Genomic DNA, 144,179 nt, shown 5'->3' on the forward strand with positions numbered 1-144,179 from the left:
AATGATGGGAGAGAGTCTGTCCGGCTCAGGATTGTAATGATAGCAAACAGCATACACAGTTTAATCATCAGTGCAGAAGAACAACACTTATAACACAATTCCAAAAGTAATTAACTTCTGGCTATTTCAACCCCATCACACATACTTAAGGGCCCTGCCTAGGCAGTCAATAACATGAATATACTGTAATGCAATGCAACATTATAGGCATAAAAGTTAAGCATGCAGGAAAATCTCCGGTTACACGGGATATATGGGTGACCTGGGCTGGCTGATGGCACTCTGGGCAAAATAAGGAGACACTAAGAGTTTATATAGTTATTGAAGTTTGCCATCATCAGGCTTAATTCTGAGATGGAGTTTAATGACAACCTAAACTCCATGGGAATTATCACACAGCGCTGGGAATCAGTTAACAAGTTCATTTTTCTATACTTGGCATAAAATTACACAAGATGAGATTTTCATGGTATAACAACCTACAAAGAAATCATGGTTTCAAGGTACAGAGTTATTAGTGTATCGGTTTGAAGAAAAAAAAACCCCAACCAACCTTAAAAGTACAGTAACAGACTTCAAAATAAAAGTAGTTGGTGGGTGGAGCTTTTCTCCCAATAGTATATAAGCAAATACAAATTGTATGATAAAGTCCACTATATAGGGTGTTTAAAAAAAGAACCATCCAATTCTAACGGCTATATTCTTTAAAGATATACATACAGGAGACAGCAGTAAATTTTAAAATGTATGGCTGAATTTAAAGTTTTACATAGAAAACCTACAATGTTCACAAGTGCTCAACATGTTACCTGTGAACACCTACGGAATTAAAGCACTTTTAAATCAGATGATTCTCTTTGATAGACCCTGTATACTCTGAAGCCAAACGGCCACTGCAACCCTGACCGGTTGATACAACACCTTTCATTTACAATGCATGTCATAGCACCCACACTATTGAGAGAAACAAAATTACAGCCCACTAATCCAGCAACTACCACTACATATACTGGTAGTTTGTGTTAATCAAAATGATTAACACAATCATGATGTTTGATGTATGAACTCATCCAACCATCAGCACCACCACCACCTCCAAAAGAAAGATCTGAACAGCATTAGGGTCATTTGTTATAACAAAACTGTGATTACGGAGTTCAGATTTAATAACTTTAATTTAGAGTAAAGGATGTTGGGACATTATTAAGGAAGACATGCTATAAACATAGACAAGCAGTGCAGGGGACATTCTCTTACACCAATCCATGGTAACAAATGAGATTATGAGAGAAAACCACCTTCAGAAATATACAATTAAAAGAAAAAGAATATATCAAACCAATTAGTGAGAGCTATGGTGATGCAGACTAACAATGTACCCAAAGCATTACTTTTTAAACACAACATTTTAGTGCATGAATCAGGCAGGCTGGTTTTAAACTACCATTAAAATACTCATAGGAGAAATAATCACTTTCATATTAGTTTCAAAAGCAGGGTTAAGTAATATCCAATACAATTTTTTCCCAGCAGTATTAAAGTCACTAAAACCTTTTTAATCTGCAAGTTCAGGTCAGATCCTATTACAATTGATTAAAAATTCTTACCATAACAGATGCGTCTGTGTTGAGACAGATTACATATTTAGGACGATTAGCTACAGTTCAGATAACCAAAATAACCCCATGCTGTCATTTAAATAAAGAATAAAAGGCTAGATTTAAACTCCAGCATTTCAACAGAAAGTATTGTAAGATGCTGGAAACAAATGAGAAGTCGCATCTGAATTGTGAAGAGACCAATACATGATTTTAGCATACTTGATATCTCATTTGAGTTCAACATGTGTTGGGTGAGTCCCTGAGATATTGCTGCCTGTCTGGTGTTGACTTTTTATACAGTGTTTTTCCATTTCACAAGGTTGCCCCTCACACATGCACACAAACACGCACACATATTCAAGTAGGTCACTGAACTGCATCTACACACATATTCAAGAAAAAGAGGTCCTGATGTCAAGCTTTTGTCACTATGAGGTGGTGATTCAACAAACTAGATCTACATTTCAACACTTTGGATGGAAAAATTGAATAAATAAATCTTGCTATGGACAACTTTCCAACAGCTGGAATATACATATTAGAAACAACAATGCCCCCCGGTACCACACACCCTACCCCCTCCTATAGCAGTAGCTTAAAAAAAGAAAAAAAAAAAAAAAGGGGAAAAATGTTTTTGTGGACAAGAACTGAGACTTAACCCCCAGGTCATTTACAAGGATCAAATTAAGTAAATATATGTAAAATATGCTTATTAATCAAGCACAAGCATTGACAGTGCCTAAGCAAACCTTAAAAATTTAAAATAGAGGAGTTTCGTAAAAGTAGCTGAGGTGTAGAAGTAGGCTAGCATTTAGAAAACCTCAGACATCTCCCGACAACTTCCTCAGCGATGTAAAAAAACCTTCCAAAACATCAACAAAAAAAAAAATCAAAGGAAAAAAAAAAGTTGTTTGGTTTTGTGCAAGCTCCAATTCAACAGTTTCTCTTGTTACCCAAATCAATTCAAGCCATTAAAATACTGTTTTCATTTGTACTTTTGTCCCCAACTGACAATAGAGTTGTAAATACCCAGTAGTTTTGTTGCTGTAGATGTGTGTAGGAGACAGTATTCTCTTATCAAATACATCAGTTTTTCCCCTGGACCCACCCCCCAAACTCATCTTTGCTTCAACCTAAAATGTGCCTACTGGTCTCCGGTGCGTTCAATGGTGTCTATTACACGACTCAGCCTGATATTGAGCAGCCTGATCTGAGTGTCCAGGTGGTCGATTTTCTCTTCCAGTGAACCCGCCCCACCGCCACGGCGCCAGTATGCTCCCACAGGGCCTGTCATGAAGTACACAGCCATGATGAAGCACAACGGGAGCACTGCGCGCTCAGGGTCACCCTCAAACTTCTGCAGGATGTAGAGGCAGGATAGGGCGAAGAGAGTGACGCGGGCTAGCCAGAAGAAGCGTCCAAACACAGCGTGCAGCAGGTAAAAGAAACCCCCCAGGAACATAGACAGGAACCAGTAGGCCAAGAGCACAGCGGCAACTAGGAGCAGGGCACGTGCTGGGGAGTTGGTGAGAGATGTGGGGCTGAAGTAATGGCTGAGGTTTGAAGCTACACGTGTACAGGGAGAAAGGGAGAGACACGAGAGAAAGTTAAAATTGTTAACTGTTTCCAGAAGCATGTATAATTTCAGATGCGATCTAGGAAGATGAATTTTAAACATACAGTGCTGTTGAAAAGTATTTATGATCTTTGTCACACTCACATGTTTCATCAGCAACTTTGTTTCTCATCTGTAATTGAGTTTCTTTAGATCATGATGATGTGTTGCTTTTTGAGCTCCTTTAGCAAATTTCACTTAGCCAGACAGTTTCTATTCAAGTGATTTCTTCACTCAACACATCTGGCAATATTTAGGCACAATTACTTTTACACACAGGGCCAGGCGGGTTTGGATAGCTTTTTCCTCTTAATAAATAAAATGAAATAATTTAAAGAACTGCATTTTTTAGTTACTCTGGTTGATATTAATATTGTCTAATATTAAATTTAGTTTGAAACATGCAAGTGTGGCAAGTATGCAATAAACTAAGGGATCTGGAAGGGGACAAATATTTTTTCATGGGACTGTACGTCTTGGCATTTTTAATTTTTTTACCTGCCTTCATCATTCGGACATTCCTAACAGACATGTCCTAAGCAGCAATTTGTAGACTTACAGTCAATGCCCATCACATCCAGCAGATCCGACCAGATCTTCCAGATGGTGTCCAGGAAAGAGTCCACTCCATGGACAAACCTCTCCGTTGCTTTGGAGAAAACCTATGAGAAAATAAACAACCAATAGCAAAAGCAGGGTGAAAAATAACGTCCATGTACTGAGTGCATCATCGTCTCCTATGAATTATGGCAGTCTGTTGGTCAGACTACAATGTGCATTTCCCAACTATTAAATAAAGCAATGCTTTGGTGGCTTTTCAGTCCATAACCTATATTATGAATGATGTTGTGCTCATAGGGACTCTATGCAAAGTATGCAAAGAACTGCATTAAAACCAGGAAGGGCAGTTATGGGTGTGTTACAACTTTTGATCTGGCAGTGACCCAACACCATGGTCTCTGCAGCTATAAATCAAACCCCTGTTTACCAACTCTCCAGGCAACCGACTATTTTTCACTCTCAAATGGACAGGTAGCTAATGTGTTGATATAACAGTGGCCATACAGGATTATCATTACAGCAGCAGGTGCTTTTATTACACCGTGAAAGCAGTGTTTTCATAAGAACCCTTTGGCTGCCCGCTTTAGTAGCTCTTTTTCACAGCACACGTAAACATTGCTGGAAAAGTCACAGATGCAATGAGGCATTTACAGCTGTATTTAAGTAGTCACAAAGGCTGATGTAAGTATCAGAGACAGTGGTTTAACATCCACACATCACTATCTTACGCCATAACTTTAATCAGGCACTCATTATTTGCATGTTCATCAGGTAAGCAGATGCACACTAAGACATGAAGCTCCGTGTTACACTGTTAAGTCTACAGGAAAAACTACTCAACTCAACATATCTGACTTAATTACGCTTTGGCGGCTTAATGCAGGAAATAACATCACATTTCAAAATGCAGGAAATGCCGCAGGGCCAATGAGATCACTTGAGCAGGCCCCACTAGTTCCTTAATAAGAGCAGATTTCTAATACATAAAGAAACATAAAGGCGGTTATGTTGTGAATCAATGAAGCTATACTTATTTTATTTAAATTTAGATTCTCTCATTCGTGGCTTGATTTGGCTTCACACACAAATAAGAATGCAAGAACACGAAGCACGTTTTTGTTTTTACTACGATTTTATACCCAGGCTTTTTCTACCGACTTAAACAGAAAAAGGGGGCGATAAAGGCTTTTTTTTTTTTCCCAAAATGGCATCCGTGGAATTATTAACCAGGCCTTTTCCTGTTCGCCATGCTTGGACCACAAACCGTAATGGCAGCTACGATGAGGCTCATGAACAAAGCCAGCCGCCGACTTAGCATGATATGAGCCTAACTGACCTTGTATAACCCTCTAATGTTGTCCTCTCCGAAGACGCTGCTCAGAGTCTGATAGATGCCGTTAGCTGCCCGTCGGAAGCTGTTCTGGTTGCTGGTCCTGCTCCTGCCCGCTTCGGCTTTGCCCAGCAAAGACGCGGAAAGCACCAAGAAAAACACGAAAAACCTGATTCTTTCCATGGCCCCAAGTGCCGAGAGTGTCAAAAGTAAATGTGTATCAAAAATTTTCACTTAAACGAGGAATAAAACGGGTAATTAGCTGCCGAAAGCGACACCTTGCCGGGCGATGACCGACGCTGGCCGTGACGGTGGAAATAACTTGTGGCGCTTTCACGGACGCTTTAAAAATTCTCGATCTTCGCCTTTACCGACTTGCCATTTGGGAGACTTTAGTAAAAGATTACCTGCAGAGTTGATTAATACATTTAACACCCTTTAACACGGCTTTATTTTCTCAGATAGAGAACAAATATATGAACTACAGTCCACTAAAAGAATAAAGAAATCGTTTTTAGTGGGAATTAGTGCTTTTCTAGATTTATTTGCAAATAATTGCATTAAATCTACAATCTACTTTCTATATATCTAAATATACAAAAAATTCTATATAGAAACACTATAACTATTCAGTGATATACTACTGAATGCATTTTAATCCCTTTTAGTCTCTTACGGCTGGGTATTGTGTTTTCCGTTTTCATGAGAAGCAGCATTGCCTTCACGTGAATTTAAAACAGGTTAGACTCATCTGAGGCAACCTGCTGCCCTCTGGTGGATATATTCCCCATCTCCATCGTACCCCTTATTTCTATCAGCCCTTCCCCAACGTAAATGTACTATAATTTGTATGTGTAACCATTATTAAGCTGAACCCAAACTGTTAAAATGACTGCTAAATAGCAGCCCATCGTTGTTACGTGTTTAGTCAGTTATCTACGATGTACATCTCTGTCGTGATTTGTCCAGTTTCCTTCTCCCATCACAGATACTGCATGCTTTGTATTTTTCAGTTTAAAAAAACGCTCTGCTTTCTGGTGTTTATGAGAAAGGAAATGTTAACAGCTGCTTATTAAACCACAGCCAGAAAACGAAAGCATTTATTACATCAAGTTCTTCTAAGTTACAAAGTGTTATTAGAAGTACTCTCAGAGTTTGGGTAATGGCACAGTTTTCCAGTCAGCAACATGAATAATATAAATGCAAGGAGTCCCAGGTGTGAAACTGTAATATGAGTCTTAAGAAAATATGAATACATGATGGGTTAATAAATAAATACAGTTGCTTTTAGGATATCACTATTGCAATTATGATAATTCAGACTCACCATCTGAGTTGTCAGAGATGGTCTTTGAGAATATATCTTTAAGATATCATATGTGCTGTGTAACGTTAATGAGATTTGTCCAGTCAAAGACACACTCCACTAACTAAGAGACGTGAAGGGAAATTCAAGTATATGCAGTTCAGTGCCCCCCTCAGAGAGCTACTTGTTACTTGCATAGCTTTCCCCTGAGTTCTCATTATCCAAACCTTAACTACATTGTGGGACAGGAAGAAGTGGGTCAAGAATGAACTGAGACTGGTCAAAAATGTAAATCAGTAGTACTACTACTAGTGTAGTGGTGGTGGGTGGGATGGGGTGAGGCTCTGTCACATTCAACCACTAGATGGTAGGATGGGACTATGGCTTCAATATAGAGGCTAATGCTCTAATTAAAAACAAAACAAGAAGCCCCCTCCATGAATAAAAAAATGCCAGAAAAGGCCAATAATGTAACATAAGCAGTACTACAAGAGTTACAAAAAAAATGTACAGGTGATACAGGTAATAAATGCTGATACGTCTCTTCAAAGTCCTTCCAAAAGCAAGTCTCACTCTTATTTCAGTAGTTTTTTTGAAATTTGCTTGAAGTTCAATCCCCTCCCTCCCATAGAGACACCACTGAATCAGGTAAAAGCTAAACGGTTTGTCGACTTGACCCTTACAAGCTTTCAAAGAGTTTTTTTATTCCAGACGTTGTGGGCTAATTATACCAGTCCTTCGAGCAGGAAGTCTCGCCACTCCGCAGCTATTTTGAAATGTCTCTGGGGACTTATTTGGAAGTAATAGTCTACCTAAATTAAATTTAAATTCACTGCTGCCTGGAATCCAAAACTACAAGCATAGAAGCACTAGTCAAATCTGATACATTTGTTCTCCATTACATATATATATATATACTAAGTATTAGGCTACAGGGCAGTGATTTTTAACTAAAAGCAATCACGACTTAGACTTTCCTCAAGTCAAAAGCACGTTTCTTAGTTTACTCTCACAGGTTGTCTTTATGTTCCGAAGATATGCTTCGTCCAGTAGGAGAGCAGAGAGAACAGCTATGTTGCTACACTGGGTCGGTAAACGAGCTAACTACGAGCAGCGGAACGAGCTGGACTTAAATACAACAGGTGAGCGAATAATGGTGCACAGGTGCTGCAGCGGGAGCTTGGAAAAGCCACGCCCACTCCGGGAGGAGGCGAGCAAAATTAATGCTCACTAGCACAACCACGCACGAGGGAGAGAAAGAAAAATAGAACAGCAGGAGGAGAAGAGAAAGTCAGGTGTTCCACTTGGAGAGCAGTTGGTACTATGACAGATATAAATATGTAGGAGCTTGTATTCTTCTTCTGAATTCTCCCATGAACTTCAGTTCTCAGAGTGCCACGTCTCTCACTCGCCTGTCTTGTCTCTGTGGTCCTTCTGCTTACTTCTCCTCCTCCGTGTGTGTTCGGTCTGCAGTTGCCATGTAACAATATGTGGTAACCAAGCAACTATGCAGGCGAAGTAACCAGCGCAGTCCTGACAAAGGGGAGCACAGGGCAGGCATTTTTTAACCTTGGTGCAGCATAATTTAATGAAAGTACAGCTACACCCTATCACAGAATAAAGAAGGAGTATTTATTGTGTAATTACATTTTAGCGAGACTACCACTCTGTGAGTTAAACATGTACGGACGGGCTCCAAGAGTGACTTTCATGACAGCAGGGGGTGCATCGTCTGCTGTTGGTCCCGGATCATACAATGTGAGCCAGTCCAGTTACAAGATATCAGGTACTTACAAGGAAAAATATCTGTCCTCCCAAAATCATTTTTTTTCTTCTTCAGAAAACTGTAAAACTTTAAGTTAACTTAAATTAAATTTAGCTAGCTTGCAAAGAAAGAACGTCGAATATTTAGGCTTACAGATTTGAATCTGCTTATACACTTTCAATTGATAAAAGTTAAATTAATATGTCTTGGAAGTATAACAAAATATGTAAGCAAAAAACCTTCCTGCTGCTTTGTTGTTTCACAGTTACATAAGTGTATTAGAAAATAAAGCGTCCTGCAAGCTTGCAGTCATTTGTATACCTTACCTTGGGAAAATTTTCACTGTTGCAGATGGCTATGCACCATTCCTTTCCTTGAGTGCCAGGCAATCAATATTCTCCAAAGACAGTGAGAGTTTATTAGGACCTGGACACTATGACTGCTCACCTGTCAAGGTGAGTGATCCATTTAATTTACAAAAGCTAAATGACGATGTTGCTTGTCCATGGTTTAAAACAAATATTTTAAGAAATATATTTTTTGATACCAGCCTTATTCTCTCTTTGCTTGGCTTTCTGTTGAACCCTTGTCTCTTCAGTTAAATGTCCATGGTGGCAGCAGTCTTCAGAACCGCTCCAAGCGTTTTGAGGATGTGGTGTCAGAGGTTCCAGGCCCTGGGGCCTACAATGTGTCGCCTGCCTCAAAAAAGGCACACAGGGCTGTGACAGCTAATGTAGGACACCCTGGAAGGCCTGGCAACAAAGTGGTAAGCATATGGGTGAAGATAGGAGGGCATAGTACATGAGTAGTACTGACACTTGCTACTTTTATTGTATTATGTCATACATCTGTTCTTCTGAAATACTCAGTTATCATAGATGGCAATGGCTTTATAATGCTGAATATGCCCACATATCCACTTTAGTGCTGTTATTTCTTGGCCTTTCAAACTTTTTTAACTCTTTGTGTTTGGTGTACATTTTGGGCAAAATCCCATTGGCAGGCGTAATACCCATTTTAATACTGCTATTCTTAGAATAAAGCAAGTAGAAGAGACTTGCACAATCAAAAGCTGGTACAGAAGACTCTTCATCCTGTTTGTGCTGGTTTGAGTGTTGAGTGCACTTGCAAACTCGCATTCTATATCATATATGAACTATGGAATAATGGTAATAAATGACACAGTATCTTGTTTATCCCTTTTGTAATTTTTTCAAGAATATATGCAAAAATCAGCTATAAGTAAGTGCTTTACAAGCTGTTATCTGTGGATATTAGTGGATACCTAACTTGGTGCGTTTGAAACTTGCTCCTCCAGAGCTGAATGCAAGCGTCTTAGTAGGCGTTATTTTTTTATGCTAGTTGTAATTAACCAAGAAGCAAGAATGTACATTTACATTACTCTCAGATCCCAGAAAGTCAGTAGAAAAACTTCCTGGCATTTTTTTCATTCGATTTCTTTTTTTATGTTCCCTCAGTATCTCTGGTTTCTATTGCACTGGTGCAGTTCTACTTTTTACTTCTTTTTCTCTTCATCGTGCCCTCACTATCTTTTGCTGATCTTCTGTCCCTCATTTATGGTTCTCCCTCTCGCTCTGTCCCTCTCTCAGTCTCGTCTTTTATTGGCCCCAGGCACTGCTCAGCTGCTTTGTAAGCCAGGGCATTTTTTTCCAACAGAAACCCTGACTTTTTGCTTTACTCTTTCTGCTTTTCTCCTGCCTTTTTTTTCTCTTTGCATTGGCTGCAGGCTAAAGGTCTCCGGCTAGCTCTTCAGTCAGACATTCCATCCATTCCCTCCCCGAGCCAGGCCTATGGCTATGAAGAGGATGCCCGGGGTGTCCTCCGTAAGCAACAGCCCCCTCCTAAGGACACAACCATGGGGCCAGCCTACTACAGTCCGCTGCTGGTAAGGACAAATACACACAGACAATTTCGAAGTCCTGTTGGAGTTTGAACATTCATCCATCAGAAAAGGTGAAACCCTCATTTGTGAATGCATGCGTGCTTTCATTAATCAGTACGAGTATGTGTCTGAGTGTACTTTCTCTTCCATGAGGCAACATCCATTAGTGTTAGGTAGATCTAATGCACCGCTGAACCCCCACCCCACCTCATTCACTTGGCCCAAAAACCATTTCCATAGCTAATGAATGCAGCTCCACTTTAAAAAAGCCACAGTGCACCAATGCTCATCCATTTTACATGCCAACAAAGAGAGCCATTAGTAATTATTCTTCAAGCTATATTACTGTATTCACTTAAAATAATGCACACGCCTGCTGGTCTGGCTCTCAATTAAGTAATTTTTCATCTGTTAATGACCTGAGGAAGTCAACAGCGTCCTTGAGTGTTGGCCGAGGTTGTGTCAACACACCGGCGCAGGCACAGAGGCGTGCTGTGATTTAGGGCTATCAGCAGTGCATCCATCCATGGCTCTTTTTCTTTTTTTTTTCTCCTTTGACTCAGCTTCTGTTGCTCTCCCTTTGAAGGTTCGACCTCGGTATCTGTCTGTCTCCTTCCCTCTGTTCATCCGTCTGACACACTTATTTCTTTAAACTCAAACACTTCCCCCACCCCGTGCTCTGACTGAGTTCAAAAGTGTGCAGAGGAAGAATTAAGTGGTTGTCTGAGGACATAACTTCAAAGTGCCTGGGACAATCTCTGAATGATAAGACATTAGAAAGACATCAGAAGAACAAAACTTTTTTTTTTTATCTTTGTGTTATTGAGAAGCACAAAAACATGTTTAATCACTTTTATTTACAGATATGATTGGACTCTGTATTTACGAAACAACATCAACTGACTTCTGTGTATTAAATTGGCCAAATCAACATAGTACACAGGATCAGAGTCAGACTGCTAAGCTGTATAATACAGATTCCTCACTGATATATTGGTTAAAGTACATACGATGGTTCATATGTTAAATCCATGAATAATGCAGTAAGAACCACTTAATATTTTGTTAGTTCACAGTATTGTGCAGTATTAAATTTAGCGAATTAACGGCCATCCAGATGGTGATGTGGAATGCAGACTCTGCAGACCCCAAAATCTGTTGTACAATATCTGCTTTGTTTCTTCAGCTTTCAGCTGTGCACAGTATCGTCACCATGTCAAGTTATGCTCTGTGAACACTTATTGATGATAGCCAGGACACGTGATGACAAATTACTGGGCAAAAGTCGTGTTATGAACCAGGGATGTCAGATTTATTTTACTTGACAGCCCAACTGATCTCTAGTGAGACAGATGAGTAAAAGAGGTAAAGCCATTACATAAGAACCTATAAAAATACATTTTATATCTTTTATGTTATTTTCTAAAAACATATGAAAACATTATTTTTCATGGTGTTATATCACCATTATTTCACAAAGCAGAAAAATAAGTGCGCATTCAACATAATGGCTCAGCTTTTCTAGTCAGTCAATCTAAGCAATATATCAGCACGGTTCTCTGATTTAACCAGGAAACATGCTTCAGTGTGCTATGGCAGACCATTGTTAATGTCTTTACCAGTTAGACCCTATAGCTGACAATGACTAAGACTAAGAGTTTTGATCATAACTCTCATGGTGTAAATTATTATTAAGGATTTGCAACGCAATCCTTTGTGGTGCAAAATACACCAAAAAGATTAAAAAAAATCAGACCCTTCTGTTGATTTCACACTTGAAACGTCTTTATTTATGTTGTTCTTTTTAATATGTCAGATATTTGTATCACTTGTCAGACCTCTTATTTTATTTTATACCAGCAGGCTTTTTTAATTTATTATTTTTTAAAAAAAATAAAGCCTTTGAGAATGATAGTTTGTCCATAATACACCATACAATCACGGCCCTAACATAATGCATTAGTCATTTTACACATAATCAGCATTTGGCACATTGTGGATAAGTTTATGTAACACACAATTAGGAGTTTCAATGTATTGAACCTGCCACAAAAACAGCCCTACCAGCCCTTTTTTCTAGTCCACTTTTTCAAATTTTTATATAAATAATACATATGTTGCCTTTCCATTTCATCATATCTGAATGCACATCTTTATGCCCTCTATTTGCAATGTTGTTTTTGCTTTTAAAAGCTTTCCTTGACATAAATAGGCAATTTGTGACTCTGAGTTCAGTGCCGGCTGCAAAATCATCATAGTTTGTGTCTGTAAGCAGTAGAGAAGTGTTGCTTTTTTTGAACATCCTTGTTTCTTATCTCCCTTCCTTGAAACCTGATTGTGGGATCATAGGGAGCCTAACCTTAGATCTTGTCCTCCAGTCACTGTTAAAGTTGAAATAAGGAGACAGGCACCACACAGAGTTTGAAACTTTTTAAGACTGCCTGGCAGTACCTCCATAACCTGCCTCACATAATAAACACAGACAGTTGGGTCAAGGAAGAAGTTAAAAGAGAAATGAAAAAAGGTTTGCAGCTTTGATTTTTTTTTAATCTAGCAAACATTTTTTGTGTGTTTTTTCTGTATTCAGTTTTGAGCTGCAAGCAGCAGACTTATGCCATTGTCAGAAACATGACTTATTTGAATTGAAGACCAAACTGAGAAGAAGGCTACTTATATGAATCACATATTATGAACAGAATGCTGTAAAGCATTTAATCTTTCTTATATTTAGTAGAGCTACAGTCCATCCATTGGGTATTGTGTCAGGAAAGGCACTGGGTAAAAAAATCAGCTTAATCATATTAATCAGCTGCTCTGTTATGGCAACTCCTTGTGAATGAGGCAGCAGCAGATAATTGTTTGAATTTGAGATTGATGATACTGTAACCAATACATTATCACCAATCTAAACAGGAAAATAGATGCATAGTTTTTAGATTAATAATATATATACATGTATTTATTAATATGTAATATAATATCAGGGCAAAGGATAAGCGGAAGCGAATGGATGGATAATATCAGGGCTTATTGGCATGTGTGTGCATATATAGGACACAAAAAAGCATTTGAATATCTTAATATCGGTCATGAACCTTCACCATTTAAATAAATAACATCATTCTTTCCTCCGCCCTACTCCCTTCTCATTCTCAGTTAGAAGACACTCACTGCTGGTACAAGAGTGCCAACAATAATTTAGCTATTAGTTGCATTAATTTTTATTTATTTAGGTTTTTGTTTTATTTTTTTTAGCTCATTTACAGAATGTCATATCAATCAGAGAAAGAATCCAATATCGAGTGGCTGTGTGAGGTGTTAATCGTGTCAGTGTTGGTGTGAAGGGGACTGCTTTCATACTAGTTTCAAATACAGATGTTGTTGTGCAACCATTGTTGTTTTCAAAGTGTAATCTTCCCTCTGTGGCTCTTATGCAAACCTATTTCCACTGCTGAAATTTATTTGGTTTTTGTTGCCATCTGTAAGTTAAAATTGGGTTGCTTTGTCAGCTTTGAGTTATTTATTCTGCATATTGATTAGCAAGTCTCAGACTGGGTAAATGCAGGTAAAAATGCAGGGAGAGAGAGAGGGAAAGGGAAGGCTGTTTTTGAGAAAAATTCACAAATGTTACCTCAAATACTGCAGACTAGTACCCACTAGAGAAGTCTTTCTTAATTTTTAAGCTGTAAAATGGAAGTGCAATCTATAAAATATAGAGGATCTACACCTGGCATAATTATATTTCCTTCAGTCTTCAAGAATATGGGCTGGAAGACAAATATTCTTCTCTTCTCTTCTCTTCTCTTCTCTTCTCTTCTCTTCTCTTCTCTTCTCTTCTCTTCTCTTCTCTTCTCTTCTCTTCTCTTCTCTTCTCTTCTCTTCTCTCATTTCCAGGAGATGAGTTCTACACAGAAATATAAAGGGGTCCACTTTGGCAACATGACAGGGAGGAGATCTGAGGAGAAGGTGGATGTGGGACCAGCTCCAGGACAATATGACCCCGAACTGTGAGTATCACATCATTGCTAGAAACAGTCCCATGGACAGCTAATTAACAATCCAGGCATGTAACTTCACATGCCTGGTTTTCTGTAAGTTTTCTGTAGGAACTCCTTAAGTTTGCAGTACCTATGGAGAGCCTTGCCAAACAACCATGTAGCATCATGTGCAGTTCTGAAATATTGATATTTAAATTGATTTGATGGCTAACCACCGGTGCATGGATTTGGAATTTATTTTCACAAATTCACATCTTGAAGCAAGGAGCTGAGAGGGTGGTTAGATAAGACTCTACCCTGCATGGGATCTCAGATGTTCACTGCTCTTGAACTCTTACCAAGATGTGCGCTGAATAGAGAGGCTGCTCTTCCAAAGTGAAATATTACTTTGATCCTATAGCTGGAGCATTACAGTTGACATTTTTCAAATACCATTTCTATTGATGGCCACAGAGGATGGCGCTTACTAAGCACTTCTACATGGGTGGGCACACACTCAGCTCAGCTATTCATAAAGGAATTGACTTAGAAGAAAAAGAAGAAGCCCTTATTTGTCACGTTTCCTTTGCAGCACAGTGTAATTCTTTTGACTGTGCATCACCGTTGTTAGACAGCTGGTGTCAGCGATGATATGGTACATCTTTATCAGAAAGGGTTAGCAGCCTTGCTAAAGGGTTCAGCAGGTTAATTTTAGTGGTGGCTGGGGCTGAAACTCTGACCTTCTGATCAAACAGAACCCAAACCATTCGAGCATCATTGTCCCTTGGCAGCAGAAGTAATAAAAAGGAAGGTGGTTTACTGGTGCAGGTAGACATTAAAACATCCACACAGCCATGTCTGTGGCACACATGTGACTACTGGAAATGTTTAAAAATAACAGTATATTCAGTCTTTGCTCCTGTTACAGTTATTACAGGCATTTCATCCTTATGAGCTCCTTTACTCTGGATTATAACTTTCCACTCTTCTCCCCTGCTTCCCACTTTCTTTGCTTTGCTGTTCTCTTTCTATTTATTTTTCCACTCCACATTTGTCTTTGCCACTCAGTCAGTATATTTTTTCCCCAATTCTCATTTTTTCTGTTCTATTTTGTATGCTTTTGAACACCTCCCCCTTTGTATATATTATACTTGTTTGCCTATGTTTTCTATTTTGAAAGACATTGTCATTGCCTCTTTTTCCTGTAGAGTCCCAGAAACACAGTACGAGAATGTGAACCTTCAAAAGGATCAAAGAGGTAGAGTTGAGCTTGCCATCCCTCGCTACCATGAACTTGTGTCCATGCAGGCAGAAAAGAAGGTGGGTTGGCATGACTTTGTATCCCTTTGATTCCATATATAAAGGTTTAAATCAATGATAAAAAAAGCTTTAGAGGGCATGAATCAAGGTTAAACTCTGAGCTCACAATCTGTATGGGAACGGCTGATGCAGCCAAGGTGGCATTGATCACTACAGTAAATACAAGCCATATAATTTTTCCAATAAATGCATTAAAATGCTCACAAACACTGCCAACACAGTCAAGAGGTCTAGTTCAATGACTGGAATCAGCTGAGGTGACACCTAGCAAACACACAGCTCCCTCTGGTTGGCACCCATATGTCACATAGAGTGCTGATGCACATGATCTTGATTACTTTTATTTCTTAGTTCAGTTTAAACCTGTTTGTTATTAAAAAAGAAAGTGGGAATAAAGAGAAAAATTAGCCATAGAATCCAAAACAGTTTTTTGCATCAAGCAAGTAAAGTTTTAAACTGAGCATCTGGGGATTGACTTGATTTTGGAGCCAACTTTAAGTGACAGGAGATTCACATTCTAAGTAACCCAAATGATTATCCTAAAGAGTGGCCATTCTGGTCACAAGTGCTAATTAAAATGTCAGCAAAATCCAGCACCTTCCAGTGCTATCACGCTGTTAGCCTAGTGGTGAACGCAGTAGCAGACATCAAGCAGACACAGAACATTTACTGAGTCACGTCTCTATTTACTTGGTTAACGTCAGTGCGATATTCACTCTCCTTTCATCTTTGTTTTTGGTCTTTACAGGTTTTTTGTAAAGACATCAGCTAAACTGACTCTTTAGCTGATGACTACTCCACTATGTTCACGAACTGGTCCCTCAGTCTTTTAGTTTTTGGACATGTATCTGTCAGTTAGTTTATAGGATCATTTTGGCTAAGAGAAGTTTCTTGTTGCTGCCACAAAATGACTGATCAAAGTAAAGCTGAAAAATAAAGCTGTGGCTTGTGAAAACAGTGGGCAAAACACGAACACACAAATGCTCTACAGAGCTGACAGCAACTAACTTATGCAGTATCATGAACAAGTATTTCTCCCCTTCCACATCCAGTTCCACTTACATGTTACCTGGCCCTGTGTGAAAAAGTAATTGCCCCTAAACCTAATAACTGGTTGTGCCACCTTTGCTAGCAAGAACTGCAATCAAGCATTTGCAGCAACTGACAGTGATTTATTTCTCATCACTTTTGGAGGGCATGTTTAAGGTCATGCCAAATCATCTCAAATTTGAATTTAAGCCCAGACTTTTTTTTTTTTTTGGTTTATTGTCCAGCTGCATCTATCTATCTCAAGTGCTCTTGAGCTTCAAGGTAGAAACTGATGACTGGACATTTGATTTCAGGATTTTCTTGTAGAGAGCAGAACAGCTCCATCAACTATGGCAAGTCGTCCTGAAGCAGCAAAGCAGTCCTAGACCATGATGCAACCACCATCATGTTTGTCTGTTGGTACGATGTTCTTTTTGTGAAATGTTGCATTAGTTTTACACCAGATTTAACAGGACTCAGACCTTCCAGAGAGTTTGGCTTTTGTCTCATCAGTCCACAGAATATTTTCTCAATAGTCTCTGCAATCATCAGGATGTTTTTTGGCAAATGTGAGACGAAGCTTTGTGTTGTTTTTGGTCAGCAGTGGTGTTCTCCTTGGTTTAAAGTTTTCTCCATTTGTAGTTAGTTTTTCACATGGGGCGAGGTAGGTTTTTCACAGCACTGTAGTTATTTGAGCTATTGCTGTATGAATTATTAGCCAACATAGTACAATACAGCACAAGAATAATGTTGAATTATGCTTTTGTAAAACAAAGACTTGAATGTGTCCATTCAATTATTAAGTAATCTTGCTCAGTTATGCTCAATAATAGACATTGAAGTCACTGACTTAATTTTATTTGTGTTACTTATATATTTTATGATATTTTCTCATATTTGTTTCAGTAGTCTTACTCTAAAATCAGAAAAAATAACAAGACAGCAGAACCTGCTATTTTTAAGGCACTAACCAACCTTGGAACTAAAAAGACTGAGGAAAAACAAGCTTGAGCACACAAAGTGAGCTGTGCTACAAGCTGAGGCAGGAAACTTACTAACAGCACTGTCACACTGTGTCTTTTTTTCTCCCTGAGAATGCTGCATGCTGACCACAAATAAATCTAATCACACTTAATTATAAAAATGATCTCTGTGTTATGGTCCTTTTGTAAGTACCATTTAATGTAAAGCCATCATAATCACATTATGATTGAAAAATGAGCACTGCCTCTGACCCCGCCTAATGAGTCCTCTAACCTTCTGTTTGAGCATGTCATGTTATTATTTAATTACACTAAAATACAATGTATATGGTAGTACCTTTCAACAACAGGCCTTTGATTAACAGGTAACTAACGTGTGATTTTTACATGGAGAACCGGGTAAATATGTTGGATTCCTAATGGATTTTTCTAAGCTGAAAGACAGTTCACTAGTTCATCTCATAGGGGGCAGTAAAACATAAGCTTTTACTACAGACTAATATATTGGAAGTGGATGAGTAGAGGGTAGTTATTCACCTGCATATGAACTTGACTGTGCTGGCAGAGTAATGCTCTGTGATGCCTTATTTTACCGATCGGTGGGTTAGAGAGGGCGAGGTGAAGGCTGGAGTTCATGAAAAAAGGTAAATGCACCGTTTAGGTTTTTTTTGTTGTCATTTATGCTTTTCCCATTACTTGTTTTCCTTTTGTCTCTCACAGCCTCTTATTGCTGTTTTACTTCTCTTCACTTTTCTTTATCTATATTTAACCGTTAAACAGTTTGTTTAAACACGTACCTTCAATTTACCTGAAATTTCTCACTGACTTTACTGTCTGTGTATTTTTTGTGTGTTCTATATGTTGTATTTGGACCCCCAACCATGTTGGTTGCACCTCCATCCGTCATCATTAGTATCTCACATGTCAACCCATATGTACTCCCACACATACATACACTGACCAGATGGGTCATTTCCCACAGTGGGGACACTCAGGACAAACACCTTTACTTCCTGGAGATCAGCAGACAGTCTGCCTCTAATGGCTCGGGGCTGCTGGTGTCCTATAGACTTTAAGAGTCTGTGTGCAGGATTTACCCATTAAATAGACATTCTGACATAGCTAGGGCAATATCTGAGCAAACCACTTTAAGATACCATTACAGTGTGCATCCCTGCAAACACAAGAAAAACAGATAAAGTTGTACCCGTGCAGTGTCTGATATAACCCTGGATATACAAATTACACTGTCAGTTCACCTTTAAAATGCTGTGAATATCATGTTAATGTTATCACGGGTGGTGATATTATGTTTGCAGCATGTGATATATTTAGAAACAGGGAAGCAGCACAGCTCCCAGGGGGGAAGAAGGAAGAATTCTTGGCAGGAAGTTTAACTTACAGGATTACCTACCTCTAAAACTGTAAATTGAGCCTATTGGGCATGCAATATATTCATTTAAATGCGTTTTAATTATAATATGTGTGTTGGGACAGAAAGGCATTGTTATCTTTGTAAAAAAAATTAAGAATGTCTATATACTGTATGGTTTGATTTAAAACTGTATCAACAAAGACATTATACAAAAGCTTAAAGTTCTGTTTAATTCAATTTTATGTAAATACAGCCAAATCACAACCACGGTCTCCTCAAAGTACTTTATACTGTAAGGCAAAGACCCTAAAATAATAGAGAAGTTGTATAAAGTTGGCGTGGCTGTAGAGCAGGTCATCTACTAATCGGAAGGTTGATGGTTTTATCCCTGGCTACTCCAGACAGCATGGCAGATATCTTTGGGCAACCCTTGAGCTGCTCTCTGATGCATCCATCGGAGTGTGAAAGTTAGACAGAAAGCATTTAAGCTTGGGGGGGGGGGAAGTGCTTGTATGAATGGGAGAATGAGGTCTGTTATATAAAGTGCTTTGAGTGCTCAGGTAGAATACAGTTTTTCTTGAACACTTGGCAATAACTTGCATGCAGAAACCTTTACACAGAGTTCCTTTCTCTCAAGTTACACATGTATTTTATTGGATTTGATTTTAACCAGCCAGCTTTGAAGACTCTTTTTGAGCACATATGCAAATGTATTTGCATATGCAATGATGAAATAAAAGCATTGTAAATCTCTTCAGAAAGTCTTTGCAAACCAAATTCTTATGAATGACAAAACAGGCACATATCTTCTTATCATTATTAAATGTGGAAAAAAATGTTATAGGTATGTGCTGCAAATCAGTAAAACAGGTTTCCTAAGAAAATGGTGGCAGTCTTACTGTACGTGAAGCACACCGTGGCAAATTTGATTAAGAGGAAAGGAAATAAGAGGGCAATATAGTCATTGTTCATTAATAGACTCTGAGCTGTCCTATGGCATGGGGAAGGTCCAGAGGTTCACTGAGCTTCCCCCTCACAGTGCTAACAATGGCCAAAGAATTCTGTGATGTTTTACTGCAGAACTAGTTAAACCACCTGCAGCAGAGAAACCTTGTTGTTTTCCAACCGACAGAAAAATGCCCAGCTCTGTATCAGGCAGCGTCGAAATGTGCGTAGGTGTGATTGTAAGAAAGTGTCCAGGTTTTCTTAGCCTCTCACTGTCAGCCTCTCTGTGAGTGCTGTTTGCTGCTTTGCCAGATGCAATGATTGCTGCCTCAAAATTACGTAGTCTTCTTAAGTTGGCGTATGACATGACTATTACAGCTCGGTCACACAAAAGCACAAACACTGTGCACACTTAATGCTGATTGTTTTTTCTGCTCTGTTTCTTTACATAAATGACTTAATTGGAGAGCAGAGAAAGAAAAGGGCTTTTTCCTGTATGTATTCACAAGTTACTCATCATTAGCTGCATTTTTTTTCTCTGCTCTTTTTCCGTTCGATCTTCTTAATATTTCAGCCTCGTCTCCTTGCCAGTGAGTGCTCATCATTCATAAGAGATACAGGAAAGCGCAATCTCAGAAACTCTGTCCTTGCATCCTATCCTCTGTTTCTTTCACTTCCTCAGCTTTTCTCCTGTTTTTCTTATTGACACAGCTACACGAAAGGTGATATTAGCAAATCATTTAAATGCATCCCGATAAATTTCACCTTTGATGTACTGTAAATTTCACTTTCTGTTTCCCAACAGGGAGTTCCTGGTCCAGGCCAGTATCACATCAGAAGTCAGTTTGAGAAACCTGTTGAGCCTGGCGGCCTGCCGAAATTCTCTTGTACCTTCCTCTCAAAAACTGAGGTACAGTCCAGACAGGTCTGTGGTAACCTATGTTGGTTTCAGGATAATATGGTATATTTCAGTTTTATGTATTGGTTTTCGTGTTGCTGTTGCATTGATTTTATGTCAGTTCATTTATTTGTATCTTACTGGGCAGTATTGCAATAACTTTGTAATCCCTCAGTCTTGTCTTAGTGTTTCTTTAGTGTTCTCCTCCTGTCTTCTTACACTCACCTTTATGTTCTGCCCTTAGGATCTTCCATGTTAGGTCTGCCATGGTTCCATGTCTGTTTGTTTTCATGCTCTGTGTCTCCTGCTCTCTCTCTCTATCTTATCCCAGTTATGTCTTGGGGTTTTGTCTCCCTTACCTGTTCCCATGTTCTTCTTGTGTTTCGTCCTTGTCTTCCTGCCTGTTGTGTTCTCTCGTGTTTGTTTATCCCTGTCCTAGTGTCAAGCATGTGTGTCCTTGTCTGAGTCTTGCTGTGCATGCTACTTCCTGTTTTATTTTGTCAGTCCCTCATCTGATGTGCATGGTTTTTAGTTTTGCTTCCATTGTCTCGTTATGTGCAAATTTCTTCCTGCTGTGTTCCCATGTATTTCCACTTCTCTGATCATCCCACATTGTGTATATTGTGTACTCTGTTTTCCTTGGTCCTTTGTGAGAGCATCTGTTTACCTCTCATGTGTTTCTATGTTCCAAGGCTTCCAGGTTTCTAGTGTTTAATTTCCCAGTTTAGCTTTCTAGTTTAGTAATTTGTTTGGTTTTCTCACGTTTGTATTAGTTTTTGTCTATCAGCCTAAATAAACGGCTTGCCTTCACTTAGCTCCTGTGTCCATGCAACTGCATTTGGGTCCTCTCCTCTGGTCTGCACGATCTGACAGATTTAGATTAAATGCAAGAATGCTTCTATAATTTCTCTACTTTTAATTTTATGTAAAAATAAATCATTATTATTAACATCTATTAATTAAACCTCTGTTTGTATCAGAGTTATAACCCCCATTAGCTACTGTACTACAGTTAGGTATTTATGTAGTAGTTAGCTGTCTCCTAGCAACTGCAGCAAGTGTCTAGTTGACATGATATTGATTGTAAGATAGAATATGAATAAAGGGGTTGGTGACACACCTTTATATTTTATCATTTTCAAAGAGGAACTGTTACGGTCATTTTGCAAATCCATAAATTTATTCTTAGACTCCAAATCTTTATCTATTTTATACTGCGCCATAGTACAACCTCTCAGTTCATCCACTGTCTGAGACAACTCCCTCCTAATCTGAATTCTTTTCATGTAGTCAGTCCCATTATAAGCTATATATAGCACTAGACAGTACTACACCAGGTACAGTCCTAAAGTGTTTCTTCTTTTCTCAAACCAGTGGTCTCATAGCTCTGAGTCTGATGACAGGCTGAAATATATGATGGCTTGGACATAATCTACAGGAATCAAATATATTCAATTTACTGTACAATATCTCAAAGGAGATTGCTTTTTAATATGAAATACTTTCAGATCAGTTACAGATCCACAACACTGAGCCCTTCTTGGCTTGTTTAATTGATGTGCTGGGATGGGAGGGATTCTTCAGATAGGGGTGAAGATGAGTTTATTAAGAGGCTCAGAGGAGCGAAGATGAAGGACGTGAAAATGTGTAGTTTCACGTTTCAAGAATAGCTGTCTTCTCCTCTTCCGTGGCACTGGCCCACAGATCTAGTCCTGTGAAATTCTCAGACTGATTTCATTATCGCTCTGACACACGTGATAGTGCATGTTCTCACACATAATTACGAATTCAGATTGTGTGTATATTAGGTGCAGTCAGATTCAGATTCAAGTTGCTGCTGATATGCAAGCACAGTTGGGATATACACACACATGCATAAACACATTCCAAAAACTACCTTTATTAGATCTAAAACGTAAAAGTTTTACTGGTGAAAACGGCCAATGCTAGATTCTTGGATGTATTTTATGCATGTGTGTGCATGCATGGGTGTGTGTGTGTCACAGTTTGCTATGACCTAATTTCCTCGACCACATGCTGTGTTGGTGCATCGACCCTGTGATGTCGTCACTGACACCCACCAAGAAGCGTGTGTGTGTGTGCGTGCATGTGTCACAAGTCATCTTCAGTGAAGTACTGAGAGCGACAGTTTTCTTAGATCTTCGTCTCACTGTGAGTCCGGTTCCATCTGACACTGTTATCCTGTGGAGGGATGGAAAGGAAACGAGGAAAGGAGGGAGGGGTGAAAGAAGCAAGAGAGGCAAGGATAAAAGAGGAACAGTTGGAATCTTCCAGTTCTCATCTCTCCTCCCTTTGACTTCCCAATTTTCCAATATCAAAGCATCAATCTGACACATTGTGAAAACATGGATTTTATTTGGTCTCACTTTTCCAGTCGTCCAGTCCCTTTATTTATTTACTCGTTGTCTGATCGCTTGTAAGACCTTTCTGTGTGCTATACTTAATGCGTTTCTGTATTTGTCCCCATGTTTTTGTTTGGTTGCTTCTCCCCATACCCTCATTAAAAAAAAATAAAAATACAACCTCATTTTTTGAATTTGATGGTAAATAATCACTAAGATGTGAAAATGAAAAGTTTTGGGACTCTGTACACAACAAACCAAAAGGTAGATGAAGAAAATATGTAAATTAAATTCATCCACCATCCTCTTCAAGGTGGTCTCTGCATACATACCTCTGGACGACTTCCCGTGATCCAACGTTTATGATAAGTATAATCAGTGGTTATGACACAGACAGCAAACAGCAGTCTTCAGCGAAGGAGTTCACAATCTTTAAGCCCTAAAGTGTCTCATGAGATCAGGAATGCAGACAGGAGATTGCCTGTCATTTTTCGACATTTATGAGGCTTTGCTCCATGAATTCATGTGAATTCAGATGTGTGACAACCTTGAAGGGTAGAACAGCTAAATTTAAATCAGGTGCCTTTTATTGGTTGAGCCACAAAACTTTTTGATCGCTCCTCATATAATCCACACATTTTAATAAAAATCACGGTCTGTGGATTGCGTGATTTTATTTATTTTTTATTTATAGATGATAATGCTTGAATAAGCATAGAGCCGTGAAGCTCTCACAAAATCCTAAAAGGAGCTTAGAAATTTTTCTGCAGCTGATGCTGTGCAGAGACAACCTGAGAACATAAAAAATGAATTTCATGTATGCGTCAGTATAGAGTGTTTAAGAAGACATCGCGTTTGTCATCTGATATTTGAATACAAATGGAAAATGGTAGCTAAGCTATGAAGATAACATTATCTAGCAGATGCTATTGTTTGTGATCTAGATGTGATTTAGTACAAACCGTGATGTTCCTTACTCCCTTAGTGTTGATGTGGCCTAGAAACAAAGCCTTGAGTTTAATGTGCAGCACACTGATAGTATTTAAAGTTGTGGTCAGAAATTTACATACACTCATCATGGGCATGTATATCATGGTAATTTCTGCCTTTTAATGATTTCTTTTGAACTGTTGTTTTTCCTGTGTAATTGTACAGTATACATCTTTATTTATCTTACTCTGGCTGGATATTTGACCTCTCTTCTTGGTACAGTATTCTTAGGATTGAAAGACCCCATCAAACATTACTCTTGTCAGTGAGGCCAAATAGCTCAATCTGTCTCGTCTGACGATAAAACCTTCCTCCATTTGGCTCGTCCACGTGTGCAGTTGCAGCTTTCAGCTGAGGTTTTGATTTTCTTTCTTTCTTTGTTGGCACCATCTTGGTCCACGGCAATCAAAAACTCACTTCACTGTGAACAGTGACACTGTTAATGACCAGTTAATGACCAACTTGAGCCTTATTGGTTTCTGAAATCTGCACCAATTTCTTTTTGTCTGTGGGTGACACACCTTGGGTCTTCTTCCAGACCCAAGGTGTGTCACCACTACAAAATGGTGACACATTCGAACAACTTCTACTTACATATAGTTGTTAGGACTAATGATCGTAGTTAAATCTACAGTCTGCTTCTTAGATCTTCACTGATTTCCATTAACTTTTCCATTGCACTGAGTATTGGTCAGTCCAAGAGTGCTGTAGAACAAATCCTTTTTATGCTGTCAAAGACAAACTACCATTTGTAGTCAATCATGCTCACAAAGAGAAGTTAATAAGCCTCGGGCTTGTCAAGGTAAAATACAGCATCACCCAATTCTTGTTCTTTAACCTCCTAAGACCCGAACTTTTCCACGGCATGCATTTTTAATTTCACTTTTTGGGCTGATTGGGACCTGATCAATGTAAAAACAAAGAATTACCAGATTTTTTTTTTTTAACCTAATTTTTGTTTCTAAGAAAAATGAGAGCCACATATAAGGACATTCATTTAAAATTTCGATACAACAGTAGCAGTATAATGTCCTCATAAGTGGATATCAGGCCCTTGTAGATTAAAATTGAGTATTTTGGTCTAAATAACCCAAAATGTGATGTCCACATATGTGGACGCCAGGTCCTAGGGGGTTAAACTCAAGAAAGAATGCTATACAATTATTTCTGTTCAAAGAACTCATTATCTCACTTTATTCATGTAAATTTGACTGTCTCTGCTGAGTGCTGAGTCAAGCTCTAGCCTATTAGCAATTTACACACTGGCAGCATGTGTGCTGAGTCTTTCTATTCTGAATTTGTGAAACAGCTCAGACTCAAAATAATCTCAGAATTTATCAGAAATTTTAGTTGTTCTCCTAGTTTTTGTCCTTTTTCTTCCGACCTACACAAACCCACATACACGTTACGTTCTTCAGACCTGACATTGAATGCTCAGTGGACTAACACACCATGTAAAAAACACTCACGTCACCCACCCTGTGTATGCGTAGACATTTTGGCTAAGGTTATACATCTTGGCCTTTTTGTGCCACCATAGGATTCACTTCTTGTAGTCCACCTTCTTTCTGCTTAGTATAAACTGACATCAACAGTGTAACTTATAGCTGTTTGTTGCCAAATGGCACCAGTGAGAGCTCTTGTACTTGGGCTATAGTCTCACTTCTCTCCGTGTCTTCATTTTTCACTTTAACAGTCATTATAACATTCTGTCACTGAAATACTCAACAGTGCCAATGAACATTTTGGCTTTGAGTTTGAATTTCAAAAGAGTTGCTCTGGCATTTTTCATCATATGTGCTTAAAAATGGAACAACAGGAAGCAGAAAAAAAATCCAGCATCCATGTGAAGTGGTAACAAAGCTCAGCATGTCAGTTAAAGAGGGAAAATGTGCCTGTTAACAGGACTTTACTCAGAGCCAGTAAGCCAGAATCAGATTGACAGATGGTCACAAACCCCCGCTCTATAACTGCGTTTGAAAAAATAGTGTGGTTTGGCCCTGGGACAGCTCTTCTTGTCATTCTTGTTCTTCTCTTTTCAATCTCGAACCCAAAAAACTTCCCCACTGTGTCATTTTCAACTTTCGCTCAGTTTTTTCTTCCATCTAAACATATTTTCTTCCTTTATTTTCCCTTCACGTTTTTTTACCTTAAAAAAAAAGCTCAATAATTCAGCTGTGCATTACTAACACAATTCATTACCCCACAACTAATTTTCCATAGGCTGCATCTTGTTTAAATGCAAACTGTAAATCAATAATTGGCATGCCTCCAAATACATTATATTTAAGACCATTCTGTAGTTGAACATCAGTCATTTGAGGAATTGGCTGTGGTTTGTGTGGGGGTAGGCATTGTTAATATAGCCTCGCTGCCATTTGAAGGTATCAGGTGATTTGTATTCCTCTGCTGAATGGTTCCGTTGTGAGTTAAACTGAAGCATAGTTCACCTTCAGTAATCTTGACTAAAACGGCAACTTATCTGTTTTGGTTCTTTGGTTTCCTGTGTTGTTATAATAGACTATTAGAGAAACACCCTGGAAGTGAGGCTGCCATCAGCAAAATGTTCAAAGAACATTACATACCTGATTGTGTGAATCATTATCTTTGCATTGAAGATGCTGTTTCTCCATCTCATTTTCTATCCTGCCACTTAGTTCTCTCTGTATGCATTCTGCTCTCATTTTTTGTGTCATTGATTTCATTATCACTTTTGCTCTTTCTATTTTGCCTTTAGTGTTTTTTAGTTTTGTCAGAAGAGCTTTTCCACATGTAATTGGGATTTGAGATTTGAGGCAAAAAGGCAGGAAAGAACTATGGCTTTATGGATAGTGATTTGTGTTGTTGTCTGACTTTGTTACTGATTGAAATATCTCAATGAGTATTTGAATGAATTGTCATGAAATTTGTGTCCTTCTCATGATGAAATGCAATAACTTTACTTTCATTTATTACCCTGCTTATGCTATTGATATGTCATCTGCCCCACCTGTGTTTTTTATGTTAACCCTTTAAAGCCTGAACTATTAAATAATTGCCAGAAATTTATTTTTTAAATGAAGTGTTTATTGAATCTTCTGACGAATTAAAATATAATTATTAAATATTAATTTGTATATATGAGTTTTAATTTGTATCTTACAGTATTTGCTACATCTGGAATTTTTAAAAATGTATTGTTCAGTTTATTTAGGTTTTAAGGGGAGAAACTTAATCACGCTGATGACTTAGGTTTATCAAATGTGATACAGTAGTCGTTTAAACCAATCAAACTAGTGCTTGCAGATTAGCATCTCAAAGCCCTGCTGTGCTCCAACAAAATATCTACTGTATGTTAACCCCAGTTCAATCATTACACAATTTCCCCAACTCTCTTGATTTTTTTCAGCTGTGCATGTTTGCTCATACTTCTGCCAAAAAACGTCTTTATTAGGAACAAAGACTGTTGATATAAAAACAAACCCATATCACCATGGGAACTTCCTCCACCACTGCTTTTCATCCCAAATGACCTGGACAGAGATGAGGGCCCAGCTGACTCTGGTAAAGTAAAGCTTTGACTGATTGAAGCGGAGTCTGTGGATATTTGCAGCTGGATTTGTTACCGTGTTCCAGATGGACACCGAGGAGATGAAACTGTGTTGGTCTCTATTTGATCGATAGAAGAGGGCTATTAAACATTCAATTGTGAAATTTCAGTGTGTGCTGGATACTTGACTTAAGACGCCTCACTTTGTGTTTCTTCCTTCACGCGTTCATCTGTGTCATTCTCTTTATTCTCTTTCCATTAGAGGTTTGGCCCTGTGAATGAAGTGTCGCCCCCTGTTGGTACATATAATGACCCGCGCTGTGCCCTGGAGCTGCTGAAGAGGACCTCAGGAATAAAGAAAAGTCCATTTGGTGTCACTGCACCTCGCTTCTCTTCTAACCACAGAAAAGGCACCACACCAGGTCAGTATGTGTTTTTGTTGTGTGTGCGTATGTCTGTGTGTACTTGAATGCACAGGCAGTGATTTTCCTCTGATCGGTAGAATGTAGTTTAGCAGATATCTAGTAATCAATTGTTGCTCCAAACTGTGGGTTTCTTGCTTTGCACAGATTTTGAAACATAGATCTTTCTCTTAGTTAATAGCTGAGGCTTTTCAGTTAATATTCATACCATGTCAAACATGACTTGCACTTGATTGCTGCCTTTTAATGTTAGAGGACAGTATTTATTAGCCTTTGATGCTTTTTTAAACAAGCCATGTTCTCTGAAAGATCAGAGTTTAACCTGACATGGCCATTATACTCAATTTAACAAGTAATAATTGCAGCTTGTGTTAACATTTTGAAAAGAAATGAAAGTGACGTGACTTGTGTGTGTGTGTATGTGTGTGTGTGTGTGTGTGTGAGAGAGAGAGAGAGAGCACGCTGTGTTGTCCCATGAGTGAACCCTTATTTATAGAGGTATGATTAATTTCTGATGTCTGCTTGCATTAAGCCTTTGAAATACAACACAAGGAATAATAAAACTAGTGCCTCGTCTATTTCGGCATTGCTACCTATATTACTTTGAACAGCAGTCATTTATGTAAAAACAACCCTTAGACTTTACGAGCACACCAACATTAAATCTATTTCTGTACTTTCTTTTCCAAACATCTCTCTGCAGTCTGTGGAGCAGAACTGACAGATGTGATGCATCACATGATTGATTTTAAGAAGCTGCCTTAATTTTTTTATGGTTCTGATGATTCACTTTATACAGATAGTTTAGTTATATTTTATTGCTTTTTTAAAAGTTTTTGGCAAAGTCTTAGTTTTATTTTAGCTTGAGAAAAATGGAGAAAATGCTAATGTTTTTCACTTGTGCTACCTTGAATATTTGAATATTGCTGCATTTTGTCATGTGTGTCTGTTAACAAATTCTGCATAACAAATATGTATTTTCTTAGGTTAAAGTGCAAAGGACCATTTGTTTGTTCTTCAGTTTTTTTTTTTGAAGTACATCTGTAAACACAACATATTGCAGAGGAGACAGATGTTAGAAAAGCAGTAAAATGCCTCCGTATGAAAGTTATTGTAGCACAGGTGTAGCACAGATGTCACTTCCCAGTCAGCACAACATGAATGCTACACACCCTGCCAAATGTGCCACTAAGCCAAAGTTACACCTCTGCAACATGTGTCTAATAGCTGTGCCTGAATGGCAAGATTTGCATCATCGTAGTTGTTTCAGATAAAACTAACAAGTGCTGGTTTTGAGGGAAAGTAGAACAACAACCAATTACGATGTAGTCCTGGACTGCTTTATTTAAGGTCAGGTGTGTAAAAATGCACAGTGAACACCTCTGTCTGTCCAGGTCCAGGTTCCTACAATGTCTTTGAGCATGGCTTAGCCCGGGAAAGTTTTAAAAAGGCGTTTTTTTCTCAAACCAAGACGGGAGGCTTTGGCTCTTCTTCTCAACGCAGCTCCCTTTTCTACAAAAAGGAATCTGTCGAGACCCCGAGTCCAGCACAGTATGAGGTAGGACAGATTAGTAGTAAGTCATGAATTTTTCACAGTGTTATTCATCACATCATTTAGAGATTAGTCCCAGATTCGTCAATATGTTTGTCAATATTTTTTGATTTAAAAAAATCTCCTAAAAAGTTTAAGCTTGATTAGAGTCTTGCATGTACGTTGCATGTTCATATTGTCACGTGTATGGGCACATTAATGTCATTGTCATATGTTTTGCATATAGAAGGAAAAGAAGACAGAGGAGAGCTACAAACAGCAGCACACAGCGGCTTTTAAATCGGTCACAGAGCGTCTGGCTTCACCACTGCTGGCTAAAGTAAGTTTCTTTTTCTCTCCTCTTTCTCTGAGTTTGTCTCCCAGTTTCTCGTTTAAAATGGAGCACTGTAACAAAAAAAAAAAAAAAAAATTTCCCCCAGGGATCAATAAAGTATTCTGATTTTGATTCTCCCACAGTTGTTGTTGTTGGACAATTTTCCATCCAGAGATCAAGTTTATGTTGCAAATCTTCTCAAACCTACTTAACAGAAGAGCCGAAATGAAGTAAAACAGTAGAGCGTGCCAAGGTTTTAGTTTCATAAATGGGCCATCACAGCAGTCCATTTTCTCAGATTGTCTTCTTTTCTTTTCCTTTTTCCTCCTAATGCTCATTTAAGCTGAAGAAAACAGGTCACATCTGTGATAATTATTTTCTTGCTCCTCTCCTCTGTGATGTCACTTTTCCTGTGAACATCCTCCTTTTGTTCTCTTCCACTTTGCTTAATACAAAATCTGTCATATATTTACATACCAAACTCTTTCCACTTCTCAGTGTTACTTTGATTATTTTTCAAAGCAGTTATTTATTTTATTTATGATCAAACAGTTTTGTGTGTGACTCAAAATTAGAACAAGAGGAAGCTATGTTTTTAGGCTTAATTGTATGATTCAATATTAAATACTTTGATGTTATTGTCTTCAAACTGTTGTTTTTCTAGATGCCATTATAAGGATATTATTCTTGAATTTAAAGATTTCTACAGCAACTGGTTATCTTAAAGTGTTTAATAATTCATCTCAACCCCAGAAATTTTGGTGTTTATGTTAACTTTTGCTTTCTTACTCTGCGGGTCCCGAGTTAAACCTTTCTCAGCTTTAAGGCAAGCGATTAGAGCAGCTATGAATAAAACGCAGGACACTGTTAAGTGATATACCCTAACATACATTAGAGTTACCTAGGTAACTGGAGGCTGGAATCTAGGCTAGCAACAAACCACCAGCGACAGAGCAGTATGCGATCAGAAAACCTACTTGTTATTGGAAGGTGCTGGTAGGGCAACTTGAAAAAGTGTGGTCCAAATTGGAAACAGATTTTGGCTTTGTCTTCAAAGTGAAAGTTGCGTTACACTTTTCAGAGTTTTACTGCTGCTCACTGAGTAGTTCATGAGCATTTGCAGACAAGTTGAGATCCTCCATGCACAGAAGCATTGCAGGTAACCATGGGAACCTTCCAGACTCCAAAACAATCACAAGGAAGGTTTTGGTGTAGGTTTGTGTATCTCATTTTGAGCATTTTTCTCTAGTTGTTCTCTGGTTTGGAGGGGGCCATGGACTGACCTTTATGCACAGGTAGTGTGCATAAAGGTACTGTCATCAAACCCCAGCAATGTATATTCACCAACCAGTTGGCAAATATATACATTTTTCCCTGGTAACTGATGGGTATGAGAGGTCGCTGGCCGGGTTCTAGGTCCGTGTAACAGGGTGGCATCATGATTTAATCTTTAATATCTTTAATTTTTCAGTGTCAAAATGTTGGTTTATATTCTTTTGTTTTTAAAGTTGAGAGATCAGGACTTTTTTCATACTGGGTCCTCAGTGTGTAAATATTCACAGATGTGAAGTCCTGCAAGAGTGAATCAATTTACTGCTCAACACAAGATGATAACTACACAGCCAAAGGAAACTGCACACACACTGTAAATTGAAGGACTTATTTATTCCTGGGTGGTATATTTCATGCTTAAATCTAATATTACATTTGATAAAAAATTATAATAAATCCCACGTCTTTGCAGATTTTCATCTAAACAAACAGACAACTGGCAAAAAGTAACTGTTTCGAATGTGAAGCAGTATTTCTTTGCCCTGTATGAGACATGCCAATATTTACTTGCATATAAATAATGCAAATGTGAAATTGCTGGATGTGAGGGATTGAATTTTACTAACTCGAGCACTGAAAAATTGTGAACATGTGAATTTCTGCCTGAGCTACAGTGAATATTAAAGATGCAGAATTTGTACTTTCAAGTACCCTTCTGGGTACCAGCTGCTGTTTACTCTGATTAACTCTGAAGGTTAGAAGCGTTATCTTCATCTTGAGGCAAAGGTCCCCAGAGCTGATTTTAACACTGCAAACTGGTGCTCTCTACAAAGACAATGTTTAAAGGGTAATTTTGCACTTGGCATCGTGGGCAAAGATCTGTAGGTACATACTGTAACTCTAGCATCACTGGATTCAATTGATCTTGTGAGATTCATGTGCATCTCTCTCTGCATATCACTCTCACAGGATGTTTCAAAGAAAAAATCTATTTCTGGCAAGTAATCTTGAACATGCCTTGACATGTCCACTTGTTTGCACTTCTCAGCAACTCTAATTAAATTGGTGTGATATCAGCAGTGTTATTATTTATAGACACTCAACAAACTACACAATATGGGTACGTGTGTACATGCAGGCACTCAACAATTCTTTCTTATTTTAACTGCATGCTCCTTTATGACTTTTTTCTATTGTGTGTGTGTGTGTGTGTGTGTGTGCGCGACAGCGAGTGGTGGCACAGTGATGTGACAGACTGACTGGCAGAGTGCGCAGCTTTTCCTCACAGTGTGAATGTGCCTGAATTTTTCAGTGTTTTTCAGGAGTGAGAATGAACTTATTTAGACTTCAAGATGCTGCTTTGTAATATTTCGGTTCAATCTGACTTCACACTCTGCTGTCGCAGATTTTTCATATTCGAAATCATGGCTGTGCACTTACTGTATGTACATCAAAGAAGCTGATTAAAAGCTTTCTGCATATATACATATTCATTTTCTATGTTTGTGTGTATATAGGTGACAAATGAAATTCCTACTTTTTGTTGTCAGTTTTAATGTGCTGCATTATTGTGGTGTTTATTTATTATATCCCATTTGGTTACTATACTATATCAATAGTTAAAACGATAGGAAACTCAGACAGTTTAAGTCCCTTTGAAGTTAAATATTAAAAAATAATGATAATGGTATTTCCCAAGTTAGATGACGTTGAAGTCCCAGTGGTTTTCCATCCCCTCTGCACAAACCAAAAATGCTTTACAGTCACTGGTCGTGACACATAACCTTAATGGGTTTTGTTCTTGCTGTATGTTCAGAGAGGGATTTACACCGTGGACACCAGCTGGATGCCATTAACTACCTGTTAGGACATTAAACCAGCAGGACTCTGGGGACAAAGGAGCAGGGCTTAGGAACCGCGATATTGCATAAGTAGCTCAACTTTAGAAATTGACATGTGCGAGAAATGAAAATATTATCAAATGCGTCTCCATTTGCGACTTAGCATACTAATATCACACATCGGCAATCTCCAGTGAAAAAATTCTCTTGCTCTGCCATGTAGTGAGATCAGAGATCATTGTCATTTGGGCAAAAGATGTTAACTTAATTGTGTTTCATGGTGCTATGAGCTGCACAGCAGAAAAATAATGTCATAAAACTATCTGCGGACTTCCGGTCGCTAGGGGGATGTAGCAGGTAGAGGAGAAGACTGCTCCGCTAACTTTTTTACCTTTTCCACTCCTGAACCAGCCAATTCACAACAAAACTATTGAACTGCGTACGTTTTATTTTACGGTCTCCGAAATTGGTTTTTCCTCGTTCTAACATGGCCTCGAAACGCACTAAAGCGGCAGAAAAGGAGGACGACGCACCTAAGCTGAACATGGCGGCCATCTCCTCCCTTCTGGAGCAGCATAGGGAGGCATTGGCCAGCGACTTCAAAACATCTTTTAGTCTACTGGAGTCGAAGTTTGACGAAGTCCGCTCTGCGGTGGAAGACCATGGCCAACGGCTCGGATCTCTAGAGCTAGCAGCGGACGACTTAAGCCAGCAGGTTAGAGATCTCGAGGACGTTTGTTCCAATCTCAGCGAATCCAACACTAAACTCCTGGCTAAAGTTACGGACTTAGAAAGCCGAAGTAGGCGCCAGAACCTGCGTATCCTGGGACTCGAGGAGGGCGTTGAAGGTGGGCATCCCACAGAATTCTTTGCAGATTTGCTTTGTGAGGTTTTCGGGAAGGAGAGGCTCCCGACCCGCCCGGAGATCGACAGGGCCCACCGTATACCTGCCGCTAAGCCAGCCCCAGGTCAGAGACCGCGACCCGTAATTATACGCCTTCATCGGTACCAGGTAAAGGACTTTCTTATCCGGGAGGCCCGGCGAGGAGGGACACTAGAATACCATGGTCGGCAGATCCGCGTGGTGGAGGATTACTGCCCGGAAGTTTTGAGCAAGCGAGTGGAGTACCGGGAAGTGATGTCCGAGCTGTACAAATGGGGTCTCAAGCCCGCTCTGCTGTATCCTGCACGACTTCGCATCACGTCTCCTGACGGCGCAAGACGCTGGCTTCATTCGGCCGATGAAGCGAGGAGGTACTTGGACGGCCTACCCGCTACAGCCAAATCACCCTGAGAGCCTGCTTATCTGGTGTTGACGTTTGTCCGCGGGTCAGCCCTGTGAGTAGATTGTCCTGGCTATCTTCGTCTCCTGGGATGTGGAAGGACTTTCGTTCATATCCAGGCATTACCGACGTCTCTTCCTTTTTTTTTTCTTCCCCCCCCCCTTCTTCTCTGCTATTTACTAGCTGGGGGGCTATTCATATCTCATTGCTTCTATTGTCCCCAAAGTTGATCATTGGTTCTGTTGTGGTTCTATGGTGACTGCTTTAACAAATTTCTACTGCTCATAGAGGAGTGTTGTGCTTACTGTAATCATCGTTATGGGAGCTAAAGTCTGTTCTTAGTGTTAGACAGGAAGAGTTTATTGTTCTGGAGGGTACACAATGTGTGTTTTGGAGAGCTTGCTGCTTTTTTCCTTGGCAGCTGTCTTGTGGGTGGGGGGGTGGATGGGGAATGGGGGGAGGGGGGAGACATCCTTCAGAGCCGGGGTGGTTTTATGTTGTTTTGTCAAGTTGGGGGATCCGGGAACCATTCTACTCTCTGTTTTAGTCGCTTGCTTGTCATTTTTTTTGTACTCTGTTTTCAGCTGCACCTGTTTTCTTACATTTTCAGTGCGGGACTATGGGTAGTCGCTTGAACTTTGTAAGCTGGAATGTCAAAGGTTTAAACCACCCTGTTAAAAGAAGGAAGGTGCTCTCACACATAAAGCAGTTTAAAGCAGCTGTTGTCTTTCTTCAAGAAACACATCTCCGTGATTCGGATAACTCTCGTCTTATGTCCCGATGGGCAGGGCAGCACTTTCATTCCACCTTTCAGGCTAAGGCCAGAGGCGTTTCTATTCTAATTGACCAAAATATTCCTTTTGAGGAACATAATGTAATTTCTGATACGAGTGGCCGGTACGTTTTTGTTTCGGGTAAACTCTGTAATACGAAAGTTGTGTTGGCCAACATATATGCCCCTAATATTGATAATGTAGCTTTCTTCCAGCGTGCTTTCTCGTTGTTGCCTGATCTGAGCTCATATTCTCTTATACTTGGTGGTGACCTCAACTGTTGGCTGGACCCTGTGTTAGACCGATCCTCCCCGAATCCCTGCACTGTCAGTAAATCTGCTCTTTTCATCCAATCCTTTTTATCTAACTGTGGTGTCTCTGATGTTTGGCGCTGCTTACACCCCCACGGAAGAGAGTATTCTTTTTTCTCACAGGTACACCACACTTATTCTAGGATCGATTATTTTCTTATTCATAAGCAGCTGACTCCATGGGTCCGATCCTGTGAATACCAGACCATAGTGATATCAGACCATTCCCCTGTTGTGCTATCAATGAGTTTCCCAGACATCCCTCAATCCAGACGACACTGGCGTTTTAATTCGACTCTCCTGGCAGATGTAAACTTCCTGGAATTCATGAAAGAACAAATAAACTTGTTTCTTAAAACGAATACCGTAGGAGAAACTTCTAGCTTAACAATTTGGGATACGCTAAAAGCCTTTCTTAGGGGACAGGTTATTTCCTATACTGCTAATATGAAGAAGAAGGCCTGTATAGAACGACTCGATTTAGTCAACCGAATCAAAGAAATAGATCTGCTCTATGCTAAGGTAAAAAGCCCAGACCTATACAATAAGCGCGTGGAGCTTCAGACTAAATTTGAGCTCCTCTCAACGCACTCAATTGAACGTCAGCTCCTGAAGAGTAAGAGTTTGTTTTATATTCATAGCGATAAATCGGGTAAGATGCTTGCCAGCCAGTTAAGGGGCTTCCAGGCAAAACAACATATCACGAAGATTAGAATGGCTAATGGTAATATCACTTCGGACCCTTCCAAAATTAATGATACGTTTAGGGCTTTTTACTCCCAACTTTACACCTCCAAATTCCCGCAGGAAAACACTTTAATGGATAACTTTCTAAAGACTTTGAATGTACCTATGCTTTCCTCTGATAGTAAAAACAGATTGGATGAACCCATCACGCCAGAGGAGCTGAGCGCAGCCATCTCCTCATTGCAGCCTGGGAAATCCCCTGGCCCTGACGGCTTTCCTGTAGAATTTTTCAAAGCATTCTCACCCTTGCTTTTACCTCAACTACATTTAACCCTTTCCGACTCATGGAAGTGTGGTAGACTTCCGCCATCCTTTTACGAGGCAAGTATTGCTCTTGTCCCAAAGAAAGGTAAGGATCCTGTGGAATGCTCATCCTTTAGGCCAATCTCTCTATTAAATGTTGATGCTAAAATTTTGGCCAAGGTTTTGGCGCGTAGGCTGGAAAATATCTTGCCCTCAGTTATATCCGAAGATCAAACAGGCTTCATTAAGAATCGTTACTCTTATTCCAATATCCGCCGACTATTGGATGTATTATACACCCCTTCCAATCAGGGTCCTGAGTGCATTCTCTCCCTAGATGCGGAGAAGGCATTTGATCGGGTAGAGTGGAAATATTTATTCACGATCCTAGATAAATTCAATTTTGGATCGAAATTTATTTCATGGATAAGGTTATTATATATGTGCCCTAACGCTTCAGTTTTTACTAATTCCATACAGTCGCGGCCTTTCAACCTCCAACGAGGAACCCGTCAGGGATGCCCCTTAAGTCCTCTTCTTTTCAATCTGGCTATAGAACCACTCGCCATTGCACTCCGCAGCTGTGGGGAGATCAATGGGATCCGGAGGAAAGGTGCTGAACATAAAGTATCCTTGTATGCCGATGATCTTTTAATTTTTATTTCAAACCCCAAAATATCTGTACCTGCAATGTTATCCATACTTCGCCAATTTGGCCAGTTTTCAGGATACAAGCTCAACCTATGTAAAAGTGAGTTGTTTCCTGTGGATGGAGGGGCACCAGTGTTTGACTATACTACCCTCCCCTTTAGAATAGCAGGGAATCAATTTACATATCTAGGTGTAATTATTACAAGGACACATAAATGTCTCTTCAAAGCGAACTTCCTTCCTCTGTTAAATAATGCAAAAAAACATCTGGCACAGTGGTCCCCTCTCTCCACCTCTTTGGTGGGAAGAATCAACTCAATCAAAATGAATATACTTCCTAAATTTTTGTATCTCTTCCAATTGTTACCAGTATTTATCCCCAAATCCTTCTTTGATTCCTTGGACTCAATTATCTCATCTTATATATGGAGGGGTAAACGCCCTCGATTGAACAAGGCTCAACTCCAAAAACCCAAGAGTCGTGGAGGCCTGGCACTGCCTAACCTTCGATATTACTATTGGTCAGCAAACATGCGCTACATTATATCTTGGCTTTACTTCCACAACAAGGGTAATTGCCCATCCTGGGTGCTCATGGAGTTGAACTCGCCCACAGGCTCTTCTGTCCTGGCCCTGATTGGATCTTCACTCCCCCTTCCCCCAAACAAGACAATCGATAACCCAGTTGTCTGGCACACGGTGAGGGTGTGGGCTCAGATGAGGAAGCATTTTGGATTAACAGGTTTCTCCCTTCTAAGTCCAATTCTTTCTAACCCCCTTTTTCAGCCATCACTATCTGATCCTATATTTCGAGATTGGCATGATAAGGGCATTACATGTTTCAATGATCTATTTTTTGACAATACTTTTGCATCTTTTGCCCAGCTTTCTGAAAAATTTAATCTCCCACGTACACATTTTTTCAGATATTTGCAGACCAGACATTTCCTCCAATCTCAGATTCCAAACTTTCCGGTAGCACCAGCTGCAAACCCAGGGGATATGCTCCTCACCCTAATCCCAACACGTAAAGGGTTTATCTCTCTTATTTATGACAGGCTGGTGAGCATGAACGGTTCTTCGATAGATCGGATTAAAACGGCCTGGGAACAAGATTTAAATCAGTCCCTGTCTATGGATACATGGGACTTAATACTCAAATTAGTTAATTCCACGTCCCTATGTGCCCGCCACTGTCTTTTACAATTTAAGGTTGTGCATAGGTTCCATCTCTCCAAAGTCAAACTATCCCGTATGTATCCGAACGTTGACCCTACCTGTGATAAGTGTGGGAGTGCGGAGGCTTCCCTTATTCATATGTTCTGGAAGTGCCCTAGCCTCGAAGGATTCTGGAGAGATATATTTCAGACCTTATCCCTACTTGTTGGACACCATATGGATCCTGACCCTTTAGTTGCGCTTTTTGGCACCACTGGAGAGGCTGATGCACGGTTGACCTCGTCACAGCGTTGCATGCTCTCCTTCGCCTCCCTTGTAGCTAGACGTACAATCCTCCTAAGATGGAGGGGTGCCCCTTTGCCCACCCAGGCTCAGTGGCTGAGGGACCTTATGTACTATCTGAGCCTTGAAAAGATCCGGTATGCGATTAGCAACAACAGCGGTAAGTTTTACAAGGTGTGGGGGCAATTCCTGAAATACTTTTCCAGCCTCCAGGCTACAAACCCGACTTCCAGCATTGCTCAGTAAATCCTCCCCCCTTCTTCTTCTTTTTATTTATTTATTTACTTATTTATTTATTTATTTATTGTTAGTCGTTTGTGTGTTTTTCTTATTTTGTTTTTGATTTATCTGTGATGTTGTTTTTATTTGTTTGCTTCTTTTTTCTTGCTTTGTTTGTTTGGTTTTTTCCTTCCTGGTCTGAGGGATAGGGGTTCTAAGTGTTGTGGGTAGGGGATAAACTGCTGGAAGCAATTATAAGACATGTGAGTGTGTCATTAATCTGTATTCTGATATTTCAGTTTTAACAGTCGCTGTGAAACTTGCTTGTTTGGTGTTTGTCAATTCTGCGTGTATTTGCTTTTCTTTGTTGCTTCAACTCAATAAAAATATCTTTGAGAAAAAAAAAACTATCTGCGTAGTGCAAAACATTATTTTTGCTGGCCTCATGAGTTGTACTGTGTGCCTGCCACTAAAATGCCATCAGGCAAAACAGGGCATTTGTTAAAGCTTTTATTCTCATTGTATTTTTTTATGGCAGTTTGGCAAAAAATGCAGTAAGCACGCTGTATATATTTATACATTTTTACATTGTTTATGCATTCAGATAATGCAGATCTGTCAGATTTTATTGCATATCACAAATGAGCTCAAGTGAGAGTGTTGGGACTAATTAGAAAACTGCGAGCGATCCATCAAGAATTGTGGTGCTGATCACCTCTTTATTAGTCTCTACCTCATATATCTGTCTGCAGCGTTTGCTATTTTTCATGACAATGGCTCAGTTGAGTTTTCTGTCAAGCTGCAGTATATTGTGCTGATGGATGATCTGACTCACTTAGAATCCTTAGTTTGCTAAATTCCAATGCAGTAGAAAACTTGACAGCATACTACACAGAATCTGCATAATGTTCAGATTTTGACATTGTCATGTGCTAATAGTTTTTGATCAGGATTGGATGTCTGCAAGTTGAAATGATCAGCAGGAGGCTTTCATTACATGCTGGAGACATGAGCTGATTAAATATTTAACAACGGCTTTAACTTGGTTCAGTTCCCAGTCGCAGTACCTCCAGCTTGGTTGTGTGTTCACGCAAACATAATTGGTCATGTTTGCAGGTGGGAGGCTGAAAAGAAGCAGCTGGTGACACATGTCTCAGAGGTAGCACATGCCCGTCTGCATCTCTCCTCAGGCAAACAGCATTAACAGAGATGAGGACTGCAGCACAGAGGATTTTGTACATTCCAAATTGGGCTAGGGGAAAAACACAAACAAAAAATCAAAACATCATTCTCAAAATAGCAGAAAAAAACAGCTTTCATTTACAATATCGCCACCCTGTTTTCCTCACTTACACCTGTCTGTGGTTTTGTTTATAGGGGAATAGCACCTTCAAATTGTCCGTGGTGGGGACGATCTGAGGCTAAGTGTAGTTGCTGCACACAGAGCCCCCTTTATGACCATTTAATGAAAAATCACCTGGGGACATCTTAGCTGTAACAGTTAGCCACATGCTGTGCTTCAGCCAAGGCTGTATCCCTGGTAACGGTCCCCCACTGGGATGGATATTAAAAGAGTCTAATCAGAAAGCAATCACGAACATGAGAAGGCAAAAAAGCAGGAAAAAAGAATAAAGGCAAAAAGTGTGTCTTTATTATCTCTTTTATGTGTGGGAGTTTATGTCTTCTGTACTTTGACTTAAAAGCTTCAATTAGTATTAAAGGTCAACATTTTGCTGGAGAATTTATTCACATTTCATGGCTTTTGAAATCAGAAATATAAAAGATACACCATGTCAGTTGAAATGATAGAAGCTGCTTTTGTGCAGTGCGTTAAACACACATCCAGGAGACCTGTTATCTAACTTGTCTTTGCTATTACTGGGTGACTTTTATTTTTCTGATCATTTATTTTAAAGAGGTTTTTTTGTTTACTGGCGAGTTCCACATTATTTGGGAGGAGTCTATTATTAAGTTTCCTCTCAGTGAATTTCAAATTAGTTTTCTAAAGATTTAATGACTAAACAGTTCCTAAATAGCCACTCACTTGCCACTTTGTTAGGTCATCTGTGTAACTGCTTGGCTGAGACAACGTGCTGATGTTCAAAGTGAATATCAGAATGAGGAAGAAAAATTCATTTAAGTGAGTTTGAACAGGGCATTGTTGTTGGTGTCAGAAGACTTGGTCTGAGTATTTCAGAAACTGTTGATCTGCTGGGATTTTCCCAGACAACCATGTCTAGGGTTTACTTTTACACCCTAGACATGTCCATCACTTTATCACCACTGTGTACCTATTTGTGATGGCTACTTCCATGTCCCAAAGCTCAAATCATCTCAAACTGGTTTCTTGAACATGACAATGAGTTAACTGTGCTCAAATGGCCTCACCAGTCACCAGATTTTGATCCAACAGAGATTGGGTTGTGGTGGTACAGGAAATTCGCATCATGGATGTGCAGCTGACAAATCTGCAGCGACTGTGTGATGTTGCCATGTCAATATGAAGCACAGAGGATTGTTTCCAGCATCTTAGTGAATCTATGTCAGAAAAAAAAATAGTTTTCAAGAGAGAAGTGGATTCAACCTGGGACTAGCAAGGTGTACCTAACAAAGTGGCTGATAAGTGTATACTGTGTAACAAGTACTGCATAATTTAATAGGAAGATTTTGAGGAGTCTTATCTGGTTTCTTAAATTTCTGACAATTTAAATCAAACACAACATGACTTGTTCAAATACTTGAAGCTATGTCAGATCTGCACTTTACCCACAGGTCTGGATCTGATAGGGGCTGATTACCTGTCTGGGGAGAAGAAAGACTCACACCTTGTTGGGAAATGGCAGATATGAAAGGAGAGATGATTATGAGTATAGAGCACAGCTTAAATGAGTGTTTGCTTTTCTCTCCCACTTTAATCCAGAGCGTTTTCCAGTATCATTTCCCTTGATCCCCAAACCTTCTTTCTTCACTTCTGGACTGGTCTCCCTACATCTCCCCCCCCCTTTCATCACTGTTTTCTTTCACCTCATATACCTCTTTTCACATTCTCTCCTCCTCCTGTCCAACCCTTCCTGACACTGGCCTTTCTCCCTCAAAGGTCATGGGATACCCTCAGGCAGTGCTGGCAGAGAATAAGTGTAGAATTTAATTTGGACCTATGTTTCAACCCGAGGCAGTGGAATTCCTCCCTTTTCTATAAGTCAGTGAAGTATTGCCTTGTCCCTTGAAGTGACAGGAGAGAAATTTGACTTGGCATTTTGTCTGTCAAGTTCTTCAACTACATCTCTGCTTTACATCATCTCTGTTAGCAGTGATAAGATTAATAAAGTTTCTAGTGGATTTTCACTCTTTTTTATTTAGTGAGAGTGAGGAATTGTCAGTGGTAAGGGTATTGGTTTATCGTAAGGTGATAGCTATTCCTTTAATAAGGGGTACATTGCAACCTGTGATGTCATTGAATTGTGGACAGTGGGTTAAACTTATTGGTTAATCCAATGAGATACACAATGCAATGACTGTGAGTAAATAGAGTATTATTTGATATTAAAAAAAATCCATGAGGTAAAAGTGAAAAGTTCAGCCAACACCTTAGATTAACCACCGTTACACCACTAAAGCAGAAACTCACCGAAGAAGCAGAGCCTCATTATTCTGTATTTTCAGCAAGTGAAAGGTTGCAACTTTCTCCGCTTTAGTTTATTTCCAGCATTAACAACAGTCCTGCAATTTTTTCATTTATCTCATTACTATATTCTCAATTAGTATACATATTCAATTTTGCCAGTACTATCCTAAAGTAGGTAGAATTAAAAATAAATAAAAATAACACATTTGACTCATGTTGTTCAGACACCTTAAACCAACAGGCTTGAGCAGTGATGAAGATTAGAAAGTCATACTCAAGAAACTGAAACAGTACTGTCTGAGGAGGAAGCCAGGAAATATGCAGCTTTCCAAAGTGTTTCCATGGGAGTGACAGAGGTTGTTATTAACATTTCCTCCAAGACACTCACTGTGGGTCAAATTAAAAAGACAAACAAAACAAAACTAACAAAGGTTTGGACATCAAAGTTTATAGGACTACGAGACTAAGCAAGAGAAGAAAACAGGTTGAGATCAGTGAGCAGCTGATCTGTCAGTCTGAGATGAGAAACTCACTGCAGTGAAAAAAATCAGTATTCTTCAGCATCAGCGGTGCCGTTAAATGCCAAGAAATGAGACTGTGTGTGATGACATCCAACAATAACAGAAGTCATTCTTAATGAAAGACGACATAACTTAAGGTAAAATAAAATGAGATTAAGAATATTAGAAAAATTTGTAAATTAAAAGATGAAATCCTATACCCTCACATTTAGCATTTTGTTTTCTTTACATACAATTTAATCTTTTATTTAATTATTTAATTGTAATTGTGAATATTTTTTAACTTAAAGCGTTTTGGAAAACTCCAAATAATGACCATAAATAATGATCGTAGAGTACAAACAAATCCAGGTATGAAAATATTGATGAATCACTGATTTGTGCGAAATGTCTGTATGCATGATTTACGCACAGATTTGTGTGAGAAATTTGCCCTCTCTTATGTTTATAGCACAACAGAAAATAAGAGGTTTTTCCTCATTTAATGTATGATCTGTAACTACTCTAAATACTGACTGTATGCTATTGTTGTTAATGAACAGGTGTGAATTATGGCAGATATACACAAGTTAATACAAAAACTATTTCAAAAACATAAGAAAAAGGGAACGCTCCATGGCAACTCAATAAATGTAATGTGATTAAAATCTGTTCATCTGTGCAGTTTGGGGGCATTTGTGACTTACGATATGACAACATGTAAAAGTGGTCCAAGTTGAGATCTTCAGATGTTTTGCCTCATTTAAAAATAGTCCTCAAGATGTATGTATTTTAGTGCGATGAAAGAAAAACATCTAACTCAGACATTTGACAAACTGGAAAAGGGTGGAATGCCCACTATGGGTCAGGGACGAGTTTAAGTATCTCAGGGTCTTGTTTACGAGTGAGGATAGAGGGAAGTGGGAGATCAATAGATGGTTGATTGTAGTGGTTTGGTGTGTTGAAAAGACAGCTGAGTAAAAGCGAAGAGTTCGATATACCGGTTGATCTACGCCCCTTCCCTCAGCTATGGTCATATCGACATCTACTATTATATGAAAATAGTTTAATTGTAACACCAAGATGAAAAGACAGCATAAACATAGCATAGCTTTGGTATCCTCACTGGCCTCCCCTACCTTCTAGAACATAGGTGTCAAACTCTGGCCCGCGGGCCAAATTTGGCCCGCAGCCTAATTACATTTGGCCCGCGAAGCCATACCAAATTACTATTAGAGCTGGCCTACTGGTATTATACAGCTAATATATATATTGTTTAGTATTAAGCTTTGCTTGTTCCATATTCAGTTTTTCAGCTAAACGTGTTTGAGTCCATAAGAAAAGATTCATTCTTATATCTGGAGGAATAAATATATTTCAATAAATATTAACGTTAGCCCGCGACTTTGTTCCAGTTTTGAATTTTGGCCCACTGTGTATTTGAGTTTGACACCCCTGTTCTAGAAGCTCAAAATTCAGTGAGCACAATAAGTTATTAACTAGAGCAGGTTTTGTATACCTTGAACAGGTCACCAGTCTAACACAAGGCTAACACAGGAAGCTCTGACACAGGTACATCACCAATATCTTAAACAAAAATATCTTTGGATTATGGGGGGAACCCTACAGTCCTGGTATCAGAGTGAACACATGCAGGGCCCCAGCTGGCCAGTGACACCCCCCCCCCCAATTTAAATATTCAACAATATGAAGATTTTTGTTGCAATTTTCTTTGCCTCATGGAAGAAACTGGAACCAAGCAATAATGTCTCTGTCAGTCAAACACACTTCACTTTATCTGTACTAATATCTTTTACTGACAATGAAGAAGACTTCATAATTCTCTCTCAGAGAAACTGAATCAGTGAGAGACGATATTAAACATGTTTTTTATTACATGTACCGCTGACATTGATTGGAAGCAAGATTCATAATATATCAATGGTGCCAAAATAATAATGAAAACAAATAGAAAAAAGGGAGCACTTCTCAGCTGGAGACATTTCCATCCTCCGCTTGGCAGCTCCTTCTGTTGCTTGTTAAGATAATACACAGGCTGTGTGCATTTTACACTTACTCATATATTATAATTTTGCTTTTGTTCCTGTGAATGATGGGTAATAAGGGCCATGTACTGAAATGAAGTTAATTCACTCATAAAACATAGTTAACGCTAAATGCTAAAATATGTAACTGTGCTAGGTGTTACTGTACCTACAGTGTGTGAGGCAGCTCCAGAGTGTCCTGCCAGTATTGATGCACACCAAGTCAAAATATATTGTCAAGGGGAGGTATGTGGATTCTAAATTGCTGTGCTTCCCTCCTATCCCTTTTGTTGGCCATATACAGCATAAAATTCTTATTCAGTCGATGCTGTGTGTAGTGACACAGAGAGACATCATTGACAAGGGCTGACACAGTGAAGAAAAACCTCATTAATGTGGATGACAAGTGCAAAAAACAATATACTGCTCTCAGAAAAAGATACCACACATAATGGATGTGAGAGAGACAGAAAAATTAAAGGAGAGATGAAACTAAATGGAAGAAACAGTAGGAGGGATTGAAGGAGAGACAAAGAGAACGCGAAAGAGAACCTCTGTGTATATTGTGTAATTATCTATCCTATTAGCTCTGGTTGAGATAATTAGAGTGTTTGCTAAACATACATTTATCCAGCTGAAGAGCATCAACGCTTGCTCTGCGCTGCAGAATGAACCGAAATGTGGAAACCCATGTGGCGAAATTACACAGAGAATGAAGGGGGTGAGATTAAGGAACTGGGTAGAAAGTTGGTGGTGGGGTTTGATGGAAGAGGGAAAAAAAGAGTTCAAATGAAGGGAGAAAGATGGGAGGACAAGTGGTGAAAAATTAAAGATGATAAATAAAAGCAGCGGGACTCAGTCAGAGAGTGTGACAGTTGCATATGCCATGGGCGAGATATGGTTGAGTTGCAAAATATGCAGTGGGCCAGGGTTTGTCACTTATTGACTTTTTGTCTCTGTGTTTCATTGCATTTTTATGATATATCCATGGACAGCTAATGGCATGTCATGGTGCAGCCTCTATTTATGGGAGACAAGGGAGTCGGGTGATGAAAGAAAGGAACAAAAACAGGAAAATAGACTTATAGATTTGATATGGATTTTACTGTCAGCTGTCTGGGTAATGATGATGATGGGAATCCCTGTGAGAATTTAAGCAAGCTCACACACACTGACACACAGTGCTGTTACTGTGAACGCGACTCATTTGAAATGCACCCATAAACACATAAATACATACATATTACTCCGATATCACCTGGAATGTAGAAACATGTCTAGATAGGTCCATTTGCAAACTCTTATTAATGCACACACAATTTGTAGTGGTTCACACACAGGAGATCAACACACACACACGCACAATTAAGTGATTGAATGAGCGCTTAGTGACACTTCTACCCTGAGGCATCAGACAGTAACACTTCCATCATGCTTTGAATATCTTGAGAACATTTCATAAATGTGATAGATAGAAAAGTAAAAAGTGAAGAGGAAACAGGGGGTGGAACGACTCCTGCTGCTGCATTTTGTAGCGGTATTGACTGGTTTTTTTTCAGGTGAGAGATTTGACTCCCTTTTTCTATCTTTTTGTGTTTTCTATACTTGCTCACTCTCCTCTGTTTGCTTGCAGCAATAAACAAAATAAGAAAGGAAATGACCTACGGCTATGTGCTGTTGTGCGAGATGATTTACCCTCCTCCTTGTGATGTGCGATACCACTTATTTCCTTTCAGATCCGACACAAAGTCAAACCCCGGCTGGCATATATTGAATACCAGGTAATATTTGTTTCCCAGGTATCATGTGATTGTTGCTGCTCTGTTTGGATCCACTGGCTGAAATTGATCACTATATGCGAACTCTGCATGCAAATGCTTATTTAGCCACAGCTATGAATGCAGCCTCTGGAAATGTACTGGCTACTGTTAAAGAAACAGGAATCAACAGGTTGCTTGCTCAAACTTTATAGGAATAAATGTTACTTTATAGAAATACATTCTATTAAGATTGAAGTACAAATGCGGGCGGCACAGTGGTCAGCGCTGAATATCTCACAGCAAAAAACGTTGGCACTCAAATCCAAATGTAGTTTGCTTGTTCTCCCTGTGGCTATGTTTTTTCTGTCCAGGTAATCTTCCTCTAACAGTCTACAGACATGGATGCATGTTGTGTTTTAAATTCGTTGTAGGTGTGAGTGTAATAGACTGGCAAGCTGTCCAGGGTGTACGCCACCTCTCACCTGTGACTCTGAATTTGATAGGTGCTTAAGAAAATCTATGGATAGAAACTGTCTGTATAATACATAATGAATACTCGTCAGCTATATGTCTATATTTGGTTAAGGTTTGCAATATAATAAGACTTTCAAAATGAATGTACAGGTTAAAGTATATTGTCCTGTATTTAATACTGCTAGTAAAATAGCCTTTTTCAGCATCACCTCCCTTGAAAATTTTAAAACAATTCATACGATCCTAGGGAGAGAAATCTAATCATACCTCAAACATTGATGGTGAATCATTATAAAGATATATACACTATTTAGGATAACATTTAAACAAGATACAGTGGGATTCCCATATTTAAAAGTAAAAAGCAATAAAGTGCAACAAAGTGATAACTTGAAATTCCACAAGTGACAGTTTTCATTGGGGTGGGGCAAACACTGATTTGTTAGTGGATCCACAAGTTTTAAGGCTTATTAGGAGCCACAACAAGGTAGCCACATATAATACATCAAGTAGGTATTTTATAGCACTTAAGAGTTATCATGTCAGAAACTGTTTGAACTGTCAGATTGAGTGTTGCCTAGAAATTTATTCAGAAAAAAATAAATGTGTTTTTTTGCCTGTTTGACCAAAACAGTACTGACACTTCACTGACTGGAGCCAGATGTTGGATGAAGATGAGTGGGACTATATGTACTCATGCAGGTCTGATGTTGTGACATGTTTTGAGTGTATGTGTGTATGCGTGCGTGTGTGTGTGTGTGTGAGAGACAGAGAGGGAGAGGAGAAGGTAAAGCTGCTTTATAAATGCATATAATGACAAAGCTAAAGGTTCTGCTGGTGTCTTTTAGAGGTTGGGATTTCCATGACCTCTTACAATATTAATTAACTGTAGTAAACAACAAAACTTTCACTGCTCTTTGTGGTGAGATTGCTATTAAAGGCAGTGCCTGGGCTTCATTAAAACCAGATTAGATTATTCAGACCATGAATATACACCAAAAATTACACAGCATTTTGGAGAGTCTCCCAAGTGAGTATAATGTCCAAAAACAACATATGTTTACGTTCCTGTGGTAAAATCCTTTAGCACGGGAACGACTTTAGCAGACTTTAGCACCACTTTAACCACAGTTTTTTGTCCTGAGGTCTTGTTTTATCCAGGTAATTTAAGTGTTAAGGGTTTTTCCCTTCTCACTGGAGTAAATCGCCCTGGTAACTTATGCTGTAATCCTAACCTGCTCCGGGACAATTTATGTTCCAGATTAGAGATCAGCAGGCAGGAAACCATTGCCTACGGACCAATTGATTTTCCATAAAATAGTGTCACTAACCCACTTCCTGGAACACCCATCGGACCTCTGTGCACAGACAGTTGGTGGATCTAAAGTTTTTCATTAGCATCTAGTCTTCATAATTCCCTGATGAGGATCAGTAAGACATACAGCTTCTTAGATGGAACTTTATTCATTGGTTTTCTTTTTTTATCTATTGACATCAAACAATTTATAACAGTTTTATTTTTCTATAACATAGCATTAATATGTGATCCTAAAACAGGACATCTGCACTGTTGCAGATGACATTTGTCCAGAGAGTGATCCTATGTTTGAATTCTATTTTTATATTTAATCCTTACTCTCAAAGCCTTAAACAGGAGCTGAGTCGACAGCTGAGAGAATCAAAACCAAAACGGAGGGAATTACATTCTGAATTTTGGTTTAAAATTGCTGGAAGTGCCTGTTTTCCAACAATTATTTCATTTACAGCTAGTGTAGGCACAATATATAGTCTCTGCTGGGGGAATACGTATTATATGTGCAGCTTGTTAAGTCGTATCTCACTAAAGCCACTGAATAGAGTGCAAACTGTGAAGAAAGCCTGACTGTGTTGAACTTTACTTTGTGCTAGAAATGCTGATTTCTTTTGACCGTTATCACCACTGGTTGTGACAATAACCAAAATTACTGCCTTTAATTAATGCCTTAAACTAAACTATGTTGTCTTAAGTTGGATCAAGGAACTTTGCTACCTTACCTAACCCTAACAAACTTTAACAGTAGCAGTGATACGATATGAAAAAAGGTTGGCAGTTTGGGGAGCTATTATAGATAATGTCATGCTGCTGTTGGAGGTGTCAGATTAGGGAACATTTCTTTGTGTTGCTTGAGAGGGCAAAGGATGCGCTCTCATTTAAATCAGTCACATTTTGTCTGTTGCATCACAGCATCCTGTACCTCATGTGCCAAAAGCTCGTAGTGTCCAAAATAAAGAGTGATTATCTTCAGGAGTACATACATGTTCTCAGTTAGGCTCCTGTCAGTCCTCACATAAAAGATTAATATTCAGAGCCTATTGACAGATACTTTGACTGATAAAGGTGCCATAGAAGATGCGATAAAGAAAATTGTATTTAGCTGTGGTTAAAATGCGGCTTTTGCTGAACGTCCTCGCCCTCAATGACAATAAAAATGAAATCCTGGTTTTTAATCTCGCTTGATGCCAGAAAGCTCAGTTCACAAATATCACTTCATTCTGTAACCTTCATATAAAGAATCATGTATCATGTCAATTTCTGTATAATTGTTAATCTTTTTCCACCCTGAAATTAGAGTTGCAGATTAAACCTGTCATCAAATAGCTTATTTCAATTAAGACTTTTAGGTAAAGTCAAACCTTTGCTTTCTTTTAAAAACAATGAGAGGGTGATTATCACATCCAGACTGATATTCTTTATTTAGAGTAGGCAAGGCGCTGTTAGGACAAAATGCTGCTGCTAGATTCCTGGCTGGTAAATGGAAACATGAACATATTTAACCACCTGTGGAGTTTAGGATTCATTTTTAAAACCCTTTCTTCACTTATAAATTCTTACATGGGCTTGTACCAAAATATCAGTCACAGAAATTACAGTTTTATACCCCTTGTTATATTCTTATTTCAGCTGACTGATAGCTCTGATAGTTCTAAGCACTAGATTGGCTTCTAGAGAGAATTGATTGAAGCTCTCAGGCTCATAGTTTTAATGTTTTAATTATGCTTGTAATTATGTTCTCTTACTTTTTTGGTTTTCTCCATTGTTTTATTGATTGTTGTGCAGCACAGGTCTACATGTCTGCTGTGCCAAAATGCTAATAAACTTGACAACATTATAGTTCCAACCTTCACTGAAACATGTTATTGTAAAATGTCAATATTGGTTAAGAGTAAACAACGGGTACTTGTTGAAGGGTACTTCTTTTAATAGCTACTTGCTTAATGCAAAAATGTCTTTTTCTGATCCCACCTGTCCTCTAATTAAGGCGTGGTAAGCTTAATTTCCCTTGAGTGAGACGGCTACATATTCATTGATTCATAACTGATGAAAATGTAGATGTTTAGTAACACTATAGCACATTGTTGCAAATCTTTTTCAGTGTACAAAGACAGCGTATTGTGGGTTGTAGAGGGGGTGGGGAGACGTAAAAGATTAGAGATAATGGAGACCACAGAGACAGTAAAAGGAATGTGTCAGAGGCACAGGAATAAATGTGGGAAATGCGGCTGGATGCACGAGCAACAGAGGAAAGACAAAGAAATGAGAGAGAAACACAAGTACGTCTTAAAATGTGTGATAGGGCACAGATGGGGAACTTGTCTGTGTTGCACTTTCAGATTTGATGATGTGTGGATGCTATCTAAGTTATTGCTTGAAGAAAAAAGATCACATACGCTTGGTGGAATTCTTTTTCTGGCGTTTCCCCCCTACTCTTCCCCTCTTGCTGTGAAGTCCTGGTTATTGTTACCTCCCTGCTGTCTCGCTGTTATAAAACAAGTCAACTGAAAAACAGCCCCTCCTCAGTCTGTGACTCGGAATAAAAGACGTTTTACGAAAGAAGGTGGATAAACACAACATGACTTCTGGCAAATTCATAAAAGTACAACAAGCGTTTGCAGAGGCCACACCCATCATGTGCATTGCTGGTATGGTGTTTGGGCTGTTGTCATTAAATACTCATATCTGTATCATGTACAGACAAAAAAAATCATTTGTTTTACATTTTCTTAATTAACTCATTCACTGCCATTGATGTCTATAGCCGTCAATGGCAGTGAATGAGTCAATGGGTTTAACTCATTCACTGCCAATGGCTGGCAGTGAATGAGTTAATTAGCAGATATTTTCCATTGATTTCACATCTTTACACTGTACTATAAGACATATAACAAACAGATTGTATTTTGATCAGAATCATCAATGTAAACAACCTTTCTTACACTAAAATGCTACTTAAAAGGAAACTGTTTATTTTGCCAATTAAATAAGGCAAAAAATAAGGTTGTCTGTCATCTGCTTGATTTGTTAAAGTTTACCCATTACTGTAACATGCTCTATGCCAAAATATCGAAGCATCATTTAGAAGCATATTCAGAAACTTCATTAAAAGTTTCTCTGGTCAGCTTGCTTTTCTAGGATTAAATTAAATGTTTGGTGCCAAGCACTGAAACAACATTTCAGTTTACAGTTTTTTCTGATTGCTTAAGCACATTTTTTGTAACTATTGGCTAATTTTGCAAAACTCTTCACACAAATAAGAAAACCTGTCACCCAATCATCAAAACATTGTAGTTCTCTTGCAAAAGCAAACACAGCTAGATTAACTCTTCACACCTTCGTAAAAATGGTGTTTCCGTATCAAACAGTACACACAAGCCATCATCTACTAAGCACACAATGCGCCAACTGCACACTGATGGTATGAATACAAAACACATCTGGCTTTTGCTTTCTCTGTGCACAAGGTAGGCTATGTCAGTTTGAGCTCATACTTCTGTCATAGATCCATAAGCATAGAGGGATCCAAACTTCAAGTACTGGTGTTTATTCAAACACATCAAAACAAACACAAGTGTTTATTTCCAAGTATAGGATTATTTGCAATCGCCATAATGACTATATGGGTTACTTGGTCTGCAGTGAACATGCTTCCTCTGCCCCCAGCATCTGGTCATCTAGCAATTCTGTAAAGTAACAATTTCAGTATTTTTACATCAATGGTATTGGTGTGTTTCTCATTGGCATATGGCAGTGCTACAAATCTTTGTGCGAAGTGACTGTACTAACCGATTCTCATTTCAAGATGTCCTTATGGTACTTGCTACAGTGTAGCGGCTCGAGTTAGGCTGGACCCGTTGGCCAGCTACCCTCAGGGTCATTCCACGGTTGATTACATGGTCCACTATTGTAGCTCTGATGTCATCAGCAATTCTATTTCTTACTCTTCCTACCCTTCCTCTCCCCCCTCCTCATCTTCCTCTCCCCCCTCCTCATCTTCCTCTTGCTCCTCCTTGTCCTTGTCGTCCTCTTCATCCTACTTCTTCACCTCCACGTCCTCTTCCTCGGCCTCCTCTACTTCTCACTCTTTCTGCTCCCTCCATTGTACTCCGCACACACAGCTTACCTGTATTATAGTGCTTAGGCTGATTGCAAAGTGAACTAATTATCTAAAAAAGCTTTCACATGTGAAAGTGTGCCAGACAGTTGGCAAATTAGTGTTAATGATAGCCATACATGTGTATACTTTTGCTAGGAGTGTGTTGGAAATTTGGTAATTGAGTGTTGTGCAGTGAATTGTGCCTACAGTTGTGCAAAGTGTGTGTTACAAAATTGCAAACTGAGTGCAAAGCAGTTTTTGTGCTTTTAGTTTTGCAAACTCAGTGAGTGGTTTTGCTATAAGTCTGAATAGTTTTAGAGATTGTGCTACAGGAATCACAGTTAGGGTTTAAGCATTCAGAAAAAACTGTAACATCCACCAGTCTGCCGTCTGCTTTCTGGTGCGGAAAGTCTTTAATAAAGTAGGTAATGATTCCTTTCACGTGTCCACTGTTTCTTTCAAATCAGTTGCTTAGAGTGAGTCAAATAAGAAATATTGTCAGCTAGCAGCATTAATACAAAGCCAGATGTAAAATGCTGCGATTTTGATAAATGAAGCCTTTCAGATGCATCTTTTCTTTCTAGCGTCAGGACGATGCTCTGTCAAATCTTATTTGTATCGACCTGCTTTTGAAAGTAGCGAGAGATTGGGTCCCATTTGTATTTATTTATTTGAGAATAATGGAATCGTCAGCAGATACCTGCAGACCTGTGACACTGCCCAGAATAGAGATCAGTATTTAAACAAATTAAAAACTTATTTTCCACATATAGATTGGATTAGGAGAAGTGAGATGTAGCAGGCCTGGTTCTTTAATTTGATCTTGTCTTTGTCTATTAAGAGGACTGCATTTCACTTATGCCGCCAGTTTTCTCAGCTTCAGTTGTTTGTTCTAATCTTTACAGATTTCTTTTTGCTTGTATACCATTTATCTTTTGGTTTGACCATCTCTAGATATTTTTCTCCCCTCGCATTACCTTTTTTTCTCTGACGGTTAATCGGTTTCTCGATGTTTCTCTCTCTTTGTCTCACTCTTCGAGTTGATGAAGGAGACGCATGTGTTAAGCAGCTGTGTCCACTCTGTGTATGTGCATGCCTATGTACACGTGTATTTCTCTGTCCAAAGTATGGGCACCAGCTGTGGCCAGCAGCTGTGTGTTTAGTGCCTTTTTTTTGAGTGCGTGTGTGTGTGCTGCCATATGCAGGTGTGGGCATGTATCCGTTTTATGCAGCAGCTGTGTGTTTTGTGTGTATTTGGCTATGGACAGCTGTTTAGTAGGAGGTGATGATTTTAGGAGCCAAGTGCACTGTCATCTAGGCAGGCGGCCAGGGGACAGCAGGAAAAGTAAAGCCCAGTAAGGTGTAAGGCCTGGCGTGGGTGTTATACTCAATTGGGCACTTCTGGAACACTGCTGGATCTATCATAGATCATCAAGGCCCCAGCTGTGGGTGTCAGACTTTATACAGGATTATTAACCTGCCCCACTCTATAGATTGGTCTGTGATTGCTGCATAAATCAGTCAGAAGGAGTCACTTAAAGGGAACTTATTATGCTCACATTTTGAGCTTCAGATTTGTATTCTTGGACACCACTAGAAGAACTTTGTTGGGTTTTACTCAGCCTTGGTGCAGAGCGTCAGTTCATCCTTTGTCTGAAACAAGTTACATCCATTAATTTGCTTCAGCCCTGGGTGGTTGGTGGATTCAAACCCAGGACTTTTAAGCTCTGAGGCAACAATACAGTTCTAACCACTGTACCACCGTTCTGCCCCTGATGTTACTGAAGCCAATTCCTCCCTCCATTCATAAAAGCATTCTTTTTAATCAATGAGGTGATTATATTTCTTCCAAATGACATTATAAAACACTGTCGGAAGCTGTCTGAAGCCTGAGCTTTGGCCTACAAGGATTACAGGCAATATTTAATATGAGCATCCCTGATTATAACAGTAAATGTGACTGAAAAAAAGAAAAGTGTGTTAGGTCTCGGTTCACTGTGGTTCATCAAGACAGAAATGTAAAACTTCCATACAATTGTTCCTCAGAATCCAACCAGCTATGGATGTGTACATTTAAGTTTGTTAAAGCAGGAAGTTGAGCACTTTTGCAAAAGAATGAGTGATGGAGACCGAGCTAGCAAAAATCAGCACAAAAAGAAACTCAAGAAAGAGAAAGGCAAGGCAATAAGGTAATAGTAAATATGCAAGGAAAGACAAGGATAAAAATAAATTAAGGAGAAAGCAAGATTACAAGACTACAAAACACAGCAGAAAACTGTAGCTGTCAGCAAATTGTTAGAATAACTGCTGCCCATAAAGTGTGAGTAGGAAGCAAATGGGACCCATATGGTTTCCTTCTGTCACTGCATCTATATTGAAGACCTGTCTAAAACCTCATTAAGGCCTTACGACACCAACCATACCTCCACTACTAAAATCAGACAGATGGTTATCAGGCTCTGTGATGAGACACCAGCTGTGCCTATGACACACTGATAGACAGTGCTTTCTGGGTGTTCTCCTTTCATTTAAATGTCATCACTCCATTTTGTTACACAAAGCAAAACAACACACACAAAAGAAAATAAAACAAATGCTGCTGATTAAACAAAAAAATGGTGCAGTGCTTGTCATATAAACAAATTATATTATTGTGTCTATAGATTTACAATCCATTAATTTATTTTTCTTCTAATTCAACCAGTAACACCCTTTATATAGCAGCTGGGTGAACCACACAATCTCCCACTGTTTTTTCTTTGCTGAAGGAAAATTCTTTGCTAGAATTATTTAGTATTTAGGCCAACAGTACTCTTGTTGGGTGTTGATCACAGCCCCAGATGTCTAAGCACTTTTGAAAAGTAAGTAGAGTGTTGCATGGACTTAACTGTCTTAATTGCCTACACTTGAGAGCAAATTAAACAGAGAATTTAAGGATTCGAAAGTCTTTGCACTGGAAACAGGTAATATTATTCCGAAGACACATGCAGACTGTGTATGTATATATATATATATATATATATATATATACGTACATACATACACACACATCTATCTATCTATCTATCTATCTATCTATCTATCTATCTATCTATCTATCTATCTATCTATCTATCTATCTATCTATCTATCTATCTATCTATCTATCTATCTATCTATCTATCTATACATACATACACATACATACACATACATACATATATGCAAGAGAGAGGTAGAAAGTCAAAATATATTATATCCAGCATGGAAGTACAGTCTGAAAGTCTGAAAATAGCATTCCACTCTGAAAAGAAGAGTGAAAGGCTTTAAGAGTAATGAGATGATGAAGAATGGGATGTACGCACACACACACACACACACACACACACACACACACACACACACACACACACACACACACACACACACACACACACACGTGGATGTGCACATGGACAGAGACACACATACACCTCATATGTTATGCCTGACCATTATTCAAAGCTGTCACTGCGCGTACCGCCAGATCATTAATACAGCCACTGTCAAGTGTGCTTGAGTCATTAGTATGAGAGGAGATGGTGCGGAAGAAAGGCTATACTGTAAAAAGATAATATGAAACATCTCACTTTGTGTTTGGATTTAGCCATGGTGAAACTCTTCTAAAGCTGTGAATGACGATGCGTGAGAATACTAAAGGATAGTATTCTGGCTGTTATTGTAGAAATGATACTTTACGTATGTGCATGAAAAAGTAAAAAATAACCAACATTTATACATATACATGTATATGATGGCTGAAATTGTAAAAATTTTGAATAAAATAGTTAGAAATAACCATAATAAACATAAAATTTTGTACAAGGAAAAATTGTTCCCACAACTTCATTTTTCTTGATCAAGGTAACAGTTCTGAGAGGTGTGCTCCAAACATTTTTCATGAATAAACCGAATGCTCCACAGAGACCCTCACTATAATGTGAAATTGTGCAGCAGCCCTCTTGAGAAGAGATTTGTTTTCTTCAAATAGCACCAGCCACTTGACACAGCAATGTGAGGTCTAACAACTGATGTGGAGATGCACACATATTCAGTTTTTGTAGTTATTTTTTAATCCTTCAGTGAGAGCATGCATTAGAAAAATACCATTAATTAATATCTTATTAATACTTATAGTTATATTCTGTTAATTTCTGATAGACTTGCATTATAAAAATACCAACATAAAAATATTTAATTTATGTTGTTCTGTACCATTGGCTGTCACAAACATGTATCTAGCATCTACTGTATTTATTCACTCAGTCACTTTCAGACAGACAAGGGCAATGTGACAGAATCATTAAGAAAAGTGTGTCTGTGTGTGTGTGTGTGTGTGTGTGTGTGTGTGTGTGTGTGTGTGTAGAAGGCAAGTATCGAGCTGTCTAAATGTCAAGGGTGTGTAATTAAAGTCAACCTGAGTGCTGTCAATAGTTGATGACTACTACTGGGAACATGGTTTGTTCCATATTCCGGTATAATTATAGACCATAGGGCTCCACAGATGTGCCTACAGGTGTCAGTTGTATTAAATCAACTATGACACCAACCAAACCAGGCAAACTACAGGAGACTGTGTCACTGTTTTCTTCACCTTCTTTCAATTTCAGTTTTACATTTACATAGAAATGATTTTTTTCTATGTGCATCTTCAAATTGAATGTTTCCATGTTTTGTGTACGGTTATATTGTTGTACACATGTTGTGCTTGCCACCTTGTCCCCCTGCTGTGTCTATAATGAAAAGCTAAATGGCCGCAGTTAAAAGTGATTAAAGATGGACGGCTCACTAGGAGGAGAGGGAGAATGCAGCAGTTGGGAAATGACAGCGTGAGGTAAATGACAGCCTTCCTATGTTTAGGATAAGTGGATAGTGCCGCTATATTCAGCATTCAGCATCAATTATTCAGAGACCCACTGACAAATCCCCAGTAACTGAGGTTCCTCTGCAGCAGTCGAAGTGCGAGTTTCACCCGCGATTCACCCATTCTCCATTTCAGATTTAAAATTTTATCACTGGTATCACCAAGGGTACCTCTGTGAATTAGCTATGTATTAATATTTATTATAAACACTAAGGTTATAATAATCTGATATGTAGTCTATGTGCAAGAAATTACTTGTGACATGTTGGAGTTGCAATCTGTTTCTGACATTGTTTTTTGTAGGAGTGTAGTATCTACAAACTTTCAGTGTATGTGCACATTTAGGTTGATTTGGTTGGTACAACAGATAGATTTCATGCAGTTTCATGTCCTGGTTAAAGACACTTATAGTCACAGTTTTGAAGATAGACGTGATCACATATGAGGCCCACATATCAGCACACATACATACATACAATGCTCTGTCATCATAGTTAACTATTACTAGTTGGCGTTGTTGTCAGCTGCCAGTTTAACATTAGTTTAACTCCTCTTGTTGGTGCTAGCAGTGCTCCCTTTAGTGAGCAGATTGCCTGGGGTGTGCTAATTTAACTAATTTAATTTCTCAGGGGTGCAGCTTGTTTTGCACAACAACGTTCCTGAAAGGTATCCCGGAGCTAACGTTTGAGGAGAAAGTTCTTTAAAGCTGTGCAGTTCATAATACACTCAGAGGTGACAAGGGTAAAAAAAAGAAACACCTGTCCCTGTTTTCAGATATCCGAGTTCACCTCGACATGGAGCCAACCCCTGTCTATTTGCATCACTGTGCACAGCTATGAATTATCTTTGGATCTGAACAATGCGGAAAATAGCGGCTTGCTTAATCCACCACCTGTGGAGCCGTCAATGTCAGTGTCTTATCTAGTCTTGTCCGGCAACCATGGTGTGGGTTGCCTTCGCAGCTCTTCTGTCTAACCTCTGCAAATTTTCTACAAATTTTCTAATTTTCTCCTTCTCAGCTGGACCAAATTTACTGGCTCAGGCAGGTACTGCCCCTGCCGCGAACTCTGTGACCATGAACTCCAAACATATCGGGGCATCTTAGCCTGCCTGGTTGATTGGGCTGCAGAAAGCAGTTGGCAATTTAGCTGCTGGTCATTCTGTCACACATTCAAACTCTGAGTTTCTCTCTAAACTTTTTTTTTTTTCTCCACAAAAAAGCGTGCAAACTCTGAATCAGCAGATCTCATTTTTCAGGCTCGAAATATTCTCAGTTTCCAGCTGTGCATGTCTGTCAGAGCACAGGGTGGCTTTGCTGAATTTCACTTTGTACGCCAACTCCATTTTCACACCGTTTTACAATTACGGGACATGATGGCATTTATGATTGCCATTGTGCCATTCAGGCTTTTAAAGATGATGTCTGTGTGCATCACGTCACTTCCGAAGTAGACTTGCGATAACCGTTAGGTACTTGAAGGGAGCCTGAGTTGCGTGCTACACTAGGGCCCCTCAACAGGGGCCCACCTTTTCCCAAGGTGATGTCCTCAGACGCCTCCCTGGGGGGGAATATGTGCGGTCACACAGGTATCGCAGTTCAAACTGCACACTATCCGCCTAAAAACCAGTAGCCATATTAAACATAACTGTAAATCTTATGCAGATATTTCATTCTTCACAAACATGTGTTGACAAATTTGACCAAAATGACAAACACTACAACTGAAGACACTGTGCATGTGTTTATCATTATTGGTGCATTTTTCTTTTAAGCAACTTGTTTTGTAAGTTCACAATATTGTTTGAGTTTGTTAAATTGTTCAGTTTTTTAAATTCTAGTTTGCATTTTGACATCAATTAACTAAAGTAGTTTTTCACTGCTTGTTTTATTTCTAGATAAAAACAATAGCCCCGACGAAGATGATTTGACACTGTTTGGATTACCTTGCATTTGCACGCCAATATTCATGCATACATGAGTGACACTATAATAAATGGGATCATGTGAGTGTGTTCTATTAACAGATGGCTGACCTTGCAGCTGTGAAATGTTAAAAGTGGAAACTGCACATTTGTGCATTTCATTTTGTTGCATAAATGTTAGTGTCAGTTTTTTCTAATATATCATTACTCTCCTATGCTCTGCTTTTCTCTTCTTGTAGGATTCCCCTGCACCCAGCAGATACAATGTGAGTCAGACATTTGAGAAGGTTAATGGCCACTCTTACTTAGAACCCCGAAGTGAAGACGCTAAGAAACGGCAAAGCTGCTTCCTGTCTGCTGCACCGAGAAATGATTTCTTCCTACACAGTAACTCCAGCGTGCCAGGTGTAGCACTCGATTTTATGTTTGGTCTGTCAATCAAAATAATGCATTTCCCTGCCCCATACCATAACCCTTACTTCCACAGCTGAATGCCTAACTGAATACCTAAACACTAAACAAAGCGTTAAACCCAATTTCAAGTGTTAGCTTTGTTGCGTCCAGCATTTTGGTCTTCTATGTTGTTGGGCTCCACAGGTTCAGTGGCCCCCCTCAAAACACATTATAATAAAGACCCACAAGGACATTATGTAAAGAGAAACGGCTTGGTCTATGTGTGGGTCGGTCCTTCCTTTCTTTTCAGAGCTAAATATTCACAAACTGTACTGTGCCTCCCTTTGCTATCATACAGTCCAATTAGTTTCATCTCTATGGGCCTCAAACCTAATATTTACCTGAGTTACACCCCCATTGAAAAATGTTGTTAGAAAATTGATAGATTCATGATTTACTTGGATAATTTATGACTAGCCCCCTTTCACCAAGGGACTCAACCCAGGAGAAACCTCAAACCATTTAACCAAAATCCAATTTGCATATAAATAGATTTGAACTGTTTGCAGAATTGTTTCTGCTTAGAACGCAAACACGCACACACTTATACATCTCCACCCTGAAGCACTTATGTGGACACGCGTATATGGACACTTAACGTGAACTTAGAGACACACAATAAGCACACTGATATGCACATGCTTTTTTTCCCCCCCAATAGTTGAATTTGCATTTATGAATAGGTCTATAATATATGGAACATTATATTACTTATCATGCTGGGTCTAACGTGATCATATTTCTGATAATGGTAGGACCGAGCGTTTAGCTATGCATTATTTCTGAGCAAAAATTAATGACTGTGGTGCTCATAATGATCTGTGACATTAGCAGTTGCTCAAGGTGTTTTTAACCATGTGTGTAGTCATAAGTTGATTGCATTTAGCCACTGGGGCTGAATAGCACCTACTGTTGTCTTACTTTAAAGCTGTTAGACCAATGATGAATTCTTTATATATTTTATGTCCCCTCATCACAATTCTAAATGCAGTGAATATAATATCTTGCCCAGGGGTCCATTAAACCATTTAAAAATCAATTGTAAAAGTTCTTATCATAACTCCTTAAAAGTTGGGTGTTAGCATTATTCTTGTAACCTTAGCTTTGAAGTTTTATTGGATTGTGTCCATCCTCTGTCCATCCTCTGATTCACATCAGAGTCCAGTATTATGCAGGTATATCATTTTCCAGAGATTACAAAAAACAATTACAATTCTTATCTGCCACAGCTTTGCTGTAGACCTTTTTTCCAGAGAGTCACATGGCAGTTACTTCTTTTAGTTTTAATTGTGCTAAAACTTGTATAGAATTTGATAATCAACAGAAATATAGATTTGTACTAACAATTTAAGATTATGATGGGATTTTTTTGGCTCAGATCTTATGATTGCTTAGCCTGAAGGTGATAGTATGTGGCCAAGTTATTATAGTTAACTAAAACTAAATGAAAAACTAAAGGTGAAAAAAGATTTAGTTAACTAAAATTAAATTTAAATCTAGACTTTTAGAAAGAATTTAAACTAACTGAAATGATTTTTTGAACTTGGAACACTAATGAAAATAAAATAAACATATTGTATTTGTTAGTTTGGTAAAAATGTTATCCCAATTTGCCTTATGAGGCTTTCATAGAAATATTTCTTGAGACTTTAGATTTCCACAAGACTGTGAGTGAGCTGTTTTGAAAAGGTTCTGTGTTTTTATTGTAATACTTGTAGTGATTTTGCTAAATGTTGCCTCTGACACATGCCTGTCATACAATAATAATTAATAAAGATTAGAACTAAGACGAAAACTAATAGAAACTAGACTAAAAATAAACATTTTCAAACAATGAAAAGGAAACTAACTATAACTACAATCAAATTAAAACCAAAACGTAAAAAATAAATAAAAATAAAAACTAATCAGGAAATACAAAACTATACTAAGTCCGGTAAGGTAAAAGGAATGTTCTTTGTATGTTTACTGGCTTTTAAGTGTGTTTGTGTTCATCAGGCCCCGGCCAGTACAACCCAAGTGTAAAATCTGCTCCAAAGTTGGCACTGATGTCCTCCAGAGAAGATCGATTCAAAGTTCCCAAGAACATCAGCCCAGGACCTGACACTTATTGGGTAACAGTACAAAAAGATCTATTAATGTCAGCCTTGTAAAACATCCTCACTTTGTACCATACTCCCAGTGCGCTTGACTGAACTAAAGTGCATTTATGTCCACAATTTGATGCAGTTTGTACAGTTTTGCCTCTGTATACCCCCACAGTGGATTTACAATCAAACAATTATATGACTGACGTTCAAGGGTTTAACAAAGTTACATTACAGACATTTTATACACATTATACATTTTATGAATTCATGAAGGCATCTCTTGATTTTAGACTTTGACAGTGATACTCTTATCTCCTTAACAGTGTTCTTGACTTGTTCCGGGTGTTGTAAAGTTGTTTTTCTTAACCCCGGAAATAACTCTGTCTTAATACACTTTATTTGTGTGGTATTTTGGGTCTTTTGGTGTTGCTGAGCTGCTAGGTGCACTCCTTTTGTACCAGACTGGTAATTTAGCCACGACTAAAGATTTTGCTCTCTCTGATAAGTTTATTTTGGTTTTTCCGCCTAACAATGGCATCTCTCACTAGCATGTCTTTGAAATACAAATTCCACAGTTGAATCAATTTCAAATATTCTATCTGCTTCATTTGTCATGAAATCATAAGTTAACCAGGCTCACCTTCTGAAACATTACAGACCTAAGTTTAAGTGTGCAGATGCATGCTGAGTTTTTAGCATATATGGACACAGCGGTTGCTCTTTGTGTGTGTCGTGTACACCTGAGATGTAATACCCAGAATGTCTGACACTACTTGAGTTGCAATCCCCGCAGAATCTATCACATTTCTCCCAGTGACCTTGAGCTGTGCGGAAGAAATTGATTGCTTAATAGAAAAAAGAAAAACAAATCCAAACTTCAATATCTTTCCTGGGCTGATGTGCTTTTTTGCACAGGGCAGGTTTTCAGTTTGTGGGAGACTTTATTCTTAATTGACCTACCTGGTTGAATTAAAGTGGGTAAAAATAGATGCCTTTTATTAAGTGTAATGTCGTTTAATGCAGCCACCATAGAGGACTGACAGAGACAAATGCACTTCATGACTGAAGCATAATGTAGCTGTAATGAAACTTAACCAGAGCATAATCTTTCTCTGCTTTGTTTTAGTGCATTTTAATAGAGATTACAGCTTTGGGTTTCCACTGATGGTGAATGTGTGTGAGTGAGAAGAAAGTGCTAATGTTGTTCGCCAGTCCCCGCTGATTTTGAATGGCGAACATCAAAGACAAAACCCGAGGTTTGATTCAAATCTCACTACACAGTTCATCATCATGTTCATGTCCATGGGTGCGATGTTATCACAGAGCTCTTTTTTTTCTCCGTCTGCCTGTGTCCCAGTCTGCCTGCTGCCTCTGTGTAGTTTTATCTCTCAGCTTTCTACTGTCTTCTCTTCTGTAGTCTACAGTCTGTGTCTCTTCTCTCCCTGCTTTACCTGTTTTCTAGTTTTACCTGTATCTGTAATATGAAGACTTTTTCTCCAGAAGCTTTGCCCTTCAAAAGCATAGGGAAATTTGCCTCAAAAGGTGTTTCGAGACACTGACACGGACACAATTTTAGTTCAATTAACACCATCAAATTTTAGCACATTAGTAAAATGTGATAAATGTATCAGCACAGTAGTGGTGAGATGTCTCAGATAATTAAAGCAACATTGCAGGCTTAATTGAATATGACCGGCACTGGTGAAATTATCCACCTGACTGATATTGCCAATCAGGCAGCAAAACACAAATTAAAAGTAACTGGTAAATGCACACTGTGTAATGTGCCAGAAGAGCAGAAACGGCAATAGCAAGGGGAAGACTTGTTCCAAGTAAACAATGGATAACAAAGCGAGTGTAAACTTCAAAAGAATATACTTTGCACATGCTTGATGAAAAACGACGATCATTCCATGTTTGTCAGACCTCAGGGTAGTCACAGTGCATTTGATAAACAATACTTATTGTAGTCATACCTTTAGTTTGTTTATGATATAACACCACAGGGCTCAGTCAGGGTTCAGCACAGAGAGATAACCAATAGAGGCTCAACTCTACTTTTGTATTCTAATATATCAGATGTATCTCTAGAGTCTTCAGTCTGTTTTTCCTTTGTCTCCAGCATAATTAGAGTTTCTCCCCTCCTCTGTGCAGTTTACATCACAAGTTCAGCAAAGTATCTTTTTGTAAGTCAGTCTTGGCATGTGAGAATTTGTTTCCTCACAGGATTTCTAAACATGCACGTTTTCCCATAAGACTTTATACAAAGGTTTGATATGCATTAATGTGCTTTTTAAAAAAAAACAAAAAAAAACTTTTGCATGAAGAATTAGGTCAGACTCAGAGGCCTTGACAATAGATCAGTCATATTAGGGTTAAAATAGGATGGCAACCTCATTATGACTAGGTCTTGTTTTTTTTTTTGGTTTTTTTTTGCATTTGACAACCGATTACAAGCAATTGTGGTGGCCGCTTTTCACTGCAAGGAAATTGCACTGGCTGCCTGGTAGAAGGTGGCCAGTCTCCAAACAATTTTAGCCCAATTCAAATTGACTTCGGTTGCTCTCAGATGGGCAAAAGTTGTTAAATAATCGCCTTCTATTTTCAGTCTGAATGTTCAGACTGAATCAGTCTGCCCTGATGAGTGCGACTGCTAATTGGTTGTAAAGTTGTTGTTTTTTTTTTTTTGTGGGATGGTACAAACAAATTTGTCTGCATCTATAACTTTACTGCCTTGGGTTGCTGGTAGGGGTGGGTTTTGATTATCGATTTATCGATTAAAATAGATTCTGGCTTGGATAATGCGATATCGATTTTTAAATATAAATGTACTTTGCCCGAAATGCCAGAATATCAGGTTAAACCTCACAAAATTTCAATAACCACCATTCTGCACAAAGACGTAAACACAAAGCATGGACCTGCCGACAGATCAGAATCGTTAGATGTCGCCTTTCTCACCCGACGGCACAGACACGGTCGGGGCTGAAAGCTGACAGCTCGCTGATTCTGATGTTTCGGCGGGTCCGCGCTTTGTGTTTACGCCCTTTTTGCGCTAGATTCTGAAGCTGCGGGTTTTTATCTCTCTCCAAACAATATTGACCGAACCAGATGCAAAAGAAGATCCAAACTTCGCTTCACGTACATCGTCATGAATTCCCTCTGACTTTTGCTGTTTTGCTTCCACCACGATAAAATCACACTTCATGCACAGCTCTCTCTCTCTCTCTCTCTCTCTCTCTCTCTCTCTCTCTCTCTCTGTACTTCCAGAACAATTTCCTGTCTAAAAATCAGTTTTCTTCATTATTCGCTTGCTTGTTATGTATAAGTCTACCGTTGTTTAGAGCGCTGTTGGCCCCTGTTTTCCTTTTACTTACTTCCGAAAAGAAAACCTAATTTCTGCTGTTCAATAGGCTACTGACCAAATGTAAACTTTTTAAAATTATGCAAAATTGCAAAAGGCTTAGCTGTGTCTCATTTTTTTTTTTTTTTTTTTTTTAATAAATAGGACAGGGGGAATGAATGAGAGAAAGAGGGGGAGAGAAAGAAAGAAAACCAAAGGGGAGAAGAGACGGTGAGAAGGGGGGGGAAGAGAGAGAAAAAAAAAAAAGAACTCCTGGGTCACCTGTATGGAGAAAAAAAAACAAACAAACAAAAAAAAACAAACAGAGGAGACAGCAAACAACAAAGAGTAACATAATAATAGAGAAAACAAAGCACCATCACAATAAACTAGCTAGTCATAGATATCAATATTTACTAAATAATAAACGATATTGTGCAGCACGCAAGATAGACAGCGCACAGTGTGCTTTGAGGCAGCAGCCAAGAAAGCTTTAGTCCGCGTCTGTGAATACCCATGTGTGCATACCTGTGTGGATCAGCATGCTTGCATTCCAAAGGTTTCTCCATGTAATGATCTGCTAGGGAGTGTGGGGGGGCCACAGCCCCGTCCTCCAGGATGTGAAGCGGGTATGGAGGAGATCAAAACTCCAGACATCCAGAGGCCCCCAGAACACAAGAGACCATGGAAGACCAACAGAGGGGCAGCCGCGCCACTGTTCCAGTAAGAGCTGAGGAGAGTCCCAGATGAGGGCTCGCCCAGCAGCCGCGGAGCAGAAGTCAGGGGGAGTTGCAGTGACGCGCCCGTGAGCTCCGCCGGCCCCCAGCTGTGCCTGAGTGACCGAGCCCCAGGCCGAGAGGCCGGGGGCACCCCACCTCCAAAGGGGCCCGAGCGAGCCCCAGGCCCCAGGCCCCGACAAGCGGCCGCCAAGGAGTGAGCCGGTGTGTACCCGGACGATGTATAAGTCTACCGTTGTTTAGAGCGCTGTTGGCCCCTGTTTTCCTTTTACTTACTTCCGAAAAGAAAACCTAATTTCTGCTGTTCAATAGGCTACTGACCAAATGTAAACTTTTTAAAATTATGCAAAATTGCAAAAGGCTTAGCTGTGTCTCTTAAAACCTCTGTAACTTTGCTCTGCTTCACTTCAGCAGCATCGGGTAATGTTCATGTGTTGATTAATGGTTTTCTTTCGTTTTTGATCTACTGCAGAATATTTTTAAGGTCATCTGCTATAAAATCCCAGGCCAGGAAAGTCGCCTTCATGCTTTTCTGTTTTATCCTCAGTTACTTTGACACAAAGGCATCTGCTGTGATGCTCACACCTTTGATAAAGTCTCGCAAGTGTCAGCTTTCCTTTTATAGAAATAAAAATATGGAAATGTACTGATACGTGATCAGAATTATAATATTTCTGACTGTCTGAGGCAAAATTTACCTGATTCAAATCGAATCGAATCAGATTGAATCGAATTGGGGATCAAATCGATTCAGGACCTTGTGAATCGAAATCGAATCGATTCTAGAAATCAGTGACGATACCCAGCCCTAGTTGTTGGCACTAGCTACGTTAACTGTGTGTAAATTCATACTATATAGTCATTTAGATGTTAGAGGTTGCATTGTTAAGATTATGTGCCTTTTCTTTTTGGTTGTTATGAGCTGATACATTTTCTACATTTATTTGTAAGTATCACACAAGACGGAGGACGCTGTAAATACACCTGTAGCTGTGGGAATTTCTACTGTAGCTAGTAAAACTGTTGAAAAATCTGATATGATCCTGCTCCCACCTCAACCTGTCCTATCTCCATCCTTTCTCCCCCAAGCGGTTGGGTGGTAAAAGTTGTATTGAACTGAGATCCACATCGAGTGTTTGTCTGCAGCTACTTTAACCATCACAGAGAGCTTTAAAGATGGTAGATAATTTTCTCAAAGTAAGAGTAAATTGGTTTTGCTAAACTTTGTAGCAGTGTAGTTACATGATTAGATCTTCAATATCAGCTAATAATGCTCTCTGTAGAAGTGAGCTGCAGATGAGTAAATTAGGCCCTAAGTTCTGCTCCACTGGCTTCCCAAGAGCTCCGACAGCATAATTTGTATCTTTCTTCTGTCCAAGTATATACTTCATTTGGGTGCACCAGTTTCTCATGAATGCCTCTGGAGGAGGCATGATAGGTCAGTTGGAATTTTTTTTGTAGGTGTAAATGACTTTCTCTTGCAATGTGTTAGAGGCTTCAAGAGGCTCAATCCCACCATAAGCAGCAGAAGAACATATGTTGCAAACCTGCCAGTCACTTCTAAGATGAGCTAATACAATTTGGTAAACTAGATTTGGCATTTCAGATTACTCATGATGCCTCTTACCAGAAGCACTGCACACTGTTTTGTAAGTACTTTTTTTATTTTCAACCTTCATGTGATCTAAATAATTTTAGATGTCCATCTGGTATTCATACATATGTATAATGAAGTAAAGGCCCCATACAAGAACATAAAAAAAGATTTCATTCATGGGTTATAGACTGATTCTATTGCATTGTACATAATCATATGGCTCCATTTAGCTGGAGGAAGTCAAGTTCCTTTTTAATAGCGAAATGCAAGTTTAAGCTCGCTGCTCAGTAATTAGCTGTGTGACTGTGATTCTATATGACACCACGGGCCATGCAGCGTTAAATATAGTATGAAGTGGAGCAGAGAGGGAGATAAATAAGTGCTTGTAGAAGATGAGCAGGCAGAGTGTAGCATGGTAGTAATGAGAAGGAGGCAGGGGGGAGAGAGAGAAGGGGAAACGGCGGTAGAGGTGAGTTGGTGCTGAAAAGGTGGTGAAAATGCGTGGAGGAAGAGAAGCAGAGAGACAGAAAGCAGAAAATTGAGCTGCTGAAGAGGGTAGTTAAATTCAACAGCTGGAAATGTGTTCTGAGCGTCTGAAATCTGAAGCAGACTTTTCATGTAATGGAACAGTAGCTATTTCAGCATAAGTGTGCGCATGATCATTCGTCCATACATGTGCATAATGTCACAACGCTATCTACTTGAGCAGCATTTGTCCACTGTGAAGGTTCATTTAGAGTTTCCATTAAATGCACTATGTGAGGTACCTGCTTGAGCAGGCTTGATTACCTTTCTCACTCATACAGTAACACTGTTAGTGGCTGAGCTTCATTTAACAGAGAGAAAAGTGTGGATGGAATATGGAAATGTAAAACGATTCGGGGAACGGATGTCGAGCAGAAACAAATATTAATTAAATGCTGTACTCTTTAATGGTATATATATGCTAGATGAGTACAAAACACATAATGAGGCAAGAAAAGAAGAAACGTAAGTTTTTTCATTTGAAATAAAAAAGAAATAAGTGATAGTTTAATAATTAAAGAGTATATTTTTGACAATACTCTCAGCACTTTACTCTATTTCATGTGCTGCACAAAGCTCAGCAGACAGTGGTAACCCTTTAGATTTGAAATTTCAATATCACTCTGCTGTACAAGTATATATACTGTATGTATTTATTGGCACCCTTCATAAAAATCTACTATTACTCAGGCTCTTAGTCACTATGATTTAGAACATAAGGTTTTCTTGACGCAGTTGACATATTATGATATGCTTCTCAGTGTGATGCCTGCGGCTTGTAAGGGCTCTCACTGTGTGTGAGTTTTCATGTTCCTACTTTTAATTCTTGTTGACTTTGGAAAATGTGTGTTTTAAAAGAGCTGGAAACTACAGTACAGTTTAATTGACTGTTAATCTGTTGAATATACTTCACTGTGGGAGTTACAAATACATTTAAAAAGGAAGGTCCTTGCATGGCTTTAACCAGCTATGAAGTCTGGAGTTTTGGCAAGAAAAATAGCACGAATCAGTGTGTTACACACTAGATCTTTGTTGTTTTATTTTGTTTTTATTTATTTATTTAAGACTAAAGGGATTCTGTGAAGTTGTGGTTTATACACACAGCATTCATCTTCCATATTTTTATATATAGTGTTGCTCCTGCAAAAAAGAAGCAAGCTGTACAAAATAAAGTCCTTCATAGTTTTCAAAATACCTGGTTTTGCTGGCATGTACCTCTAGGACCTTCTCTAGCCTTTTCTGCTGGTCAGTGGAGCACAAGTGCTATGCCTTAAATAGAGAAAAATTGTTGAGCTCACAAACTTCTAAAGCCTGATTAGGGTCTTGGGTCCTTGTCTCCATATTTGTCTCACTCTTTGGCTGGATCAGAATCTATTTTGGTACCTGGCATTCATTTTGTTCTCAGTCTTGTAAAGTTTTCCTGAATAGATCTCGCAGGGTTGTTATGTACAGACCTTGTGGCTGTTCCATCTACACTTTGTGTCAAACTGACGGACGGACTCAAAAGGTGTATAATCTGTTCTTTGGCCGACTGAAGTACTGGTAAATACAAGCTGCTCATGAAAAGTAATTTGATTCTCTTGCGTCTCTTGTTTTGCTGGATTGTGGGTAGCAAATGCTTGCGTTCCTTCACTGTGTGTGGCAGGTGCTGTGTGTGTGTGTGTGTGTGTGTGTTATAGGGACGACTGTGCATCCTGCACTCCTTCGTCTGTGCTCATGGGCGCGGTTGAATATGTCTTCATACATACCAAGTAACATAATCACCACCACCAATTACCAACCTGCAATTTTCCCCTTTACCTTCTCCCCTCTTTGACCTACTCAAGCATCCCATAATCTCCCTCATCATTGCCATTCCAATGGTGTCGTCACTTCCAAGGGCTCTTCCCCTATCTCCTCGACCTACCCAGTAACCCCGAGGGTGACCTGGAGTTGAACCTGCAACCCTTTTCCCATTAGGATCAATACTGAGATCTGAGCCGTGCCGCCAGTGTTCTCAAATCCTGCTGCAGCACCTCTGGCATACTGATGTGTGCGTGTCTGTGTGTGCACGTACGTGCTCAGAGGTTATATGGAGGTAGTGGGGGGTGAGAGAGAGAGCGAGTGAGAGAGAGGGAGATAGAGCTTTGCAGAAAAGGCTCAGCAGTACCTGAGTAGGACAGCTGATGAAGTGTGTGAGTACATAGAGCATATATATGTGTGTATGTCTGTGGGTTTTTTGGGAGGTGATTTTAGGGGGCAGACTTTGAAGTGAACGTGGTGTTTTGTTTAGTTTTTTCCTCTGTAAGACTCCCCCTCCAGCATGGACTAACAGACTCAGTATTTGTAAGGGTTTTTGGAGTCATGTTTGTGATTTTAACCTTAATGACCCCTCGCTCTAAAAGCATATTGGAAATAATTAAGCTCTTCAGATAATTATTTAATTTTAAATTATTTGGGCTTTATATCATTGGATCTGTTACCAGTCTATGGTAGGACTGAACAAAATGTTTGACCATAATATAATATATGTTATTTAGTATAAATTTGAAGAAATTTAGTATAAATTTGCACACTTACTAATTTCTTAAGCTTCGTCAAGAAATTAGTAAGTGTGCAGACCATGTGTGTTAAAAGACAATACAAAACCTTTGTCAGCAGGATCATACACTGTGAGTGAATTCACTGAAGTTTATCTAGATTAAATCCCTAAATGTTAAGAACACTTCATTACTCCTGTTTTAAAGTCAAATGACAACCACCCATGAGTCCTGAATTTATTGCATTGGCCTCCAGTTATTCATTTATGCATTAATTGTTTTGGGGTTTATTTGGTTAATTTTCTATTTCTTCTCTTTCGCGTTTTAAAAATATACAGTAATGTGCAAAAGTCTTGAGCCTCATATCATTCTTTACGATTTTCTTTGGAAAGAGCCAGATTTTAAAGTGATCTTCAGCAATAACCTAGGCTTGAAGGTCTTTTTAAAGATTTTTTGACACTGGCTGCGTTTTCACTCATTTTTAGTTCAGTTCTGTGTCTTTTGAGAAGAATGTTTTTTTTCTCCTTTGTTAAGCCACTTAACACTGACCTATGAATCATTCAAGCATAAAAAGCCACCTAACTTAAGTGAACCAGTGGTGTGTCTACACATAACAGACAAACGTAGCAAAGAACCAATGTTAATTTATATCTTTTGGTACTTTGTTAATAGCGGCCTTTTGCAAAAACACATAGTTAGTTTCCATTTCTACCTAAAGAGGCATTAGCCAAATGGATAAAAGGACATATCTGAAAATGGTGTCAGTGTGAAAAGTGACAGACCTAAAAAACTATATATAGCAGACGAAAATTGCCTGAAAGAATCTGAAAAGAATCCAACAAAGACCTGACACAGGACCTGAGACATGCATCTTCACCACCAGTGTTAGTCAAGTTAGTTGAAAATAGTAATTAGTTACTAATTACTTCTCCGAGAAAGTAATCCAGTTACTTTACTGATTACTTATTTTCAAAAGTAATTAGTTACCGTATTACTTAGTTTCCTTTTAAAAAAAACATGATACACAACCTGAATACATAATAAAGCAATAGACCTTTCAGCCCAATTCTATTTTTTATGCATAAAATATCATATAAAATTTAATTAAATGAAAAAGTGTCATTTTAATTTTTTTTATTAGTTTTAATCTTTTAACTTTATGCACATTGCATCAAGCAGAAATTAAATTATATGCAACAGTCTTTGACATGAAGAAATTTGTTTAACATTTAAACCTATTTTCTGCATATTCCAGCATATAAAATAAAATTATATTTTGTGTTTACACTCACTCTTTCAAATAGATGCAAGTAAAACAGCAAAAAAATAAATAAATAAAAACAAAAGTTCAGCAGCACCAAGTCCTGTCGCTCTCAAGTCTATTTTCACCTGTTTAGCAGGAGTGGGGCCGGTGGAAGTTTCCCCAGCTGAATTGGATGTGGTAGCCACAGCGCTCATGTCAGTGGGGGGATCCGGGGTTTTTTCTCTGAATTTCATATTCCTGTGGCAGTGTGCTCGCTGCTTGCTAAGATTTGAACTTAAATTTTTCACTGTAGAAAGAAGTTTTCTTCCCACGCAGAGTGTACAGCGGACGCTAATGTTTTTGTCACTTTTTACAGAATCCAACTTAAAGTAATGCAAGTACTTCCAACCTTTAAACGCTACATGGTCGTACTCTGTCCCGCACTATTATTCATTGTTGATCTACACACATCTGTTACTGCTCATTTTCATGAGACACTCTCACAAACAAAATCACAGTTTAGTAACGCAGGAACGAACCTGCTTACGGGAAAGTAACAGTAATCTAATTACTTTTTTTGCAAAAGTAATAGATAGATCAGGCTATGAGAATAATAGTGGCCATACCAAATATTGACTTTCATCAAGCTCATTAGAATTATACAAACGTTTTGCTTTATAACCTGTATTTCCAGGTATGCTTGCATATGTTCCAAGCAACATGTGAAGAAATGAGGGGTGGCCGAGAACACCCATTTAACTTTTCATCATCCTTCATTGTCCCTCATCTCTGTTTTGTTTATGTCTCTACAGTTGAGTCCAAGTATTATGAACACACTACTGAAGGGCACCTTCAACGCGACGCTCAACAACCCTCTGAGTCCCAGCTGCTCCCCCCGCGTGGCTGATGGGCCTTTAACAGCCCACAAGGCCATTAAAGCAAGCACACCCAACACCTTTATCGCCACCAGCAGTTCATAGAGTTCTTTGTGCGTCAGAGTTTAAAGATGAAAGGTTAGTGGGGGGAAAAGATCAGTCCTCAGGTCATTACATTTAAATTCATATTCTGAGAAAAGTTGAGTTTTCATGAATATTGATGTCATGTTCATTCTGTTTGAATATATAGCAGATAATAAGTGAGTAAAGTTACAGTTTAATAACTGAAAACAAGGTAAGTTTGTTCATGTAATAACAGAAATGTGCAATTACAATATGTATTGTAATTCAATATCAGACTTTAGGAGGTTTTTAGACTAATTGTGAGAATGACAGTAATATTTTTATATGTTGTATGAGTGCATTTCATTATGCATTTGGCGTAGTTTTTACTCCCAGCCACTTTTTGAAAGCTTATGTCTGCAATTTGTCCAAACTGTTTGTTTTACTGTGTGTGATATTTGTGTTTGAGTGTGTGTCTGAGCCCAGAATGGGCTATCAAATAACAGAGAAGTTCCCTAGAGCTGTTGTTCTGGTAATAGGTTTCAGTTTTTCAAGTGCTAGAAATTGCCCTCAGAGTAAATTACAGTTCATTTAAGCTAATTATAACAGCCAGTATCTTTTTAAACATCAAGTTTACAGTGCATAATGCTGACTGATTAACATATTTGTTTTTCCTTAATGTTTTAGGCAGCACTTTGGAAAAAGATGACTTTGTATTATTGTCACAGAGTGATACTGTATACCTACTAAGAACATTTCATCTGAAGTTGGCTGTTGTGGATTATTTCCCCCTGTATAAACCACTTTGTATATCAGTAACATTGATAAAGGCATTCATATGAATAATGCTTGAAATGATTTGTTAACTTGTTATTATTCCATAGGCCATGTTGTTGTCTTAAGTCAAGCATCGAAAGATCCAATCTGGCATAAATGAGTCAAATATTAAAAATGTTGTGAAGGTTTTGCTACAGTACTTTTTTTTTCTTGTTATAGTTAATAACAGTAAAGCTGGATGAATGCTAGCACAGATCACAGCCCTGATGGGGCGTACACACAGGAAGAGACAAATGGCGATGTAGCAGCTAGAGAAACGCCAATAAAATCTAATGACTTGTGTAGATGACAGTCAATGCAACTGTTGGTGACCCTAAGTGGGCGGGTCCTGAGTAAAACTAATCTGGACTTTGAGGCGAGTGATTGGAGCAATCAATGGGAGTGGAGGATACTGCTGACTGATGTACGGCGGTGTGGGAAATACACAAGAGAGTTGCCTACTAAACCAGAAGCTGACCCACAGTTAAAGTGCTTGGCGAGCAAACTGCTTCATATATGATTAATCTTTAAACTCACAGATGATGCATCTTAAGGTCATGAGAAGCTACTCCTTAGTTAATGCCAGTAAACCAGCACATTTTTAGAATTCATATAAATTTGTTGCCACACATTAGTGCTTAACATGCATAAGTCATGAAGCAAGTATTATATATATTTGCAATGACTGCCAAAGAAACAAGTGTGGAAGTCACATAGACGTGTTGTATGTCCTCGCATTGATGCACACATACACATGCTGCACAACATATACATCTAAACCAACAGCAGCTGCCTGTAGAACTATATTCTCCTTGTAAAAACAACGCTACAGCTTATCTACTGTGGAATTACCTGGTGCTGTACACTCAGTTTTACTAATCATGCACAGAGCCGAGGTTTGACTGCGGTATGAAATATTAAGTGTACTCGCTGTTGGGCTTTGATATACCTAAAAGTGGAGACGGGCTGAAGAGTCGAGAAGAGGCTTTATAGTAAAGCTGTGTGGCACCGTGATGGGAAAAAAAAAAGAAAGAAATAGTTAACCTTAAAGAAATAGTTTGATGTTGCTGGAGAGCACTTATTTGCCGTTGTGCGTTTGCAGAGGGAATGGAAAGACTTTCATATGTCTGTGAAATATGGGGCTTCAGCTGACCGGCCACTTTTCACTCTGCTGGGAGTGTCTTCTGATTCAGACTGCTGAAATCTTCAGCAGCAGTCTGAGAATACTTTCTCAAATCAAGGATGTTTTTTTCACTCGACGTGTTAGGAAATTCAAGCCTGCTCAAAAGTTCCTGACCTTGTGTAGGTAAGATGGGTGGATGTGATGAGGTGATAGAAGTTTGTGATGCTGGATGAACTACTTTTACTGGCAGTTACTACCGGAGAGTGTAGATTTATGTCTCTTACCTCCGCTGATTGCTCGGCATAAATCAGCTACTCATGGTTGTGTGAGTTCTTCCTCACTTTCAGACAAAGTTAACAACAAGTGTTTTAATAACCTGCTGTAGAAGCACAGGTGACACTTTGCGTGCACATCTTGTTGCCAGGATGCAGTTTGGCCATCTATTTAAAACAAAAATAAAAACCGTTCCATCAAATGACTCAAACCACCCACTCCCCCTTTACTGTGTGGGATGTCTCTTTGCCCTGCCGTGTTCAAAATGCTTCTCTGAACATTCAGAGTAACAGGTTGGACTGAGTACCATGTCTCTGATTGTTCCTGTGGGCCTTTTAGCCTAATGAGGTGTTTACCCCCTATCATTATTCAGCTGGGAGCGGAGCAGAGGGAGGAGAAGGTAGAGAGAGGGAGGTGAGATGTGAAGTAAAACCAAGACAGAGGGAAGCATAAAAGAGGATAGGGTTGAAGAAAAGGAGTCCAGTGGAACATGGGGGGGAAAAAAAGGGAAAAAAAGAGAGATTGTATACAGGCAGAGGGAAGATCAGAGAGAAAAGGAGAGCCAGAGGAAGAAAAAAGCCAGAGAGGAAGGAAAGAGCGTGGTGTTATTTATGCCTCCCTCGGCACTCGTTTTTACCTTTTTCCCCCCTGCGAGCTGTTTTACATCGGCGATCTAATTAAATCAAATAAATCACAGCACACACACACATACACAAGCACGCACACACAGCTGCAACTGCCCCTCCTGATTCTCAGATCATGAACATCTCCTTCCCATACACCCTCCGAATAAATCTCGATTATGGTGCATTACACGGCACATCATTCATGTTGTTTATAGGTCTAAAATATGCAAACAGACCAGGGGCATAAAAGTGATCGATGCACAAATGGGTTCTTTTTTCTCTTCAGTTCTCATCTCTCACACAGCACCAAGCACTGTCACTTACACATGTCTTGTGTGGGATGAAGAAATATTGTATTGTGTCCTTATGCTGTGTCCTGATGGTGGCTATTTATTGTCTTTGGGAGATAAATGGAGTTTTACTACCTCATTTACTAAAGCACCGTCTCTCCTTGTGAGCCCTTATTAAATATAATTAACTCTGCCAAACCTTGAAACTGTCCCTGACAGATCTCTTGATAATTGTAAAATGGGGGTAAGTTAATGGGTGCTTTTACTGGTTACTTTTGTACATGAAATGCATGGGTGGAAAAAAAAGACACGAAAAAACTAACAGCTGCTGAAGCTTTCTTTCCCAGAAATAACTGCTTCAGGGAAATAAATGTTTGGGCATATGTTGTCCAAATATGTTAGCAAATGTATAATTTTTTGGCCAAACCAAGCATAAAATTAACATTCATATTGTGTGATAAACACTGTTATTTAGTGAAGGCATATCAACGTTTTAAAAAAGACAAAACTGCACAAATTACTAAATAAGCCTATCATCGTGATGGTTTGAATATATGTTTTTCTCTTTCTCTTCACAGGGTAACGGTGAAAATAAAGTTTTTCCCAGTAAAAGGATTTCACTGGATTATTCATAGTGAAACTAGCATTCACCATATTATTAATTGTAACTTACAAAATGTTTATTTCAATGTGTTTAAGTGCTTGTAAGCCTTTGTGTATCATTAAACGCCATTTAGGTTAATTAACAAATCCTTTAAAATTTTATTGCTTTGATGTAAACACACATTTTTTATGATCTTAGGGGCTTTCCATCTCATCCACACGTGTCACTGGGTTTTAACACAATCATATATTGAATTATATTGAAAGTATAGTGTACTGGCTCCATTTTGATGCAGTGAGAAGAACAGTGAGAAGAACTAGACAGGGTTACATTCTGTTTTGATGCTTTTTGATGCACGTTAAAATATTCAGATCACTTTACCTCTCCTTTTTTCAATGCATGCAAATCTAATGGGATATACTCAACTGCAATCGTCGTGTGATGACAGCTACACAGCTTGGTAGAAAGCCAGATTAGCCGGTGACTTTAATTAAAGAAGATGTACAGTAGTCCAGAAGAATCAATCTGCAGGTTAACAAGCGCTGACAAGGGCAGAATAGACTGTGAGGCTTTATTAAGATACAGTGAGAAGAACGAGCCAGGGTTACGTTCTGTGGTCATCACTTCTGAACTACTCTCTCTTTCCTCCACCTGCTGTGGGTGATTCTTGCCTTAAAGTAGCACAAATTGGCAAATGATGGATATTTGATTTTTTATTTACTTCTTTAATTTTTTATGAGCTGTCAGGCTTAAGAAATTAAGTTTACCAAACAATTAAATTCTCTCAAGAGTAAAAACTTGCTTATTGTACTTGGATTACATGGAAAATACTGTCTTGGTCTTGACTGCGCTTCTGTGGCTATAAGTATTCTGGTACACTATCCTCTGTAAAGCTTTTTAATGCCTTTAGCGTTTCTTTCTGTCTTTGCCATCATCCACTGAATATAAAAAACTCTCATGGTCTCCCAGTGTTTTTGCAGGTGCGTGGAGCTTCCTTCAGATTAATAAAAAATGCAAATGTGATTCACACAGTACTAAAAACTAGCTGCCCCCCCCCCCCCCACCCCTCCAAACATCAACAGCTTCAATCAAAATATATTTCCCAAATCTCTGCAGCTCCTTTCCTCAGTACTTCATGCTGACGTAATTTCTGAGTCATATCATCAACTTCTCCAGCGCCTCTCACTCTGTCTCATCACTTGCATATCACTAATTAATACATTTGTGTCTGAGAACTGTCTCCCTTATTTGCTGAAGTTGTCAACTCTGTTTTTTTAACACTTGGCTGCTCATACTTTAACACTATTATACTGTATCTACACCACTAACACTGATACACTCATCAGCATCAGTGAGTGCTTGTTCCTGGTGTATTAGCAGTACTTTCTCATTAGCACGTTTTCTTCAGGAGACTTTACATATCACACTCCTTCACTGATGTAAAGAACTGTACACTTTACACACAACATATTTAAACTCAGCTGCTAAATACTCAGAATCTTAGCTTTAGTTGATTGCATGATGAAGGTTATTTCACTTATTTACATGTTTAGGCTTTTAAAAACAATAGAGGAAACTAGCCTTACATAGTTTTGTTGTAATGATGATTCCAGAAGTTATTTAATAACTGTAATACATGAAAACTGCCTTTTTTTGTTTATTTGTATGCCAACTACATCATCAGGAGCAAAGCAGCCAAACTTGACACACAAGTTCATCATAAGAGACTGAAGGTTCTTATCTGTAGCAGATATTAAGATGTCATCATCATCACCCTGTAGCAACGGGCTAACATGACCAGTTTTTAACATTTATGTAACTATAACAGCTTATAAAAGCATTATATCAGCTTAATTTCACCGCAGTAATTTAGCTCCACAAAACTTCATTTATACTTAATGTATTATGATACCATTGGCCACCTGGCAACCATCTAGCAGCGGGTTAAACTAGTATATGTTGATGCTACAATATTATTTGGGCTATTTATGGTGTTGGCATAAATGCAACAGACCATTTTATTTAATGACAAAATAAGTGGGATTTAAATGCATGGCCATTTCTTCTCCTGTTATTTTCCTTATTTTTTAAATAACATCAAGGAATATTGCAATATTGAAGTTGGGTCAGATTAGCTTATGTTGATGTGACACTACATTAAGCCTTTTCTCCAGCTGTGTAATTATTTTAATCATTATCAAGACAGTATTACATTAGGTTACTTCTCCTGATGCACTGATTCACTGTTGCACAGCTTTTAAGTTCTCTGGCCACATTACCATGTGTGTGGAGCATTAGTTAACATTTGACTGAGAGTAAGTGGTATGATATATAATATAATATAATATCAAAATATTCTTATTGATATTCTGTACAGCACATGTCGCTGAGCTGTTATTGACTACGTATGTTAACACTGTTACTACACAGGTCCACTTGCTGCTTGTGAAAAATTCCAAGCTGTGCAGTATGTGGGCTTTAAAGGTTATCTGTGTTTGAAGAGTATGTTATATGGCTGCGTGTGCCAGCATGTTCTTAATACAATTGTGGACATTTTTCTAATGTTCGCATTTAGATGTATGATTTGCCTTTGAGCACTGATTCATACCCTAAGAGTCTGAGCTGTGTAGCAGAGTATATTTTTGTGTGAATGTTTGCAATGAGTATATGAAGTGTATAGCAATTCTAATGCAATCAGTGCAATAGCTTGTTCATAATTTATATCTTTACAAAGATAACTTTCAGTCTTTACTGAGACTGTCAGAGAGATATTTATTTAACTTACTGCTCATTATATAAAACCATGCTAAATACTGGGTAGGACTCTCAAACAGCCTCACTTTCTCTTCTCAGGGACACATAATTACAGATTACAGATACAGCAAACTGGTATAACATTATGATCACTGACAGGTGAAGTGAATAACACTTATAATCTCTTTATCGTGGCACCTGTTAGTGGTGGTATATTAAGGTGTGGTGGTCAGAATCTATCAAAAGTGGTCTAAGGAAGGAACAGTGGTAACCCAGCGACAAGGTCATAGGCAGCCAAGGCTCACTGATGCCCTTAGGGAGTGAAGGCCATGTGATCCAATCCAACAGATGAGCTGCTGTAGGTCAAATTTCTGGAAAACGTCATGTTGGTTCTGATAGAAAAGTGTCAGAATAGTCAGTGCATCACAGTTTCATGCGTATGTGAAAACCCCCGTCCATCGCCTAAAGTACCAACAGTGGGCCCATGATACCATGAAGCCCATGAAGTTGGCCTTGTCTGGTGAATCATGTTTACTTTTACATCACATGGACGGCTGGGTGTATCTGAATTGCTTACCTGGGGAACACCTGGCACCAGGATGCACGGATGGGAAGAAAGCAGTGTGATGCTTTGGGCAATGTTCTGCTGGGAAACCTTGGGTTCTGCCATCCATGTGGATATTACTTTGACAGGTATCGCCTACCCAAGCATTGTTACAGACTACGTACACTCTTTCATGGAAACGGTATTCCCTGATGGCTGTGGCCTCTTTCAGCAGGACAAGGCACCCTGCCACAAAGCAAAAAAGGTTCAAGAATGGTTTGATTAGCACAACAATGAGTTTGTGGTGTTGATTTGACCTCCAAATTCCCAGATTTCAATAAAATCAAGCATCTGTGGGATTTGCTGGACAAACAAGCCTGATCCATGGAGGATCAGGCCAAACTTACAGAACTTAAAGGATCTGTTGCTAACATGTTGATGCCAGAAACTACAGAAAACCTTCAGGGGTCTAAGATAGTCCATGCCTCAACTGGTAAGGGCTGTTTTGGCAGCAAAAGGGGACCAACACAATATCACACAAGTGGTCATAATATTGTACCTGATCGGTGCATGTCAGATGCGCACTGATGCTGATGCTGCTAATATCCAATTCTGCACACACACACACACACACACACACACACACACACACACACACACACACACACACACACACACACACACACACACACACACACACACGCGCACGCACACTATGGTATAATATTCACCATACATACTCGTGTAGTATCGGATAAGGATGTGTAAGTACAAAAAGTCACACCTTATGTCCTCTCTTGCAATACACTTAAAAAGGAAGATTTTAGCATTCTTGATGCACAGAGAGCTCAGAGCACCTTACTAGGAACAGCATACAAATAAAAATCATGTTGTTTATTCTTCTTATCTCTTCATCCTGGAGTGGAATATAAGGTCACAACAAGTTCCCTCCATTTAACCCTTGCCACATCCTGAGCTGGACCCCAGGTGTACCCCATCTCCTGTAACCTCCTGCTGCTATGCCCAGCATATTAATGCACAATGCAGTAGAAGTCATCGACTGTAGATGAGACTACCACACAGAAGGTTTTGGCAGGCATTTATGCGTCTACGGACAGGTTTTTTTTTCAGTCATAACACTTTTCCGCTCTGTGTTTAACATCACAGTGAGTTTGAATATTGGTGTGGTTCAGAAACTTAGTGGTGTTGTGGATAGTGTGAGACTATCACAAGGTGGACTTTAGTTTCCTATTACATTAGTTCATTTCATGAAGTTGTGAAAGTAATGCTGAGATGTTGTTATATGTAAGTGCTTTGTTTGCATTAGAGCACTTTGGACGTGAGAATTGCGGTCGCTGAGCTGATTGAAAATAAAGAAAGCGAGAGTGTGAAATTGCATGCGCACATATTGTGTTTGTGCAAGCTTTTTGTGACTACTTCATGAATGCCTGTGAGCTTCCTTTGTTGTGCATATGTGACAGAGAAGATAATAAAGAACGGCTGCCTCCGTTTCTGCGTGTTGGCAGATGCTGGGAAAATGTGTTCTTGTCACGCACCAAGCTTTTTCAGTGTGTGTGTGTGTGTGTGTGTGTGTGTGTGTATGGGGCTGTTGGGGTGGTAGACCATGTGTGTGTTATTGTGACATATTGAATGTATCCCTGAGCTCTGTTCACTCCAGCGCAGTGGGGCCTGTTGGCCACTCATCTATCTTCCTGGTCTTCGCTGTTGGCTACGGTGATCCTGATTGGCACTCATTACCAAACCCCGGTGGGAGCACATGCCTCATTGGTTCAGAGCAGATTTGAGGGTGGGTTGAAAATGAAGGCTAAAGAAGTGTGTGAGTGTGTGTGAGGATGTTATTGATGAGACTGAAGTGTATCCTGGCTGATGTGTCACTTTGGCATGATTCATGAACTTAGAGATGTTTGAAGAAATGACAAATGTTCTTGTGTGCATTTTTGTGCCATTTGCTTACATGTGTTTACCTTCCTGTTTGTGTTTGTGAATCTGTGAACTGTGTGACTGCGTGTATTAGCCCACGTACGTATGTGTGGGGGTGTGTGTGAGTGTGTGGTCTGGGTGTGCCTCTCATCATGCCTTTTTAAGTAGTGGGGCACTTTAAATGGAAATGTACTTGACATTTAGGAGGAGATGCAATCAGCGCCCATTAGAAAGCAGCTGATTTCCTCCTCAGAGTTCCTCACTGACATTGCTCTCTCCTTCCTCCCTCCTGCTACTCGCTTCTTTTCCATCTTACCACAGTATATCATTTCTTTTTCAGGCTTTTTGATTTATTTCCATTTCCTCGACATTCGGCTGACTGGTCCTTCTCTCTCCCTTTCAATCTAATTTACCTGTACGCCCTTCCCTCCTCCTCCTTTGTCTCTCCCCATCAGGGCATTGTAGTTCAAGAATAGATGTCTGATTTCATTTCCACATTTTGCTGCGTTCATCTCAGTGCCATTATCAAGGCTCATTCTTGAACAGATTTGTTTGGAACGTTGTCTCATGGCAAATCATGCAAAGTAGAGAATCATAAATATAACAGCACACAAACAAATCTGCGTGATTATTAAAACCGCGGCTCTTCTCATCATTATGTATTATTTTTTAGAATATATGATACAATAAGCTGTTCTATGTTGTCAAGTATTTCGCTCCCTTTGCATTGTCATTTGTCTGACTGTGCTGTAGACTTTGACATGCATCATCTAAATGCAGAGTCTCATTAGAAACAAGCTATTTACTGGTTAAATGGTGCCTAACAGCCTGGTTAAAAGTAAGTGATCAAGTAATTTTTGCAAAGACTGAGTGAAACTGAAAGCAAGCAAGCACAGGAAAAGCATAATTGAGCAGGGCTGCAAGTATTTTTACAATTGATTTTATCATTAAAAATAACCAATTCTTTGTCTGAAAATGGAAAGAAAACACACAGAAAAGCTGCTTAGCAGGGTTTAGTTTACAACTTTAATTAACTTGTTGTGCTGACAAGTCCAAAACACAGAAGATGAAACCGGTGAATATTGTTTATGCCTGAAAAATACCAACCGATTACCAGAACTGTTTGCTGTGCCAAAAGCAGGTTAAACTTTGCTTTTAATTATATACGTCTCACATAATATTTCATTTTAATGCTGCAACTAATGATCATTTTCTTTAATCCCTTCATTAAATTTCTATGAGTTGGATGATCGTCTATAGTGTGGGGGAAAAAAGCTTCTCTAATCTCCAGTTGCGCCTTTGATTGCTTTAGTTTTCCTTTCTAGTCGTCGTCAGTAGTAACCCAAAGTGGCTCACTTTCAAAAGATGTAAATGAAGAAAAGCTGCAAATCCTTACATTTGACAGCCTGCATTGAGACAGAAAAATATTCTTTGTATATATTTTCTAGTTCTCCAATTAACTACTTAACCCCTAGTTTGTTTCTTATACAATTTGTAAGAGGCGGTTCTTTTGCCCGGTTGTTTTTTGCAGTTATTCTCACTATAATAAGTTGCTTAGTATCTGTATTTTATCTGTTTGTACTTTCTTGTGCAGTGAACCTTTTCTTGCATATGCTACTCACATTGACTGGATTGAAAGATACTCATAAGCAGTTTGCACTGGAGCTGAAAACTAGGAAATGATTTCTTGGGCAACACTGACTTTTGTACTTGGGACCTATGTCAAGATGTGACCAGCACATCTTGACATATGTCAAGATGGGACCTATGTCAAGATGTGCTGGTCACATCTTGACATAGGTCCCAAGTACAAAAGTCAAGATGTGACCAGCACATCTTGACATATGTCAAGATGGGACCTATGTCAAGATGTGCTGGTCACATCTTGACTTTTGTACTTGGGACCTATGTCAAGATGTGACCAGCACTCAGGACCAATGGAAAAATCCCGAACACCACTGGCTAAAATACAGGCCCAAACCATGATGTAGCCTCCACCATAATTTAGAGATGGTTGCTGACATTCACTATTTTACCCCTTTCCTCCACGCGTATAACAATTTGAACGCAAATGTAAAAGTTGGATTGGATAAGACCTCTTGTGACTAATTCTGAGTTCAGTCCTTGTGAAATGTAACATATCTCTATTCTATTTCCTTGTTGGTTTTCTTCCTTAAAAATGACTCGTTCACAGCCACTCTTCCATAGACACTGACGAAGCCTCAGCAAATAGCAGCTAGATTAGCTGTAAGGCCACATGGATCTCTCAGGTCCTGTGTCAGGTCACTGTTTTTTTCTTATTACTTAAGTACACACGGCACACCGTGGCCAAGGATGGAAGGTCTTGGCTACCAGGTCTTTGTAAACACCTTGTAGGTGTCTTATGTCCATCAAAACGTGTTATTTTTAATATTTTTCATAGATTCTGTTAAAGAAATGGAAACAAATTATCTGTTTTTGCAACTAGCTGCTAGAAACAGAGATGCCTTTTTATGCTTGCACTGAATGATTCATAGTGACTTAAACAAAAACAAAAATTCATCCGAAAAGATCAGGACTGGACTGAAAAAGCAACCAATGTCAAAGGAAAACATGGAAAGACCTACAGAAAGTCTACAGAACTATTGCTAAAGACCAATAGGTTCCTTTAAAATAGTTTTAAAAAAAGAAAGAGAAGACATAGAAAATTAACCAAACGAAAAACGATTAATGGATAAATGAACAACCAAAGACCAATGCAATAAATTAAGGACTCCTGGGTTGTTGTCATTTGACTTTGAAACAGGGTACATGTGTGTTCTTAACCTTTTCCACCCTAGATTTAGTCTAGAGTAGAGTTAAGATATCCATCCAGGTAAGTAAATGTCCAAAAGTTTATCGTGTTCATCTGAATGTAGCGTTTTCAGTGGGAGAAACGTTTCATCACTCATCCAAGTGACTTCTTCAGTCTCAGCTGACTTTTTTTGTTTATGTTGGAGCCGCACATTTTTCACTTTCTTTCTTTTAAACTATGAAGTAGGTCAGTGACATCTGCAGAGGATGGCATTTGAAAGTGCCTTTCTGGTTTGAAAGACATTATTTGGACTTGAATGAGGAGGGATGATTCCACTGCCAGCTGCATATTCATCTAGTTGTGATATTGCATCCAAAACGAGGTTACTGCTATTTTCTGAAGCCAGAGGCAGATTGCCAAATAATTTTACTTTTTTTTTTTTTTTTTTTAAAAAGCAACACTACTTGGAAAAAAAAATGAAGTTAATCCAATCTTTCTCCTCATGTGAGATTGATGGACAAAGATGGCATGAAGGGCTGGAAGGCACCAAACAGATTGAACATCAAGTGGATTTTGTTATTTCACATCCAAGCAATGTGGAAGATGTGATTTTCATTTCAACCTTTCTGATTATTTAATTTTTCTGTCAGCAATCAGCCCCCCCTCTCCCAGCTGCACTTATATTTTATCTGTGAATGTGCTTGTGCAATCATGTGACATTGATTTCAGGATTAACAGTAAATAAACACTGCCTTTGCGGCAGTAATTATCAAGCCAGAAGTACTGACATGAACTGCTACATAATTTACATCAGTGTCACAACAATGCACCCTCCAAACCTTGAATTTTGGCAGATGGTGTTTCTGTTTGAAATGTTTTTCATTTCCTCCACTCTGTATCCAAAATTGATATTCCACCACCCAGTGATTCTTGGCTGCTGCTGTTGTGCTGGGGATGAGATGAATGTTGGCTTTCATCTTAAACCAATAAATAAATGAATAGAACTGAACAAAATAAAATAATGAAAGCATTAAATAATAACAGGGACAAAGTTTCATGCAGATTTTGTGATCCAACCTCTTGTTGAATTCCTATAACTCTATTTTTTTAAAATATATTTGTGTCTTTGTAAGAGCTGTGGACATTACTAGAGTTTTTTAGTCACGCTTGCCCACCTGATGGCCCAGCAAAACAGACCAGCTAGCAGGGCTGTCTGAGCTACCACCCTTTCCTTGTTGTGTCTGTGTATTCATACTTCTCCTTTCTCTCTGTTAATGGCAACACAGCTACACTTTAGAAAAAGATGCACACTTCTTTAGATTGCCTGATTATGAGCATGCTGCATCATTTGTTAACATGACAGAAACTTAATATTTTCAGTGAACCTGTATGCAAGCTCCATTAATAACAAAGAGGCCATGCATATGCTTTATGCAGTGCAGCAATGTGGCAAATCTGAAAACTGTGAGAAGACTTACGTCACCTTTTAACCCTCATCCCACCGGCTTGGTGAATAGTGACCGAAACAATGAGATTATAGATAAGAGTGGTAGAAATTAGCTTCCCCCGACAGGTGGCAAGGCAGTCCTTTAGAGATTGTGAGGAGCACAGTCATTCAGAAGAAGCTCGTGTAGAGCTGCTTCTTCTTAACATTGGTCTTGGCTCAAGTTCAAGTGGTCTTGATTTCTGATCAGGATCTCTCCTGGATGCCTCCTGGGGGAAGAGTTTTGTGACATACTGGAAACACCACGGTGTCTCGCTGGACGAGCTGCAAGAAGTAGCCAGAGAGAGGTTGGTCTGGACTTGTCTGCTTAGACTGCTCAACCCAGAAATGCATTCAGCTGACACAGGTTAGCAATTTTTTTAAGATTTGTGGTCACCTGATAATTGTGACTTAAACTCATTTTTTGGTAAAAAACAAACAAACAAACTTTGATGTTTAATTTATGGCAGAGCTCTGCTCTGTTTGGGTAATTGTTTGTCTGTGCAGAGGCTATGGAGAGGGGTATCCAACGTATGCAAATATGCTTGCATTGCAGTCCTCCAAAAACCCTACAGCATGTTACACAACCTGAATGATGAAAGTGTAGGTCTAATGCTGACTGGTTGAAAAGTGGGCCACAATAGGAAAGGGAGTGACAACGACCTTCGCCACAAATGGGAGAAATGCAGCTGTGGACACTTTTCATTGTTTTTAATAATTGGTTTCAATTCGGCTCTCTGTATGTTATTAATTCAGTCTTCTCCACATCTGGCAAAGACCGATGACAGTATAAACAAGCCCGGCCCATAGACTGGTTGGTTGTCTGTGATTCTGCCCTGTGACAGACAACATTACTTGACAGCGGCATTGTTTTTTAAAAAAAAAAGAAATTATCCAAAGGTATAACATAAAGATACGTGATAATATGAAATACTCAGCTACTAGTTGCGGTGCAAATAAAAGTGAATGAATATGACTTTGTTGTGAAAAACATAAAAGGGTTTTCTGAAGCTATCACGCTGACCTTCATTTAACCAAAATTAAACACGGATCCTTTTTTTCTTGTCAATCATTGATAAAAATTGTGAGGTGCAGTGCTTTAACTTTTCTCACACAAGGAAAAGGATCACTGCTTCAGCGTCTGTAAAACAAACCTTCTCTGCAGTTTAGCGCACAAGATACAACTTAATTAACTTTAGCTTAATTTGTAAAATCAGCCAGTACACTGAATAATGATGCCTTGAAACTAAAACTATAAAGTTTGTTTTTGGTTTAAATGTTTGTGCTGCTGTTGTAATCAGTTGATCTAGCAGAAAAACAGCAGTTTAAAATAAAAAAAACAGAGGAGGAATAATCAAGGGAAATGACGCACAAAAAAAAGAGAGAATAAACCTAAAAGAGAAACAAACAACAGATGTCAATTAAAATTTTGGCACACTAGTGTTTGTCTGCTGAGACAAACACAGAGCAATGTTTTTTTGTTTTTTTTATGAGTAATGACTAAATAGGGTTTAATTAAAAGACAACTTGTTTTTGACTTTATGGATTAGAAATGATCAGCTTTTATTACAACTGCAGTCACCGTTTTGGCTGACTACAACATTCATTTAGCTAACAAGACAAGGTATTGATCGAGTATTGACAGCTCATATATAATCCTTAAGACTTAGGATCGTGGACAGGCACAAGGCGTGTGTATATGTGTGTGTGGGGGTGTGCACTGTCCTGCTGTATTCTTCGAAAAAGGAGACATGACAAAATGCAAAATGGGCAATGTGCACACTTGGCTACTGTGGGTGTGCGAGCTCTCTGAATTTTCTATTTTCCATCTCCACTGTAGAGATTTATTAAACTAAACACTCCTGAAAAACAGTGTGTACAGGTGCAAACATTATAACCCACCAAGAGATTTCCATATAAACACAATTTTTACAGGAATAATTGCATAACTATCTAGGCACTATGTTTTGCAATGTAGGATATCTTTGCATCCAGTGTGTGTTATGACAGAGGAGCAACAAGATCATGCAAGAATGAAAGAATTGCATAAAATGACAAGATACACTGTGTGCGGTTTCCATCGACTAATGCTGTCCCTGGGTAATAGAAACTCCAGTTGAGGATAATTACTTTGCAAATTACTTTTACCCAGGGCTGATGAGCACACAACTCTAACTTTTGTCTAATCTCCTGTTTAACTTTAGAATGACAGTGGTTTCAGGAATATAACTCCATGCGTATTGCTAATAAATCACACACATACTGTAATCTGTGAAAAGCATTCCTCTTTTCCTGTATGAAACACATTTTTCAGGATGATAGTTTTTGGAATCTCATAACACGTTAGTTGTTGTTGTATTAACAGACGAATCTGTATTGTTTCTAGGCATATCTATTTTCAGAGACTTGCAAAAAGTCTCTGAAAATAGATATGCCTTAGCTGTTAAAATCTATAAATTCTCTTGTATTTCAAGTGGAAAAAGGAAGCATTTAAAACAAATATATTTTAAAACACTAATAATGATCAAAAATGACCAGTAATTAGTCTTGCATTCATAGAGCGATGCAGTGGAAAAGCTTTTCGTATCTACAGTTGAGCACCAGCACCGTCGCATGATGGTGACATTCATGTTGTAAAGGTTTTCTGACTGCTGAAGCAATCTAAGATGAAAAAGTAAAGAAGGAAAATTTTTATATAGTACCTTTTGAGATAAATATCACAAAATGCGTCACAAAAAAATGCTAGAACATCAAAACAAAAGTTTCTCAAAAGCAAGTTTTAAAGGATGAGTTTCAAGCTGTTTTCTAAAAGAGATCACTGAGTCCACAGATCTCCGGCTCAGAGGGAGACACTTCCAGAGTCTGGGGGCCACTGTTGTAACAGCTCTGTCTCCCTTAGTTCTCAACCTTGTATGATGCACATTCAAAAAAAAAAACAAAAAAAAAAAACATAGTGTAGAGAGACTCTTTTCTACACAATGGGATAAACTAGGAACACATGAGGCCCAAATATGTTCCATCTCAGCTAATTAAAACAGCCCATTTTGTACTCTCTTGCAAAATGAAAAGCAAAAAGCAGCAAAGAGAACAGAATGGATGTAGCCTTACTCAGTAGCAGCATATGGTCTCAAGTGAAGAAGGACACATGAGAAGCTTTCATTCACAGAAAAGATCCTTCCTGGTATCTTGCCAGAGAACTCTGGTAAAAGCTTAATCTGTCAAACAGGATCACTGCCGGGCGACGATGCGGACGGAGAAGGGCCTCCTTCTTATAGTTGTGTCAAAGCATGACATGCTCATTGCAATAACGCTGTAGCTCTGGGTCAGTTGAGAGATTGATATTTTGGATGGATGTTGGATGATAGCCTTGATGCTTGGCGGCCAGATTGCTGTAGGAACAGACTGTGTAACATCTCTGTTGACGAGGGACATGTTCCACATACGTGATAAATATTTATTCTAATTTCCCATAATATGAAAAGCAAACTTTTGAGGCAAAAGATCAGGTCACATTAGCTGTAGCCTGTTATTGTTTTAGGGTAAATATAGCTTCAGTAAATAAAACCTAATGAACATTTATACGCTTAACCACACTAAATGGTGATTGTACATATATCAAAACAATTGAAACCACGCCCCAAAAGATATTTTACAAATGTTTCTGCAACTTATTGCCTCAAACTTGTGCATTCTTTTTAAAGGGCACCAGAGGGCGATACCTGTGGTTGCAAAAAGAGTTCTAGTTCGATAGAAGTCTGTTGGAAGAACAGCCCTCTGCTGGGGGCTAAACATTTTTCTGCTGCATTTATGATGCAGTACAAGTGTCAGAAAGGAGAGTTTTACCTAGTATGTTGTCACTGGATAATGACTTGTGATAGACAAGCTGTAAGCCAATAAGCGTGTGGCTTCACAGTCACATCTGCGCCTTATCATGACATCAGGTTTTGAAACGCAAAGATGGCAAAATCACAAATGCTTATCTCATAACTTCAAAAAGAGACACAAACCTGTCGGAAACATTGTGCTTCTCTGCATACTCAGTTTTATGGTTTCACCATGGCAGAATGTGCTTTCATATAATTAATCTAGATAAACCAATATTTGCTTCTAAATATACAGAATACAAAGGCAAAAGTTTTGGGTAAAATTATAAGCAGGTAGCTAAGGAGGGAACACATGTGCTCATATGCCGTCCACTAGCTATAGTCATGTATCAGTTTTTTTTGCCTCCTTATTTTACGCCTCAGCTTGGCTTTAGCAGAAAGCCTGAAATATTGGCCAAAGACTAAGACAGCAGGGTAACAGATGGGCTCCCAGATTGTCTCATGACTAACCATCTATCCAGTTTTGTTTATCAATCTCAAGCTGTAAGACAGAACCTTAGACTTAAACTTAGACTATTCACATTGGTAATGGTTCCTGCACCTATTAGCTTATCCAGTCTGGACTCAATATCCTTAACTCCCATCATTATTACTGGGGAAACACCCAAAAGAGAGACGTTTAAAAATTTAAGCTGGTGTTCATTTATTCCAATATATAAAAGTCAGATTAGGCTTAAAAGTCCAAGCTATCCAAATATTAGAGATTCATTTTTATAAGAAGCAATTAGGAGTTTGTGCATGTGTTCCACAGGCAAAGCCTTCCAGAAGATTAAAGGTGGAAATCTTTTAATATGAAACAAGAATAGGAAAATTTTGGTTTGCACGAAGAGCATAACATTATAGAGCAAATCAGGCGGTTCCCTTTACTACTTTACTCTTTTACACCCCATGATCGCACACTGAGTCACTTTACTACAAAAACACGGCAGCTTAGCAGAGGTTTTGAGGATTTCTGTATGAAACATAGGTTTAATATGCAGATGATTATGCTCAGCACCTAATGAGTGCAAAGAAGACTGGGTTTTGTCAATTTCTGAGAAGTTGGATTTTGGTGAAGAAGTACTTGATAAGTGTAAATAGTTCTCCTCTTGGAACATCTATTGGATTTGTGGCTCTTTCTCCAAAATGTGTGCAGCAATTATAGCATTATTCAGAGCACAAAAGCAGTCCTTTAAATACAGGCAGCATGTTTCGGGCTTTTACTGATGAAGGGGCTGTGATTAGAGAGAAGAAGAATGGGATTTTCTTTGTTAGAATGGGCAGTTTTGTTGCTTTGCAAAGTTTTTCATTCCTAAAAGCCTATGCATCAGAAGATAGGGAGGAAGATAACGAGATAGAAAGGGGGTGGCGGCAAAAAGAGCTTTTACTGGAAGCCTAAGATACAGAATGGAAGAACAATCAAAAAGGAGAATTGAGTGGGAGACTGACAGTAAAGAAGGAGGAGGATACTTACTTTCATTTGCCTAGTCATTCGTAAAGACTTCTTAGTGAAGGAAAAAAAGATGAAAAAAAAAAGACAAAACAAAGATCTGCTCTCCATGAGCTGCTTGTGACTTTATTACAGCTTGCAGAACCAATTAATCAGCATAATGCATTTAACCAATTATGCTAGATTTGATCTGACTGTAGGGCTAATTCAATAGAGATCCTTAGTGATTTACGAGGGCCAGTTTATTGTAGTGCCGGATTGGTGGTCTGACATCCCATTGCGAGATAACTAAGAGGCATTAAGGAGATCTCAGAAAACATGTAAACTGACATCTTTCAGCAGAATGAGGCTTTAAAAATCCCCTGACAACCTTCAAAAATCTTTTTAACTTTAAACAAACTTTTACAGTGACATTTATAGTTTTCTTTTATTGGACTTTTAAAGCAGGGACTCATTGATCACATTCAGAAGACATTCTGTAAAAAGACAAGGTTGTAGGAAAGAAACCCCAAATAAAATAAAACGATTGTCTAATAAAAATGCTTTTCTATTCTTTTTCCAGTAGAGTTGATTAGTACAGTACATTGTAATTAGTTTTCCACCAAATGACCGTGAGCAATGGCCACGTGCAACTCTTCCAGTGGTACTGGAATAAGTAAGAAAGCCAGTGTTATAAATTATATTGACATTTATTTCAAAGGATACTTTTGGCTGTAAAGTAAAAGAAATATTATGGAATATAGTTAGCATCATCACCTGATACTTCATAATAAGAATTTCAAATAGAAATATATTTAAATTAAATTCTGTGAAGTAAATAATGTGAAGGTTACCATGATTAAGCATCTTGATGATGCTTCTCAACTTAAAACTGCGATTGTGAGAATTTCTTGTGGTCAGTAGGTGTTTATTACTTTTGTAGTGGAGTCATGCTGGGAATTGCAAGCCCACCATGGTTCATGGGAAACATTTTGACATATCACAGCATGAAAACAGTTTAAATCATAATATTAATGATGATGCTTTGGTGTCAGAATCCTGGTATTTTGCATGCTTGGCCATGGTTGATTGGAACACAAGCATATCAGAGCCAACAGCAGTCACTGTTTTCTTACCTTTATTTCTTACACACACATGCTCACAAACACAGATGCTGTGAGCTTTGTGACATGGTGTTATACTGCTGAAATCAACCACTAAAGGGCCCAAAGTACACCAAGAAACTAATGCCCATGCCGTTACATCACCAGCAGCATGGGCCTAAATTATCAATACAAGGAAGGATGGATCCATGCTTTCATGTTGTTTTTGCAAACTTTTGACCCTAGCATCCATATGTGGCAACAGAAATAGAGACTTCTCACAGAGGACTTTTTATTTTTGTTAGCGTTAGAGACAGTTGCATGCAAGAAAACTGCTCTTACCATCACAAAGAATATTACCATATGGCCAGAGGGTGCCTCTCAGCAGCTGCAGGACTGTTTTGACAGGACTAACTGGGATATCTTTGAACATCAGGACTTGGAAATGTTCACAGACAGTGTCCTCTGCTATATAAAACACTGCATAGACACTGTTACAGCAGTCAAACGGATCCGGGCTTATCCCAACCAAAAGCCCTGGATGACCCGGGAGGTCAGGCAGCTGCTGAAGGAGAGGAACATTGCGTTCAGGTCTGGCAACAGGGATTACTACACCACAGCCCGATCCAACCTGAAGAGAGGCATCAGAGAGGCAAAGGGGGACTATAGGAGGAGGATCGAGGACCATTTGAAGAGTAATACCAGCCGGCAGGTGTGGCAAGGCATCCAGCACCTAACCAACTATAAGATCAATCTCGGAGCTGCGGAGGAGCTGAATATCTTCTTTGCCCGCTTTGAGACCAGGGTACCGGAGGTATTGGAGCCACAGCAGCAACACGCCACCCATAGCAGCACCACCCTCACCCTGGAAGAGCACGAGGTGAGGCGCATGCTGCAGGCTGTTAACCCGAGGAAGGCGGCGGGTCCTGATGGTGTGCCAGGTCGAATATTGAGGGATTGTGCAGGACAGCTGGCTGGGATCTTCACCAGGATTTTCAACAAATCCCTCGCACAGGCGACTGTCCCACTCTGCCTGAAGTCCTCCACCATAGTCCCCTTGCCTAAGAAGCCCCACATCACCGGCCTGAATGACTACAGACCGGTGGCACTCACCCCAGTGGTAATGAAATGCTTTGAGAAGCTGGTCCGCAGACACATCACAGCAGCCCTGCCCCGCAGCCTGGATCCACACCAGTTTGCCTACAGAGCAAACCGATCCACGGAAGACGCTGTAGCCACAGCACTCCATGCTGCATTAACTCACCTGGAAGAGCATGGTAGCTATGTGCGGATGCTCTTCGTGGATTACTGCTCAGCTTTTAACACCATCCTTCCACACAAACTGGTGGCCAAGCTACAAGACCTGGGGCTTCCATACAGCACCTGCATGTGGATCAACAGCTTCCTCTCGGGCCGTAGACAGAGAGTCAGAGTTGGCCATCACACATCCTCAGCCCTGAGTCTCAGCACTGGCTCACCCCAGGGCTGTGTGCTCAGTCCACTGCTCTACTCTCTCTACACACACGACTGCACTCCTCGCCACCACAGCAACATCTTTGTGAAATTTGCAGATGGCACCACAGTGGTGGGGCTCATTTCCAAGGGAGACGAGTCTACGTACAGAGACGAGGTGGAGCAGCTGACGTCATGGTGTAAGGCCAATAACCTCCTCCTCAACACTTCAAAAACCAAAGAACTCATAATAGACTTCAGAAGGAAAAAGGCAGAGATCCAACCACTATTCATAAATGGGGACTGTGTAGAAAGGGTGGCAAGCTTCCGCTTCCTGGGAGTCAATATAGAGGAGAACCTTTCCTGGAGTGTGAACACCTCCGAGCTGCTGAAAAAGGCCCAACAGAGACTGTACTTCCTGAGAATTCTCAGGAGGAATAACATCACACAGAGACTGCTGGTGTCCTTCTACAGAGCCACCATTGAGAGTGTTCTAACTTACTGCATATGTATTTGGTACACTAGCTGCACAGGGGCTCAGAGGAAAGCACTCCAAGGGATCATTAACACCGCCCAAAAGATCACTGGCTGCCCTCTCCCCACACTGGAAGTTCTACACAACGCCCACTGTTTTAAAAAGGCCCAAAACATCATAAAAGACACCTCACATCCTGGCCACTCCCTGTTCGAACTGTTGCCCTCAGGCAGACGGTACAGGGCAATCAGAGCAAGGACTAATAGACTCAAACACAGCTGTTATCCAACTGCAATAACACATCTGAATACTACAAAAAAATGTCCATCACGCCACTCTTGTGTTAATCTATGCACGGTCTGAAGCATGTGTGTGGGAATGTATGTGAATGTTTTACTGTTATATCTTATTAGTATTTTAAGTATTCTATCTATTTTATTTATTGAATTTTATTGTTTTATTTATATTTTGATATTGCTAGGGATGATGCAATGATCGGGGACCATTCTTAATTTCGTTGTTCTCATGACAATGACAATAAAGTTTCTGATTCTGATTCTGATTCTTATGCAGCCATTCTCATTTTGTGGGCCAGTTACATATAGTGAAAGACAGGAAAGGTTGTGTGATTTTATGAAAAATAGCTTGTCTCAGTCTTTTTGTTCTGCCCAGCCCCCTTTATTCCTTTCCATTTCTCAGCCATTTACTCTCTATATAATCTTGTTAAATTCATGCTTTCTGTACTGTAATTTTTCCTCATTGCTCTTCCTTCACACACAGGTCTCACTTGTGTTTTTTTTCTCTCCACACCGTCCACACTCCATTATCTCTCTCCTTCTACACATCTTTAGCCTGGCTAATGTGCTCCCTTCACTCATTCATACACTTGAATACTCACATACACACGCGCGCACACACACACATTCGCACTAACAGACCATTCAGTTCCGCCAGCTTGTCGGAGTGTGACTGATTGATTACTACCCAGAAGGCTTGGCTTTGTTGATGTCAGAAACAGGACAGGTACCTTGGACCACAGGGGGCACAGGGAAGATTGATGTCTCTCTCTTTCACAACTCCCTTTTCTTTCTCTCATTTTCCCTCTGCATTTTCATCTTTCACACTTCCACACGCAGACGCTCATTGACCCCAAGTGATCACTGGAAGGGCTTTTTGTAGTTGCACTTGAGCGCAAGTCAGGTAGGAAGGCAGGCATGTAAATTATGTAGCTACGATGTACAGCTGAACAGTTTTCAGTCTTACACGTAAATTAGGTTTCTTACCGGTGGAAACACAAGTTTTAGATAACATAAAGATGCCATCGTAAATGGACTCTCATTTGGACACTGCTGTGTACGGTCAATAAACAGATAAACACTTGATAAGAATGTTTTAATAGGAGGACACCACAAAGGCTACCACCTGGTTGTTCACAAGCTAGGTTCACATGTTCTTTCCAGTCTTCTTGTCAACTGTGACTCTAATTTTATGCAGTGGTTCCATCTTTGTGTAGGATCTCAGAATGGTGGTCATTCTTAATTAGTCTGATGGCTACACAGGTAACAAGTTTTTTGCGGCTATGTTGTGGACAGTGTTGGGAAGGTTACTTTTAAAATGTATTCCACTACAGATTACAGAATACATGCCCCAAAATGTATTTTGTAACGTATTCTGTTACGTTACTAAATGAGAGTAATGTATTCTGAATACTTTGGATTACTTAATATATTATCATGCTGTTTACAACTACATGAATGTGATTTGTTACTATTACTGAAGGTCCGCGGCTCCGAATGGTAGTAAAGGGACCTCTGACTAATACGTCGGGTTCCGTGTCGGGCTCGTAGCTGAAAACTAGCTTTACTTTGTTGTGTGGGTCAACTTTGCTTGCGAGAGACAGAGAGAGGCGTTGAAAGGCTGCTGCAACGGAACTTATTGTTTCGGAGGAAAACATGAACACGGTGTACAGTCGAGTCTTAATAGCGTACTTACAACTGGGCTCGTCAGGCTGCAGTGGTTATTATTATATTTACATGCTTCCAGCTCCCGTTTCTGCTCGGTGACAAGTCGTACTTTTCAACTCTCCTTTTTCTCCCTCCTCGCGCTCACAGACACATCACCGGTATGGCAGTCCATTCTCCCTGCAGCACGGACTACACTGCCCATGAGGCTACGTTCTTTAGGGCTATGCCTGTAGCATTCTGCCTATTAGCTTAGCACAACAACAACAACAACAACAAAAAGGCGCTCTCTCACCTAGGAAACACACAGTCGCAGAGAGAGCGTCACCCTGTAACCATGGCAACTGTAACGCTGCCGCCTGGAACAACAGAACATAGCTGTCAAACAAAACCCAAACAGTCCGCGACAATATGAAACGGGAAAGTACCGCCGTGTAATCCATTTATTTCAACAAAGTAACTGTATTCTAAATACCACCTTTTTAAACGGTAACTGTAACGAATACAGTTACTCATATTTTGTATTTTAAATACGTAACGGCGGTACATGTATTCCGTTACTCCCCAACACTGGTTGTGGAGTTGAGGAGAAAAAATTAGATTAGAGATAATACACTTCATGAGGCATCATCTTATCTATCTGCCTCACTAACTCTTTCCGTTTCTCTTCCTCAGCCTCTCCCTCCTCTCTCAGTTTCAGCTCTGCAGGAGGCATTAATGATCTGATATGGGATCTGCCCTTTACTACCCCAACCAGCTGTAACACAGCATTTGCAATAATAATAGCTGATGTGGGGCCACCCATTGTTCAACCCCAGCCAGGTGTTTTTGGGCACCTGGAAATTTAATGATCTGACCGGGGAAGCGACCCTTTGACACTTCGACATATGACTATTTTAACACTACTGTGTCACAGATTGTGGTACGAGAGGCATTGTAAACAATACACCACATACAAACCACATTCCTTAGGTTTGACAGAGGCGGATACATAAGACCATTTTGAAACTGCGATAACGAGCAGTGTTGGCTTTAGCTGACATTTGATAAATGGACCTAATATAATGATATTTTGTTTCAGATATAGTTTGGTGCAGTGACCTCTGCGTTTTTTTCCGTTACTAAAGCTGCAGCCAATTTTGCTCTTATCAGTACTGTTTCAAAATTTCATTTTCTGCCTTAGCCTATTACATTTACACCTGTAAGTATAAACAAACCTACAGCTTTGTGAAATTAAAAGGCAATATACAATTACAACAGTCACTGCTATTCATGCTGGATGCCTTTTGGTGTGCCTCAAATTTACATTACATTTCTTCAGCTAATAACCGCTCTGCTAATTATGATCACTTTGTGAACACAGGCTTAAAGATAGACAAAAATAAATCGCTGTCACATAAGCTCCATATTAATATAGCTGTATCTTACTCTATGTGCTTCCTGCCCATTGGCTTGTTTGTCTATATGCAAGACTGTGATATTATATTTGTTTTACCGGAGATTACGCGACTGTGAAATGGCTGGGAGGCTTTTATGCTGCTCTTTTTCCATATATATCACTATAAGGACACTTAAAGACTCTAATAGTGTCCCTTTAGTTCACTGCCGTTCTGAAAATGTAATGTAGATAAGATAAGATAACCTTTATTAGTCCCACACGTGGGAAATTTGTTTTGTCACAGCAGGAAGTGGACAGTGCAAAAGTTATGAGGCAAAAATTAGAATACAATAAGAATAAATACAGTACACAACTGTACAGAATAGAATAAAATAAAATACTATATACAGTAGAATAAAATAAAATAAATATACAATAAGATAAAAATAGAATACAAATACAAATACTATATACAACTGAGTAAAAATAAAAGTAGTGAAGTAAAAGATCCACGCAAGGTTACCATGATTAAGTAGCTTGATGAAGTTACAGAGAGAAATATTTTACAATTTGTGGAGCTTTATTTCTTGAAGTAGTTTTGTGTGAACCACTAAAGTGTGAGAGGTGAAGGAGAAATTTAAAAAAAAAAAGAAAAACATTTTAAGTAAGATTTATATCTCTCCTTTGCTATTCCTGTTTTTCTTTCTGCCTCTATAACACCCCAATTTATGCATATTTTAGACTGTCCAGTTTTGCTCTGTATATTGAGCTATTATACAGGAAAATAGGAGCATAACTTCAAATTGCCTCCTTCATCATGACCAGTGATGCTGCAGGGAGTGTGTCTATACACCCTCTAAACCCCTGCAGGGCTAAGTTTCGTGTGGAATAAATCCCCAGACCTGGCTCTCTCAAACAGATTATGCTACACATGATCTCTCTCTCTCTCTCTCTCTCACACTCTCTCTCACACTCTCTCTCTCTCTCTCTCTCTCTCTCTCACACACACACACACACACACACACACACACACACACACACACACACACACACACACACACACACAGAGCTTTGGACTACATGCTGTGCTCTGTTCCATATTCTTTAAACATCCTTGCAGATTCATGCCATTTAATGCCCATGCATATGATTCCCATTGCATATGTAGATGAGCTGGGGAGACAATTCATTTATTGTACAAACAAAAACAATGTTTTTAGGTCATAGCCATCATATCACTCATTGTTTCTTTATTTGAACAACTGAAAACTGCCTTTTTTATTAATTTATGCAACATTTAGGCACTGTCATCTGACAAAAATCAATCCCAAGACATGAAACAAACCCATGTAATGAAATGAGTGCATCCAAAGAGGCATACCTTGTTATTCATCAGTGTTTCCAATCAGGCAGCTCAGTGGGGGAAAAAAATGTCTAGACTAAACCAGGATACACCACATCCACAGACGTCATACATGCGGTACTCAGCTCGTTCACAAAGCTAAATTAGAGAGCCAAAATGCAGTGACTCAGTTTTACAGGCTATCCAGAAACTATAGAAAAAATTGAGAATCACAGCACAGTGTACAGTGGAGCAGTTTAACGGGGAACTCCAGCAGGAGTTCACAGTGCCCAGAGCAGCAGAGAGCAGACAACAAATAGGTTGCTAAATTAAGTCCTCATCTTCTGTGCTTCACTCAGCGGCCAGGTTTGTTGTAGGCAGCGAGTCTCCCCCGGTGTGTGAGAAGTAGCTACCAGCGCTGCCAGTACCACAGAAAAGTAACAGTAGTCACCTTACTTGAGTCAGCCATAAAGTGTTAAAGCTCATGTTAATAAAAATGGAAGAGAGCTGAGATAAGCTAACCTGGCTTGTAGCTAAGAGAGCAAGAAGAGTGAACTAAATGTGTGCCATTTGCTTACTTCATGGTAGGGGGCATCCTGGGTGAGTCACAAAGATCTCAGATTTGATTTGATAAGACAAAATTATTTTTCTGGCCATGGCATGTACAGTTTTGCATTGAAGTAATACAGCTATTAAAATATAATGAGCTGTAAAAAAAAAAATATATATATATATATAACTATTTTTCCTAAACAAGCAGAACTGAAATCAACATTTAAATATGTAATTAAATGAAATGAGGAATGTTTCCTCATTCCAGCTGGGCTTTGTGTGGTCACCCTATAATGATGTCCAGTAAGAGGTGACTATATCATGGGACAGCAAAGACTGAAATTTTTTGGACATGTGCAGAGGAGGGATAGAGGATATGGTGGACAAAAAAAATTTGATTATGGAGCAGGCAGGCAGGAGGAAAAGAGGAAGACTATAAAGAAGAATTATGGATGTAGTGAAGGAGGAGAGGTAGAGGGTTGGTGACTGAGGAGCATGCTAGGGAGAGGGTGAGGTGGAAGCAGGTTATCCACTTGTACAACCAATTAAAAGTAAGCAGCTGAAAGAAGAAGTGCTAGTTGAAAGTTAGCAACATATCTAATAAGTACACAACTGTACCTAGGTGGCTGCATCTGTCTCATAACTGACAGCAGTGAGTTTCCTGTATATGCATTAAATCTCTTCAGCTTGTCTGCATTCCCACACTGATAGACAGCAGTCTAATGTGGCTAAGGAGCCACGCTCACACACCCACGCATTGTTCCCAAGTCAGTCGTTGGCTAAGAGATTTAATGTTGCCTCAATAATGACTAATGAGCTATAAAATGCAACAAACAGCCATACAGAAAAGCAATAAAAAACAAAGCAGACTAGGTTTTAATGCATCACCACTTATACACAATTGTACATTTTAGATGAATTTCTTTTGCTGAATTAACTGTCATCAATAAATTAAACTTGTTTTTCAAATAAACAGTTATAAGTTTAAACAATATAAAACTTCACCCAACATAGAAAAGATGGAAACTACCCTGTGCTTTGTGTCTAGAATTACCCACAAGGATGTCATTGTTATGATAGTTTCGTATATATATATTTTAAATTTTAAGTTCAGTATAGTGTCAGTTTGTTACAAGAGTGAAGTTTTACATTTCAGTTAATTTATATTGTTTAAAAATGTTTAATTTGTTATTTTCCCCCAATACCTCTTTTAGATCAGCTTTAGTCATTTTAAAGTTGACATATTATAATTTGTTTCCCATATTTATCTCAAATCAGTTTGAGAAATTTAATTTGAATCCATTGTGTCAAATAGCTATAGGATTGTTTGTTAACACAAATATGCACCAAGGCTGATTAAGTATTTATATTTTCTAGATAAATATTTCTGATAAAGAGGTAGGTACTGGTGTAAGGCACTGTCGTTATTGCCATGCACATGTTATTTCATATTGCAAAAGAATTAGAACAGTAATAGTTATCAAAGCTGCTATGTCTGCAGGGGGAAAACACCTAAGTTGCAGTGGGAAAAAACAACTTTTCACTCTAATACAGCAACATAAACTAGAACCTAAAATGAACATTTGAGTTGAATCAAAAGCTGTAAAAGTGGCTGTCACAACTGCCAAGGCTAAAGCAGTTGTACTTGCACTTTATTTTTTATATGCTGTGTGAGAAATATGTTATATGCTGCCATATTTACGTAGGAGGTAGTGCAAAATGTTGTAGGAGTTTAGCTGTGTTTACCATTACTGTACCCTGTAGGTACAGAAATAAATGTATTTTTTCCTTTCTCTTAAAGTTCCAATTGTTACTTTGTTGTTACTTTGACCACACTGTGATAACTATGATAACCGACATGAGCATTATCCTGACCAGGGACGTGCGAGAAACTATGATGTACAAGAACATGAAACCTGAACATAACCCGAGCAGAATACGTGAAACTTGACGACCTGACGGCGACTAAAAGAAAACACAGACTAAATACACACAGAGGTGATTAGGGGAAGTGGAAACGTATGGGGAAAACAGCTGACACAAATGAACATCATGACACCACAGGGAAAGGTACATTAAGCACAATGAACATAGAAACAAGACTTTCAAAATAAAACAGGAAACACTGAGAGACGTAGACATGACAACTAGCACAGAAGACAAGAACAGACTCACATAGATGGAAACCTAAACTAGAATAAAACTCAATTAAATCCTAACTAATAATGGCAACACCAGAACTAAGCATATATTCAATATCATATAAGAAATCAAAAAATACAAAGTGAACTCAAAATGCTGGGTCACAAACCCAGCCCCTGACAAAAGGTCTAAAAGAGATTTCCAAAGGAATTTGAACCAATAGCAATGAGTTATTTTGTCACAGTTAGCTATATGCTAAGTTCCTTTTTCATCCTTAGACACTGCAAAGAAATTTGGGAGAAAGAGTTCTTTCTCAAGTTAGTATTATGTATGTACAAGTATCTCACAAGAAAAAAATGTTTCAAAGTAACCACTTTTTCCTTGACCATATTGTAAGTACCCAGAAGCCTCAAACAACCATATGTGAATGACCACAGGGATAAGACGCAGAAATAGACTCAAGGTGTCGTCCCCGAGGGCTGATGAAGGAGTATCTAAAAACTCTCGCTAGGAAAACAACATATTGCTTCATGTTTTAATTGGAGCAAGTTAATGGTCCGTGAAGACTTGTGTATTAGTCACTAAGACAAGCTGTTCTGATCAAAAAAAAAAAAAAAAAAAGTGTGTGTGAGTGTTATCACACGGATCGCTTCGTTTTCTGTGTCTCACTGGCCAAATGCCCATTATGCATCAAGCCTAGAGAAGCGGGAACCATCAGGTTGCCACTTATGTGAGTGAGCGTAAAATTACAGGCATTCTGGAAACAGATGATTATGTTTTGACACATAAAAAGTATTACTGAAGATGTGCGAGGTGTGTCCTCCACTCCCTGTTTAAGGGTATCTGTAACCTCGGGTAATGATCTGGCTGGCAATAAAGTTTGATCTGATGAACCAACCCCTCCTGGAGTCACTGTGATGCTGGGACAGCAATGCAGCCAAGCAACCACAGGCGTGTCCCAGACGCACGTAGCTTCTCTGTCTTATTTTTACTCCATCTGAGATAAGGGAGGAGCGACATGCGGAACCATTTTTGTCCAAGGTTTATTTTTTATTTATTGTTTACATTTTACATTTTTTTTCTGGTAAGCGAGCAGAAACTCCTAATGAAAGACATTTCCATCGGTGAAAGTTACTCATGAGTAAATTTGGCCAACAGAGCTGTCACAACTGCTCAAGTGTCGGTGCTGACTAGGTTATGTGATATGGTTTTGATCTGTCTTATGATCAAGCTGGACTTTCTGGCATGTGGGGACAATATTAAAGCATTTTTTTAGGGCATGTGGAGCTGCTCATATTACACACACATCATACTTGTGTAATTCAAACCAGAACATTAAGCCTACTCCAGGTTCATGTAAGCCTGTTAATCAACCATCTGGTTGAAAAGTGGAGTAACTTTCTTTGCTAACTTTGGGTGTTCCTCTTAATGCCGGTCTGCTGTGCAGTCGTACTTCCTCTTTTCTTCCAGAATCCAGGTGCTGAGGTGTGAAGATGATGGGACACTGTGGATAATTAAGGGGCTTTCCTGGAGTAAGGTATAATGAACTGATTTTGATTGCTAATTTGTTATGATTCATGTCTGTTGCGGTTCATGAATTCATGTTTTAGGCAGGGACTGGGGAAAAAAAGATTAGTTTTTATTGAATTACTAGATTAACAACGAAAGCAAAAGCTTTCTGTAATATGAAGCTGGCATGCTCTATATCTTACAGTTAGTTTTACATCTAAGCATGTGTTCTTAAATGAGTGCTTCCTAAAAATGAAATGAAATTGCAATTTTTGCATTGTACTGTTAACAAGCTGACCATATTAAATGACCGTGGCCTCTAGTACTCATAATAGCTACATGATGATCACAACCTATATACAGGCTGTTGTCTGATACTCTTCTCATTAAAAGCCAACCTCACCTTATTTAAATTGGCTCGCTATATTTCCTCCTGTGCCACTGTACCACTTCCAGTCCCTCTGTTATTTTCAGACTGCTCCCCAGAGTGCTGTTCTGACCAGTTGAGCAGGGGTAGAGTGAAAATTGGATCACAAAATGGTATGCACCACAGACATCTCAGGATGTTCTAGTAGAATTCAGTTTTGTCAGACTCATCCTGGGGTACAAATTCATTCTGTTCAATGAAATAATATTGTCGAGTAAGCTCCTGGTCACTCTTCTTCCACCGAAAACCTGTTTGTGGTTGGAGCTAGCTTGCTTCTGTGATGACCTATACATCAAGGCTGGGTCAGTTTGACACAAAACCGATGTTTCCTTTATAGTTAAGTTTGCTGATGCCATCGATATACACACAACAACAACTTTGGAAGCAGTCCAGAGATGCACAAGGAGACTACTTTAAAGAATGGTAAATGGCCTGTATTTATATAGCGCTTTTACTAGTCCCTAAGGACCCCAAAGCGCTTTACATATCCAGTCATCCACCCATTCACACACACATTCACACACTGGTGATGGCAAGCTACATTGTAGCCACAGCCACCCTGGGGCGCACTGACAGAGGCGAGGCTGCCAGACACTGGCGCCACCGGGCCCTCTGACCACCACCAGTAGGCAACGGGTGAAGTGTCTTGCCCAAGGACACAACGACCGAGACTGTCCAAGCCGGGGCTCGAACCGGCAACCTTCTGATTACAAGGCGAACTCCCAACTCTTGAGCCACGATCGCCCCACGAAAGAAGAAAGCGTTCAAATTTAAATCAGCCATGGCCTTGACTTTTTTATGTGCAGAGTTGCATAACTTTCTTTTTAAATCTCCTATAATCATGAAGATTACAGCAAAAATCAGTTTTCCATGTACAGATACTGTGTTGTAACATTGTCCTTTGCTCATCCCTGTGTGTGTGTGTGTGTGTGTGTGTGTGTGTGTGTGTGTGTGTGTGTGTGTGTGTGTGTGTGTGTGTGTGTGTGGTAATCCAAGGTTCTCTATTCAAGCCACACTGACTGTGCATTCAGACTGTGTATTTCCCTACCTTTGAAACAAAACAGAGCTCCCCATGTTTATAAATAGACCAAAAGAGCAACATCTAACACTGCATTGAAAAGGTGAGAAGCAGTCTAGAGCTGGTGCCATTAAAAATCCAAAGAAATAAAAACATTTATGTGCATGTTATATTTCAGCTAATAATGAGACTCTGTACTTCTGTTTTTTTATGTTGTATAATGGACCTTTTATGATTCTCATATTATCGTTAGCATGAAACAATGAAACAACTGCTAATTTTACTCAAGCAAAACATAGCTGAGACTAACTGAGCACAGACTTAATACTTCTATGTTAAATCTATGCTGTAAGTATGAACCCCTCTTAAATCCTGCATCATAATATAATACTTGTTGCATTGGTGCAGCCCACAACTGTTGTGATTGGCCTGTTCAGTGCCCTTGATTCCTTCTGTGCATTTCTGGCTAGTTTGTCATCAAAGGTTTTGAATTTATCAGTTCGACTTGTGTCGTGCTTTATACTGTAAGGCAAAGACCCTACAATAATACAGAGAAAACTCCAACAATTAAACCACTCCCACGAGCAAGCACTTGACAACATCAAGTGCTTGGATAAACTCCGGATAAACTCACTTGAGAGAATAATATTCACTGAGAATATAAGGACACGTGTTGGCAAATTCCCGTAGGGAGACTGCAAAATCTCTCAGAGTGGATGTGAGGGAAAGTACAAAAAAGTGGTAAAACACAGGAAAAAGACAACAACAAAAACAAAAAAGTGTTGTAAGCTCTACAAAGATTCACGGCTTTGTAGTCTCTGTAGTCTTAGGAGTGACATGGTGTGACATTTACTGCAAGTCATCAGAAGGGGAAGTTCAATTTCTCTTTATCTGTAAAAATCAGAGTGGTTCAGGAGTAAGAGATCATAAATCTAATGTAAATGCTCCTCCGAGTAGTTGTTTTGGTCTGGACCAAGTGACCAGTGCACCTTGATGCTTGTGTACGTAATCACATGACTGTTAAGGTCTGTGAGGCTAAATTCATTTTTGGAATGATGAAAACTTTGTAATGACTGTAGATCATTCATGTTTATGGCCATTTCTTCAACTTCAGTGGAGTGAGTGAGTGAGTATGGCTGTATAAGGATACTGAAAGAAAAATGAAAAAAATAAATAAAAAAAATACCAGAACACAAATTAGAGGCAAAAAATAACAGCTTAGTTTTATTTTGAAGAAGGCGTTTAAAAACAGCATGTATCAAGTGTGCGTCTAGGGATTTGAAGAGAAGAGCCATAAAGTGATAAAACCAACAACAGAGAGGAGAAGAAGGGTCTAAGGTTTGTATTTAATCCCTCTGCTGTTTGTGTCTGCAGCTCTCACAAGAACACTAAAGCTTCCGAGGCAAGATGTCTTTATCACGCCGTATCCCCACACCACATTTAACCTGCCCAGCATATCCCTTTCCTTATCCTCTTCTCTCCACTCCTCACTTCTTTTTTCCAGCAGCTTTTCTGTGGATATTTCTTTGCCCTTTGCTTCCTCTTTGCTTGTCTTTGAGCAGCCCTCAATGTGTATTTGCAAGTTGTTTCATTACAACAATAGATCAAAATAGGTATCGCTGAGACCGACTTACTTTGATCTTTTCATTTCAAGCAAGCATTTATGCTACTTACACTCGCAGCTATCGCAGTTTCTATATAAGCACGAGTCAAACCTGGCAGGAATACATATACTGTTATACCATCGAGTGTGTGTGTGTGTGTGTGTGTGTGTGTGTGTGTGTGTGTGTGTGTGTGTGTGTGTGTGTGTGTGTTTCTATGTTTATGTGGACTTATAAAATCAATTCTTTCCCACGCAGTGAGGATGTTTGTTGTTCGATAATTTAGAACTAGGCTAGCTTTCAGCACTTAGTTGTGAAGGGTAAGGTTATAGTATACTAGGGAAGATTCACACTCACACACAACCAACATGTGTACATCTGAGTGTGTCCTTAGCTTAGTGCTTGTGTGTTTGTTATCGGCTGGTTAAAGTTGTCTACAACCGACTGTCATTATTGTGTTGCTCTGGGATCAGTCTTTATTCTGCTGTTTTGTGCAAACTTGAAGTGTTTGCAGCAGAGAGGTCTCTTTATTTGAAGGTGAATAAATATGGTAAAGTGGCTGTATTTGTCCTCAGTGGTCAATGTCAGCCAACACTCTCTTTAAATTCAGATCGGCAGTTTTTAACAGGTGGAATGAGGATTATTAATGTAAAGTGGAGTGGGCTTTAGTGTACTCCAAAGAGGGCAAACAAATGACCCCTTTTCAGCTTAAGTGATCCCTGTTCAGCACAGATTTAGCTTGGCTAAAAATTTCCTCATGTTTAGTGAATCACATGTGTCATCATGAAAGGCTTGGAGTAAAAAAGAAAAATACTTGTGTAGCTTTTATGTATTGTTAAATGCTTCTCCAAAAATTTGTTAATGTCTTCCTTCCATGTTTAAGTTGTTCTAAGATATGGATTTATATTATCTGAATCTATGTCTTGCTGAAACATGCCAATATGATAAATACCTGTCAGCTGAAGATTGTACCTTTATAATGCTGACTTTTTATGCACTAATTTGAAGAAAGACTTTTTTGTGAATAGAAGACAGACATGCTTTTGAACACATTTGGGCAAGCACTAAGTTATTGAAATACTTTCTTGTCAATACGCTAAATTATTACAGTAAACATGAGTGCTAAATTCATGTGTAACGTGATGTCAACTTGATATCATCCAGACTAACAAGTCTGGGGAGTGCTATACAATTTCATGAGATTTTTCACATTTAAATAAAAGCTTCAGTGGTGGAAGTCAATCATACTTTATGACTGTTTGGCCAAGAGCCTGAGCGATCACTCCAGCATGAGGGAAGTTTTAAAAATCATGGTCAATGATTTTATGTCATGTACTACTGATGTATACTGTTTGCACACAGAGGTAAAAGTGCATATGCAGTAGTGCAAGTGAATAATAGTGCACACACACACACACACACACACACACACACACACACACACACACACACACACACACACACACACACACACACACACACACCTTTATCTAACCCTCACATCATGTCCTTGCCCTCAGCTGCCACTAGCTAATGTGTCACGCTTGGAGGTGGGGGAATCTGGTCGTAGAAGCTGGCACTTGCCTCGGGTTACACTCAAACACACACAAATGCATACGCATAAAAGTGCTAACTTGTTCCTTAGGGTGTGACAAGAGGACAGTGAATCAAAGGACACTGGGAAACAGTCATCTATGACATAGATTGACTCAGACAACCCTGCTTTCCATCCTCTTCATTTTAAATGAATTAGTGACACAATGGATAACCTTTGTGTTACACTGCTTCGGATGTTAGGCTGCATATACACAAACATTACACTGCTCACAGTTGAAGTATCTGATGATCTTTTAACAGTGCTCAGAGTGTGAAAAAAAAAACTTGCTGGTGAAAAAAATTTGCTTGGGTCACAACTGGCAAGGCTTCTGTAAAGTAGTGACAACCCATTGTCAGGAGGGACAAAATATACAACTACAACAGGGGTGGGCAACTCCAGGCCTCGAGGGCCGCTGTCCTGCAGGTTTTAGGTATTACCCTGGGTCAACACACCTGAAACACGTGATTAGTTCGTTACCAAGCCTCTGGAGGACTTCAGGACACGTTGAGGAGGTCATTTAACCATTTGAATCAGCTGTGTTGAATCAAGGACACGTCTAAAACCTGCAGGACACCGGCCCTGGAGTTGCCCACCCCTGAGCTACAATCATGAAGTATACAATGTAAATCCAAACAGAATACAATGATTTGCAAACCTAATAAACCCATATTATCTTCACAACAGAACACAGAAAACCTGCAACATTTTTCAATTTCATAAAGAAATTATTTGCTCATTTTAAATTTCATGTCTGTCTCAAAAACGTTGGAATGAGGGCAACAAAAGGCTGCGAAAGTACATAGTACTAAAAAGAAACAGCTGGAACATTGTGAAACTAATTAGATTATTTGGTGGCAGGTCAAAAACGCATCTGCAAATAAAAAGAGTTTCTAAGAATGGCAGAGCATCTCAGAAGTAACAATGGGCACAGAAATTAATCAGCAGACAAATGTGTCTTTAAATTGTAAAACAATAATATAATTGCAAAGACTTTGAATATCTTATCATCTACAGTGCATAATATCATCAAAACATCAGATCTGGTGAAATCTCTGTACGCAAAAATCAGTATTAGATGCCCGTCATCTTCAGGGCCTCAGGGAGCACTGCATTAAAAACAGGCATTAGTCTATTGTGGAAATCACGGCATGAGCTGAACACTTCCAGAAATCATTGTCTGTAAACACAGCTTGTGGTGCTGTCCTCAAATACAGGCTAAAGTGCTGCCATGCAAATAAGAAGACATGATTGAGAAATGTATCTGTCTTCTCTGGGCCAAAGCTAAGCTAACATGGACCGAGGCAAAGTGGCAAACTGATCTGTGGTCAGACAAGTTGAAATTTTTGAAAAACAATGACCCTGCATCTTCTGGACTCTGATGGTATAGGGGTACATAGAAATGGAATTGGCAGCTTGCATAATTTTGAAAGGTACATATAGATTATAGAGTGCATACATGTAATTATTGATGTTTTACAAGCAGATTCCCCTGCTTTGGTTTGGTCTGTGTGGAAAGTGCTGGTACTAAGCAGCTGACTATGTACTGCAAACCCAGTCACAGCTTTTCAGTATAAAGAGTTATGTCAATCATGAACAGCAAGGCAACGTGTAGATGGTAAAACCGGTACAATTATTACACTGCATTTTGAAAAACAAGTTATGACCAACTTAGCTTAAAATCTGTTGACCTTGTTTACAAGGTACCTTTGAAACGTTGGTACAATGTTGTTTAAGGTCACGGCTAGATAACTGTAATTTTCTTTGACCTGCTACCAACAACATCATCCTCACAAATAATAACAGAGGGTAAACAAGTATCTGCTCTCTGTAGCTGCCCTTTTTGAAGTCCTTCACACAAATTTACTTGATGTGGGGAAAGCCACATGGTAAGCACACAAACATAAAAAAAAACCAGCGAGTCAATTTTCAAAGCACATATATTTTTCCATTTGTTTACTGGAACAGCTGAGTGGTAAAGAAAAACGCTCCAGGGAATTCAGTTTGCCATTCGTGTGTCCTGTCTGTATAAATTAAGAGCTGAAATTGCAGGTGTAGATATTTTCTCCCCCCACATCACCTTTTTATCCAAATGTGTAGAAAGAGGGAAGGTGGTGCAGACATCAGCAGTTCAGTGAATCTCTGCATATAGCTACTGGGAAATAGGTAGACCTAAGGGAAAAGGTCAAAGCAATATAATTTTGACAACTAGATTGGAAGGGCTTGTTTAGCTTCTGGGGGTGTGGGTGTTCTTTCCTACAGTTCTGCACATTACATGGGGCAGAGTGTTGTGTGCAGTATTTTCTGTCATATAGTGAAAGCAAGCTATATACATTTGGTATAGTCTGGTGGATGTTACTTAGAAAGTAATGGAGCCTTGCTTTCTGGGGAAAGTTGTTTTGATCATAGCATGTTTAGAGAAGAAGAAGAAGAAGTACAAGACATGCTGTTTGTTACTAAATATTAGTTCTTAAATATAGAACAAAGTAATTAGCAATTTGATTGCATGAATTTGTAATCCATACCCTGTAATTATTTCATTTGTAAACAAAGATAATCAAAGAAGACTTAATTAGCATTCAGCGTAGCATACAAACTCTGAAAAGGAAAGATGAGGCGAGAAGAACAAAAGTAAGGAATGAGGTAATCTTATTATATCTAAGAGATCCATTTATAATAAGAAAGCAGCGCTATGCTAAAATGCAACTGCAGCTAATGCTTTGAGGACAAATTGCTTATATATAAATTGCTTATATATGAGCACAAGTCATTTATCATTAACTATCAGGCTCAAAATAATTCCACATGTCAAATGTGTAAGAAATTTACGATTGTAGGATTTTGCTAAAAATACTTTTAGAGCATGGCAGATGGGTTTTTTTTGTTTGTTTATGGGCGAAAGGCACCAAATTTGAACTCAAGCCAAAAGTGTACTTTAGTGGAGGATGATTTATCTAACTGGCTCAGTACACGATTATGATTTCAGTTCATTCTTGACCTCGGAAACAAAAGTTGACATAACAACTTAACCAAAAAGTTGACGTAGGTGGAGGTGTTCTGAAGCCTTTCAGTGAAATTGTTCATCAAGTACAGCACTGTTTCCAAGGTCAAATATTAATGCATAAACAGAGCCTGGTCTGTCTGCCTGTCTGTCTAGATGGCTTTCACCAGAGAGATTTGTTTTCACAACATTGTTTTTGGTCAGTGATGTTGGTGGACATATGTTTATGCACAGCTCTGCTGAGTTACCACCAGAGCATTTCAGTCAGGTTAAAGTGTTCAACACCTTGACTCTTTTCTTTTTAGCCACTCTGTAGAATGGTTGTTCAAACAAAAGGAAAAAAGCCTAAATCATCACCCCTGCACCACTGTGCTAGACCCTGCAAAAACAAGCCATACTTGTTCAGTCTTTTTCTAAATGTACTGTCACGAACTTTAAAATTTATCATGCCAGCTGAGGCCTGTAGAATCTCAAATGTAGCTCTTGTTTTTTTTGGGTTTTTTTTGCAGTTTCTCTGAGCAGTGCATGGCCTGACATTGGGGTCAGGGTTTTAATAGTTTTGCAATTTTCATTAGTTTTTATTTTTATTTAGTTTTGACTTCAGATTTTCAATTTTATATCAGTTTTAATTAGTTTTTACCAATTGTTTGCTAGTTTAGTTTAGTATTTATTTTCTTGAAAATCCTTAGTTTCAGTTTAGTTTTGATTAGTTTCAGTTATAGTTTTAGTTGTGTTTGCAATAATTAAGTGTAACAAAATCCCAGTTTCATCATATCAGTCATTCTCTTCTGCTTATCCTTGGGTATGTTGCTATTCCAGCTACCATACCCTGCACCCTGGACAGGTCGCCTGTCTGTCGCAGGGCTAACACGTAGAGACAGACAACTCACATTCCCACCTATGGGTTCTTTAAATAAATAAATAAATAAATAAATAAATAAATAAATAAATAAATAAAGGGAGATGAACAACCATTGATACCAGGCAACTATAAAATGTATATACTTGGCCCCAATGAGACTATTAACTCTTGCAGCACCGGGTGTTTGTAATTTTGGTTCAAGTGAATTGATAAACTATTTGAAGGCAATTGACTCACACAGTTATGCAGATGTCCCCGTCCTGTTGTCTCGGGATGCATCACGCTGCCTTGCCTGGGGTTAGCTTCTGTTTTCTGGGGCTGAGGGTTGAGTGTGCTCCCTTCTCAAGGTAAGCTAGGTTAGCCTTCTTGTGTGAGCTTTTCAAGTGCACTTTAAGGTTTGTGGGATTTTTTTTTCCCTTTATAAATGTCCCTCATAATTTGTCTCTTTCCACTGCAAGACACTTGCTTTATCCAAAACACAGTCATATTCAAAGTAATCCCAAATTGGACTCTGGCGCTTTCTCCCGACTTTTCCTGACAAGATTCTGCGCGTGGACGGAGCAGCAACACAGACGACTCGACTAACGTACTGCCACCTGCTGGCATAATTAGACACAGCAAGAAAAAAAATCTGGAAACTAAACTTCATTTTCACTCTTGACTATTGTAGGACACGCACACATCAACGAAAACGAAACACATTTTTGCTATAAATTCAGGTAATTTTAGTTAGTTTTGTGAACACTCATTACAGTTTCAGTTAGTTTTCCTTTTGTTGTTTTTATTTTTAATTCCGTTAACGAAAATGTTTTTTCACTTCTAGTTTTCGTTATTTCGCTAGTTTTCGTTAATGATAATAACCTTGATTGGGGTGAATTTGTTGGAACATCTAGTCCCGGGAAGACTGGCCACTGTTGAATGTTTTCAACTTGTAAATAATCCTTTTTACTGTAGAATGATGGACTTTAAATTATTTGGAAATGCCCTTATGACCCTCCCCAGACTGATGGGCAGCAACAGTTCTTTCTCTGAGATCATTACTGATGTCTCTCCTCACCTAAATACTCTAGACCAGCAAACTGCCAACACTGCTGCCTTAATAGAGGGGCTCACACTTGCTGATGATCATTTAATCAAGTGCATTTGATTAGCAGCACCTGGCTTCTGCTTACACTCTTCATTCCAATGCAAGCAGTAAGCTGTACTTAGTTTTCCTGCACACCACTTCTGTGTTTTGGCTTAATTTTTGATAAAAATATAATGAGACGATGTATTATGTCATGTAACATTGTTGTATTTACCTCATTTTTAAACCAGCTAGGGATGTTTTTTTTCCTGATACATAAAACTTTAAAACTGAAAGAGGGTGTACAATGACTGTACATGTACGAATATAATGTATATTGTATTTGATAGGCAAATATAGTACTATATATCTGTTTACAGATCCATTAATTTCTCAGCAAACATCATCATCATGTTATCTGATTAAAATTTCCATAACAGCTAATAAATGGATCTTGGGGTGACATTGCTTTGATTTATATTTCTGTTAATGGAAAACCTTTAAAATTCTAACATCTAACACAAAAGAAATGCTCACACAGACCCTGCTAGCAGAAAATCCACACAATCCACACAATCCCACAGTCACATAGATGTTAATGGGAAGGGACAGCTCCCCCAAGGCACCAATCAATCAGCATGTCCTCACGCTCAAAGACAGACTTCATGTGGGACAGGCTTGGTGTTTGAGTGTGTGTTTATCAGTCTGTGAAGTCCAGTTTTATGACATAATTTTATGTGCGAATTTGATTAGTCTTTGTACCAATCGGCACGTCGGTAAATGTTTTGATCAAACCCTCACAAATGAGAGGGAACAAGATAAAAGGTGCACTCACGCTGAACACAGAATGGGATTTCTCTGTCAGTCTGTCTCTAACCTTCTCTCTCATACTCTTCCTCAACTCGATGACACACAAAACAAGCATGTAGAAGGGATTTATGACAGCTGCATTGATAAGGTCATCATGTGTATAAAACGAAAAGAGAGGGGGGGGGGGGGGGAAAGAGAGTAGATGAGAAAGAGGGAACAAAAGGTGGAGACGTGATGTACAAGCTGCAACTGGTGTGTTTGTGTGTGTTTGTCAGACATTTTGGTTTGCAATTTTCTGGGCATTTGAGGAGATTATTAGTCTAGATTTCTTGCATATATTACCAAGGGCATGTAAAATTGAAGCTTTGGTTAGGTTGAGCAATGCTGATGTCTTGTTTTCACCGAGAAATTGAGAATTAAAAAAAAAGCGACCTCATAAAATCAGTGTGGCTTACAAAGAAACAAAGGTAGCAGCATTGTGTTGCCTCCAGACAGATTGTTAAGGCTACAGGCAGCTAGGCTTCATCTTTTACCTGAAGATGGGAAATCAATCTTGGTAAGAAAGCAACCAAGCAAGCATATTTCTACTATTAGCTATTCCTTTAACGCAAGGAAAAGCACTTGGCTAAAGATAAGGAAAGCTCATGCTTGATAGATACTTTAACATACTCTTATTGCTATCCTGCCAAAAGCCAAATGAGAGGAATTAAACCACTCACATATCTTTATTGCAAGTGTGAAGTAGAGCTGGTTAAGTTAACTTAACCTTAATGACTGGGAGCAGAAGGGAACATCAAGCCCTACTCGGTCATAAGGTAACCTCTCCAGCAGCTCAAGAGCTCATTAATTAAAAGGGTCACCCTTGATGTTAACATGTTGAGACAGAAATAAGAAAAGTATGAGTAAGAAAAGAAAAGTGGCCGTTGAGTTAAAGAGATGAGGGAGAAAGAAAACACCTTCTAAGCTTAAAAACATAAGAAAACAATATATGTAAGATCAAGTAGGAAGGGCTTGATATCTTGGCATTTTCTGAATCCTGTTTCTCCATCCTTACAGCCAAATTTTGCCTTTTGTTATCTTTTCCATAAGTAATCTGTCTATATCTGCAGATTTTTTTCTCTCCGTTTATCTGCCTGCCCCCCCTTTTCATTTCCTTCCATTCTATACTTTGTAAGTGATCTATTTCCCTTTCATCCATACGTTCTTCCTTTTATTGGTCTGTCTCTCCATCCCTCCATCTTTGCCCCTTTTCATCTATTTGCTCTGTAAAACATCTTTCTTTGATCCTTTATTACTCTCCTTCCTCTCCATCCACCCTTCTTTCCACCTATGAAGCATATCTGAGTTGTTCTAACTTTCACTGCCTCTAACCCTGTCTTTCATCTCTTTGGTCACCTCGTATCCTGCTGGCTCTCACCTCAACTTCTAACCTGCTCACCATGCCTCCATCCGTGCCTTTACTGCACCCAGCTTCTGTTCTCTTCATCCTCTCTTCCGATCTTGAACGCCAGCCTCCGTTAACCAGTTCCTCTAAGCTCTTTTTTTCAGTTTACTTCCATGTTCTGTAGCTTTCGCACAACCTTCCGTTCCTGTTCAGCACCTCCCATCATTCACCTATCTCTGGATCTCTACCGCCTTCCCTCTGTGCAACAGATCTTTCTCTGCAGGTCTTTATACACCTGAGAGCACACCACCATCTGCTCAGTGCATTTCTTACTCTGCCTAACATCTTCCAGTATTATATCTCTCTTATTTTCGCTGTGCTCTTCTGCTTGCCTTAGCTTCTGCGTTTTGATTATGAGCATCCCCTTGTGACTAGTAACACCCTTAGAAAATATCTTTCAAAGAATATAAAGAAAAGGATTGTTATGCCCCCCCCCCCCAGACGTTTCAGTTTCATCTTTTTCTGACTATTACCAAGTAGTTTTGGTTCTAAACTTTACTGGATAATGAGTGAAAATGACAGTAGAAGAAAAATGTGGTGTCAGATACAAAAGGTGTAATGACTTCTCCAACATCCAAATTCTTACTTTTTTGTCCCTTTAAAACATGGACAAAATCAATGCATGTGAGTCCTTCTATTAAAAAATTGTTCATGAAAATGAAAATGAAATTTGCATCCAGGGATGATAGATTACATTTTGTGAATGTTTCATTAACACGCAGACTCTATGTTCTGCTAGTCACCCTATACCTCTCTTTTAGTTTTTCTCCTATGATGTATTATGAGTTAGTTAGTTTTAGCAGTTAATGGAAAACTTATTTCTTCCAATTCATGTTCATGAATGAATTGGCGGCTTCCAGGTTGAATAAGCTGCGAAATCCACTTGAAAGGGAAGGAGGCAGCGGCAGAGTACAAGTCGGTGGACTTTCAGAGGAGACTGGATTTTGAATGAAGCATTGGAAATAACACTTTTATTTTATTTTCCTTTGTATTATTTTTACACTTCTTTTAGGTATATGCAGCAAAACTACATGGCAAGGTTTACAAAGTCATAGCTCTAGTCTTTTATCACATTTGATCAAATTTCTAGTTTTCCTTGATACCAAGTTCTGACGTATCGTCTCAAAAAATATGTAGTGTAGCATTTGTCACCCACTCTGTTCATGACTTTTCTGGACAAAATTTCTCAAGTAGCAGAGTGGCTCTCGTTTGGTGACTCCAGGATCACCTTTCTGCTTTTTTTTCTTCTTTTGCAGATGATGTAGTTCTTTTTGCTTCATCAGTGGACAGCCTCCATCTCGGACTGGAGCAGTTCATAGGTAAGTGTCAAGCAGGAGGAATGATAACTAACGTCTCCAAAGCTGAAGACATGGGTCTAAGGCCAATTTAGAACTACACGTTTAAAAAAAAGAACTAACATAAATAAAATACACTTCAGCTAATTACTTAACCCTCTCAGGCTCAAATTAAACTTTTTGTTGCTAATGCACAACCAAGTCCTGCAGTGGTACTTCTGAGTAAAAAAAACTCATAAAATATGCATGTGGGGTAATCAGGTTGTTGGTTTTTAACTGTTGCAGATCGGCAACGCCTGCGTTGAGGGTTAAAAACCCCCAAATTATTTTCCCAAACCACGTGGAGCCGCACTAAAAGGACTAAAGAGCTGCAGGTTGCCGACCCCTGGTCTAAGGTGATATGAACTCCAGGTTGGGGATAAGTTGTTGTTGTATGTTTAAGTATTAAGGGTAGAGTGAGATTAAAAGACAGATTGATGCAACGCCTGCAATAATGTGGATACAGTACAGGTCTGTTGTGGTGAAGAGAGATTAACCAGTCAATCTACATTCCTGCCCTCATCTATGGCCACAAGCTCTGGATAGGAACCAAAAGAATGAAACTATGGATACAAGTGATGGAAATGAGCGTGACTGTGACTGGACTCTTCCATACAGATAGGATAAGGTGCTTGGCCATTTGGAAAGGTCTCAGAGTAGAACCATAACTCTGTGTCAGTTAAAGTGGTTCGGGCAACTGACCAGGATGCCTCCTGGGCACCTCCTAAGTGAGGGGCTGAAAGCATGGTCTACTGGAAGGAGGCCTCAGGGCAGACCCAGGACAGGCTGGAGAGATTGCTCCTCCCCCGACACACACTCAGGTAAGCAGCTGGAAATTAATGAATGAATAGATGGAATTAAACAGCTTTCGGCTGAAATATGTTACTTGTAAAGTCACTCTGACTGTGACAAAACAAACACCTGGTATCTATACACTATCGCAGCGCCATAAAACTGAGCTGAAATAATTCTGTGTTTTTTTCAACCTCAGGTAATTTGTTTCTGAAGAGCAAGCTAAGAACAATCACGTTACAAACAAAAGAATGCTTGGCAGTGCAACATGCTGTGTGCAGTAAGTGTCAGAGCAGAGAGTCATAGACTCATTGTCAATCTCTTCATCTCCTTTCGTGTTCTCATTTCCTCTCCCTTTTTTAGGTTCTTGATTTCTTTCTTTATTTCTGTCATAGTCTTTTTTGAGGCTTTACAATACACGAAGGCTATTTGTATTATGAGTCACCGCTCTGTTGCGGTACAGTTGTTTCCTGTGAAAGAGGCGAGAGACTACGAACATTCATGTCAGATACACTTGCTGTTTCTTGGCACTCATTGTTTTGTGTGTGTATCTGTGATTGCATACATTAGGGTGTGTGCTGGGTTAACAGACTTTGGCCCGTATGCATGGCTGCAATGGGATGTTGTCACTTCAAATGATGCAAACGAGCTGAAGGGAAGACTTGTGTGTTTGAGAGCTAAGTGGGAGTTTAGCACCTCAGTGCTGAGTGCAGGGACAAAACACCAACACATGCCACTTTCTACAAGGACAACATAAGGACTAAACGATCAGGACAGGTGTTATTCCTGTGTTGTCTGTGCTGTTTTACTGCTATTTCTTTCATTATCAGGACAAGTCTTTGTTTTAGGTTAGGGTAGGTGGGGCTAGGAAGAAGTAATGAATGCTCCATCGACATGCACAAGACATGAAAAAAAGTACACTATAATGAGATGCGCACAGTAAAATAGTTTCAACGAAAAAAGTGAAAGAAAAACGTAGGGAAACAAATGAGCGAGGAGGAGGATTATCAAAAAGAATAAAAGATGGCAGATTCAAAAGTAAAAAATAGGAGCTGTGAGGTGAGAAGTACAAAGGAAAAACAGAAATTGAGTGGGCAAGTTTAACTTGCCCCCTAGATTTTTTTTATCCACTTGCTAGGTTGCAGGGCGTGTGATTTCAGTGAAAATGTGTGCAAATATTTTGTGATAATAATCAAACTGACTCAACATCAGCCGACCTCTACGTGTATCAAGTCAAGGCACCACGCTGGCAAGGCCATATTAAGATTCCAGAAACTGTTTTTCCTTCTTAATTATTCTCTTTACATGAATATTCCTTTTACAAGACTTCTCATTCGATTTCAGAAGCAAAACACGCGTTAGAGTTCAGACAAAAGCTCAGCTCAAAAAGAATTGATTTGCCCAGCCCTTCACCCTCTGGACTTCACTACTTTCAGCACCGTGCTTCTCAGAAAATCAAAAACAGGAAAGACGATGTTCCATTCTCGACACTTTTAGATTGATGTGGTGCCCTGAATGAACACACACACACACACACACACACACACACACACACACACACACACACACACACACACACACACACACACACACCTATGTGCCCACTGATTTACAAACGCACATGAAAACAAAGACACACACACACAAAGTGAAAAACCTCAACAGATCACTGCAGTGCCCATTTTACTCAATAAATAATGTGTGGTGAACTTATTATGTGGTTACTGCTTCTTCTTTGCTTTTGCAAATAAAGTGCTCTGTCAACCAGGTGATATGTATTTTTGACTTTTGCAGAGTCTCCTTAAAGGAAACTACTTATTTACTTATTAGTTACATAATGAATGCAATCATCCAAACTCTAGCAACCGTAGCACCTAACCTCTTTAATAGTAATTGCAAACACTAGGAGACTGCCTCTTCACAGGCCCGGTTCTACATTGTGTTGTGACAAAAACTCGAACATGATCTTTTATGAAAAGACCTCAAATATGAGCAGGCCTGTAAACAGCATTACTCTGGCTTCCATGCTGCGTGATGGTGTTTTCAAAGCTTTGGGCGGGCTTGCAGGTGCTCACATTAATGAGCTTGCAGAGGCCCGCCTTGGAGATTCTCTGCATGTTTCTTTCTCCTTTTTGCTATCTCTCGTCTACCCGGTCTCCCTTTTGTCCTCTCCTCAATTTTTCTACTGGTCAAGTTAATGGGTCTTTAACCTTGTGTCAATGAGCTAGGGGCTTTGGTGTGATCGCCCACACCGCAACTATTCCCTTTCCAATTAGGCAGAGATGCAGGCCTGAAGACAGCTTCGGTGTGTGTGCACAAGAGATCTTCAAAACATAGCCTGAGGTGCCCACAGTGAGTGCCATTATTGTGCTTAACGACAGAGATAATGGGATACAGACGCAAAAACGCACACACACACACACACACACACACACACACACACACACACACACACACACACACACACACACACACACACACACACACACACACACACACACACACACACACACCTCTCCCCCAACTACAGTTATAAACATAATAATGACTGTTATAATACACGTAGAATCCCACTGGGGGCTTGTGAAGATAATACAATCAGAAGATTATAATCATCAGCAGACTTGAAGCTATTAATTTTATCCACAGATTGCCTGATTTGATACCGTGCAGTTCCATTGTATGTGACTGATGTCTGAGAGATTGTATTAAGCCTGATATTAGTTTGATACATTATCAAAAGCCTTTGCCTTTTTGTTTGCAACTAACGATGACAATCACCTTAGATGAACTATAAACCAGTCTGTGGTACGTTTCATGGCCAGTAGCTCCAGGAACAAAAACTGAATCAGAATCATATCATCTGTGACTTTCTCAAGCTAAATTAGAACAATAAAGGATTTACCAAAGATTAGAGAGTGCACACAATAAGATAAGGTGTTCAGTATCTATTAGCGCTGGGTGGTATCACCACAAATTTGAACTGGGATATTTTTAAACATTCTGGTGGCTTTTCTACTTGCCACCAGAATACAGAGTCCCTCTTAATGAAATAAACAAAACAGAGATAAAATAGAACCACATATCCAAAACATTAAATAAAATGGGTTCTCTGACTTTAGTATTATAGCAAACTGTACTTAAATTATATAAACTAGTGACATTTCTGGAGAAATTTTAGTGGAAAATTGTTGACTTTGTCAGACTGACTGAAATGGCAAAAATTGCCACTGTTTTTAAACCAAGTCATCTTAGTGGCTTATTCTCTTGATGGGATCTTATCTGTCACTCAGCTTAAACTCAAAATGTTCCCATGGCAGAAAATATGCAGCCCTCAGGAAAACACTTATTGGCCTTAAATATGGCATGCTCCCCTGTCTGGGTGTGGAGGACCTGCACAGGTTCTTTAGATGTGTCTTTGACCTCTCTTTTTCCTCCTCCGTCATTTCTGTTGTTAGTGGCAGAGCCTTTCCTGTCTACTCACAGATTGTTGTGCTAACTGGCTAACTAGTGGTCCCCACTATGGGCTTTTGCAATTTAACTGTCTAAATGTATTTATTCCTGTTTGCATGCTACAGAGTTTGCATTGTGAAGCACAGTTGGTTGTGTCTTATCAGTTGTTGTGCAGAAGTTTATTGCTGTAACACAAGTATAATGGGTGCTGTCTCGATGTGGCACTCTCTGCTTGTTGAGGAGGAATCCGTTTCTTGCACAGGTATGGAATAATTCATATCATTCAGGAAATTGAAACTATTATACTAGATGTATACAACCCAACAATTCTTCTTCTGTTTCTTTTGGCTGCTCCCTTTTGGGGTCGCCATAGAAAAATCAAATGCCTCCATCTTACCCTGTCCTCTGTCACACCAGCTACATATCCTCCTTCACTACATCCATGAACCTTCTTCTGTGCTCTTCCTCTTTTCCTCCTGCCTAGTAACTCCAGCTTTCATATCATTGGTTCACTACATCCACTGCCCTCCGCACATGCCTAAATCTTCTCAACCTAACTCTGTCTCCAAACAGCCCAGCCTGAGCTATCCCTCTAATGTACTCATTTCTAATCTTGTCCATCCTCATCACTCTCAGTGAAAGTTTTAGCACCTTCAGCTCCATCTCCTCCAGCTCTACCTCCTGTCTTTTTGTCAGTGCAACTATCTCCAAACCATACATCATAGCATCATAGCAGGTCTAACTACCATCTTATCACCTTTACCTTTCACTCTTGCTGCTACACTTCTGTCACAAATCATCTGAAAGGGAAGGTAAAAGTAAAGATTTTTTTAAAGAGGGGAAATGTATCACCAGGGTAGCTTTTAACCACAGAGCCCACAGTGTAACTCAGAGAAAAGATGTAAGATTTAACTACAAACTTGAAAGTGGTTGCAAGTTGACAAGATAATAACTGCCTGGACTGAGAGGGAGTAAAGGTATGCTTCACGGGTGGGTTTCGTTGGATGTACAGCCAAGAGTCCAGGGTACGCTTTGGTAGTTGGGCAGATGGGGGATGGTGGAATCCCACATACCGGTACTTGGTCTGGGTCTAGGTATCTGAAAGCCAGTGGAGGTCTAAGATAGAAACCCAAAGTAAAATAAGGCAAGCGTGAGTGCATCAGCCAGTGTGAGTGATGGAACAATCTGAATGTGTTCAGAAAGCCAAGGCTAATAGACAGCTATCTTAATGCATATGGATCCTTGTGGTCAAAGGAAGACATGTATGGACATAAAAAGAAAGGAGGAGTATCACAAAAGGAAAATAAACTTTTGTGATACTAACAATCATCTAATCAATTTTGAACAAATTAAACACAAAAAAATCCAACCCCAGGCTTTAAATCTGATATCACCAATGTCAGTGATTGCTTACAGTTGCATAAGACTCAAGTTTGATCATTTGGGCATGGTTAGCGCTATTACTATGTACATACTGTTACCATGACAACCTCAGATGCAGAAAACAAAAAACTTTCTGACGAGCACAAACAAATTCTCAAATCTGTAACAAGTTGCTCATTTAGTGGAAGATGCAACCGAGATCCCTACAGATTTTCGTGTTGCCTGCGTAGATTCTGAATGAATCCTCGTGCCACGTCTGCTATCATCCTGACAAATTTCTGCACATTCCTCAGATTCTGTCAATCCTGACTGACACAAATGAATGCTAAGTGAATGCAAACTGAACACACACAAACACAGTCTTTACACTTAATTAAGTTGCCTGCTTAAATTAAACATAAAGATTCCTACAGGCAGTTTTATCACAAGTTAAAATTTGAGATGGTGTGCATGTTTCTGTACACTCGGGTTTATTTCTTGTGCAAATTGGCTAAAATGTGAATGCTTGTTTGTGTGAGTTATGAGGTTGGCGTCTTTGCAACGTGAGTACCCCTTCTCTTCCCGCTGCCACTACCAAATCCAACTTAAAGCTTTTCCCCCTGCTGAGAGTGTGCTGGGAGAGGAAGGGGGAGTTTGTGTGTGTCTGTGTGTGTCTGTATTGGGGAGTTGGGGGAGGTGGGTTAGAGTGAGAAAAGGGAGGTGAGGGGGTTGGTGGGGAAGATAAGAGGGCATTATCTGCCCTGCTCATTCTCTATTTCTCCAGCGGGGGGTGTGAAGCTTTCCCTGCTTCCTGCTCTGTGGGTTGCCTTCACAGTCTGAGGGAAACTGACAGATGCCACGCAAACACACACACGCTCACACTTGCTGATTGTCACTTTCCTTCACGTCCACACACAACACACATTTGCAGACAATTATATGTCTGCATTCACACAAACACTCACACGCACAAACAGAAAGGGACTGTGGCACTTTCGTACAAATACTCAGCTGTCTTTTTTTGTCGCACATACCCAAGCTCACACATACAGGCGCACAAGCACCGAAAGTGACTCTTGGGTGCCATTGCACCCTTAGACAGACAGCTTATTATCACACTCTAAGGCGCAAATTTCAAAGGCAAAACAAAACAAAGGCAGTGGTAAAAAAGCAAGAGGAGGGGAGATGGAGGGATGGAAGAGTATGAAATAAAGCACAAGAGCAGAAAAAGTAATGATAAAGGCATAAAAAATAGAGGGAAACGAGGCAATGCATACTGCATCCTTTTCCTTACTGCAGAAAAGGATGCACGAACAAAGGATACAATGAAGAAGCGAATGCAGTGGAAACTAACAGCCCTGGCCTTTAATTTCGCTCACAGCAGTGTCAAACTTATCCACCTTGCTTGGAGAAAGAGAGAGAGCTCAGACCTGTTATTGGTCACATGCTCTTTAAAAGCAATGGACTGATGATGGGCTTTGCAGGCTTTTACAAAAAAGGAAGAAAAATGGAGCCATTATGAAAAACAGGTCCAATTGCTTCAAATATGACAAATTTGTAAAATATGCATGCAGAAATGTCATGAATTAATTTTAAAACACAATGATTATATTTTTTCTTTGGTGTCTTATTGGTTTAAATGTATTAAATTGCAGGTAACTGTAAAATGACAGTTTGATGAATGTTGCTTTGTGTCCATGGTTATTTAGGGTAAAAAACTGAGAAGCTCCAGAATTTGATAGTCTTTAAAATTGCCCGCTGATTTTTTTATTTTATTTGTATTTGTTCGTCACAAATCTAAACTTCAGCAACAACATAACTTTTAATAAATTTACTTTCCGCAGTTACTTTTTAAAGTAGATAAAGATGCCAATCTGTTTCCAGGCTGTAATTGGAAAAAATATTTTGGGAAAAGAATAAAAACATTCAGCAGATATTAATTGTTGTTCCATCATTATCTGATGAAATGTTTTAGTCAGAGTCCCCTCAACTTGCAAATTAATTGATAAAATTTCCTTTGCATGTGCGTGTGTGTGTGTGTGCACGCACTAGCCTTCCTCAGTAAACCAAGTTCTTTTCACTATGCACAATAAATCAACACCTTTGTTTGCTGAACCAACAGGTTTGTCATGACGGAAAAATAGGTCTCTTGAATAAGTTAAATCTAAGTAGTTATTAGAATAATCATAATCCACTGTTATCACATTTGGAATGTATCAATGGGATGGCTGCACCTCTGCAGGTATTCTTACTGCTCTTGACCAAACTTCAGCTCCAGTTCTCGCAGGTTTGATAGGCTTTTTCTTCCAACTACAAATTTTCAGCAAATTTCACACAGTGGAATGAATAAGAAAAAAAATCATGCACAAACAGTATCCCACATTTTTAATTTTTAGTTTACAAACACTTCTTACAATGACTAACTACTCCTGACATTTTGCAGATGTTAGCTCTTTAGAGCGTGACGTGAAAAAAGGCTCCGTATTCCTCGTCCACATGTAAACTGAGTTTTTGAAAATCTCCAACCTGACAGGAGTTTTTAAAAAAATCTCTGTTTTCAGTGATTCGAAATGCCGTTTACGTGTGAACGAAATGTCCAAACCCATAGAAAAAGCTGCGTTTTCAAAAATACCCGTGTAGGTGTGGACATAGCGTAAAAGAGGTAGTAGTTTATTTTTCTCTAGTTTTTGGTTTTTGTTGGGATCTTTGTCAGTACTGGCAGGCAGTCATCTGCCATCACATGACTACCTAACACATGCAGGCCAGCAGAAGGGCATGAACCCTGCAACACGAACACTATCTGCTCCTTTGTGCAAGGGAGAACAGCCACAACCAGAACCCTACAAAAGGACCTCCAGCAGAGTACTTATGGCATCTGTTTCTGACCAGACTATCAGAAATAGATTGAGTATGGTGTGTGTAACCGATCATTTATTGGAATCTGTGGTCACAGCCTAGCACCAGGAATGGCTTGATCAGTGTTTGTCCAAGAACACAGAACTGGCATGTCTACCACTGGTCCCATGTTCTTTCCACAGATAAATGCAGGTTCAGAAGGAAAGCATGTTAAAGACCTGAACGACTCTAGAGACACTGTGGCAACCAACATGGCCAGTTTGGCAGTGGGTCAGCAAAAGCCTCGGGGGCATATCCTTCAAGGCCACACAGGTCTCCATGTGCTAGCTCGTAAAACCATGATTGCTTTTAGGTATACGGATGAAATCCTCAGACCCACTGTCACACCTGGTGCAGTGGGTTCTCGGTTGCCAAAGTCTGTTGGCAGTTTCCGGATGACAAAGATATTGATGGCACTCACCCACCCTGATAACCTCGGCTGTGTTATGGATTTGTACATCTGCTGATTGTTCAGACTGTCCAGGAGCTCACTGAAGCACCAACGAGGGACATCCCATTCCAAATTTTACTAGTTGCCGCAAGTAATAATAATTTTATATTTATTAATTTAATAATTTTATGTGTAAGGAAACTTGACACTCCACCTGAAATGACGTTTCTAACTTACAAAATAAAATGTAATAAATAACTACATCGAATTATATTTAATTTTTTCATATGTATTTGTTAAATAATATATGAAAAAAAGGGAAGAATTAATGCAGTTAAAAAATAAAACATGTACTGGTGTTTTTCATTAAACTTGTTTGCAGTAATGCGCTAATGCAAGCTAGTGAGTGAGAGAAAGCATCATTGTTGTCAGTTCTTTTCACTCTGGTTCGCTCACTTTGACCACAAGTTGCAGGTAAGTAAAAAACCTGCACAAAAACATACAAATGGAAGCTGTTTAAACAGCAATAATACAGCCCCCACCCTGCTGTATTATTGCTGTTAGCTTCATGCTGTTAGCATCAACTGATCATCTGCCACTTGATGCTGGTGTAGCTCAAAGTAAACCGAGAGGTATACAGAACCATGGAGAACGTGTCAGACTGTGGATTGGCTTGTTGTCATATTTATATTTAATGCAGCTTTTTGAGTCAGTATCTGACTGATGGCTGATCCAAATATCAGATTGAAATATCCCTAGCACTGACCCAGGCCTAGGAGATCCTCCACGATACCATCACATTAGGAGCAAGCCCAAATGCTGTCGGAAGTGCAAATGGAGGCCATACACATTACTGAGCCACACTATGAAATTTATTCTGTTTTCAGCTTTGATTTTTGGTGTGTTTTTCAATCCGGCCTTCAAAGGTTTGGTGATTTTGGTTTCCAGTGACTGTTGTTATGCCATTTTCCTTTAATAAATTACAGAGTGTATATCTGTAAAGATTTACAACTTGGATATTTTGTTCCTGCCGATCCGAAGGGTGATTTAAGTGTAAATTTTTCCTATTTCCTATTCATTATTGCTGCTGTTTGACATGGAAATATGGAAGAACTCTGAGAAACAGATATCCATTTATTGAGTACATTGGTATTCTGCACAGATAATATCTGATAACATCTTATTACCTATAATGAAAGAATAAGAGGTGTTTGTAATGAGCAAAGCATACACTTAAAATAAATGGACAGCTGAATATCAAAATGTTTCCAGCTGCACTTGGAATGAGATATGAGTTCCTCTCTGCCAGCTTGTAAACAGAGAGCAGATAATGAGCGAGAAGTAGAGACACTGGGCATCTGGAGCAAGCATATGGAAATCTCTGTTAATGGTGAGGAGACAGACCATAATTGTGCATTCGATGTGTCTTAGCAACAGCTGGAATCGAATAAACACCAATTGTTTTGAAACGCGACTGTTACTTAATGAAGTAAGACATGATAAAATTATGTAATGATTCATATCCAAACTAGTCTTACCGTCTTAGGTTTTCTGCCATCAGCAAAAGCAGAATTGTATCAATTGTTAGAACTGCTACTTGAATTTGTTATGAAAATCAATAGAAATAAAAGTCTGTTGTCTTATAGCTTACTGGACCTTAATTTGTGAAAAATGGTTTTTTTTTTAGACACAGAATGCTGATAAGCTATGGTAAATATCAGAGCAGCAGGGGATTTTAAGGAGTTTGCAAATGCAAGCAGGGGGAAACTGAACAAACACCTTAACAGCACTAACATTAGAGCAGAGTTAGAAAACATCCAGAGACATCTCATGGTCTGTAAAAATAACAGAAGCTCTTACCAAATGACCAGCCGGTGTCAGTTTTTTAATAGAAGCCCAAGAGTGATATTTCCAGCCATCACTACAGAAACACAATTAAAGACAACAAAGCCGTACAACTTTTGAGACACACAGCCAAGATCAACTTTTTCACAGTTTCAACTGGGAGGTTTTTACTCTGTAGAAAGTCACTCTACACACAAGTCCAGCAATAGCAGGCGAACATGATGAGATGCTTCACACACAGGCCATTCTGAACTGTTGTGCTCATGTTGTGATTCAATGCAAAAATCATGATCTTGGCCATGAGTGATACTGGACCCCCTACGCTGCTGTTTGTCACTTACACCCTCCTGCTGGCTGTTAGAGGGGGTCTTTCTGCTCAGAGAAGTGTTGCTGATGCAGTGACAGTCAGACAAAAAAATAATTGGACATTTTTAAACATTATGCATTAGCCTACCTCTGGCTAGATTCGGGTGCAGTTCAAGCAGACTAGAAAAAGACTGCAGCAAGGAACAACACATACTTTGCTACGATTTCTCAATGAGCAGAAGTAGGCTCTCATGTTTGAACTGGACTGTTATCATTAAGTAGCTCATGCATATCAATACAAAAGTCAAACTGGCGCACACTTAACCTTTAACCAAAAAAAAGCCATTTGAGCATGAACAATCAAAAAGGTATTGACTAAAGCTAATTATTAAAATGATATTTGATCACCTGTAATTGTACCCTGGACTCACACTGAGATTTTGAAGTTCAAAAAGGGAATGAAGTTTGAAGTTTTTCAGTACATCAGCTCAGTCAGAAACTTCAAATTTCAAACAGCAAAATTAAAGAACAAGACAAAAGCACTTCAGGTAATCCTCCCAAAAATCTGTGGTATTACTTTTTATACCTCCTTTAAGAAATATTTTAAAACTAACACTGATTTTTTTCCAAGGACATTGGAATGTAAAAAATGTAAAAAAAATCAATGTTTTGTGAAAAAGCCACGTTTCCCCCCCCCCCCGTGTATTGCATTCACTTGTCAGGTTAGCCTGTCACAGTGTGTCTCTAAATCAACATAACACTGTCTATTTCACCTGCAGTGAAACATCTGCTGAGTCATTAAAATGAAGGCAAATTCAATTAAAACCAACAACACATTTCTGCTGTGTGCTAGTCTGGTGTGATATCTGCAGACTGTTACACTGATCTTTTCAACAAATCGTGGCGCAGCAGCTATACAAACAAACAGAACCGCAGTTTTTAAATTGAAATATCGTTCAAATTATACACAAATATAAATGAAACATTGTGATTTTGGATCTTGGATCTAATATTAGCTGCTACAGAGAACAAATCAGAAAACTGCTGACTGATTCTTGCAATTTTAAAGGCTAAATCCTGTTTTATACTGTGAGGGAGGTCATTACCCACACTTGACATTTTGTGGTACAGCTACCCTGACGTATGTTACTATTGAAGCAGCCAAGCTTAAGTGGCTAGTACAGTTTATGACATACTAGTTATACTAGCAGACAGCTTTACGACCTCTGTCATGTCTGCTGCACTGTTATAACTCATGCTTATGACAGCTTAACGAGGTGTGCTGATATACGGAGTTCATATTGTGCTGCGGCTCTTGATAATGGTTGAGTACTGTTCCAAGCTTTGAATGCATTGTACATTTCTTCAGTGGAGTGGAACCTTTGACACTGCTCATCTAGAGAGAGCTCATTGTATTTGGTGGCATTTTATGCTGGAAGACACATTTACAGCCACCATCTCATGCCACGGGGCCAGACCTTTGAATCCGTTCCCTCCATCCAGTGACTGATTTGTGGGGCATCTAAACATAAACTAGCACTGTCTTTGTTGGAAATCTGTCCAATAAGCTCCACAGGAGGCCTAATAATTAGCCAATCAGCAGGATGGGTGGAACTAACAGCACCTTCAAGCTGTTGCCAAGTGTTGTTAAGCTGTTCATATCACAAAAGAGCAAAAACAATGTGGACTACAGTATATGCGCAGGGTAGGGTGACCAACCATCCTCTTTTCCCCGGACATGTCCACTTTTCACATTCTGTCCGGGGCATCCGGGGGGGGGGGGATTTTCGAGATTAATGAAAATGTCCGGATTTTTCTACAGAGGACCCATATGTGTGACTTCATCCCTGAGCAGCTGCTTTGTGAGCGGTTGTTCTGCGCTCATAGACGGGACAAACAGCGCGCAGCAGCGCCTAGTGATGTTTAAAAGATGCCAAAGCGCAACTGCAGCTTTTCAAACAAACTGCAAAAAAAAAAGTCCCTCGTACCGTCCCGAACTGGGAATTTTTCTTATACAGATGAGGCCTTATTTCTGTACCATTATTTAATTCCAGAGGTTTTTAAGTTATTTTTTTGCCCTTGTTGACTTGTAAAAGCCTATATCACATTTTTTTTTTATTTCACCATTCATTAACCGCACAGAGAAGGCATCGTTTAAATATGTTAACATTTTCTTTAAGCAAACAGTATTATTAAAGTTCTTCATGAGTGGGCCAAGAGTCCTCTTTTTTGGAAATCAAAACATGGCCAACCTGTATCCTGACTATTGCCCCGAACTTGTAGCTTGTTTTGACTTTACTCTGCTCCCAAATCCCCAGCAAAACCATCATGTTTGCATGGCTAAGCATCAGTGTTGATCTGAAAAGTAATTTACATTCAGGCAGACACTTTGGTCTCCAGTGATTGGTTAGGGAAAATCAAATCCTGTCCACCATGAAAATCAGCTTGAGTTGTGGCATAGTCAGAGTGAAGATAGAAAAGACGCATATGAGTGGATGATTCTCTGTGATATCATGCAACACTATCTCTGCTTTCTCCCCCCTGCGTGCATGTTTATGTGTGCGTGTGTTTGTGTTCACATGCCTCCTCTGGCCTCATCTCCTTCCCTTTTCTTTAAATTCAGGTTTTATGTTTCTCACTTTCAGGGGTAACATTTTTCATGTCCGTAGGTGTTTCCTTTTGTAAGTGCTGGTGTCTTTTCAGGGGACAGGAGGCTTTTGAAGAAGAGAACGAAAGAGAAGCAGATACACTGAGTAACTCATAGTTTAAAATTCCAGTGTCGTGAATTATAAGTTTGGCTGTAAAGAGAAATCTTGACGGGCTTTTGTTAGGCTTTCACTGAAAATTAAGGTTAACCATTTGTCCCCGATGTGAAATGCCCCCAACGAGGGGTGCCATGTTGTTGGTAGTATCATGCTGTGAGGACGTTTTTTAGTAGCAGGACCTGGGAGAGTAGTCAGGGTTGAGGGAAAGATGAAATCGATAATGTACCTTGATGATAACCTCCTCAAGAGCAGTCTGGACCTTAGACTGGGATAGAGGTTTATCTTCCAACAGGACAATGACCCTAAACACACAGCCAAAATTAAGAAGGACTGACTTTGAGACTGCTTTGTCTTCAAGTGACCCAGCAAGAGCGCAGACTTGAATCCAAGTAAATACCTCTGCAGAGATCTGTACCGTGTACCGGCGCTTCCCATCCAACTTGATGGGGCTTGAGAAGTTACCAAACACAAAACACAATGGGAGAAACCGCCCGAAAATAGGTGTACCAAGCTTAAACCATCATACTCCAAAAGACTTGAGACTGTAATTGCTGCCAAAAGATCTTCAACAAAGTAGGGAGCAATGGTTGTAATGGTTGGTTTTAAAAAATGCAACACAAAAGAACTGTGAATATTATCCAGACTGCATATTAAGCATACAATCTAATATCCAGAAATGCCATCTTTTTGTCACACTTGGAGAAAAAGCAGTTGAGATGTCTTTCTGAGAAATGTCAACAAAGTTAGTCCTTACACCTTGTAAATGAGGAAAAAAATATATAGACAGATTAGGAAAAGGTTCTTTTTTTAAAATTCACTTTATTTTAATTCACTAAGTTAATTCTAGTTTACTCACTGCATACAAAGTTTTTATCATTCTGTTAGAGCATATTTTTGGCCAAATCAGACTTCCTCCCTTCTCACTGTTATAATGTGGATGTTTCTCGTGGGTATCTATGCTACGGTTCCCAGAATATCTCATCCCAGCATTATCTGGTATCATTAAATTCCTGATTCACTGCTTCTGACTCACACTCCTTTCTCTGTCACTCAATCTTTTTTTGGTCTGCCTTATTCTCTCTCTCTCTCTCCCCCCCCCCCCCCCCCCGTCTGTCTAGCCACTAATCCACAATATGCCTGCTTTTTTTCTGAGCTTCATCGACCGGTAAGAGGAAACAAAATCATTAAAGGCCACGGTTTAAGCAAAATGCTGCAAGTACATAATCAGCCTTATGTGCCTTATGTGCCCAATGCCTTAAATGTCAAGACTGTGGAAAAACTGCAGTGAGAGTAAATGGAGAAAAACAGCAACCTAAAGAGAACAGGGTGCTGCTTTTGTGCATATAGGAGTAAGCGTAACCTATAATGTTTTAAAATCAGTGTGAAAATTGTTCAGTACTTTTCAAAATACCATATTAAATAACTTTTAAATAACTGGATTCATATTGATTTTCATTTTTATATTTGTATGTCATGTAAATATTTACAGCAGCAGCAAATTAATCAGTTACACGTAATTGAATGAAGTAATCTCCAAAGCAAGCAAGAGGTAAAATCAGCCCTAAAGAAACATGAAAAATATATATAATATATTGCCATGCTGCTATGCCTTGTTTCATCACTGTTTTCTCAGTCATTCAGCTTTAACAATTTCAGTGGCATTTTTCTTCTAAACCCTTCCACTCTCTTTTGAAATAACATGTAAGATTCTTGGTGTCAAGTATACCTTTGTATAGTTATAAAAACTCACTTTCCACTTTAAGATTCCCTCCTGGTATGTTAGAGGATGTATAAAACATATAAGACAGTCAGAAACAATGTGTTTCTGAAACCTTGTTGAAATTCCTAAAGTGACCTTTAAAATCGAGACTCTGAATATACAAAAATCTTTAATTTTGAAAATTCTACCACTCAACAAAAGATGACTCTTGCTGAAAATACCATTCTTGATTGCTTAAAGTTTCCACATTTAGAAAGTTTATGTATAAAATCAGGACTGGCTTCCAAATTATAGCTGGATGTAAATAAATCCTACCCACAGACAAAACTTAAGCTCTGTTTTTTGGGTGAGCAAAAACTTCACACACACACACATCTCTCTCTGTGTGGCAAGGTTCAAACATGAAAAAGCAAAACTATTTTTAATTAAAAGGGAATTTTAACAATGTTTCTTCTTAGCTTAGTCTCCGTTGTTCCAAAACTTTGAGCATTTGCTTGGTAAAACTGATTGGAGACTTGATTCTCAAAGAGCTTTTAGCTGAAAATGTGTGCATTTCCGCATAGTGACCAGCATAGCGTTTTTAATTTGGGGAAACTGGCAAGCTGAGGACAAAAGAAGAGGCAAGTCTAGAAAAACAATTTACAGCAGATGAACAGTATCTGAACATCATGTCCTTAAGAAATTGGAAAAGATTTGTCAAGGATCTGGCACAGATCTCAGAAATGGTCTCAGTGGAAGAATGGCTATCAACTCATTTTAAGGAAGACAATCACCGAGAGAAGGCTCGGGTTTGTAAAATTACACAAGAACTGCACTAAAAGTGGCAACAAGTCTTATGGAGTGATGGATCTAAATTTGGCATTTTTGCTTCAAATTGAAGTTAAAAAATATGATCATGTGACACAGTGAGTGTCTTCAGCCAAAAACATGGTGCCGGTTATTTCAACAGCCTCAAACCATGACACAGGTCTTGTCAAAATTGATGGAATTATGAATGCAGGAAGGTAATCCACCATGCAATACCATCTGGAAAGTGTCTGATTGGCTATAGCTTCAAACACAGCACACTGCAAATGCAACAAAAGCATACCTGGACAGAATTATCAGTCAGATTGGCCTCTCCAGAGACCAGACTCCAACATTCTTGTATCAGTGTAGGATCATCTTGACAGAGAATGGAACAAAAGGCAGCAAATATCCAAAGAAAACCTTTGAATTTTCTTCAAGAAGCCTGGAGAACTATTCCTGGAGACTACTTAAACAAATGACAAGAAAGCTCGTCTAAGAGAGTTCAGACTGTGTTGAAGACTAAAGCTGGTCATACTAAATATGGACTTTAAAGCTTGTTAGAACTGTACACTGTTTTTAGCTTATATAAAATATTTCCATGTATATTTGCACATTTCAATAAATCAGTGGCTCAAGAGTTTTGCACAACCCTGTGTGATTCCTTCAGAGCTCAGTTTCTTCATCTTGTACTCAGCAACCAAATCCTGAAACACCACTCAGTTTAAGTCAAAGGCTGAGATACAGGTAATGTAATAGGTGCATGTAATGTAATAGAACTAAAGTTTGGGTAATTAAAATTTTTAGGTGTGATGGGGTTTAAAAAAATGCAAACAAAGGTAAAAGGTGAAAGAGAACTGTTGTGTAATCATAGATCTAGTCTAGGATAATTGCAGAGAGAACAATTGTCCCAGGGACTCTGTCCTTAGAGAGAAACAGTCTGAGCGTGTGGGTGTTGGTGGGTGATGTCGCTGTCCAAGGTGCTGAACGCTTCCAGTTTCACTGCTGATTAAATCAATTCCAGCCACAAATCAAAAGTGTGGGTTCAGCTAGATCTGGTCACATTGTATTTTTATTTGTATTTTTGAAATTTGTACGAGTATATCCAACACTGTTTTTTACTAGTAAAACACACACATTACTAAATTAGTTTGTGTAGCTTCTCCACAAAATACCCTTAATCCGCTTCACTGTTCTATCTCCAGCTGCTCTTGCCTATAACTGTATCTAGGTCAGGCGGCACTTAGTGAGTCACCTCGTGACTGTGATTGCCAGAGGAGAAAGGTTACCTGATCACCATCCTCATTCCCCTCAACCCATCACATGGAAAAATCAGAGCTGATGGGAGAAAGTCATGCTCAAGAGAAATATTAACTTATTTGGAAAACTCAGGAGCCAGATGGATTTTCAGTTAGAAGCCACATTTAAATGTACTAGTTCATTACTGCATGCATAATATTTTAGTAATTTTATATCAACGGTTATGATTTAAATTCACTCTTCTTGGCTTTTCACGGAGAAACATGGAAAAGCATATATGTGGATCACTGTCTGTTTAGTGTCCAATATACTTACTGAAACAGATTTGCGAAGCAGACATTAGGTACAATATTCTAAATGTCGAAATGTGCAATACTATGTGTGCAATACCTGGAATGTCATTTAGATTCTTTCCAGAGTGTAATATAACTCTCTCTGGACAGTGTTTTCATATAGTAAGTATTATTAGTAGATTGCTGCATTCTCTGCTTTATTTTTCTTTGTCTTTATACCTCTCAAAAATGTAACTTCACCTGAAATTCCAATGTGCATGGACTGCTGGTCCTATGCGCAAAAGGCAAATAAAAATCTGAATCATGGACGAACTGAAAGGAAACCCCTCTTTTTTCTTTACTTTGGCTGTTGCAAGACACATTTATCATGTCAACATTTTCTGACTAATGTTAAACCACATGAGACTTAGAAACTCTTCAGAGCCTTTAATAATACAGTATATACAGCTTGTTAAGGCTAATAACAGTTGACACAGAATTAATATTGTTGTTTGTGGGAAGTTAACACAGACACAGAAGAACACTTTACAGTTCAGCAGTGAGAAGCAGGGATATTTGTCTTAAATCAGTTTCTAAATGATCTAATCATAAGCCATATAATAAAAAAAGGGGCATTCGGAAGCATATACTTTTGTCTTTAATACAAAAGGAGCAGAACAGAAAGGCGCAGTCTGCATATATCTGCATTAGCATACAAATTTCAGAAAACCTTTAAAATAATATTTTGACACACCTCTGGCTCAGTGAACTATAATCACAGTAGACTCATACAAAACACAACACTGCAGACTCAACTCACAAACGCACCCCAGTAGACTAAAGCACCAAATAATTTACTGAAATAAAAATAATTAAAAAGTTGTGTTTCCATGCTCCACTGGAACCAATATGTATCTGTAATCAGGAGCAGAAGAAAGTCAAGTCCACCTAATTACAGGCCGTGTAATGAACCACCTGCTGTGAGACTATGTCGCTGAATGAAGTGGGCCAGAAATGCTGTGTACTCATATTGTACACGCACAAACAGTGTCCCCACTCACACACAAATCCCACTCCCTACAAATTACACTCATACTCAGCGAGAATTTTAAGACCTCCACACTATAGAAAACCCCAGTCTGCATAAACAGCCTGACATGCATGCAGAGTAGGCTGAACACAAATTTCCCCCAAAATAAACTAAGGCTAACGGGAGAACAAATGCTTTTCAGTGTCCCCGCTGTGATCAGTAATAACACAATGTTTCTGTTTTTGGTGCCGACTGACACATCAGTGCATTTCATTTTGATTTAGAAGCACACAAACACACTGTAGGCTGTATATGCACATACACCGCCAAGGCAAAAAAATTACCCTAGAATAACCTGATATGAGCAAATGTCTGTCCACTTCCAATGTAACCCGCCTCACACATGCACACACAAACAGGCCATAGCTACCGCGCTAACCTTTTATCTCTAAATGATAAATGGAGGGCGTGGAGGATTCTGCCGTAGACAATATTGCCAATTTTCTACTTTGATGGCTTTTAAATTCTAACAGATATTTTTCTGAACTTTCAATTCATCATCCTGGACAATGTCCACTCAACCAGCAGAGCTGAGCTCAAAGGGCACATCCATTCTCAGACATGTGCATGCACACACATACACCAACCCCCCCCCCCACACACACACACACAGAGGCAGAAGTAAAGACATATTGGTTCAGCTCCCTAATTTTGCCTGCAAGACCTCAAATCGAAAGACTCATTCTGTTAACTAATTTGTTTCTTTGAAGCTGTCTGAAAACGGAGAAGTATTTAAGGGCTTGAGGCATCTCACCAAAACATTCTTACAGAAAACAGCAGCTGCTGGTGAACTTTAAGTATCATTCAAATAAATAACTGATGCATCATCGCTACGACTCTTCTTTGTGGGTGTAATAGTTTTCAGAGTTAATCAAGTAAAGGTAAAGTTGAAGATCCCTATGCAGCTGACATTAAACTTAAATATTTTGATTTCAGCTATGATAAAGTATATTGTACTGCTCTGGACAAGGCATGCTGGAATGTAAACATTTAATATCTTATTCTAGACAGCAATATGTTCAGATACCCGGAGCCAAATAGAGTGAAATTCTAAGGGCTTAAATAGATACAGTACATCTACATCGTTTTGTGACTCCAAATCGACTGCTAGAGTTGATTGACTGCACTCAAGACACTGTTTGAATTGTACCAGAAGGGCCCTTCACAGTGAATGCAACAATGGTACTGCTGTGCTCTGAAATGCGCATGAATGGTTTGCTGCTGATTCAGGCAAAGCACACCGTTATGAAATGACACGTCAGGACAGAAAAGACTGTTTAGAAAAAAACAAAAAACAAACAAAATAACCCCACCCCGCTCAAATGTAACACAGGTATGCAGTGGCCAGAGCCCTCAACCGGTCCAGGATATGACATCATCCCCTGGCTCATATATACTTCATCTTGTTCCCAGAAGTGTTTAGTGGGTAATTGTGTCCATAGACAGACAGAGCTCTGCTTTCATTTTTGCTAATTAATATTCAATATTTACATTGATGTACAAAAGCATTTAAACCACAGTGAAGTCCATGTAGTTTAATCTTTGTGTGTGTGTGTGTGTGTGCGTGTGTGTGTGCGCGCGCGTGTATATATATATATAAGTAAAACATTCAAGGATTTGTGTTAACTGCAAATGTTAGCAAGCCTTACCTGCTTTCGTGACCCATTGTAACCTTACATTACAAAGTCAGACCACGCTGCTGTGGCTAATTTGTTTTTTAAAATTGTATGCTTATTTAATAATTGCTTTGTATATTTTGAAGAAATAGAGTAAATATTTAATTTCAGCTTGTTTTTTTTCTCATTGTGATTTCAGTAATCCAAGATACCTGACACTAATCTTAATGACAAATTACTTTGAAGTCTTTCAGATAGGACAGAAGGAGACTGTGGGGTTACTAACAATATAGTGAAGCTGTCAGCTAACAGCATATTAGCATGAGTTGAGTGTCCTGCTTAGGAAATGTATTGCTCAATACATAAATGTGTTACCATTGTTCACTTTCTGTGTTACATGCATTTAGAGAAATCTGGCTTTAGAACACATTAGCAGGTTGCAGTAAAGCTCATCTTACTGTGTATCATGTGTCACAAGGCATGTTTTCACTACGTTTTATAAGATGCTTGCTAGTGGTATTATTTACATGTTTAACATATTTATGTTTTTTCACAATTAAAGACATATAAACACATTTCTTATTTATGCCTTATCTTTTACCTTGCAACCTTGCATTTCATTACCACAATAAATTCATGATGTTAATCTGTAATAAACTATGAAAAATCAATAACATGTCACACAGTTTGTGTCCTTTCCTCACTATTATTCTTGTACACAGGCTCTTCTGTTGTGCTGCATGGGGATGCTCCAATCACACAGAGAAAAGGAGTGTACATGTACAGAGAGCTTAAGAAAAAAATCTTAGCTATGGATTAAAAAACAACAATAAATACGCAAAGCACTCAAATAAATGCACCAAATTTCAACCAAATTTTGCACCAAAATTTGCACCAAATTTTTCTTCTTGTAATAAAGACCAGACCAATGGGAAAAAAATGTTTTGATCATTAAATAAAGAAAGTGGGCACATCTTGAAAAACTGGATACATCTCGAGGTCAATGCAGTGAGTCTTCAGGATGAATCTTCCTGTGCTGAGAGAGAGGTAGTAACAGTCAAAAGGACCACAAGGCCCTAAAAATTATTTTAGGACTTCTCAAATATGCCGTGACTCTATTTATAGCCCTGTATAAAAAATATACGTAGCTGTTTTGCTGATTCATGTGCATTTATGATTTTCATTGGTGGAGTGTTCACAAACGTGTTTTAATGCACAAATAAATTTAATTCATGTGTGCTGATATTATATTGTATGATGCTCCATGATCATTGCTGTAAAGAAACAGTGAATGAAGGTGGAATGACTCTCAGGGTGGTCTCTAGCAGTGGTTGAAGATAGATAGATAGATAGATAGATAGATAGAAAGATACCTATCTATCTATCTATCTATCTATCTATCTATCTATCTATCTATCTATCTATCTATCTCGTTTAGAGAAACATTGTGTTCTTTTTAAAATGTAAAACTGAACAAATAATTAAAATAATTTGCAAAAAAAAAAAAAAGAACTGCAATGTATACCACATGACATACACACCCCAAGTAACACACACACACACACACACACACACACACACACACACACACACACACACACACACACACACACACACACACACACACAAAGGGACCTCTTGCCCATCACCATTTGCTAGGCTTGTGTTTATGTCCTTGCCTACAGCCACATCAGTTTCACCAGCTGGGCTTCACAGAGATTACTGTCCTATAGCAGTGCACATTTGTGTGTTTGTATGTGTGGGGTGTTGGTCGGGTCTGTCCGCCTGTAGAAAGAGGCAGAAACCGAGAAACACTCAAGTAAACAAAGACCTTTTTTCAAGGTTTTCAAACCTCTTGTGAGGATTGTTGCCCTTGCTCTTGCCAAAGATTTGTCAAAGCTTCACTGTACTTCAGGATAAAGACTGACCATCCGGTACTGTAGACACAGAACAAAAATAACTTGTGAAAATCTGCTACAATTCTGATTTTATGTGCAGCCGCAGTGACTTGAAACATAATATGACAAATATACAGCAGTTCTGCTAGTGAAGTTTAAACTGTATTGAATAACTTTTGCTTTGAGACATTGTGTGTCCTTATGCTTGACGTAGCCAATAGAAGATAGAAGAAAGGTGTCATCTAGGCTTCAGTGTTCTGATTGTTACTGAAAAATGGCCCAGTGTTCACTAAGAAAACATTCTTAGTGACACTGCACTACCACCAGCCTAGACTTATCATTATTATTATTATTTAAGCTCCTGACACCAAACGAGCCTGCCATCTGAATGCCTCAGCTAAAATTTAGATTCAGCACTTTGTTCAGTCTAAGATGCTCTTATGGTCAACACAGTTATAAAGAATAGCTATCGAAGTAATTCTAAACCAGCCTGAACCTTCTCATCTGACCTTCCACGCCAATAAGATAGTCAGTCTAAAGAACTGCTGCTCACTGGATGTGTTTGGGTTTCTCTGTAAATGAAAAGACTGTTATGACAAGGCCATGGGCATAGCTGGACTGGCCATCGGGCGTACCGGGCATTTGCCCGGTGGGCCGCTGGCGATTTTTTGTTTTTATGGGCCGATGGATTTTTTTTTCTTTAGGAAAGGTATATATAATGAAAGGTGTTGGATTGGCCAATTGGTCATGATCGACTCTGGGCTGGACCAATTACAGCCGAGGAGGCCGGATGCACCCTCCCCCTTGTTTAGCAATCACGTGACTTTCGCGCATTGCATGCCGGGAACTCGTGGCAAAACAATCCAAGTACCGCATCAAATGCAAGCATTTGCAGCACCGCAAAACGTTCATTCTCCGGTTCCAATGCCTTCTTGTTTTTCTTTGCCGCACAAAAAAGGAATGTACAAAACAAAAGGAGAACAATGCCGGTCCGTACAAAGACAGACTCGACGAAAAGACAAAGAAAAGATACGAGGAAAAAAAATCAAAGGAGTGAAAGGGTCAGACCCTTATGAGTGGACAAAAGACGTCAGCGTGCTGCCCAACTTTCACCATGCTCAGATTTATAATTATACGGTTCTTGGAGTGAGTGCATACACTTGTGAAGTTTAGTAACTTCAGGTCACTGCAACAAGCCCAGGTACAGTTTACCGCCGGATGGGTGCAGGACCTTAAAATGCACCGTGTAGAAAGTAAAGACCATCGTACGAACAAAGGTAAGTTTACCAGTCTCACAAATCGTCGTCATAGATACACATTCGTTAACCGTTTATTAATATAACCTTTGAGCTCAACGGTAATTAATTAGTAGTGGAAATAATTTCTGGTAGCGCTACAGAAATGTAGCAGTGACAATAATATTGTATGCTGTAATCGCACTGGGCAATTAGTGATACAAAACAACTGTTTTATCCTGTGAATAAAAGTATATGTTTTTGTCAATGTACCATAATAACAGAAGCGAAACGCAATATTGTGTCAGGACAATTCACTATTTATGCACAATAAACACAATAAATAAAGGAGCATAGCGCCACAATTTCTGTTCAGCGCCAGACTTGCTTGTAACCTATATCACCAATTATGTTAAGAAAAATGACGTATTAACTACTACAAAACTCTGACCTTTGTGGGAATGCTTGGAGCAGACTAACATGTGAGCTGCAGTGTTCTGAGACGTTATATTTGGTATATCCAGACCATCCGTCGGCTCTTACTTCGGAAACATGGCTTAAAAAATTTCTCTTCAACGACATAATCCGATAAAAAAAAAAAAAACGATCTCTTTACCCGTCGGCTTCCCGTGGCTGTCATGCGACCGGCTATTGCAGTTAATAATACAAGAGCTTCTTGCCATTTTTTGGGTTTCTTTTTATCGCTGTGTAACTGAGTTCAATTGAAAGCCTGCGTGCGCTACTACTGCTTGCCACAAATTCCCAGAATCCTTTGCGGTTTTACCCCTGAATGACGTCACATTTATCCTGGTGGGCCGGTCTCTAGTCAAAATGCCCGGGCCGATTTTTTGTCCCAGTCCAGCCTTGGCCATGGGGATTAGTACAAAGGAATATTCAAACTAGGCAACCATGACAATCTCCAGTGGTTGAAAGAAAATAAGATGACATTTATTTGCCCGTTCTTTATGGAAGAAATATAGTATCATCAGAATTCAAGTATTTTTAGACATTGAATTTATGACACTGAATTTTTATCCTCCAAATTTCCCTGCAAAAATATTCACCTGCAAAAATTCACCTGCAAAAATTCACCTGCAAAAAATTCACCTGCAAAAATTCACCTGAAAAAAATTCACCTGCAAAAATTCACCTGCAAAAATTCACCTGCAAAAATTCAACTGCAAAAGTGATGAACTTTAATGACCCAAGCCAGAGCAATCAGCACCAGACCGAGTCGAGTGGCTCTCAGTCAATTAAATTACGCTGTTTGATCACATGACACCGTTAGCCAGCAGTGTGTCTCCTAAAAGAGAGCTGTTTAAAGGTGAGTGATTAAGTTTTTCTCCTAAATAGAGATCATTACAGAACGCCTAGTCCTACTTAAAATCCCATTTATTATTATAATTTTTTATCATCTACTCGAACTAAGGAAAACGTTTGACTAACTCAAAGACAATTTCCACGCCTCCCCTGCCTGACTGCAGAGGCAGTTTTGAATTTAGGAGCGCCAAGATGGCAGCGGCAAACCCTGGCGGCTCTCCGGTGAGTATATATATTTTTTTATCTTCAAGTTTGTCTTTTGAAACCTTAATTTTATTTAAATCCGTTGCTCACGTATAAAGTACACAGACGGGGTCTTTGCTCAACTCGTCTGAGGCGTGTCTCACTAAGCGCTACATGCTAGCATCCTGCTAACCGAGCTACCCTTTACATGCTGTGCTTTAGAAAATGGGATACTCGTTAAAAAAAATACTCCGCAGATATTGATAGATAGACGAACACTGCAAATATAATGTTGGAAACGAGAACGGCCTTTGGTGAAGGGGTAAAATACACCATGAATAGAGCCATAGAGTGAATGGCTGCCATGGTTGCAGAACAGCCTGATTTAATGACAAGAATGGGGAAGAGTGAGGTGAAGTGAACCAAAGCCACAAAACACGGTCAGACAAGGCGGCAAAAGGGCAGTGATCTGTCCGTCAGTATGAAGTTGGTGTGTGCTTTGGTGAACAAAAACTCCAGACCGGTAGCAGGAAGATGGGAGACTCGTGTTTCACTGGAATAGTGGTGAATTAAAACATCCTTTGTTGGGGACATTTCGGTGTAAATGCATCCATACAGGCAAGACAGAGGCAGACTAGACAGTGAAGAAAACAAGGCAAACATTAGAAATATAAAAACGGAAATATAGGATGAGTCGGGGATGAGTTCCTGCCCCAAGTGGAGGAGTTCAAGTATCTCGGGGTCTTGTTCGCGAGTGATGGGAGAAGGGAGCCGGAGATCGACAGACGGATTGGGGCTGCAGCTGCAGTAATGCGGACGCTGCACCGGTCCGTCGTGGTGAAGAGGGAGCTGAGTGTAAAAGTGAAGCTCTCAATTTACCGGTCGATCTACGTCCCTACCCTCACCTATGGCCACGAGCTGTGGGTAGTGACCAAAAGAACGAGATCGCGGATACAAGCGGCAGAAATGAGCTTCCTCCAAAGGGTGGCTGGCCTCTCCCTTAGAGATAGGGTGAGAAGGTCGGCCATCCGGGAGGGGCTCAGAGTAGAGCAGCTGCTGCTCCACATCGAAAGGAGCCAGCTGAGGTGGTTCGGGCATCTGACAAGGATGCCCCCTGGGCGCCTCCTGGGTGAGGTGTTCCAGGCATGTCCCACCGGGAGGAGGCCCCGGGGCAGACCCAGGACACGCTGGAGAGATTATATCTCTCGGCTGGCCTGGGAACGCCTTGGTATTCCCCCGGATAAGCTGGAGGAGGTGGCTGGGCAGAGGGAGGTCTGGGCCCCCGCGACCCGGCCTCGGATAAAGCGGATGAAGATGGATGGATGGAAATATAGGATTAATATAACATACAATTAGGGAAAATGTAAGGAACACAATGTAAATGATATTGTAAAGTCATTAAAACGGCATACTCTGATTAAAAGAAACGCATAATTGGGTAGGATAATAACAATAATAATGTTAAAAAAACATGTACAAGATGGGTATGTATACTTGTAGCCAGAATACTATAAAGTTGTAGCATGCCAGACCATCTTGATTGAATGTAACTTCGCTCCACACAAGTTTTATGGTAGACATATTCATATTGGTATCTAATAAATGATTAATTCTTAGATTTTATCGAACGTTAATTTATAAATTGTTTCTGTCTTTATGTGTTTGTTTCAGATTATGCAAGATGAAATTATTCAGTCAGCAAGACACTTGCTGCAGTTGCTGACATCATCCAACTGAACTGCTGCTGTGATGAATCAGAATACAAGGTTTACTTTAGCAAGACTTATGAGTTAATGCTACATTTAACTAAATTGTTATATATTTTTTGTGTCCAATATTGTCTCCATATGATTTTGTTTTTTGCAACATCTTGCAGAGAACAGAGTCAAGGTACCAGCTTGGTCAACCCTAAAAGACCATCTGTTCAATGACCAGGTGAAAAAGTCATAAACTAAACACTCTGCATGAGCATGGAATTTAGGATGCAACTTTATATCTTACCTGCTCTACACTCAGGGCTTGAATTACAACAACAGTCAATCACATAAAAAAAATATACTTTTGGTAGTTCTGTGTCTGTCTCTCTCCTCCAAACCCAGATGGCTGCTGGTACTGAACCGGGTTCTGGTTCTGCTGGAGGTTTCTTCTTGTTAAAGGGGAGTTTTTCCTCTGCACTGTCACTTCATGCTGCTCAGTGTGAGGGATTGTTGAGGTTGAGTCCATATGTCCTGCGAACAACTGCTGGGCAATGACACCATGCAATCTTCTGGGATTCCTTGGATAAAAAACCTGTGAACTGCACTTGTCCTTGGTCTTCACAGCTCACCTTTTTACTGTTTATTGAATCAAAATGCTCCAGTGACATGGATTCTACATTGTAACTGATGTGATGTTCTATAAAGTGGTTTTAATAAAAAAAGGCAAAAATTAGTTTGTTTCTTTATTCAATTTTTGAACAGTGATACTCATTCAGTAAATGCAAATTATTTACATGGCAGTGCACTATAGGCATAAATCTAGACCCCTAGATAAAACATGATGGCATTATAGCAGTGACAACTCCTCCACAGTAGCAGGTGGGATTTCTTTTTTGAGGACGGCTCCTTTTACCTGTCACTACAGATGGTCTGTTTATGTTTTGATCAAGAGCCTTTTTTGGGCAGCTGAAGAGGAGAAGTCTATCTTATGGCCAACCTCTGACTGTATCTTGGTCACATTACCCAGCAAAACCCAGTATGCAGGTTCACCTGTAACAGT

The 144,179-nt window shown here is 39.2% G+C and overlaps 2 protein-coding genes and 1 long non-coding RNA gene across 4 annotated transcripts; 2 read left to right on the plus strand and 1 right to left on the minus strand.

The window, feature by feature from the left end:
- Positions 1–526: 526 nt before the first annotated feature.
- bri3bp (bri3 binding protein) lies at positions 527–5,448 on the minus strand. The gene is made up of 3 exons (XM_085425663.1): positions 5,114–5,448; positions 3,776–3,878; positions 527–3,167 (listed from the first exon to the last, which is right to left on the minus strand). The coding sequence occupies exons 1-3, from the start codon at positions 5,288–5,290 to the stop codon at positions 2,746–2,748; spliced, it is 702 nt and encodes a 233-aa protein (XP_085281789.1). The 5' UTR covers positions 5,291–5,448; the 3' UTR covers positions 527–2,745.
- Positions 5,449–7,849: 2,401 nt separating this feature from the next.
- stpg2 (sperm-tail PG-rich repeat containing 2) lies at positions 7,850–73,599 on the plus strand. Its single transcript, XM_085425664.1, has 13 exons — positions 7,850–8,199; positions 8,530–8,633; positions 8,777–8,944; positions 9,926–10,084; positions 13,976–14,088; positions 15,267–15,378; positions 20,516–20,620; positions 27,753–27,912; positions 29,307–29,470; positions 29,691–29,783; positions 59,438–59,603; positions 61,650–61,765; positions 72,518–73,599. Exons 1-13 carry the CDS (start codon positions 8,094–8,096, stop codon positions 72,683–72,685), a joined length of 1,734 nt encoding a protein of 577 aa, XP_085281790.1. The 5' UTR covers positions 7,850–8,093; the 3' UTR covers positions 72,686–73,599.
- Positions 73,600–141,184: 67,585 nt separating this feature from the next.
- On the plus strand, positions 141,185–143,658 carry LOC146657524 (uncharacterized). Of its 2 annotated transcripts, none has more exons than XR_014914068.1 (5): positions 141,185–141,243; positions 141,349–141,461; positions 143,094–143,188; positions 143,299–143,357; positions 143,522–143,658. It is a non-coding gene; the product is annotated as an uncharacterized LOC146657524 (long non-coding RNA). The 2 variants fall into 2 exon arrangements; XR_014914069.1 differs by having other exon boundaries at positions 143,299–143,365; positions 143,522–143,648.
- Positions 143,659–144,179: the final 521 nt, after the last annotated feature.

This window comes from Rhamphochromis longiceps, linkage group LG12 (genome assembly GCF_057381845.1).
Source record: "Rhamphochromis longiceps isolate RC_006_pf linkage group LG12, R_longiceps_female_GT1.1, whole genome shotgun sequence".
Classification (NCBI taxonomy): domain Eukaryota; kingdom Metazoa; phylum Chordata; class Actinopteri; order Cichliformes; family Cichlidae; genus Rhamphochromis; species Rhamphochromis longiceps.

What these genes read in the sequence shown, in the direction of transcription:
- bri3bp (XM_085425663.1), bottom strand. Translation starts at nt 5,290, where the DNA reads ATGGAAAGAATCAGGTTTTTCGTGTTTTTCTTGGTGCTTTCCGCGTCT. An exon ending in ACATTAGAGGGTTATACAAG is followed by an intron (nt 3,879 to 5,113) that starts GTCAGTTAGGCT and finishes ATTTTCTCATAG; the next exon opens with GTTTTCTCCAAAGCAACGGA. An exon ending in GGATGTGATGGGCATTGACT is followed by an intron (nt 3,168 to 3,775) that starts GTAAGTCTACAA and finishes GTACACGTGTAG; the next exon opens with CTTCAAACCTCAGCCATTAC.
- stpg2 (XM_085425664.1), top strand. Translation starts at nt 8,094, where the DNA reads ATGTACGGACGGGCTCCAAGAGTGACTTTCATGACAGCAGGGGGTGCA. An exon ending in CAGTAACTCCAGCGTGCCAG is followed by an intron (nt 59,604 to 61,649) that starts GTGTAGCACTCG and finishes TGTGTTCATCAG; the next exon opens with GCCCCGGCCAGTACAACCCA. An exon ending in CAGGACCTGACACTTATTGG is followed by an intron (nt 61,766 to 72,517) that starts GTAACAGTACAA and finishes ATGTCTCTACAG; the next exon opens with TTGAGTCCAAGTATTATGAA.